Source organism: Rhodamnia argentea, chromosome 6 (assembly GCF_020921035.1).
Source record: "Rhodamnia argentea isolate NSW1041297 chromosome 6, ASM2092103v1, whole genome shotgun sequence".
Lineage (NCBI taxonomy): Eukaryota > Viridiplantae > Streptophyta > Magnoliopsida > Myrtales > Myrtaceae > Rhodamnia > Rhodamnia argentea.
The window spans coordinates 7,231,436-7,371,093 of NC_063155.1; the positions used below are offsets into that span (position 1 = coordinate 7,231,436).

General features: G+C 40.9%; 14 protein-coding genes and 1 long non-coding RNA gene across 24 annotated transcripts; 5 read left to right on the forward strand and 10 right to left on the reverse strand.

Annotated features, from left to right (window-relative positions):
• Window positions 1–4,121: 4,121 nt before the first annotated feature.
• Window positions 4,122–5,735, forward strand: LOC115731660 (flavonol 3-O-glucosyltransferase UGT89B1-like). The gene is made up of 2 exons (XM_048280326.1): window positions 4,122–4,166; window positions 4,217–5,735. Exon 2 carries the CDS (start codon window positions 4,244–4,246, stop codon window positions 5,681–5,683), a length of 1,440 nt encoding a protein of 479 aa, XP_048136283.1. The 5' UTR covers window positions 4,122–4,166; window positions 4,217–4,243; the 3' UTR covers window positions 5,684–5,735.
• A 787-nt stretch (window positions 5,736–6,522) lies between these two features.
• Window positions 6,523–9,922, forward strand: LOC115731661. 2 transcript variants are annotated; one of them, XM_048280327.1, is made up of 4 exons: window positions 6,523–6,928; window positions 7,261–8,033; window positions 8,394–8,777; window positions 9,558–9,922. In XM_048280327.1, the coding sequence occupies exons 2-4, from the start codon at window positions 7,655–7,657 to the stop codon at window positions 9,788–9,790; spliced, it is 996 nt and encodes a 331-aa protein (XP_048136284.1). In that variant the 5' UTR covers window positions 6,523–6,928; window positions 7,261–7,654; the 3' UTR covers window positions 9,791–9,922. The 2 variants fall into 2 exon arrangements, with proteins under 2 accessions (XP_048136284.1, XP_030518195.2); XM_030662335.2 differs by having other exon boundaries at window positions 7,261–8,777.
• A 16,793-nt stretch (window positions 9,923–26,715) lies between these two features.
• LOC115742636 (transcription factor BIM1) lies at window positions 26,716–32,948 on the forward strand. 2 transcript variants are annotated; one of them, XM_030677050.2, is made up of 12 exons: window positions 26,716–26,941; window positions 27,140–27,567; window positions 27,742–27,825; window positions 29,095–29,475; window positions 29,588–29,690; window positions 29,808–29,941; window positions 30,070–30,178; window positions 30,489–30,558; window positions 30,652–30,747; window positions 31,014–31,462; window positions 32,334–32,463; window positions 32,581–32,948. In XM_030677050.2, exons 2-12 carry the CDS (start codon window positions 27,528–27,530, stop codon window positions 32,674–32,676), a joined length of 1,692 nt encoding a protein of 563 aa, XP_030532910.1. In that variant the 5' UTR covers window positions 26,716–26,941; window positions 27,140–27,527; the 3' UTR covers window positions 32,677–32,948. The 2 variants fall into 2 exon arrangements, with proteins under 2 accessions (XP_030532910.1, XP_030532924.1); XM_030677064.2 differs by lacking the exons at window positions 26,716–26,941; window positions 27,140–27,567; window positions 27,742–27,825 and adding an exon at window positions 27,870–28,641.
• LOC115742663 lies at window positions 32,862–33,172 on the reverse strand. The gene is made up of 2 exons (XR_004015595.2): window positions 33,054–33,172; window positions 32,862–32,948 (listed from the first exon to the last, which is right to left on the reverse strand). It is a non-coding gene; the product is annotated as an uncharacterized LOC115742663 (long non-coding RNA).
• Window positions 33,173–34,252: 1,080 nt separating this feature from the next.
• LOC115742655 (rhamnogalacturonan I rhamnosyltransferase 1-like) lies at window positions 34,253–38,127 on the reverse strand. The gene is made up of 8 exons (XM_030677077.2): window positions 37,511–38,127; window positions 37,032–37,099; window positions 36,843–36,931; window positions 36,588–36,753; window positions 36,109–36,398; window positions 35,815–36,019; window positions 35,559–35,716; window positions 34,253–35,270 (listed from the first exon to the last, which is right to left on the reverse strand). Exons 1-8 carry the CDS (start codon window positions 37,767–37,769, stop codon window positions 35,036–35,038), a joined length of 1,470 nt encoding a protein of 489 aa, XP_030532937.2. The 5' UTR covers window positions 37,770–38,127; the 3' UTR covers window positions 34,253–35,035.
• Window positions 38,128–48,874: 10,747 nt separating this feature from the next.
• Window positions 48,875–69,493, reverse strand: LOC115744781. Of its 3 annotated transcripts, XM_048280492.1 has the most exons (7): window positions 69,489–69,493; window positions 52,187–52,607; window positions 51,432–51,532; window positions 50,749–50,846; window positions 49,798–49,997; window positions 49,547–49,599; window positions 48,875–49,199 (listed from the first exon to the last, which is right to left on the reverse strand). In XM_048280492.1, exons 2-7 carry the CDS (start codon window positions 52,587–52,589, stop codon window positions 49,176–49,178), a joined length of 879 nt encoding a protein of 292 aa, XP_048136449.1. In that variant the 5' UTR covers window positions 52,590–52,607; window positions 69,489–69,493; the 3' UTR covers window positions 48,875–49,175. The 3 variants fall into 3 exon arrangements, with proteins under 3 accessions (XP_048136449.1, XP_030535993.1, XP_048136450.1); XM_030680133.2 differs by lacking the exon at window positions 69,489–69,493 and having other exon boundaries at window positions 52,187–52,676; XM_048280493.1 differs by lacking the exons at window positions 49,547–49,599; window positions 69,489–69,493 and having other exon boundaries at window positions 52,187–52,676.
• Window positions 67,520–68,851, forward strand: LOC115745594 (dof zinc finger protein DOF5.4). Its single transcript, XM_030681161.2, has one exon. The coding sequence runs from the start codon at window positions 67,769–67,771 to the stop codon at window positions 68,765–68,767; it is 999 nt and encodes a 332-aa protein (XP_030537021.2). The 5' UTR covers window positions 67,520–67,768; the 3' UTR covers window positions 68,768–68,851.
• A 2,281-nt stretch (window positions 69,494–71,774) lies between the features above and the next one.
• On the reverse strand, window positions 71,775–74,437 carry LOC115740349. Of its 6 annotated transcripts, none has more exons than XR_007198941.1 (5): window positions 73,842–74,437; window positions 73,693–73,749; window positions 72,987–73,150; window positions 72,585–72,948; window positions 71,775–72,416 (listed from the first exon to the last, which is right to left on the reverse strand). XR_007198941.1 is itself a non-coding variant. In XM_048281399.1 (5 exons), the coding sequence occupies exons 1-4, from the start codon at window positions 73,857–73,859 to the stop codon at window positions 72,622–72,624; spliced, it is 519 nt and encodes a 172-aa protein (XP_048137356.1). In that variant the 5' UTR covers window positions 73,860–74,437; the 3' UTR covers window positions 71,775–72,416; window positions 72,585–72,621. The 6 variants fall into 6 exon arrangements, 4 of the variants coding, with proteins under 4 accessions (XP_048137356.1, XP_048137353.1, XP_048137355.1 ...); XM_048281399.1 differs by having other exon boundaries at window positions 72,585–72,921; window positions 73,039–73,229; window positions 73,693–73,702; XM_048281396.1 differs by having other exon boundaries at window positions 72,585–72,921; window positions 73,039–73,229.
• A 2,608-nt stretch (window positions 74,438–77,045) lies between these two features.
• LOC115741175 (protein BREAKING OF ASYMMETRY IN THE STOMATAL LINEAGE) lies at window positions 77,046–78,304 on the reverse strand. The gene is made up of 4 exons (XM_030674936.2): window positions 77,979–78,304; window positions 77,638–77,751; window positions 77,390–77,487; window positions 77,046–77,277 (listed from the first exon to the last, which is right to left on the reverse strand). The coding sequence occupies exons 1-4, from the start codon at window positions 78,246–78,248 to the stop codon at window positions 77,160–77,162; spliced, it is 600 nt and encodes a 199-aa protein (XP_030530796.2). The 5' UTR covers window positions 78,249–78,304; the 3' UTR covers window positions 77,046–77,159.
• Window positions 78,305–86,076: 7,772 nt separating this feature from the next.
• LOC115744336 (isoaspartyl peptidase/L-asparaginase 1) lies at window positions 86,077–88,876 on the forward strand. Its single transcript, XM_030679455.2, has 4 exons — window positions 86,077–86,306; window positions 87,041–87,274; window positions 87,682–87,768; window positions 88,153–88,876. Exons 1-4 carry the CDS (start codon window positions 86,145–86,147, stop codon window positions 88,630–88,632), a joined length of 963 nt encoding a protein of 320 aa, XP_030535315.1. The 5' UTR covers window positions 86,077–86,144; the 3' UTR covers window positions 88,633–88,876.
• Window positions 88,877–89,640: 764 nt separating this feature from the next.
• LOC115743141 (hexosyltransferase GAUT11-like) lies at window positions 89,641–92,824 on the reverse strand. The gene is made up of 2 exons (XM_030677797.2): window positions 92,191–92,824; window positions 89,641–91,401 (listed from the first exon to the last, which is right to left on the reverse strand). Exons 1-2 carry the CDS (start codon window positions 92,341–92,343, stop codon window positions 89,986–89,988), a joined length of 1,569 nt encoding a protein of 522 aa, XP_030533657.1. The 5' UTR covers window positions 92,344–92,824; the 3' UTR covers window positions 89,641–89,985.
• A 5,443-nt stretch (window positions 92,825–98,267) lies between these two features.
• On the reverse strand, window positions 98,268–99,793 carry LOC115731395. The gene is made up of 3 exons (XM_030662058.2): window positions 99,405–99,793; window positions 99,212–99,291; window positions 98,268–98,724 (listed from the first exon to the last, which is right to left on the reverse strand). The coding sequence occupies exons 1-3, from the start codon at window positions 99,727–99,729 to the stop codon at window positions 98,434–98,436; spliced, it is 696 nt and encodes a 231-aa protein (XP_030517918.2). The 5' UTR covers window positions 99,730–99,793; the 3' UTR covers window positions 98,268–98,433.
• A 7,988-nt stretch (window positions 99,794–107,781) lies between these two features.
• Window positions 107,782–113,781, reverse strand: LOC115743149 (truncated transcription factor CAULIFLOWER A-like). The gene is made up of 8 exons (XM_030677809.2): window positions 113,537–113,781; window positions 110,376–110,454; window positions 109,674–109,738; window positions 109,489–109,588; window positions 109,358–109,399; window positions 109,028–109,069; window positions 108,503–108,612; window positions 107,782–108,083 (listed from the first exon to the last, which is right to left on the reverse strand). The coding sequence occupies exons 1-8, from the start codon at window positions 113,719–113,721 to the stop codon at window positions 107,975–107,977; spliced, it is 732 nt and encodes a 243-aa protein (XP_030533669.2). The 5' UTR covers window positions 113,722–113,781; the 3' UTR covers window positions 107,782–107,974.
• Window positions 113,782–119,021: 5,240 nt separating this feature from the next.
• LOC115743215 (agamous-like MADS-box protein MADS2) lies at window positions 119,022–124,464 on the reverse strand. Its single transcript, XM_048280322.1, has 8 exons — window positions 124,079–124,464; window positions 121,789–121,870; window positions 121,378–121,439; window positions 120,902–121,001; window positions 120,741–120,782; window positions 120,595–120,636; window positions 119,493–119,644; window positions 119,022–119,361 (listed from the first exon to the last, which is right to left on the reverse strand). Exons 1-8 carry the CDS (start codon window positions 124,261–124,263, stop codon window positions 119,277–119,279), a joined length of 750 nt encoding a protein of 249 aa, XP_048136279.1. The 5' UTR covers window positions 124,264–124,464; the 3' UTR covers window positions 119,022–119,276.
• Window positions 124,465–133,419: 8,955 nt separating this feature from the next.
• LOC115741158 (F-box protein At5g49610-like) lies at window positions 133,420–136,063 on the reverse strand. The gene is made up of 2 exons (XM_030674913.2): window positions 135,808–136,063; window positions 133,420–134,693 (listed from the first exon to the last, which is right to left on the reverse strand). The coding sequence occupies exon 2, from the start codon at window positions 134,653–134,655 to the stop codon at window positions 133,420–133,422; it is 1,236 nt and encodes a 411-aa protein (XP_030530773.2). The 5' UTR covers window positions 134,656–134,693; window positions 135,808–136,063.
• Window positions 136,064–139,658: the final 3,595 nt, after the last annotated feature.

Below are 139,658 nucleotides of genomic sequence, written 5' to 3' on the forward strand. Positions count from 1 at the left end.
GGGATCATAGTGCACATTACGTCCGAATTCAAGGACTATTTGTGTCATTATCGCTTATAATTTTTGCACGTGATTTTTTTTTTTTTGGTAAGTGCACTAAAAGCCTAAAATGTTTAAAAAGTGCAATCAAATCTTGAAATTTATAAAAGTGCAATTTAAGTTCTAAAGTTTTGAGAAAAAAAAAAGGCAATCAAAACAACCAAATTCTAAAACTTGTTAGCATATTCTGTTTTTTCAAGTTAGATAGAATTAATAGAATGACTTGAGTTAGGATTTGCCTGTATACTTTTTTTTTTTTGGAGTTTTATAATTCAATTACAAATTTACTTAATTTCATGTTTTCACATGATTGATTTTTCGAATGTTCATGTCATCCCGACAAATAATTGGTCTCTCGCTTCGATCGTCCTTCCCTTCAACCGTTTTCGGCGACCCACGATGAGAATGTCGTGAGGGAGAGCTATTGCTTTTCATTTTCCCCGTTTTCAATTTTCTTTTCCTTGGCTTTTCGGGGGCGACAGTCATCATTTCTGTGACTGGATATTCATTAAAGTTCACATCCTAAGCGAACGAGGCCATTCATCAGAAATTTTCTCACCCCTTTTCGGACTTCGACCGATCCGATCGACTGTAGGTTGCAAAATCACCAGTAAATTCAGTTTCTAGCTCCACAACATTTACGGATATCGATTATTTGCATACATCTTCACCATGATAGCACGAGAAACCTCGTTGGATCTAATGATCTATCAAGTGCACCTGACTCTCGCACATCCCATTAGCACAATCTTTGGTAGCGCACCCAAATCTCTGGCAGTGCACCGTGCAATCTCTAAGACATTTTGCAGATCGCTAAGTGAGGGGAAGTCTCGACTTGGGGGAGGAATTTATACAGAAGTTCGACGATGGCAAGAAGGGAAGATTGAGACATTTTGCAGCACTAAAGAAGGCAATCTAATGTATTATACGTATATGAGCAAGATAGCGACGGTCTCGTTTTTACCACATTATTTTTCGAGTATTACGACGGTAGCTTAGATTGGAGTTACATTTTGAGCAAGTTAATGCGACGACGACGAGCGAGGAAGGTTGAGATGTTTTGCAGTATTGAGGAATGTGATTTGATGTATAATACGTCTATGAGGAAGAGAGTGATGGTCCTGTTTCTACGTATTCGAGTATTAAAACGGTAGCTAAGATTGGAGTTAGGTTTCGAGTAAGTTAATGTAACGACGACTATCTATATAGAAGATCGGCCACGGCGAAAAAGGAAGGTTGAGATATTTTGCAGCATTAAGGAATGTGATATGATGTGTTATTTGCATATACGAGTGATGGTCCTGTTAACACATATATTTATCCGTGTATTAATTCGGTAGCTTAGATTGGAGTTAGAATTTGAGTAGATCAATACCACCACCTACAGTTGCTTTGAAATTAAATTCTACCATTGAATATGCTCTTCATGGTCTCACTAGCCTGAATTTCTTGATATAGATTGTTCTAATGTGTTAGAGACGTATCTTTTGAGATTATGTACATACCTCTCTTGAATATGCATGCTCTCGGTCGATTATAATCAATACCCTAATATCTAGCTGCTCTATATAGCCATTTTATAAAGTCGATAAATTGGTAATCCTTGACAATATCTAAAGAGATTACATGATTCTCTCTTTTGCATATAAATTTGAAGCTTTTATGTGAATGTGTCCTTAAGTTAGATTTTGGCACTTAATGGAGGTCACACGTCACAGTGACTAAGCAAGTGTAGAAATCAGAGAACAATGCTAATGTAATCTTCATATCTGCTTACCCGCTATTATGCAGTTATTTCCAGGCCATCAATAGGTTTTGAATGCCAAAGTTCACTCACTAGTGGCTTAATTGGTTTATTTGTCCTTCCCAATAAAGAGGTGGCAAATGAGTAAATCGGGTCGAGCGATGAAATTAGATCGATCCGTTTAATTCGTACATATCATTAAAATTTTAATTAATTTGCATTGAACACAATCCTTCGAAATCTGTACTCATCAGATTAACCTAATTGGACCTACTACGCTAGAGTTTCATAATATTATGTTCCAAGTTGCCCGTCTCCCAAAAGCACCCAAAATTAGAATTTTAATAAGAGAAACTGTAGCCGGTTCGGGCAAAAAATATTCAAACCGGTTGTGTGATAATATTTCTCGAAACACCATATTTAATAAGGAACCTTCTTATCATACGGTATGAGCAATTTTATGAACAACAAATGCAAATGACTTCTTAAGATAATAAATTCGTGAAGTATAAGGAGTTGGGAAGAAACTTGATTGTAATAGAGATGTTAAATAGGTAGGTCGGATTAGATTTGGATCGGGTCATGTATGGTCCGAACCATATTAATCCATTTAATCTGTTTCGACCCATTTTCATGCAATAAATATTTACTGACCCGTTCTTGACCCGACCTGCACCCAATCCAAACCCAACTCGACTCATATTGATAGAATCAAATTTAGTTTGGAGAACTTGGTTCTTATGAATATTTAAAAATATATATTGCTAAAACTTTCTCTCTCTTTGAAAAAAATAAAAAAAACCTCTACTTTCTCTCTCTAATGCGATAGAAAAATGGCGTCGACCACCAGAAGAAGGACCTCCCCTGGCTGAGAGGGCCAATGCTCCGCTCCCTCTCCCCCTTCGGCCACTTCCACGCACCGCCACCTCCTCATCTTGCACCTTCGTAGTAGCAATATTAAGATATTTAGTTTATTCTGCACATCTATCATGAATTATGCAAATATCTCGTTTAATATTACATATCCTTGATTGATTATATTTGATATTATATTTGTGTTAGTCATGTAATAAAGCTTAAAATTATGAATGCATTTATGCAGTGATCGCAATCTAATTAGAAGAAAAACGAGAAAATGACACAAATCTACCCGTGTTCGAAATTAAATCGAAGGATTATTTCAACCTCAAACTTTTTGTAAGAGTACGATCCATTCTAAGATGGCACTACATTTTTATCCGAGGACGAGATCGATAAATTTTTTTTTTTTTTTGGGTCGAAGAGTAATTTAGTATAATTCGATTGTTAATTTATCGACTAAGTCCTTTATCCCCAGACTCCACCGAGGTGGGTCCCACTCGTTTGTCGTGTCGGGTTTTCGTCGCCGTCGTCGGAAGTTTGGAAGTTCGTAAGTGGTGACGACACCAATGGACTCCAAGTCAACGAAAAACCATCTCCCTCTCTCTATGTCCGCTGCATCTGCGCCCCTAGAAAAAGAAAGCTTCTTTCTTTTGCGGCCTAACATCCCAAAAAAAACTCTAATTTTAACATTTCTAATAATTATATCTTAAACTTTATTATCTCATTAAAAACTCTCAATTTTCATTTTTGTCTCGGTTCTACCGGTCTAATACCCCAAAAAACATCAATCTTAGCATCTGTCCCAATTATATTCAAAAGTTTTTTTTTTATCTCATAAAAATCTTCAACTTTTATTTTTATCCTAATTCTACCACCGTCAATCTTCCGTCTATAATAACCATTATTTAATCCTAAGTGGCTCAAATTTTCTTGCCAAACTTACTCGTGAATTTTCGAAATCTAAAAATAGTAAGTTTCGAGAACGACGGGGTTTTAGATCGTTAGTCCAAATATCTCAATGTCTAGCCGTTTTTTGAGCCGTTGAGTGCCGAAAAGAATATGAAACGTGTCCTTTTTAATTCATTAACAACATGAAAATACCACATAGGATTAACTAATTGTAATTATAGATGGAAGGCTAAGAATAGTAGAATTGAGACAAAAGTAACAGTTGGAGGTTTTTTATGAGACAAAAAAAGAATTTTGAATATAATTAAGATATACGCTAAAGTTGAGGATTTTTTTTATACTAGGTTGGTATAATTGAGACAAAACTAAAAGTTTGAGATAGAATTGAGATAAATATAAAAGTTTGGGGTAGAATTGAAACAAATATAAAAGTTAGAGTTTTTTTAGGAAGAAAAAAAAAAGGGTCGAATTATCACAAATACTAAAGTTAAAGATGTGTGTGTGTCTATATATATATTGGCCCTTCTTTTTCAATGAATTCGTCTTTTATCATCCCCCATCATCAAATCACCTGCTCTGGCTCGTCGTCCTCCACCTCCATTGAAGCCCACCTCGAAGCGCAGAGAGAGCGAGACACGTTCCATCCCTCTCTGCTGACTTCGACGACCACAACTGATTGAAGCTCCAGCCATGTCCGTCCACATCCTCATGTACCCTTACCCCACCTCCGGTCACATCATCCCACTCCTCGACCTCGCCCACAAGCTCCTCCACCTCCGCCCCTCCGATCTCGCCGTCTCCGTCACCGTCACCGTCACCGTCCTCGTCACCCCCGACAACCTGCACTTGCTCGACCCCTTCCTCTCCTCTCCTTCTTCGTCCCCCTCCTCGCTCCAGCCTCTCGTCTTGCCTTCCCCTGAGCCGCCCGCGACGCCCCTTCCGCCGCAGAGGCGCCTAGCCGCCAACGTCCGCTCCCTCCGCGACCTCCACCTCCCCCTCCTCTCCCGGTGGTTCGAGTCCCACCCCTCCCCGCCCTGCGCCGTCGTCTCCGACTTCTTCCTCGGCTGGACCCACCGCTTCGCCCGCGAGCGCGGCGTCCCGCGCGTCGTCTTCTCGCCGTCCGGCGCGTTCGCGCTCTCCGTCTCCTTCGCCCTGTGGCGGGACCTCCCCAGGCCCGACGAGGAGTCGATGGTCTCGTTCCCGAAATTGCCGAACTGCCCCCGCTTTCCCTGGTCGCACATACCCCAGATATACAGGAATTACGAGGCGGGAGATCCGGAAATGGAGCTCCAACGGGAGGGCGCCATCGGCAATATCCAGAGTTGGGGGATCGTGATCAACTCGTTCGACGGGTTGGATCGGACTTACCTGGATCACATCAGGAAAGAGGTCGGGCACGACCGGGTTTGGGCCGTGGGCCCGCTGCTGCCAGCAGAGGCCGAGGACTCGGCCGGGCCCGTCAATAGGGGCGGGCCCACCTCGGTATCAGCCGGCGAGGTGCTGACGTGGCTGGACGCCTTCCCGGACGAGTCCGTCGTCTACGTGTGCTTCGGGAGCCGTGCCGTGCTGACGCAGCGGCAAATGGACGAGCTGGCAGCCGGGCTGGAGCGAAGTGGGGTCAGATTCATCCTATGCGTGAGGGAGCCAGGCAGGGGAGGAGGACACGTGGCGGGCGACTGCGGGACGGTCACCAAGGACTTCGAGGATCGAGCGGTCGGGAGGGGCCTCGTGATCAGGGGTTGGGCCCCGCAGGTGGCGATCCTGCGCCATCGAGCCGTGGGCGCGTTCTTGACTCACTGCGGATGGAACTCGACGCTGGAAGGGCTGAGCGCCGGGACGGTGATGCTGACGTGGCCGATGGGCGCGGAGCAATTCGTGAATGCCAAGCTGCTGGTGGACGAATTGGGCGTGGGAATCAGAGTCGGTGAGGGATCGGAGAAGGTACCGGAGGCGACGGAGTTGGCCCGGGTTCTGGCCGAGTCGCTGAGGGGTGATCTGCCCCAGAGGGTCCGAGCCAAGGAGATGAGCAGCGCGGCTTGGGACGCGATCAAAGGAGGGAGCTCCGATGAAGATTTGGGGGACTTCGTGAGGCGCGTGGACGAGCAAAGGAGGAGCAAAATCCGTACTTAGGATCTTCACGTTCTATGTACCGAAGCCACGAGCAATGTTGAGAGAACGTAAAGACGAGGGGCCGTTCTCCAAACGGGGCCGGACCAAGCCTTCAGGTTGTTTAAGTAGGTTGGGTGACAAATCGGCCATAGAAGTATTTCGGGATATAAACTGAGGTTATATGCATGGATTATGAGGAACTAACCTGGATTAGACCAAATGTAATGTTCAATAATTTATTATTCAGTACTAATCAAGTTCTCACAACTTTGTGTTTATATTAGATTGGAACAAATGTATTGAAAGTCCTAAAATCTACAAATAACACAAGTAAATCCTAAAATTGATCAAATTGCAATAATCGAATTCTTCTATTAGATGGTGACGTGATTTTTTTTTTTTTCTCTATGACATGACACAACATTATGCATAAGGCTAAAATAATATATATATTTTTTAATCCAAGTAAGACCCTTTTTTTTTTAAATATTTTTAAAAATTGCATTGAAAATTCAAATTTTGATCAAAACAACATCATTTTAATCATATTATTGCCATGTACGATATAAAACAATAAAATTTAAAAAGAAAAAAAAATCACGTGTGAGCATTTTTCATTGAACGATGTCAATAGAAGGATTTCACTGCATCAATTGAACAAATTCTAGTGTTTCGTTGCAATTTTTATAATTTTTAAACTCGAATTATATTTTCGTGATAAGTTTTAGAATTTTTATGCTTATCCTTATTAGATTTTCGCGAATTCGTGATCTTGTAAAATTAGGGAGGAAGGCCCAAGAAAAACCAAAGGGAAAAAGATTCTGTTGGTTCAGTTTGAAACCGCAGGACAAGGTTTGGGCTTCTTGTTCCACTCTCAGTTTCTCGGATCCTCCTTCCCGGGGTGACTCCGCCTTCCCTCGCAACTCGCTAACCATGGCGAGTCCCGCCACACCCACCTCGCCGCCGAGCAAGCGTTTGAAGAAAGCCCTCGACGACGACGACGAGGAGCGGCGCCCGATGGGGGAGGGAAACGGCGGCGGTGACGGCGACGTGCGCTGCGGAATCTGCCTGACGGAGGGGGGAAGAGCCGTCCGAGGCCGAATCGACAGCTGCGACCACTACTTCTGCTTCGTGTGCGTCATGGAGTGGGCCAAGGTGGAGTCCAAGTGCCCCATGTGCAAGCGCAGGTTCTCCACCATCCTCAGGCCTCCGAAAGACGGCGTCTTTGCCGGCGAAAGGATCGTGTGCGTCCCGCCTCGTGACCAGGTCCGTTCTGATGTTTCGAATTCGGGTTTGATTGAGTTTCGGGTTTTGATAACTGGGTCCTTTTTCTTTCCTGCGCTTAATCGGCAAAACTCGTAGATTTTGATCGGGCTTCTTATGGCGAGTCATTGGTTTTCCCTGCTTCCTCTGATCGAAATTGGTTTATAATTGAATTAGGTTTCGAGCTACAGTCTCGGATGAAGGGTTTGAGTTGAATGTGTTTGATTTAATTTGGTGATTTTTGCCTCCGCTCTGCTTGAGCATATGATCGTGGACTTGATTTCCACCGAGTAATCTAGTGAAGGAAGCAATTTGCTATCTGTGTTCTTTTGCAGGTATATGATCCCCATGGAATTGGATCTTTTAATCCTTATATGGAAACTCGGTGTGGTGTCTGTCGAGGCACACAAGATGAATGGTGTCTGCTGCTTTGCGATCTCTGCGATTCGGCTGTTCATACTTATTGTGTGGGCTTGGGTGTCACTGTACCCCAAGGGGATTGGTTTTGCCATGACTGCGCTGTTATGAGGGATGAACATGCGAGAACTGATGAAGGAGAGAGCTGCATTGGACATGTTTCGATGCCATCAATTGAGCCGCGAGTTTCGATATTCGATATCGTAAGAGACGGCATTGCCTCTAACATCGGGCGCCCCACTACAACAATGTCGTCACCTTTAGACTCGAAGTGCTGCCGTACCTGAAAGTGGAGATGGAATTGATGGGGAAATGTCCCAAGAAGGCGAAAGAAGGGATCCCGGTGTTGCAGAAAGAGCAGCGGAATATTCAGGTGCAAGAACTCTACAACGATGTCGTGATGTGCATATTCGTATAAAGGCACTTCGTGAGAACTGGGATGCACTGCGACATGGTTCATTGAGCTTTCATTCAGGTAATGTGGAGTCTGTGCACGGTCAGAGTAAAGAGCAAGACCATAATAATTCTGGGCACGACAGATTAGCTCAGCCATCCTCGAGTCATCAACCATCGGAAGATGAAGATTCTGTGTTAGGTTTTGCTCCCAACAACAAAGATAAGTATGGTATCACCAAAGCATGGAAAATGATGGATAGAGCCAAGTCCAGACGACAAGCTCGTGATTTAACAGGTAGTGTTCGCCATGTAGCAAACAAATTGGTCGGGAAAGGAAATGCTCCAAAAGTAGCCAGTCTTAATATTGGTCACTTAGAATTGAGGAATCAAGTAAATAAAAGTAGCCATACTGAATGTGCAGCAGCTTTGCAGCATAAGGTCAGTCATGCTGGTGATAAATTGTCTAAGCCTAGATCTGCAGTAATTGATGGGCAGAAACGGAAACGATGCCCGGGATTGCCTCCTTCCACAATGGACCAAGCTAGTTTGCAAAGGCATGAGTATCATACAAATGGATCAGTCAGAACATCATGCAGCATTACTTACCAAGAAGACAGTTGTCCTTCTTTGACATCTTCTGCTGGTTCGGTATCGGGATCCTTTAGGCCTAGATCTCCAGTAATTAATAGGCAGAGACAGAAAAGATGTCCAGGCTTGCCTCCTTCCACAATGGACCAAGCTGGCTTGCAAAGGCATGGGTATGACCCAAATAAATCTGTCGGAACGTTACACAGCATCACTTACCAAGAAGACATTTGTCCTTCTGTGACATCTGCAGCTGGTTCTGTGTCTGGATCCTCCAATTCTTCTCCTGCCACACTTGCGGCCAGCATTGCTTCATCACAGAATTCCCAGGGGAAAGGAGTGCTGGAAGAGGCTCATGTAGCTGGCCACTCTAGAAGAGGTGATGGCGCAAAAAGTGAAATCCAATCTCTTGTCAAGTTCAATTTGAAACTGCTTAGCTGCAATAAACGGCTCGGTATGTTCGTTAAGCAACCTTCTACTTACTTATGGATTTCAGTTGGTGATAAATCTGATATAACGAACATCTCTAGGGCGTAATCTTGATTGAGTTTCTTTGGGGATCATAAAGATATTGTTCTACCTGGCGACAGATTTATATTTTTCTTCCAGAAGATTCTCTTGGATGTTATTACGGGCTTTTGTGTGACCAATCGCATCTTCTGTTTCAGTTGGTATATCTTGCTTTGCCTGAACATGTTTGGAAATGTCACCGAGAAAACAGCATGTCTAACACAGTAGGAGGAGAACCTTTTTCAGTTAACGTGACCGTTGTAGTTATCATTCTGTTTTTGTTTAAGTACAGTGAGAAAAATAAGTGAAATGTTGACACGTCTAGTTGTGAAGAATCAGATGTTGAGTTTCACACAGAAGCGCAGACAGCACATCATGTTATTAGTTCCTCCTTGAAGCCAATCGGTTGGATGTAATTTGTTAACACCTGTTATTAGGTGCAAGGATTACTTCTGATTCAGACACGAAGGAATCAACCATAACTGCGAGTCTTGCTTCCTCGGACTTAGGGTTGAGTAGCTAATCTTAATATCATCTCTTGCTTGGTAACTAGAGTCCTGACTGCCACTTTTCGTCGAACATCATCTCACTCAATTCCTGGGATCTCACCATCTTAACTTACTCCAACGATCTCATTTTTGTTTTTTATTTTTGAACACTCGTTATTGTACTCTTCATTCTTGTCATTTAATAGCGAGTTTCTCATCCTTTGTCGCTCCTGCAGGAGTTGATGCATTCAAAGAAATCGCCAGAGCGGCGACCCATACCATACTGGCCGCATGTGGCTTAGAGCGGCCTAAGTCTGTCATTCCCAGGTCGGTGTGTCGTCACACCGACGACATTCGGAGGCTCCACAAGTCCACTCTCATGCCTAATTCCTGCAGAGAGTGTTTCTATGTCTACGTAAAGACCGTCGTCGACACCCTTCTGCTTGAGAAGCTAAGTGAAGCTAATTAAAGGTCTTTTTTTTTCCCCAATTGCCTCTGTTGCTTCTACATTTATCAGAGTCACCATGGATTTTCAAGGGAGAATTGGTGGGCTCTTCACTTTCTCCAGAATAGGGTAGATGCATAGAACTTGGAATCTATAGTGAATGTCTGCTCTCTCTCTCTCTCTCTCTCTATCTCTGTGGAATGACAGATTTTGAAAGAAGCTCCAATGTTAAAAGAGAGTAATGATCGAAAGTAATGACCAAGTTCACTGCAGAGCAAAATGGGATGTGACAGCGGCAACCGACAGTGGCATAAAACGTGGGGAATGCATCTAAATCATATCACCAAATCCATGGGTCGATTTGCTGTTCCTGGCAACGAGGGAAAAAAAAAACAATTAATATTACGAGAAATTTTAAATTAATATATTTATAATAAGTTTATTCTGAATTAATCTTTGGATCGCCAAAAATCTTAATATTGGATGACACGTGGCGCTAACTCATGGTAAATTTTTGTGAAATTTCATATGAATTTGAGGTAAATTTATCGTAAGTGTATCGATTTAAAATTTTCTGCGATATCATTTCAAGAGAAAATGGGTGAAAAATTGAAATATGCGTTTTTCATCAGCGAAATCCAAATGTAGAGTGGGGGTGTTGTGGCCGCGCGCTCTAGAATGTTTGGATAGGGTGAATTAGTCCGGTTAAGATTTGCTCGGGACGTGCATCTCGATCGATTTCGTCGCCCAATTTCGAGAGTTTCTTGTAATTTGAAATCGGCCCGTTCCTTCGTGTGGTGCTATTGCCGTGGGAGCTGACCGATCGATAAAAATCGACCCAAGTCCCAATCCGACTCGAACCACAGCAGTTCGGGTTATGCGCGAGTCGGGTCCATAAGCAAGCACACGTTTTTTATGTTTCAAATGGAACGGGGTGTCATGAAAACCCGATCCGACCCGACCTAACCTATGATAGGTGAGAATTTGGGGAAGGTGGGGGGCCAGGGGAAGCACAAGCAGGTGGCCCCCACAAAGGTGTTCCGCTTTTGGCTTCTCTTCTTGTGGGTCCCCTCTTTTACCCTCCCCCCCCACGTGACCACCGTCACGAGACGGCGACCCACCGCCTAGGGTTTGAGCCCGTCGTAGGCGCGTGGGCGGGGTTCGCTTCGTTGTCTTCCCAACCAGCACGTGCTCTCACGTCCTCTTCGCTGGCTCTTTTTGACAAACGGAGGGCCCCACTTGCCTTCCCGGGCTCTTCTCGTCATCACGGCATTGCCCCGCCACCCTTCTCTCCCTTCCCTCTGCTGGTTTTTCCGGACACACAGCATCTTGAGATCGATTCATAAACTGAGCGATCGGAAAGCCGCGACAAAGATCGAAAGGACCGTTTTTTCGGACACGGACAAGACAGAATCGAAAGTCCCGCGTTCCCCCCGACGCCGACCATGCGCCCGAGAAGGATCGTTAGCGACGCTCGAACTCGAACCCCCCACCCCCTCTTCTTCTCGGAGAGAAGTCGAAATGGACCGGGGCGGTCCTCGGAGCGATACCTTCGGCCTCAAGCAAAGAGGCGATTGTACGCAACAAACATTAATCAATCAAATGGCGGGACAGAGAGACATTGATGAAATGGTGTATAAACAATTGAGGGTTCCTATTGGTTGTCTCTAGACAATCACTTTTTGGCAATTAAAGACCGTATGGATTATGTCCTTGTGGCAGAGGGTCAAGTGATTGGGTACGATTATATTATAATTATCCAAATTTGGCTCATTTCTCCAACGAGGGCTCAAATACTTAGCGTGGGTTTAATGTTTGTTTTTACATACTTTTTTTGTTTTTTACTTCATTTTGAACATGCTTCGTTTAAATTTAGGCTAATACCATCAGAAAATTATCAAAAATTTTTTTTAAATATATTACAATTGTGTCAATTCATTCGTAAATCTTCTTTTACCAATAGAGTCATAAATCATTGTATTTATGCCAATTCAATTCATAAGGTCAACTTTAGCCGACCGACGCCGATATGCAATTTTTACTAATATGTTAATATTTTTTATTTATTTTTTTCGTTTTTCATTTTTCCTTTTCTTTTCTTTATTTTTTTTTTCTCCTTATTCCTCCAGCAGATCGTTGGATTGCCAACCGGCCAGAGGCCAAGGGGGCGAGGTCGACCTTGCCGGCCATTGGCTTTTTTAATATTTATTGTCATATTTTTTTTTTCGCATTGTTTTGGCGATCAATTGGAAGAAGAAGGAGAAGGAAAAAATAGAAATGTCACGCCTGACTTGGCCGGCCAAGGTTCGTTGAATAGACTAAATTGGAAGAAATGCAAAATGTCGAATACTCAATTGGCCAAAAAAATGTCCGGAACTAAATTTATGCGCAATTTCTATAAGTTGTAGACTTTTTTTGATAATTTTCCCTCATAAATGTAAAACTAGTACAAATGTCACATTTACTCGAAACTAATTTTTGTGGGATAAAAAGAATCTCGAATTATTGCACTCATGCCACACATACCACAAAATTATATGTCCATCCCAATTACCCCAAATTATGGTAAATCTAGGATTTTTTGCGATGTGACACGGGTGCACCGGTTTTTATAAATGTGGCATACGTGTACCGGTTTAGGATGTTTGTTCTGTGACAAAAACATTAGTTCGAGGTAAATGTGGCAAGGGTTTACATGTTCGGGAGTTTTTGTGACATAGGTAGTGATATGGGATAAATATAGCACTGATGCATTGATTTAGAGTTTTTTTTTTTATGGTATTATCTCTTATAATTTTTTTCTATTGGGTGGGATAGCCGGTGAGTATTATTTTCTATAAGTGCAACCGAATCGAACCCCTTAAATTCTTATTTGAACAAATTAGTGCTTGGAGGCATAAGTAGTGGAATGAAACAAGGCCATCGTAATCAAAGCTATGAGTCTAACCTCAATCTAAGACGGTTGAGAAACAAACGAGAATGACGTGCTATTTAATGTCGACAAGTAGATAAAAGGACAAGTAGAAAAAGCAAAGACGAAATGCTTTGGTGCTCAAAGTTCGTAAAACCACTCGACACAAAATTACACAAGCCAGCCTTGTTATGGCAATTTGTTAAGCACTCGATAAGGGTGATTTTAGCTCGCGTTTTACCTGATTCGTGAGACTCGAGCAAAGTGCTCCAAGGATGGAGATTTTGCTCGATCTCGAAAGCGCCTTTCTCGCAGTACTAAAATGAAAAAATGCTAACCATTAATTGTATTTGCACGAGTAAATGGATGGCCGGAAATAATAAAAAGCAGAGATCGACGAACTAATGAAGATAGCGGTTAGAGATAATATCCCTTGTCCTGCTGTTCATGCGACTTGTGCGAAGACCCGTTAACATGACAAGGAGGGACAAATTGAGAGAAGTTAGTATGAAATTCCATAGACCATGATGTGGAAGGCTTTTATAGTAACCACTATTGATGAACGAAGATCACCGGTAGGGAGACTTGTCAAAACGGGCCATTTACCTATTTCTTAACCCATTTATGAAGGGTCGAGTTGTTATGTGATTTGATTATATTCAATAAACGAGTCATAAATGGGTTTAGAATGGTGAAACCCAAAATAATAAGAGTGCCGAATCGATTCACAACTTATTATAGATTCAATTCACCTCTACGACTATCTCTTTGCTCTTTTTCGCCCTCATTCGATCTTGTGTTCACTCATTCTTTGTTTTCACGTCGGTTTGGATATGTTTTTTTTTTTTTTCATAGATTTGATTAAATACAAAAGTACCTTTACCGATATTGGTCGGGTTAAACACAGAGCACTAGATTTATAATGCATGAAAATGGATCTAAATTCAATTTGGGCTGAACTATTTTTTTTTTTTATCCAGCCTAGCTCAACACATCCGTGTGACAAATGTACGATCGGTATAATCCAAGAAGTGCCGCGTTAAGATAGAGCCGGTCACTTCTAACCACATTCTCAACGCCCTAATTAACTGATTTAACAACCTACGACCGACGACGCCGCGTGGCCGAAACAGTAAATAATCAGGCTCGTGCGGGTGCGCGGTCCGGACGCCGTCGAATCTCGCTCGCTGTCCGACGGGGCACGACTCTGTACGAAACGGAGATGTCGGACGGGACGTTAAGTCCGGAGTTGACGCCGTCAAAAGAGGGGAACGGAACGGGGGACCGCAATTTTCAGCGACCCACAAATTAAAAAAATAATTAAAAAAAAAAGTGGGGAAAGAAGTAGGGAGGGTCCCCACCGCACGCGAGCCGGCAAGCAGAGTGGCAGGGGATGGGTGCACGTGACCCTCTCTCTCTCTCCCTCCTATTATTTTCCACGGAATGTGATTGACATTTATCTCGCAGGAAGGTCAAAAAAAAAAAAAAAAAAAAAACCTCAAACCTGTACCCGACAACATAAGAAATCCGAAACCGGCACCCCGGATCTCAATTCGCCCTCCATAAGCCGGTTCGGCTTCTCGCGCTCTGCAAAGAAGCAGAGCATAAGTCACAGAGGAAAATCGAAGACAAGACGGACTGATAAAAAAAAAAAGATGAAATGAAAAATATTATTAAAATTTTTTAATTTTGAACTGTACATGCCTCGACATCAATGCCTGAAACTTTTCCTTTTCGCGTCTCCAAAATCCTCTAAACTCGTACAAGCGTGACAAAAGTACCCTCTATTAACCACAAAGGAGATTCTAAATTTTCCCATCGCGACTCCAATTTCTTAGAAAAAAAAAATTCTAATATCCAAAATTTACATCGGGGTGACAAAAAGTTATGATCTTGTGGCCGGTAACGAGGTTGTAAATTCGGGGTTTCGACGACACAAATAGAAAAATTCCAAATTTGAGATTTTTTGCGGCACAATTTCAACGTATCGATGACGTCATGGCGGATTAACCAAAAAGGGGAAGAACGATGGATTTTAATAGGGAGAGCAAAAGCAGCGACACGCCTGCACATCCGTCTTTATCTCACGTGCGATGGCCTTTTCTGTTGTGGGGGCGTGGGGGGGGTGGGGGTGGTGGGACCCGCCACGTCAATACGTCGCTTGACGTAAGCAAGTCACATGGCCCCCAAGCGCCTCCAACTAACTCCCCCACGGGCCCCACCACTTCGGGCCACCGCGAATTCCCCGTTTTGCCCTTCCCCTCCCGAAGGAAACCTCGATTCCGATTTTGGCGTTTTCCGATATTTTCCTCCTCTCACCGGCGCCACTTCAACCCCCTCTTTTTTTGTTGTTGTTATTTCTATTATTATTTTGAGAAAAATGACGCAAATGCTCTCCAAACTTTAACAAAATATATGATGCGGTTAATAAATTTTTAATTTGATCGATACGATATCTAAACTTTAGCCTAATGTGCAGCGTAGCTCGTGAACTTTTAATTTGTTCAATGTCGTCCTTGAACTTTTGAAATATGTTCAACTAAATTCCCGAACTATAAGAAAATGTCAAATGTCATCCTCGAGCTTGAATTAATTAAAGGACTATATTGAACATCTTCCTATAGTTTAGGAACTAAGTTAAACATGTTCCAAAAGTTCAGGGATCATATTGATCAAATTAAAAATTCGTGGACCACATTGGATATTGGCCTAAAGTTCACGGACCATTATTGATCAAATTAAAAATTCAGGGATCAAATGGCACATTACGTCCGAATTCAGGGATTATTTGTGTCATTATTGCTTATGATTTTTTTTTTTTTGGTAAGTGCACTAAAAGCCTAAAATGTTTAAAAAGTACAGTCAAATCTTGAAATTTATAAAAGTGCAATTTAAGTTCTAAAATTTTGCAAAAAAAAAAAAAAAGGCAATCAAAACAATCAAATTCTAAAACGTGTTAGCATATTCTGTTTTTTCAAGTTAGATGGAATTAATAGAATGACTTGAGTTAGGATTTGCCTGTATTTTTTTTTTTTTTTATGAAGTTTTAGGACTCAATTACAATTTTACGATCTTCAGTATATTAATTTCATGTTTTCACGTGATTGATTTTCCGAATGTTCATGTCATCCCGACAAATAATTGGTCTCTCGCTTCGATCGTCCTTCCCTTCAACCGTTTTCGGCGACCCACGATGAGAATGTCGTGAGGGAGAGCTATTGCTTTTCATTTTCCCCATTTTCAATTTTCTTTTCCTTGGCTTTTCGGGGGCGAAGCATACCCACGGCTTTCTGTCTTGGAAAAACAGAGGAATTCAATGAGCTGAGCACGACAAAAGCGTTGAATGATACAAAATTTAGACCTAATTCGCTTAAAAGGCACAAAATTTAAGTTAGGATTTTAATTCCGACCCGTGTTTTTTTTTGGTCTCATTAAAAAGCGCCAAAGATAATTCGGATCTCCATCACGAGAAAGTAACGACTTAAGGCCGAGTCCCAATTCCAATTTAGGCCTAAATCTTTTATTGTCCAATGAGAAAGTACCAACTTTCAGTCGGCACCCAAACATGATTCCCATTACGTGGAATAACGCGTTGAATCTTACGAGGCAAAAAAAAAGGAGGGGTCCGATTTGTAATTGGAGCTGAAATTTGCGTCTTCTATTTCACGAGACAGAAAAAAAAAAAAACATGTTCGAGTCGAAATTGAAACACGAGCTAAAGTTGGTGATTTTCGGGGAAAGCCGAAGTCCGTGAATTTTGTCAAACGAAATTAATAAATATTAAAAAATAAAAAAAATGGACTTAAAAAAAAAAAAAAAGGCAAAGAACAGTAGACCGGAACCTGAACGGGGATAAAATGGGGGTGGGAGCGGGACCCACGGACGTCGCGCCCTTGTGAGTTGGCCACGTGATCTGCGGTAGGTCGGGGACGCCCCATTTTCCTAATCACGTGACGCGGTGCGGGTTGCGCGCACGCCGTGACACGTGTCCCCCCGACCCCCCCATCCCCATGAAAAAAAAAACCCCGTCTACATCATGTGGCGTTCGCCACTTTTATACGAGATTTCCAACTAATAATCATAATAATAAAGACGCGGCCATAAATCATTAATTTAAGGTGGGAATATTATACGACCTAAGACGCGCAAACCGTGGGATTAGGACAATAAGAAAAGCAATTGTTAACTGATCCCTAAACGGATTCCTTACGGAGGGGAATGTCCAGGTTGCGGGAAACTCTCTTAATTAATTAACAAAAAAATTAACCAATCGCGAGATTAATTAAAGTTTAAAAAAATCATCATCCCAAACGACACCTCATGATGTCTGGGTTTGCTTCTCACTTCGGAGCTTGCCTTGTCCCCCATCCATATAGTTCCAATTTACAATCTCCCCCTCCTATAATAATTGTGAATAACCTTTTTTTTTTTTTTGGGTGTTATGTATATAAAAATGCTTTTATACCCGGCTAAAATTGAAGGTTTCGCTTTGCTTTTTGGACCGTTTTGAAACTCGGGGGAGAGGGAAACCGCAAATGCAGTAACTTTCGAACGGCGATCTCTTTAGTACCATAACTTTTCTATCGATCACTTTATCGTCACAACTTTTGGAAGTCCTTCGCTGCTAGTGACATAAGTTCTAATGCCCTGTTGGGTTTCCCCATGCTCAGGCGATCGATCGAAAAATTTTGGTATCGAAATGAGAGTCATAAGAAAGTCACGACGCTTATGATATCCTTTCCCTGTTTGGAAACAAACCATCTCCGTTACGATTGAGGAATTCACAGTTTTCGTAATGCCAATCGAGAGCAAAGTAATTATAGTAATTAAAGAGAAAACAAAGAGAGAGAAGATCGAAAGGGCAATGGTACCAATGTTCATGAACATAGTCTCCCCCCCGCCCCTTTATTAATACATTGGAATCTAGATTAGTCTACTATTATCTTTTTAATACTTGTTTGTTATTGGTGGGGTATAGGGAAATTTAATCCTTTAGCAAAAGTATATTGTTGTAAAGCTAAGATGATAGTTTTATTTAATTGGACGACGTGCCGTTTCAATTATTTTTGTGTAAGGATCAAGCTCGTAATCATTGTGTCCTCAAGCTTTGGTAACGGAAGGATAATGTTTAAGTGCATGCATGATTCAAATAGAATAGTGGTATCGACAGATCATTTCGTGAGTTTTGTTTTGCTTAACCAAGAAGCTTATTGCTCGCACAAAATATCCCTCAAACATGTCGTGACGATTTCGAGCTAGTGCAATTTCGATCTCGCGGTCGCCGCCCCGAGTCGAAACTCGAAAGGGCTTTCTCTTAATATGTCAAATGTTATCGAATCTCGGCTTTTCAAAATCACAAATTCGGATCTATTCCTGGTCGATAAAATCTTTAGGTATACACGGTATGAACAATTCGGCCATTTCGTAAATCTGAGGAGCGAATCGAATGGTGCGTTGATTTCGAACACTTATCGTGTATCAAATGCTGGTCATCTGCAGCCCATGGTACTACCGATCGAGAATCGATTTTGCAAATCAATTGCGGTTGTGCTCCTACCCAAATAGGGTTCCACATGGACTGAAGAAAAGAGTGGTGAAAACATAAGTGGTCTTTGAACTTTCGTCCAATGTGTGATGCAATTTCTGAAACTTAACTCAATGCGCAATATCGTCCCTAGAATTTTCATTTTTTCGAATTACCGGTAAATGTTCGATGTAGTTTCTAAATTATATGAAAATATTTAAAAGTTCTGTATTAATATTGAATATTAGACTAAAATTTATGAAAATTTCAGGAATAATATTATATATTAAAGTAAAATTTAAAAGTTATTTGTGTCCGAAAAAGGAATAGTGCACATAGCGGTCGAATACATTGATCTTTGCCTTGGGCTTCCGACAATGGGAGAGGGAGAGGGAGATTGACGTTGAAAATGAAAACGGGGTTTTGATGTAACGGAGGAACGTGATGCTGTTGGTGGGGGGGCCGGAGTGTGGGCCCACCCCCATCAAGGTAAGTCTCGATGCATGCTGTCGTCCGCTTTTGTTCCTTTCGCACGTGAGTTGCGGGGTCCCACTCCCCCGGCATCGGGTCCCACATGGGGCTTCTCGCATCGCGTCCCAACCGTGTTGACAAGGCACGACAACGACCGTTCATCCCCCTTTTGACGTTTCATCACCAACCGTCGGATCTCGCCCCCGGGATCACTCCCGGTCACGTGCTCTCGAGTTCCGCCCATTGTTTTATCCCCTTTCCGTAGTGGGTATTATACTATAGAGTTAACATCGCGAAATGCTCCAAATTAGTACCTACAGGATCAATTTACTCTAAATTAAATTTTTTGAGCACGAAAAATTCTAAACAAATATATCTGTGAAAAATTTACTCGCGAATAATTTTTTTTTGCCACGAAGAATCCCAAATTAGTATATTTGTGACAAATTTACTATCCGTCGGTTTTCGTTAAATTGAATTATTACCAAACCGATACACTTGTAACAGACAGGATAAAAAATCTAAACCGATACATCCATAAACTGCCACATGTTATCCAACTCAGCAGTTTGATAGTAAAATTTAATAGAAACTAACAATGGGTAAATTTATCGCAGTTGTACTAATTTGGGATTCTTCGTTATCAAAAAATTTATTTTGGGAATATTTATTACAGGTGTTCCAGTTTAAAATATTTTGTGGTATTAACCATACAATATAATGATTACCTAGAAGCCATATACCTATTTTCATTGTGTCTTGTGTGTTCGAATTGTGGGCATCTATCTCGCCGAAAATGAATTATTTATAAAATTTTAAAATGATCGCTTGTGTCGTTTAAAGAATAAAATATACATATTTTCACCGTGCCTTGTGTGTTTGAATTGTGGGCGTCTATCTCGTCGGAAATGAAACATTTATAAAATATAAATCTTTAAAAATAATCGTTTGTATTGTTTAAAAAATAAACATATACCCATTTCATTGTGTCCCGTGTGTTCGAATTATGGGCATCCATCTCGGAAAAATTAAATTATTTATAAAATATTTTTAAAATAATGGCCGCTTGTATTGTTTAAAAGATAAATTTGCGAAAAATATTTTTATCGTCCATAAAAATGTTTAGATATAAATTATTACAAATGATGAATATATTTTTTAGGTCTACTTATTTTAAAGAATAATTTTAAGATTTTTTTCTCGAATTATTATTTTTTGCAAAATGAACGGACCTGCATACGAAAAATCATGATTTTCAATTGCCTAAGCAAACTTCACTTTCTCGATTCGATGGTACGCTCTAGCTCGATCTTAATCAAACCTTTCCTGTGAAGGGAATGATCAGAAGTGGTAATCACAACCATTTCACGTCTTGCGTGGGGAAGTTGCCATTATTGTTGTACTTCTTTAATTTCCAACTCAAACGACATTAAATCGTAAGTCAAATTTTGATGAGACTCTAACTTATCTTTCACCTGATTCATTAAAATATCTCATTTTAATTGTCGACTAGGAAAAGAATTGAAAAATGTTACGAGATTTATATTAATAGCATCGAGGATAAGTTCAAGACACGTGAGGCCCCTAACCCTATTTTGACTCATGATCAATTCGTAGATACCAATAAAAAAAGTAAACACTCAAAATCAGTATTAGTTCGAATATCATTGATTAGCTCCTTAATAATTTTGATTCATTTCAATATGAACAAGAATTCAACATATTCATTTGACGACGATGACCACCGCCAGTTGTTTTAAAAGTATAGCCCGTTAGATGTAAACGTGATTTCATATCTATAAATCCTAGCATTCTCCTTTATGCAACGGTTAGACTTTAGCCTATTAACGAGCGTGGAGAAATATAATAAGGCAGGCAAATAAGGGATATGGAAAGCTCGAAACTCGTGATCTCCTGCGTTGATATCATGAAAAATCTTAAGAGATCGTTGCCGATAGAAAGACTTTATGAGGGCCCTACCAATTGTTTCAAAAAATTAAACCGTTAGATGAGTACGCAATTTAATTATCAAGTATTCTAATAATAGCATCCACCTTGCATCATGAGATTCAATATAATTAACCACATAAGAGCAAGATGAATTTAACGAGAGAGTGAATGGATTCATACGAGTGAAAAATAAAGAGGATATTTACTGCTCGGGAGAGGCCGTGCATGCATAGGACTGCTAAAGTAAAAACAAGGGAAAATGATACAGGTGATCTATGAATTTTGGTTCAATGTGAAATATGACCTCTCAACTTATGTTCAATGTGGTCCTTGAACTATTAGTAAATGTCCAATTTATTCCATAGACCATGCAAAAAGTAATGCAAGCGGAAGGACTGTATTGAACATTTACCAATAGCTCATGGACTGAATCGAACATCTATCAATAGTTCACGGACCATATTGAAAATATTAAAAGCCCAAGAATGATATTGCACATCGGACCAAAGTTTACAAGCAATTCATATTACCGGCTCTAAAAACAAAGGCAAAATAAAACCCACGAAACATCGATCATACCGAGCTGTTCCGTTCTGTCTACACACCACAAAAGCGTGAATGCTTGCCATGATTGTCGGAGGCCCCCCTCCCCCCAAAAAAAAAAAAAAAAAATATTAACACGTTAAAGCATAGTGCAAAGGGGTTTACTAATTAAAAAAAAAATATTTTTTAAAAATTTGGCAATAATTTAAAAAAGGGGTTAATGGAATAATAAAGAAAAAGGAGCAAAAAGGGTGGAAGCACAAGGTGGGTGGGGAACGTGAGATGGAGATTTGATTAGTATTAAGAGTTGGGGCGTGAGAGTTTGCAACCCCGTGGCTCGCATGTGCGATGCATTCTCTCTTACCCAACATATACATAAATAAATACACGAGTAGAAGAGATAGAGAGAGAGAAATTGGAAAACGACAGATGACCACGAAACCGAAAAATGTTTTTTTTTTTTTTTTGGGCTTCCTCTCTTGTGCGACACGATTATTCAATTTAACAATATTTTTCTTAATGTTCTTTCTTTCCTTCTCCCTTTTGTAAATTCTATTTAAGTATCGTCTAATGTGTGTATGTCTCTTAAAAATTGTATGTTCTTTTCGCTTTGATCAATAATAGAGCACGCCGGCCGGATTGCGGAAAGCATAACTCGGCATTTATGGAAGCTTTAAAGTTATGAATTGTTCGTCCGATGAGCAATTAACGAAGACGCCTAAACGGTTTACACGACACGCTCGCTCGTAGAGAGAAATTGGCGTGGCTACCTGAGGAGCTCAAGAGCGGCGGAGAACCTATTTTAGGCTACCCTTGCGTCGTGTGTTAGTGATGGGTAAATCTGTCAAAATTGATCATAGACCCATTTTTTAATCCGTATTTAATGGGGAAAGTATCCTAGGAGAGGGAGTGAGATAGACCTCTATAGGATTTCTCGAGAGAGCGGACATGAGGAGAATTAAGTTTTTTTTTTTTTTTTTTTTCACAACCACAGTCTCTACTCCACACAAGGACATCTTTCCACCGTCTCGAGGCCGCCTCTCAGCAGGGGCTCGACTCTCCGGTGGTGGTGACCGTCGAATGTGGCCGCCTATCCGGCGATGCTAGGCTAGGGTTTCTAACTGCAAGGCCGGGCATCTCCATGACTCGTTCTTTAAACGATAATTTTGCATGATATGAGATGCGTCTCTTGTTCTTCAATTAGTTGAACCTTTCCAACTTTCGAACAAAGGTTGAATAATTTCATTGTTCAACGTTTGTTTAATCACTTGACAAAACAACGAGTAAGGTCGACGGGTCATTTTCAAATGATTCGACTCCAAATCAAGACCACCAATTCCGAATTGGGTTAAATATATATGTGTTTTAGCAATATGGGTTGAGTCGTATATGCATTGGATACGAGTCGAGTTAGGTATTGATCACTAGATTTGTATTGCATGAAAGCGAGTCAAAAGGGCTAAATGAGTCAATTTAGACCGAAATACTTTCAACCCAATACGATTCACCCGTTTGAGTAGTCTAGTGATGTGTGGTGTCGCCGATTGATCGTATGTCCTCCAATAGGACAAGATTCATAGCACAACAATAACAACAACAACAACAATGAATTGTCGGTCACGCCACATACATTGTCACAATTGCGGCGGTGCATTTGATAGGAGTGAGTGTTCCATGGTAGAACCGGGAATCGAAGAACCGGTTTGGTTTCGAGTTCCAAGATATGCATTGAAGGTTTTGGATTATAGGAGGTGGAACCTAAAACCCGAAACTTGAAAATTGGAACTTGAAACTTGTCTTTGTGTTTTCTTATTCTATATCTTCATGTGTAATTTGGAAACATTAATTCGAGTTTTTATTTTCGGCGATATCCATAGTGAATCTTTTACTTTGTTAATGGTTCGTATTCTTCGTGTGTCTAAATATGAAGTGTGATTATTGGATTACAGTAGCAAATGATGATTCACTATAATCGTTCAATTAAGAATACCTTGAAACCCGTGGCAAGTAAGTTCTAGGTTTTTGGATACGCATTACAAATTTCAGGTTAAAAGAAAAAAAAATGAAGAATCGATTTCGACGAGCGACGGTTCAGATGAAATTTGAAAAGAACCGTAACCGCTCATCTCGCCTTGGACATACAAACGTACCTTTTCAAAACACTGTGACATGAGATATGATAGGTTTTGGCCTTTTCCTCAGTTGAGGAGAGAGAGAGAGAGAGAGAGAATCAGGGAGGAGGGCACATGGGAAAAGCCATCGTGGGATTTGAGAAGCAGCTCCGCGCTTTCCGGCTACAGCTCAAAACAACACGACAAGACAACGCTCCCAACCAAGAACAAAAAACCCTCTTCCCCCCACTCGGAAAAAAACAGGGCACACAGAAGAGAGAGAAAGAAGAGAGAGAAAGAAGAGAGAGGGGTGATCACGTGACGCTTCCTCCTTCGCCGCCAACATCCTCTGCTCCTGCGCAGTTTTTACTAAAAACCCCATTAAAGAAAGCGCAGCGGGTTAAATTGAAGGGGAGCACATCGGGATCCGTGCGGATAATCATCAGGTGTTGTAAGTCGCTTCAATCCCTGTCGGTAAACCCCAACCCCCTCGCTTTTATCCTTAATCTCTCTCTCTCTCTCTCTCTCTCTCTCTCTCCGCCCTCTTCTTTATCTCAGCTGTCATTATGGCATGGATTGGAGACGATGGAAGGTCAACCGGGTAACAGTTCGGAAGTCAAACCCGACTTCGGCTTCCTGTCCCTCTCTCACGTGACGCCGCCCCACTTTTGGAGGGAAGGCCCCGTCACTCCCCTCCCTAGACAAAGGTTTTCACGGTGGCAGTTGGTGGCCAACTGGCCACCCATCAATTGGGGGGTGGCTCGTCTAGTAGAGATGTCGCGATAACCCTAGAGGCTCAAGACACGACGTGACCGATTTAATTGAAAATACGATGAGCAAATGTAAAGATCAATCTAATGCGTTGAAATGAAAAATAACAATTATTATCTTTAAGGAAAATAATTGAATGTATCTCTTTGGAATAGAAAAATATTGAAGTAGTGGTTGGGATATTTAGTAATTTATAGCGACAAATGCTCGAAAAGGATAAATTCAATTGCGTTAAGAAGATTGTATCGTCTATTGACCATTTGAAGAAGAAAAAATGAAAATTAAATAATAATTGAAAATAACCATGTCTATATTGGAGTCTTGTGGCGAACAAACTTTTGGTGGCTTGTAATTGAAACATCAGCTACTTCATGTAAGGAGAATTGCTTGAGTAGTGCACATCGATTGAACTATAATGAGAGGCACTGTTAATTTGAAACCTTCGGATTTTGAGTCGATTGACTAGTTATAACACAAGTCGAGTAACGTACCAGAGAGTAGCTACATCAGTCGCCCCTCCCCCAACTATTCAGTTGAGAGAAAAAAGCCAACACCATCACTCATCACACAAAATAAAGGAGCAAAACACGTAAAGGACCGATCGAGCATTTAAGTATCTAATTCCAACATTGCCGATTATAGATCCCGGTCACGTCTCTCGCTCTCGCAGCTTGACCCGTCAAGCCGACCATCCTTTTGCGCCACGAGCGTCTATGTGCTCTGTACCGTCAGAAGCTAAAGAGAAATAAAGATGGAACATCGAGAGATAACCAACTCCGACCGACGACAAGTGACAAGGTATCGATCGACACGGCGGGGGCCACTCTTAAACTATTAATTTCGCCGTTCGGTACTTGAAAAGTCCATGATCACAACTGCTTGGTGCTTTTGTCACGGTGCAAATTTACTGGCGGGGCAGGGAGAGCGAAGGACTAGGGACTGTCCTATGTGCAATAATAGTCCAGTGTCCCCCACCCCCCGTGTGGACACACTACAACTTCAACAAGGGCAATATGGGAATTCAATTTTTTTTTTTTTTAAATTTATGATACTAGCGTCCCACCCACAATCCCTTACCGGCAGGGTGCATGTCTATTGGCGAAATTATGGAGTTGCAATCTTTAGATGTTCTAGCACGAGCATGTAGGCAAGCTTATGTGATGTTTATAATACTGAAAAAGGTTGTTTAAATTCCAAAGAGTTAGTAATCATGGGCAAATTCGACTTGGAAGGACTTTTAATTGCTCAATGTGCTCCACTAGATTAGCAAAATATGATGCACAACTTCGATTTTCTTCAAACCTCGATTGGCTTCTTTCTTTCTCTTTTTCGAATAGGGAAATCATCTAAAAAGTCCTAAACTTATCGGGGTTTTCGCCGGTTCAGTTCTAAACCTTTTAATCGTGCCAATCGAGTCCTAAATCTTTTCACCAAAATTTCCCCCCGTTCAAACATCATCCCTCTCTTCATCTCTCTTTCCAACGAACAACGCTAGTAGCTCGTGGCTCGGTCGTTGCTACGGAGCTTTGCCATTGGCCCCGAAACCACTTATCACGGGGGCCTTGAGGCAAAGGCCCGGCATGTCGATCCGCGGAGGGCTGTCATGACATGGCACGCGGCTCGATCTGAATATAGTAATGGATTCTTCTTTTGAGATCGATTCGTTAAGTAAATTAAGAAAGTTAGTTAGAAAAAGAAAAATCGAAAAAAAATTGATGGTGAACATATGTTCTGGGATAAAGAGAATAGCATCAGTCCTTGGGGGAAGTAAACTACAATTAGCATCGGGATCGCCACAAACCGTAATTTAATCACCCCCTCCCAAAACAAAAAAGAAAGTTTAAAAAATAAGTATAAATCATTGAGTTCCGTGACTCGGATGCCGTACCGAGTTTCCCCCGAGCGGCGCCGATATGTATATTTCAATTCGAATCCCGGTTAATATAATTTTCGCAGCACTAATTACACATAATTCGGAAACAATCAATTTATTACAGACGGTAAATTTTTTTAATTGGTTTTTAACAAGTGCTAATGGGGTTAATTCTTAAAGAAGCTATTTTAATTAGGTCTGACTCCTAAAATCGGATTTTATTTTAGGGTTAAAATTATTAAAAATCCCAAATTAATATAGTTATGAAAATCCTAAATTAATTTTTTGATCATGAAAAACTTCAAACTAATACACTTGTGATAAATTTACTATTCAACATTTTCCGTTGAATTTTACCATCGAATTATTAAGTTGGATGACACGCGATAAATGACGGGTGTACCGATTCGAAATTTTTACCCTCAATTTATACAGGTGTATCGATTTGAAGTTTTTTGTGTATCAATCTTATTCAAGGAAAGGTAAATTTATCGCAGTTGAATCGGTTTGAAATTTTTGATATTTGTTTGCATGAGCATCAATTTAGAATTTTTGGTGATATTAATTGGCGGTACTAAAAAAAGTTGATTCGGACGCCGTTGGTCAATCCCCCTAACGCCGTTATCCCCGCCGCAACGCCACGACGTCGAGGGAACGCCGTTCTTGCCCAAACGGAAAACAACCTTCAATAATTATTATCATTACGGGGGCCAAATTAAATAAAAGAAAAATGGACAAATAAACAAAAGAGACGCACCGGAAAGCAATGCAACGCTAGCTGAACTGTATAAAAGATCTCCAGCTATGGCCTCCCTCACAGAAGAGAGAGAGAGAGAGAGAGAGAGAGGGAGGGGTTGAGGAGTGAAAGTGAGTCCTTCGTTGTCGAGAGAGCTCGAGGTAGATTCGGTCGCGCTGTGAATTTCGAACTCTGCTACTGAGCTGAATTGGATTGAATTTGGTTCGGTCCTCCCCCGGCGACGGCGGAGCAAGAGCCGCGAGGCGACAGTCCAGATCATCGGAGGTTCTTGTTCTCTTCGTAATTTTTTTGTTTTGTTCGCGTGTTTGTTGTTGCTCAATTGTGTTTCTGTGTCGAGTCGTCTTACGGAAGAGATCGTGGTTTTAAGCTGACCCCGACTGAACAAATCGAACCAGCTTGGTTTCGTCCTGTCCAGTTTCGAATTTGCTGATCGTCGCGTTTCTTTTCGTTTCCCGTTGCCAGATTTGTAGAAATTCTCCGAGCTGAATTCATCCGGGGCGACGAGATATTCCGCGAAACGGTTTCCTCGAGAGGCGGACGCGATCAGGAGGAGAGGTCGCTTGGAACCGAAGCGACCTGGGCGAGCGAATGCGCGCGCCCGATTCCAGTTGAGATCGGAGGCGGGAAACCATCCCCGAACGAATCTGCATTGCTCTGGGGACGCAGATCTGCGACGGGTTCTGCGTAATTCCGAGTCCAGCTTCGAAATTTCGTTTCCGAGCTCGAAAACGCTTCGGAGTGTCTCTTGTTCAGAGAGCTCGCTGGTTTTGCGAAGAATTCAGCTCTCTTCCCATCCATAATTCAGTCGGGTTCCACGCAATCTCATCGAATTTTCGTAGAGGGGATTTGAATGATGGAGCTTCCTCAACCCCGTCCATTCGGAACAGAAGGTATTACTACATCTACACACCATCTGCTCCAGCGTTCGTGGTCGCGGGTTGATGCTGTCGTGTCTGTTTCCGGTTCCTCTTTCTCTTTTTTGGTTTTCGTCGAAGTTCGAGAGAACACACGAACAGCGATGGACGATGAAATCAAAGCGGTTTTTTCGTTTTGTTTTTTTGCAGGGAGGAAAGCAACGCACGACTTCCTGTCACTGTGCAGCCATTCGACCCTCCACCACCAAGATCCAAGACCGCCTTCTTCTCAAGGTCCGCTCCCATCACTTCTCTTTCTCCTCGCGCTCAAATTTGATCTCTTTTTCATCCTAAACAACATCGAATCTGCCGATTAATGGAAAAGGGTATTTCGCTCCCCTGTTCATTCATTGCAAGAAAGGGAAAAAAAATCTAGTTTTTAGATCCCGAGAAAAAGCAAGGGAAACAGAGAGAGAAAAGAAAGGAAAGGAAAGAAAGAAAAGAAAAGAAAGAAGTGGAGAAAATGCAATTGGGTCGTCCTGCGGGATTTGGTAACGATGGTGCCTTTAATGGGAGAGAAGAAATATCTGTAAAACTAAAATGGTTTGGGGTGGGGGAGACGATGAAGGTTAGTGGCTGCACGTGATAAGGTGAGCGTCGTGGATCTGGGCCATGAATTCGGGTGGGCCAGGTCTTGGGGCTTCCCCGAATCCGAAAAGAGAGAGCGAATCCGGACATCAGGTGGGGGGGCGGGGGCAAGCGGGTGGGTCCCGAATTGAATTCGACGTGTTGATTTGACATCACACGAGGGGGCACAGGGCACGGGGCCCTGCGCAGGTGCTGTGCCTGAGCGACCTGCATAACTTTGGTCGGATCAGAGACACCTCAGGATTCTCGAATTGAACTTCCATTTTTCTCCTAGTAATTATCCAGCAAGGAAGCAGCAAAATTAGAATTTTTTCGAGCAGAGTCCGGCAGTGAAGCATTAGATCCGTTGCGGTCAGGTGGGCTGTAGGGCCTGAGTTACGTGGCCAAGACACGATCTTGGGGTCGATTCTCAATGACGACTGTTCCAGCATGCGCGCACGTTTCACATGAGCGTCGTTCATGGTATCGATGACCTCCTTTCTTCCCTCTTTCGTGTGTTCTTGTCCTGAGTGGGTTTCGTGAAAGAGCGACAGCATCATCCGGACGTGTTGAACGGTGATCGAGGGGAATGTTGCGCAATAATTTGTCCGGAATTGCATCGCTTGTGGGGCTGGAATCTGGGGAGATTTTGATTGGAGACTCGCCATGCTCCATTAGCTTTGACTGAACAGCGAGATTTCTCGTCTCTCTGTTCTCTTAAAGTAAGAAGAAGATAGAAGATCTTGGATTTGGATTCCGGCAAGTGCCGCGGGAAAGCCATCAAGATGGTGATCCTGCACGGTTCACATAAAATCACGACGACCCTTCTTCAATCTTGGCTTGAGCAGATTGCTCGAGTCATCAATCTTGACAGCCGAACCAAATCTCGGGTTATGTGATCTTAGAGCCTGATCTGGTCGTTCTTTCTGTCTGCAGACGACTTCCTGAAAACCCACGACTTCTTGGGGAAGACAAGCGCCAAGGAAGAGGCTGCGAGCGAAATTTTGTCGTCCCTCAAGAGACCACCGCCTCCGGCTCCACCGCCGCCGCCCCCGTCGCAGCAACATTCGGTGGAACACGTGCTTCCTGGAGGGATTGGGACTTACAGCATCAGCCACATCTCGTACTTCAATAATCAAAACCTGCCGAAACCTGAGGCGACCATTTTCACGGTGGCTCAGGCAAGTAGCACTGACCGGACCGATGAGAACTCCAACTGCAGTTCTTATACCAACAGCGGGTTCACGCTTTGGGATGAATCTGCGGCCAAGAAGGGAAAGACGGGGAAGGAGAATACGCCTTCTGCCTCTGTACGAGGTAGGTAATGCGGTTGTTCTGTGCGTGTGAAATACCTCTGTTTATGAGAAAACGCGAATAAATGAATTGATTTTTTTTGTCCCTCTCTTTTGGTTGGCTCTCAATTTGACAGAGGCGGAGGTGAAATTGGGGCCGTGGCCGGCATCAGAACGGCCGTCGCACTCATCTTCCAATAACAATCACCAGAATTCGTTCAGTCCACTCACTTCCTCTCAGTCAGTGGCTATTCTCTCTCTTCCTATCTCATTGCTTGGCTGTTGGTTTGTCCGTGGTTCTTCATCGAGGTATAGCAGATTGGGTCCATACTGAGAATGAGCTTTTCATTTTTATAGGCCATCAGGGGCCAAAAATAAAAGCTTTATGGACATGATAAGATCAGCAAAGAGTGTGAGCAATCAGGAAGAAGAATTGGACGATGATGATGGAGAGTTTGTGCTCAAGAAAGAGACTTCCCCTATTCCTAAAGGTAATTTTCAGGTCACACTTATCTTTACGGCAGTGTCATCTATAAACTAGTTTTATGTATATCACAGGAAAGGATGATCTCATCTAAGTTCTATGTTTTCTGATGAGGAAAGTTCTGAGTTGGTGCAGGAGAGTTGTGGGTGAAAGTTGACGGAAAGAGTGGCGATCAGAAGGCCAACACACCTCGGTCCAAACATTCTGCGACTGAGCAGCGGAGGCGGAGCAAAATAAATGACAGGTGAGTTGAGTGTCGCTCCATCTCTGTCTTCCCCTCTAAAAAGATCGAACAATTTCACCCTAATGCATTTGATTGTGTGTGCAACCACATTTTCATGCATAATTATCCCTATATAAGCAATTTACTGGCTAGTCGTCTATTTGCACTTTATCCCATCGAATTCTATGGATCGCACCACTTTTGACATGCTACTACAGCATATGAAAGATAAAACATTGATGTTCCAAGTGCGTTATGTATCAGAAATGTGTTTCTGGAAATCCTTCAGGCTATGTTGTCATGTATTTGATATGTAGACCTACTGCTGCAGGTTTCAGATGTTGAGGTCTCTCATCCCAAACAGCGACCAAAAGAGAGATAAGGCATCATTTTTATTGGAGGTACGTGGGCATTCATTTCGGGTATTTCCTTCTTTCTTGCCAGTTAGAAGAAACCGTATAATCTTGATTGATGAAGGAACTGCTTTTTCACAGGTGATCGAGTACATACAGTATCTACAGGAAAAGGTTACTAATTATGAAGGCTCATTTCAAGGATGGAGCCAAGAACCAGCAAAAATGATGCCGCTGGTAATTCCCTTCTCTCATTCTTCTGTCTTCTCTCTGCGTGTGGTGTTGTTTGTTTGAGTGGAAACTTCTAGTTGGGAAAGCATTGGGGGCTTCTATTTTGATGTCAAAGGTATACCCCCAATGAGGGTCATACCAGTCAGGCAGTCACCTCACTAATGTCATCCCTCTGTCGACCTCACCGATAGTTGCTTTTCTGAGATCATGACACAAATATGTTCATTTAGCATTTGTGACTACTTTCCATCTCACTCAATTTCCTTAAACAGAGAAATGGTCAGAGGCCGATGGATAATTATGTCGATCAATCTCAAAACATCAATAGCGGGTCCGCTCCTGCTTTGGTCTTTGCGGCAAAAGTTGATGAGAACCGTATTGCCATGGCCCCAGCCATTTTTGGGAGTGCGAAAAACCCTCTTGAACCTGAGATGGGATCTGCTACTGCTTTCAAATCTGTAGAGCATCACCCTGGAATGACAAATAGAGCAGTTCCGTTTCCAATGTCTCTGCAGCAGAACACCTCGAACTGTGTCGGGTGTAGTGGTGCAGTGGCAAGAGGGGGTCCTAATTTGGAAAACCAGGCATCCCAACCACTAACACAGATTAGTAGAATCAAATCATTGACTAACGAGTGCTCTGCTTCAACCGATAAACTGAAAGAAGAGGAGCTGACCATTCAAGGCGGTACAATAAGTATCTCCAATGTATACTCTCAAGGGTAAGAATCAATTTTTGACGTCCTATTGTTCAGATTTATACAGCAAACGGTTTTATTACTTTTTTTTTCTGTTGCAATTATTTCTTTATGGCAATATACTGTTTTTGGGCGTTTTTTCATATCTGTTCAAAACCATTCTCAATGGTTAAGGACCAGAAATGCAGCAATTTTTCGTGCTTTCTGTTGCAATTGTAATTTGTAGCAAGTCATTGCGGTATGTTGCATTTGTTGGCAGAAAACTGTCTAAAGTGTGCTACAATTAGGAAGTAGGAACTGTTTTATAGTTTCTGTCCTGAGAGCAAAGGCAAGACCCCATTTGCCACACTGAGGACTTCTACAGGGCAAGTATTTTCGACCAATATTGTGTCTGCGTCGTTTTACTTAGTGTCGGTCTGATCTGGCTTATCCCAACTGGCAGATGAATCTGAAACTAGGTGTCAAAACTAGTTTTCTATCTGAAGAACTGTCACGTTTTTTACAGTTCCAGTTCCTTTACATGCATTTTTCATAGGTGTCTTGCTAATGGGTGTCGCCATGACATCTATTTAAGCATACTTAATATTCCGGAGCATTGACTGGGCATAGCACAAAAAATGCAAAGTATTGACAATTGTAAACTTTCCTTCTTTGATTGCTTAACCAGTGCCATGAGCAACTCCTTAACAAACGTTTTGGGGAAGCAAACTATACATCAATCTCTTCATTCAATGCACTAGATTGATTCCCGGTTAATGGTTGCTTCATTTACACTGTGCGATGACGAGTCTTGCACTCTGTCCAATAATTGTGATCGAGTTATCAAGGCCTTTCTCGGCTATCTTTTAGAATTGAACGGCGAATTGTTGGATAATATGAGGTTTATCTGTAACAGGTTGTTGAATACATTAACTCAAGCATTGCAAAATTCTGGGGTAGATTTGTCCCAGGCCAGCATCTCGGTGCAAATTGAGCTAGGGAAGCAAGCCAATGGTAGAAAAGCCACCTCTTCATCTCTTCCTAAGGTACTTCCCTAGTTCCCTCAGTCATCGTTTCTCTTCTTTATTTCGTGTCGATCTACGTAAATATTTGTTCTACATAACTTGCATCAAGGAATGACATTACATCTGTGTGTGATGCAGGATACTGATGCTAGAAATCAAGGAGTCACGTGGCCTCGAGCTGCAGGCGAGAATGCAGATCCAGCCCTGAAGAAGCTAAAGACGGGGAAAAGCTAGGTAGCGTAACGATCATCCTGATATTCTTTTTGTAAAATGATTTATTCAAATTTTTTTGGCTTTAAACCTTCTTACATATAGGGTTCATCCAATCTTCTCCTGGCTAATAAGCTATCCAGTTGAGACCATTGTACATTGTCTTTAGTTTGTTTGAATGCACATAACTTTCATGCATGTATTACTTGTGATATTTCTCTTTCTCATTTTTTTTCCGGGGGTCGAACTTACTTGTAATATTTAATCATAAATGAATTCTCACTGATTCGGAGACTCTACCGGCTTCCTCATTTTATCGTCATCGGGCATCAGTAATGTGGACTTATCTTGCATGCACTAGCTTCTCTTGCTTTGCTTTTTCTATAGGTATAAGATGCCACTCAAATGATTTTAGGGGCAATACTGCAATCTTCTTGCATACAAAAGTTAGAAGGTGATCTCAAGCCTTATTGTACTGGTACTTAAGCATTGTGTTTGGTTGGTGTCTGCGATGAATACTCTGAGGATTTTCGCTAATCCTCCACAACCCGTTCACTCGAAAATGATCTCTGGTATTTGCCCGTATAATTTACTTGTGTCTTGATTATTCGCGAAGATAGCCGTGCTTTTCAGAATTAGCGTATTTCTCTTTATATTTTCATTTAAGCTTCAGCTCGTAATCTGTTCTGCTGGCTGCAAATGTGGGGTTTGATTTAGTTGTGCAGTTCAGTACTTAGAAGGGCTGTTTCTCATCGATTGACCTATAGTTTTGTTTCCAGCAATCAGTGCTCCAAAAACCGAAAAAACTTAAGTTTTCCCTTGAAAGAGAAGTAACAAGCATGATAAAGTGAACGACAAGGTTTTTTCCTGAAGAATGCCAGATAGTATCGTTTGAAATACTTCATTATATGCATGAATAAACAGCAAAAAGGATCGGTGATGGGTCGACGTTACTTGCGTCATGAATCGTGTCATGGTGGACGGGCTTTTCAGTCAGTATCTTAGAGGCTAATGAACACCAAGAAACCCACATTCGAATAGTTGTTTTCGAATTAGCAAAAGATGTGATGATCAATCCATCAACAATCATAGCAGGACATCATCACCCTTAGTTTATCAACTTGATCATCGGCAGACGTTACTTGCAGTTAAAGCATGCTTAACCTCAAAAGAATGAGGTCGACAGTGAGTTTTATACAAAAGAAGCAGCAGCCGATAGTGATTTTTTCTTCATTAGCCCGCGATAATCATGACCATCCTTCCATGAAGAAACAGAGTGGTTGTTAGAAGGCACTAATAAAGTTGACAACCACATTTTCTTGAAGAAACAGAGAAACCGCTTGTCATCACGTGTGTTCTCTAGCAGCATTCATGACTTGGATGTGAAAATAGACCCCATTTGGTTTCTCATCCAATAATTTTCTGTGCACACCGACCAACTAAGGGGATTCACAAGACTCCTGCATTTTCCTTCTACATTGTGATAGAAAGAGACTACACCCAATAGAGATAGAGAAATCAACAGGCCAACGGTCTGATACAGTTCTGATTCCAAACAAAAAGCCAATTGAACAAGCTCATGTCTATGAACATTCTTAGGTTGTCATAACAGACATGCTAAAGAACAATTAAGAACATGTCTGTCAAGAATGTAAACAAATGTCTCGACTGCCAATCGCATGAAGCTCTATCCAACATTCCATGGTTGTCAACATGACAACAGAAACACTTGCTTTACATTAACATCTATGGACGTATTGCAAAGAAGACCAGAAAAGCTGGAAAAGCTGCAGTCACTTATGCACCACAAAAAGGGGGAAAAAACCAGAAACATAGGAGAAATCATATGACATCTCCTGTCCAACAAGTGTTCTAATCATGTTGCCAGTTGCTTTGGTGCTTCAGTGGGCATCGAACAAAAGAAACGGCGGTTATGTGTGAAGAAATTGAAGAGAATGTGTATGAGAAGAAAGAGAAGCAGATAATGAAAAGGAAAAAGGAAAGATGCAGCCGGTGAGAGGATGTGGATTGCCCTCCATCGAATTCACAGTTGCTGCAGACCACATTTGTAGTTGCATCTGCGGTGAAAGTGCACGGGCAATTTGAACGAACATGACCCCATAATGGCATGATGTGGCTTCTGTACACCAATTGAATAATTCACATGAATAGAGAAGGTCAGGAGTGTACCCATGCAGCTTCTACAGGATTTTTGACCCTTTCTTAAAGGGTAAACTCTTCTAGTTATCTCACTTGAGGCCCTTTCAGAATAAAACTTTTTTTGTGAAAGTGATATGATGAAGACGTCCGAGATCTCTGCAAATAGCTCTTGCAGAAGCAAATTGAGAAAATCAGGATCTCGCAACCAACAACCAACAACCAATTATGCATCGCTAGATGATCGTAAGCATTCTTGTGGATTTGCATAAAAGTATTCCTCTTCTTTAGGTCTATCTGGAATGACCAACCTCCTTGTGGGATTGCCAACGCTGAATGCATGGACTTCCTTAACGGCAGAAGAGAAATCTTCCCAACTTAAACTTCCACTACTGAACTGGTCTATCAACTCCACAAGAAGCCTTCTATCCAATAAGATCGTCTTCTTGAAACCAAGAAACCTAATTGTGTCATCAGAATATAGTTAAGAAGTTTTAGACCTAGAAAAAACATGGAAGGTGAAGAATGATACAATGGCCCGTCATGCAATGTATGAAACGGCCTGTTGCGATTTAATAGTCCAAACTTGACATAAACTGGATCTGAAAAACATTAGTAGTACTCGCTGGATACAAAGATCTAAAGGGTCAAATTCTTACAACATAAAATAGAAGTTTAACTCAAGCCAAAGAGGAAAACTAGCAAGGTGAAAAATGGAAGATTTTAGCTCCATGCCCAAAGTTTATTACCTGCGATGTCCTTCAACAACCTTAGCCATATTCCCGTCATAGGTGGGAACAAAAACATCACTTTCCAAGGACACAAGATAATCTAATGCTGCCATCTGTGAGGAGTGATTCTGAAAAGGTTTTAGATCTGAGGACTCTAATAGTGTCCCCTTTTTAACCTGTTAGTAGCAGAACAAGTCAACCAATTGACTGGAGACACAAACAAGAAGAAAGCAATAAAAACCAGATATCAGCCCTTTGGCTCTGTGATACTGACCAGTTTTGGATAAGCCCTTGTGAGAGTTGCCATTCTTCTTTCTCCACCATAAATTTCACCAGCAGCAATATAAATTTGCATATTCCGATTAATGTCCAGAGCCTTCAACGTAAGAGCAGTCTCCTCAGGAGTCAAAGGACAAAGACCGTCTATCCTCTGCTTATCAGAATCGATTTTCTTTACTTTCCACTGCTCATAATTGTATCTGCGAAGAAGTGAATATAGAGGGGAAATTTGCTCAGAGAACCCCTCAACGAGTTATCAACTCGAATAAAAATGTAGCTCACAGCTCACCTCATTCTTGTCAACTCTTCCGCCTCGTCATCACTGCAACCTTGAGTACAGCCTGAAAAGGCCAACATGTCCATCTCATATCTAAGGTGAAGCGCTACAAAAGGACCACTTTCCCTTAAAGTCTCTATAACCTTTCTTCCCAGCTCCTCTATCTGAGGAGTGAACTTCAAAGCACTAAAATTCACCCGGCAACGCAGCCTCTGAAGCTGCAGTGGTTGGCCATTGTTGGCAAGTCGCGCATCAGTTCTATTGAAATGTACGATTTTGTGCTTCCGTATCAGGGGAAGAATCTATATACACCAAAAGAGAAATAACTGAAAGTAAGCTAGGATTAGGAACCTGCATCCTAGATAGGGAACCCAAGAACCAATGAAACTCAATTACACAATTTCACTTCAATAATACATGACCAGAGAAAACAACTTTTGATATTGAAATCAGGTTTGCAACGTGGTAGACATGGGCATGAGTTCACGGACCTGGTGACGATAGTAAGAAACGTCTGACCAACTGGTTGGCGCCATGGAATAAATTCGTCCCTGTTCCACTCGCCTCTTGAGCCTGGGTGGCAACTCCTTTAAGATTCGAACCTCATCTCTCAAAGAGGTGATGAAATGATCAACATCAAATATGTCATGAAACTCGCTGCCGAATAAAAATGAATCGGTTTAAGCCATGTTCTTTGTAGGAATGCGGTGTTCAGCAATGCAAATAAACAACAAAATCATCACAACCTGGGGTCAGCCCAGAAGGAAGTTTTATCCAGCTCAGGGACTATGAGTGTGACATTCATGTATCTAGCAATGGCAACCATGTCACAAATCTGCAATTTATAAGAAAGTTGTGGAGTGTTAATCTGCGGACATGGCAACAACTGGATAATGCTAACGTATGAACATGGGAAGACCTAGCTATTCACTCACCGCGGCTCTCATTTGATTAAGTCCTCCATTGCAAGAGACCATCAAGTATCCATTGTTCTTGTAAACCCCTATCCAATGAGAAGACGTAAATCCAGCACAATGAGCGAAAGGTACTCGGAAAGTCTCATCATATGTGTGCTAAACATGATTAACCTGAAACAATCCTACTTCCAAATGTGAATCACTCCGACACAGAATACCAAGAATAAAGCAATTTTAGTGTAGGCTAGCGCTAGGAAAAACTTCATAATCACGGTGAAATTCAAAAGGGCAACATTTATGAGGACGATATCATGGAAAAAGGACACCACTAAAACAATTCCTCATACCCGGAGAAAACCCACGAATAACCAACATCACCAAAGAAATTCAAAGACATTACGAGAATTCAACACCACGAACGCGAGTTAACCTAAGATTGGGGACAAAAAGGAACAAACTTTTCACGGGCTATCTAAGAAGCAAGCAACAGGACTCACTCTTGGGAGGCAAAACACGCCGAGGATGGTCTCGGGAAGAGACCTTGACCTTGACCACCTCCTTAGCTTCGGTAGCGAGGGACGACCGATCCCGATGATTACAGGAAGGCCATCCCTTCAACACCCTCGGACCCCACGTCTCCCCCAGCGCCGTCAACTGCACTATGCACGTCCACAGCAACACCGACGTGGTGGCCCGTAGAATCCACATCCTCACCCTCGACCTGGACGGTGCCGCCGCCGCCGCCGGCACCACCATCGCTGTAATGTCCGGTTTCGCCACTTACCCTTCTCTCCGACTGACTTCAATACCATCCTCACATCTCTCTCAAGTCTCTCGAATGCCAACGACAGAATCGAACCAGACCAAGAACAAGTGAAGCCGCCGATGAACGAACACGACAAGCGAAGCCGGCACAACCTCTTCTCCTTCACACTTACCGACCACGATCACCGTCTCGCGGATTAAAACAAACCCTAGTCACCGAATCGAGAGACGATCGCTGATATTTGCATTCGCTGATTGCCCGACATTGGGAGAGGAAAACGGAACACAAGAACGGGGAAATCAACGACGTTGGGAATAGAGACTGGAGAGACAATTAAAGGTGGAAAAGAACAATTAATGATGACCGTATCTTTCTGGTATTACAACGTTTGTCGCTGCGTACATTATTGTCATTGCCTCCCTTCTTGGATTCAAATTTTTGCAGATAAGCATCTATTGGAATTTGTAGGTAATAATAAAATAAAAAGTTGAATAAATCGGATAGAACTGAAGTTCTGTTGGTCTGCTCGGATAAACTTCTTTAACTTTAATTTTCTAAAGTTTAAAACTATTTGAACATCAACATTAATTCAAATTGATAACTTTTGATAACTTTTGCGGTCGAGGGGAATTTTTCGCGATTTTCTTTTGGGTTTTAAAAAATAGTTTTCGCTTTTTTTCTTTTTTACAATTTTCTATGTTTTTTCTTCATACGTCATGATCATGTTATTTCAAAGACCGATTTATTTTACAACTTTTACAAGGAGTCAGTAGGTGAGTTAACGTCCTTGGAAGTCTTTGTATGTTGAAGAAGTCAAAGAGGACCATTGGATGATTGATCGGAACTCATTCCACACAAATTCATCAATGGGCAGTATCAACGGAGTAATGATAATATGTACTCTTAATTATATGGGTAAGGTGCAGTGCACATATCGAGTCCCGAAAGGTGCTGGTCGGTTGCTCATCCGGAAGTTGATCAAGTGAATATAGCGGGAAAAGTACACTAGAAGTGCCATAACTTTTGTACGATGTTCACTTGAGTGCCATAACTTTCAAAACGTTCACTTAAGTGCCATAATTTTCAAAAATCGTTCACTTGATTGCCATGTTGACGTGGACGTCGAAAAAGCTGATTTGGCAAGCCGTAAAAGTTACTATAGCACTCAAGTGAACGATTTTGCTCCGACGTAGCACTCAAGTGAACGATTTTTGAAAGTTATGGCACTTAAGTGAACGTTTTGAAAATTACAAGACTCAAGCGAACGCTGTACACAAGTTATGGCATTTCTAGTGTACTTTTTCCGAATATAGCCATTACAAAGGCTTGGAATTTGCACTAGGAGTACTGGAGATGTATCGGAGCAGTTATCTCAATTTTGACAATGATCTAACTGGTTTAGGAAAACCGACATACAATAGTCGTTCTGATGCTGGTGCACGACAGGGATCCGTTTGAATGATGATGATGGTAGTACCAATAGCTACTTCATGGAGTTGAGTTGCAAACAATCAACTAAGGTTGGATGGCAAAAATTTCAATTCAAGAGAAGTAGTGAGGTTGAGTGGAAACGAACAAAACCGAGTGTACAGTTCTTGAATCTTCTTCTTTACTTTGCTTTTGTTTATAGTAGCTGCATTGCCGATTATGTCTATGTATGGTGCAACTGAGTTGCAATCATAGTAGAGTCAAGTGTACAAGTGTATAGACAGTACTTATGTCCCGATAGTGTGATCTATCATCCGAAAGGAACAATACTTACCAGTTATAACTTGCAGTGCTAATTACTAATGAATTCCAACCTCATTGTGGCTGCCGGCATGGAGAGTCTACGTAAGCTTCGGAATAAAGTCGAATCATTATAAATCTCAACGTGCTATGTTCTGTCTCTTTATTATTAGCATTACCGTTCTTTATTATCAATATATGTTTATCAACATCATACCCGGTTATATTATTTGTTAATCAGAAGCACTTCTAATTGTGTTAAACTAATTTTGTTGTTGGTGTTTTATTCCGCAAAAGTTTCTTCATAATTCTCATTCAACCTATTCATCTCCTCTAGGTTATATTGTTAGGCCCAACAGTTCTAGCTTGTTTCTTCGATTTCCAGCAGTGTTCTTTGAATTGCACAAGCTCTGGAGGTTATACATCTTCATCTCAGGAGTTTTAGCATCTCTATTCTATCCTCACTGAACTTTGCTCTTCATTTTCCAGAATTTCAACATTCTCGTCGCAGTTTTATTTCCTTCACCATTGAAGCTCAAGCTTTCGAAGGAAAGCCTTTCTATCGCTGAATTTTTCGCTCGCCTTGCTAGGAGGAAATCAATCTCTCAAGACGCCATTCGTAGAAGGAAAATAGTTGACGTATTGTGTGTTTTGCTAGGATTTAATTCTGCTACGTCTGAGTTTATTGCTTCGATTGCAAACGTCATATACCAATCTAGATAGAATCAGGTTGCGAATCTGAGTTTGAGATAGCCATGTCCTATTCTCTAACCGGCTGCACGTAACTCATTCGATGAAATGTTCATGAGAGTTCTCTTTCCCTTGGTGTTTCGATTTGTTTTTTTCTCAGCGAATTACATACTGATTTGATTCTGTGACTGAATTGTAGTCTAAACCGAGAGCCTCTCGATATATTTTGTAGCTTGAGGTGTTCAATGTGCACGTATCGCAACCGTTTAGATGTTGACGCAACGAAATCTTTTATAACCGCAAATTATTTGTATGTGGAGTTGTAGCTTTTCTTTTGCATACTACCCGCTGCTTTGTTCCGAGCTTTGTTGAGAATCCACTTGGCATGCGACGGACATGTTGAAGCATCGCTTGTATCGTGCTTGCGATGTTCGTGCAACCACATGGTGGTTTATTAAAGTTATCACTATTAGCTTGCAAAACATTCAGTTTTGGGTATGCTATTTGTTGAGTTTGTACACCCGCTCGCGAAATATGATTCTTAGTGTAGCTCAAATTTACTGGATTCATTGTTTCTTCTTGCTGTACATGTTAAAAAAATATGTTGTATGAATGTTGTACAAGTTTAGAATATGCTAGATTCTTGGTTATGAACGTTGTGTATGTTTTTAATATGCTGTCTGTGACTTAAATTTACTGGATTCATGTGTGCTGTACATATCCATTCGATGTTCAAACAACAATCACCAAGGCTCGTCTATGTTCAGGAATGGAAGGTAGCGATTTCAATCAAACTCAAGAAAGGAGAACAAAGAGCGATCAACGTGCATGGACAATAGATGAAGAAAATGCACTTCTAGACAGTCTTTAACAACTAGTTGCACGAGGAGTGAAAGCTGATAACGACTTCAAGAGTGAAAGTTTCTCTAGTTCTGACATTAGGGGTAGTTCTCACGTAGAGTCGAAGATGAAAAACTTGAAAAAGTTGTACAATTAGACATAAGACTTGAGGAATCAAATTGGATTTGGGTGGGATCAAAGAAGCATTATGTTGATATTCATTCGAAGAATAGTTGGCAAAAATATTACAAGGTTTGTGTCACTTCTCATTTTTTTTCTTTACTACATGTTTCTTTTTTTAACAACACAGCATATTTTCTTTGTAGATCCATCTAGACGCTTCTTCTTTGAGATGATCGACTAGCAACTGCATTTGGAAAGGGCAGTGCCAAAGGAAATCTCAGTGAAGACTGTTCAGAAGCTCATGCGGTTGTAGATCATAAAGAAGGTGAGAATCATGATAATGAGACAGCTAATGATGTAAGTCAAAACTTACCGCCAATATTATGTTCTCAAACACATCTGATCCTTCAAGAAGAAAGAAGGGCAAAAGCAAGTGATAAATGGACTATTCGGTTAGTTGAGATTGCATGCGCTTTTGGCTCTTTCTCAAAAAATGATTGCTAGACTCATCAGACATGCTAAAGATTTGGACAATGACAAGAGAATAATTAATGTGAGCCTCTTCACATGTCTCTAAATATTATGTATAGAATAAAAGTACATAGAAAAATTGTGAAGGATCTTGAAAACATTCATCTATTTCTTGGATTTCAAGGAGAAGGTGGGAGGATATTTGTGGAACAACTTCTACAAGAAATGATAAATTCAAACAATTGATGATTTATTTTCTGAATGTGCTATTTCTTTTGAAGTGGTATAGTTGGAGCGATGAGTCGTAGTAGATTTGTACGAGTTGGAAGAGGAAAGCAGTCCCTAATTTTGTGTATAAGTATTTGGTCTGTTGCCTTTGTTGTTCTATGAAAACGATCAACGTCGGACAATGTTTTTTTTTTTGCTATTTCTTGGAATCATATGTTTTCTAAATATTTCATTTCCTGTTGAGTCTGGAGCATGATTCATAGTTGCTATGGTATTTGAAGAATTAAGTGGGGTTGCTATTTCATGGAATCATATGTTTTCTGAACAATGTTGTTGTTGCAACCTGCCTTAACTAAAAGCTCAGGCTCCATTTGTTTCTCGGAAAATGAGTCGTTTCTGGAAAAAAAAAAAATTCTGGAAGTCAATTTCCAAGAAAATGATTATATTTTCCGGTGTTTGGTTGAAATATGAAAAAGACCAGGAAAATATTTTCTGTTGTTTGGGATAGGAAATTGGATTTAATTTTCCTCAATGCACTTCATTTAATAATTTGTTTCGCTCAAGGCCGGCGACGCCTGACCGGTCTTGTTCAAGGCGGTGACGCCGAGCCTCACCTAGCGGGCCATTGGCTGTGGCCGTTGTCGGTGGATCGCGAAGAAGGAATAAAGAAAAAAAGACGAAAAAAGGGAAAAAAATAAAGAAAGTAATTAAAAATAAATTTCATCCGAAAAATAAAAAAAAAAAAAAAAATAAAATTTTCAAATTTTGAAAAAATAAATAAAAACGAAAAGAAACCAACAAAATAATTAAAAAGAAAAAATAGTTGAAAGAGAGGAGGAATGAAAAGTATGGAAAATGTTTTCCTCTTCTCAAAATGAGGAAATCATTTTCCTTAGTTTTAGTAGGTCTTTTTGTTGACCGGAAAATATTGACCGCCTATTTTCCGCCCCCCAAACACCAGAAATTGGGGAAAATATTTTCCGTGAAACAAATGGAGCCGATACCTAGTATTGCTCAGTGTCATTTTGCTTCTCATTGATAAGTATCTTAGGGAAGTTGGAAAACACTATATTGGCTCTTTGATATGCACCGAGTCATTATGGAAGTGCACCAGAGGCTCGAGCATCGTCCGTCACATTGGAAGGCTTTGGCATTATCTCTGGTCGCCCAATTAAATTTTGAAAAGAAACATGGGATGAATTACTTCTTCTATTGTGGACGGTGATGGTGAAGATTGGGGAATTGTGAGTTCGTGACTGCATGATAGTGGCAAACTTCATTAATCCATTGCTTCAAGAATAAAATCTGTTATTTCGGCTCTTTAATTAATTTCTAACATGAGGTTTGAAAAAAAAAAAAAAAAAGACTGTTCTTGTTAACATATCGACAAAAGGACGTAGTACACAAAGAATAGTTTTTATAATGTCAAATCACGCAAAGACAAATTTATGATGATATCATCGATATTATTGTATGGGCACCATGTAGGGACATATATGTCCCTTATATTGATATCCGATTTTTACCAAAATAACGAATAGAATATGATATAAAATTATCCATCTTCAAATCTACACTTTACCAAATAGTAGATAAGAAAAGACAAAATCCCAAAATTTATTATCTTATCCTAATCAATCATATCCTAACTAGAAATTCGGATGATCAAATGCAACATTAAGGACATAGAGTTCATGAGTACTTTAAAATGTTCTCAAGGATATTATGGGTAATTCAGAAGTGGCTATTTTGTGGCGCCTGCAGATTTCAACTATACACTTGTACTTGAGAGGATTCTTGTAATTAATAAGTGGAGATGGCAAATAGATCTACATTTAGATTAGATTAAAGGTGTTCAAGTATATGTAAGGATTCCACCCGTTTCCTCTACGGTTTCTAGCCGCCGGTAGCATTTCCTTAGGGAGACTCTCTCTCTCTCTCTCTCTCTCTCTCTCTCTCTCTCTCTCTCTCTCTCTCTCTTTTCCTATTTCTCTACCTCGCTACCATCCCATCTTCAAGATTTCTATTCATTTTCGGTCAAATTCGAGCGTCGGACTTTTAAGGATCTTCTGTGAAGAGTTTCTAGACTTCGTTTTCTTTACTTGGATTGGCTTTTTTTCTTCCCTCCAGCTCTATTTTGAGAGTTTTTTTTTTTTTTTTTGTGAATAAATTTCCACAGGTGATCTTGAGTGAACGTGAAGCCCGGTTCGATCACCATCGAGGAAGATGTTCGTAACGTGACGTCACTCCATAAGAAATAAAGTTTTTGTTCTGACACACCAAATGTCGGTCAAGTTAGTTAAAGGAAGCTGAAGTGTTGCACTCTCTGTGAGACACTTGGTGCGTTAGAACGTAGGCCGATGATTGTTCTTAGGCACAGTATGACGAATTATATCCTCATAATTGATCATACTATATTCAATTTACCTCGAGCATCCAATTCCTCGAGCAAGACATAAAAATCAGTTCAATACAAATTTTTCTCATCTCTCACTTCTCTCGAACGCTAAAATAGAATCGAATTGGACGAAGACTAAGTGAAATTGCGAATGGACATAAGAAGTGAACCTCCACAATTTTCTCTCTCTTTTTTTTTTTTGGTACAAAAAAATATCCCATTAATTAATCAAGATAATAGTCGAGAGAGTTACATAGAATGCTTTTAAGCTCCCAAATAACTACAAAAAAATCGAAAAGCAAATAATAAAGAATATTCTACAGTTAGAAGTACACTCTCATCCTCCGAGAATAGATCTGCTACCATAAAATTTCGGCCACGGATCACCAAAGTCAGTGATGAGCACATTTCAGCCGCGGATCACCAAAGTAAGTGACGAGCACAAATCAAGAACTCCCACAACAATTATAATGGCTTGCGGTTTGCGTTTAGGTTCGACGTCTCCACGACCATCGTCAAGCAGTAACGCTAACATCAATATGTTAAAACAACACATATCGGATACCTATAATGAACTCCCCGATCCGTATCTAGATCTAGATCTGGAGAGTAAATTCCTTGGATCTAGATCTAAATCTAAATTGGGAAATGAGGGTGTCTTAATCTCGGAAAGTTTGTGGAGCCACGTCACGAACATCCTCATCGGTGGCTGACTGGACGAATGGCCAAGCTGGTCTCTACATTAACCCAAGATCAGCTGCAAAAAATTATTCATACTCACAAACTCCCAAAACATAATGGGAATGAAAAGAAAAGACAACCCTAGCAAAGAAAACTAATGGCGATTCGGAGGCTTCGGCTTGACGTTCTTCTTCCGAAGGTGACGATCTCCTGTACGAGCATGAACCAAAAACTAGCTTCCAAGCCAAAACCCAACCAAGAAGAATGAACGAGAAGACGAAGGAGATGGCGAGAAACGGACGGAGAAGAAACGGGTGGCGGGAATCCTAAAGTGGGGGAGGGGGACAGAGAGGGAGAGAGAGCCCCCAGAACATGCAGGCGGCGGCACCACAATCTTCTCTACACACTTTCGACGAATTGACAGATTATCAAACTTAAGAATGCGTTAACGACGTGAAATCGAGAAACGATCACTGCAATTTGCACATGCTGAGGGCGCGCGAGATTAGACGAAGAAAATGAAAATTGAAAAGAGCCATTAATGATGTTGGCATTTTCTAGTTATGCATGTACTTATGTTACGTATATTAGTGTTATTACCTCTCTTTGGATTCGAATTTTTTAAGATTACCATAATTTGGATATAGAAGTAATATACATTTCTAAACAAAAGTAAAACTAAAAATCGGATAAAATTGAAAATTCTATTAGTGTGAGATTGATTTGATTTTGAAAATGGAATTTGGTGCAGTGCACTTGGTTTGACTTTGCAAGTGGGCTTTTGGGCTCTAAATGTCCTTGTGCGAATGCAAATAGTGTTTGTCAATCTTTTTTAGAGAGTTTCTTGGAGATGCATTGCATGTCCAAAGTACTCATAGACTCTTAACACAATGCAAGTCCCACCTAGCTTGGGCTTTAAGCATACTTGGAATGTTAATTCATTTTTTCCTTCCAACTTTACTCTCGCTAAAATTTCGAATTTCACTTTTACCAGCACCATTTTCATCTCGCGTGACGTCGCCGGCGCGAAATTTGGCGTGCCGAAGGCTTGAGCCATTTGTTGTCCTTTATAAGTGTAGTTTTTTTCCGGATACCACGTAACTAAAGGTGCTTCCCAACACAATTTTGAATTACACTTCACCAAATACAATTTATATTTCGAAATAACCAAATGTAGCCTAAAACAAAACACAATTTACCCTAGAGGCTTTCCTAAAAACAAAACCAAATGTAGCCTAAAACCTTTTGGCCAAATGCCAAGGTATTTAGCAACCTTTTTGGGAAGAGCTATTTAGAGATGCATTGCATGTCCAAAGTCCTCCAAAGCCTTTAGCCCAAGACAAATCCTACCTAATGTTGGGCTTTGAGCATTTCCGGATTATTAATGCATTTTTTCTGCCCACTTTGTTCTCCCGAAACTTTTCAGAGTCTAATTTCACCCTCACCATTATCATTGTTTGGGCCTTGCGTGGCACCTTAGCGAGCATTGCTGGCGAGGCTTCGCCAGTGGTCGCCTGAGTTCATGCGATCTCAAACGGTAGATGCTGATGCTAGCTTTGGTTTGCCGACATCCGGCATTCACAAGTAAAATTTCCTTTTAATTAATTAATTTATTTATTTTAAACAAATATCTAAAATCCTTTACAAGTTTTTTTTTTCCAAACCACATTTAAACTAAAGTTGATTCCCCAAGAACTTTTCAACTGCAACTTATCAGACACTATTTGCATTTAAAAGAAAAACTCTTTAATCTAAAGTTTTTGCACATGAATTATCCAAAAGTTTAAATTTATCTGCATATCGTTAAATTTAATAATATTGAAAATTGAGGGACATTTTTCAAAATTATGTTTTGGATTTAAAGTAAAATGATTTTCTTTTTAACCGTTCAACATCAAGATACTTTAGAAGCATCACTTTATTGTTGTGCGTTTGGAAGAGCATTTGGAAAAATTACGCGAAGGACTTTGGATTAAAAGGTTTCAACATTATGCAAATAGTAAGTGTAATTGAAAAAAATGTTTGATTTAAATGTTGTTTGAAAAAAAATACACTTACAAAGGGCTTTTTATATAATTTTTTAAACAAAAAACTAAAACTCGGCGACCAACTCCGCTTCGATGAAGAGCTCGGGTGACACGGTCGGATTAGGTGGCTGCGACCCAACTCAAGCACCGGGCCACTGCGACCGGGGGTGAGCATGATCCGAATTAGTCCAGTTCCCTCCGTAATCGAGAACCAGACCGGTAGTACCGGGTTCTCAATTTTCGAAATCGTGGATCGGATCGGACCCTACCGATGGTCCGGTCCGATTCCCGAGTGGTCCAATAGAACCGGTAATTACAGTAGTTCATCACTTCGACAATTTTGTGTGAAGCATAATTAGACCATCAGTATTCTGTTGATGAGCAAAGTAGAGAATAAAAATCTAAAGATGAGCAATTGCACCTGGGTTCTGAATACAGTTCGGATTTGCATTGCAAAAGCATTTCACCATCCAGCATTTTCAAGTGTTTGATGAGCAACTGAGTGAGTGACTGAGGTGCAAGTGCAGATGCAGATGAATGACAGTCACCTTGACTACGCTTAATGCAGAGATTGACGGCAATCGTTAATTTGGGGGATTAGGCTTAGGTCATGATTCAAAAGGGAATATTAAGTTGTGTATTGAAAAATAAAAACATCATCAATATCAACATCAACATCACTTTTACCCCAAACTAATTGGGTTCGGCAGTCGATAAACCCAAAAATAAATAAAATGACAGCAAGGCCGATTGAAGGAAAAGAAATAAATATATATAAATATATAGGAAAAAAGGACTAAAAAGGACACTCTGTAACATAGGAATTCTGTCTCTCCACAATGCTAATAGCTTTCCTTCACTCCGTCCCGAGACAAACCGTACGCCAATCTATTTCCCACTTCATTAAATCTTGTTTTACTACTTTTCCTCAAATAAGTTTCGGCGGACCTTTATCTCTTCATGTCATGCTATTGATAACAAATTTCTGTTTTTACCGGAGCATCTAGGGATTATCGAAGAATATGCTCAAACCATCTCAATCTATGTTCTCTCATCTTTTCTGTTACCGGTACTACTCCAACTTTTTCGTTGAATATCTTCATTTATTATCTTATCCATCCTTGTATGACCACACATCCACTTTAACATCGTCATTTCCGCTACTCCCATTTTATGCTCATGTTGCCTCTGTGCTGGCCAACATTCAGCTCCATATAGCATTACATGCCTTACTTCTGTTCTATAAAATTTTCCTTTTAACCCAAGAGTGATTTTGCAATAATACAAAAACCCTAATGCACTGTGTCATTTCATCCAACCTACTCTGATTCTATAGCTTATATCCTCATCCATCTCTCCTTTTGCAGTAAATTTACAAATTTAAAAATTTGTCGGTCCGGATGGGTGATCCAACGATTCAGTTCCCCACTAAAATTGGGAATTGGACTACCCAGACACCGGTTTCACCTTGAGGAACCGGGGATCAGACCGGTAACCTCCCGAACCAAGCCAAACCCGTCGATTCGATTCGAGTTCCCGTCCGATTGGTCCATCTTGCTCAACCCTAATTGCATCCCTAGGCAAGGTCAAATCTAATCACTAGGGAGCCAAATCTAGCATCGGTGGCCTTTGCTTGAAGTTGCGTGACCTCATGGGGAAGGTTGTGCGACCTCAAGTGAGGACCATTGCTGACAGATTTGGTTTGTTAGCGATCAGATCAGAAGTCGCCGCAGACACCAAGCGTTGCTGGTCTTGGTGAGGAGAAAATGCTAATTTGGAATGCGATGGCAAAGTTGAAAGTAAAAAAAATCATTAGTAAGGTTCACTTCGACCCAAAAAAAAAAAAAAATAGCAAGGTTCACACTCTGTTATGGAAGCACCAATTACAAAAACTACGAGACAGGTTAGGGAGCCATTGTCAAGTAGCATTATTTTTCTAAGAGTTGATCCTACAAAGAATGGTAGCCACAAATGCAATTCACCCGACTGCAAAAGTCGATACTTTATACAACTGACCACCTTCCCTTGTCTTCTCTCCCATAAACATATAAGAAAATAATCGAGAGACCAAAGCAAGTAGACAGAGAAAGGAAAGGGTTGGAGGACATATCTGTGGATACTCCACAAAGGTTTCGGATTTCAATGGCTGCGCTAAGATCTGCCTGTTGCGGACTACCAATGAACAAGCTTCGTTGCAGCCACTGTATATTCTACTCTTTCTTTTTCTCGTCATCCTAGACATCAATAAGCAAATCGAGTGAGCATTGTCGTCAAGTGTCGGGTCAACTCGTGACAATGAGCTAATGCAGCTATTCCTCATGAATTACTTAGCAAGTGAAACCTAGCCCTGCATCTGCAACAGATTGGCAGGGCCTGCACCCAACTCACCAGCTATGGTCGAGTAGATATCTAAACCAGGTAGCTAGCTCATGGAAAATCTTATTGACGCAAGAAAAACCGCACTAAACTAAATATGAGAAAAATATGCTACGCCACTTCATCTGAATGCATCCGGTCATGTAAGAACGTGCAAGTGAACTGAATTTGCGGTAAGTGAAAGGGCTAAAGAGGCTATCCTCACCGAACTATCAATGATTTTGTCAAAATCATCATCAAAGCCTGCATCTCCATCATCTGAAAGAAGAGAGTATGTATTAGTATGACTAACAGTATGTCCAACTGCACAACCATAAAAACACTGCAGAAAGCTGGATGAGGCTCGTCGAATCATAAACATCAATCAAGTAGACGTAGTCAAAGCACCAATAGAGACTGATCAACTTTCACGGAATGTACACCAATAACAGCAGAAAATTTATTTAGTCATAATACCTGGTCCCTCATCATCATCTCCAAGATCTCCCAAAAGGAAGACATCCAAGTCTTGCTCTGTTGAGGTGGAAGTCTTGCCTAGCTTACTCGGATTATTTGGTTCCTTTGTCTCTGCTTCAGTTGCTACTCCTGCATTTGGAGGTTCTTTAACTTCTTCTGATGCTTTTTGTCTAACATCCTCCATGTATTGCCTCTCATAGCTGACAACAACCGAGAGTAAGGAGGTTCATGAAGTGCACAAAAGACAGAGCAGTCAACAGGTATGATCAGTGACAACCAAAATCGCACGAAATTTAGCAATCAAACATATGACATAGAAATTTCCTTTTACTCTGTTCACCAGGCTGATAGGATGTCTCCATCTTGGGATGAAGTATTCATTATGCTAACAAATTCTAGTTGCTGAGTACACTGCAAACACTACAATCCTTCACAAGTACCATTGCACTAGATGCGGCTCATTTAGGAAGTAAGGCAGTGTCTCAATCTTCACTAAATAAGGCTCCAGGCAGGATGAAGAAAGTCTCAAGAGAGATGAACTAAACTTGGCTCCACAATCTTTGAGTTAGCATTAATGAGAAATTGATCGATACTGCCATGCAGAAAGATTTTTCTACAATGTGTTTTTTTGAAGTGATAACAGGCTGAGTCTAAAATATCAAAGTGAAAACCTCAGGCTCAAATCAAATCAAGTAACAATAGAAACCTTAGAAAGAGCTCTTGCTCATTCTAATACGACATCCCATAGTAGGAAAATAGAAATAATTAAGAATGATGATTCATTTCCACTACCGTGAACGGTACTAAAGATCATAAAATTTTATTATTAGGCTTCCAAGGTACACAAGTCAAGATTGTCAAATGTTACCAAACTAGACATTAGAACTCATCTCAAAAGAAGGAGAAGAAGGGAATCTTATATAGAGGTTCCATAATAGTAAGGATGCATACGGCGCAACATGGCTATTGACTAGTATGAAATATATTCTCCAAAACTTCCGTTCTTTCATAATCCGTGGGCACAACTCATATCTCAAAGTCGAGATTTCCTGCAACAGGTCAATGGCAACCAAATATTAGAAGTTGATAGCATTCCCACGATTCATTTATCTCAGAAAACAAGATCATGATTGATGTACAAAGAAAAAGTAAAGAGTTCAGCTGAAATAAGATATATAAAGATCTCTTCCTAAAAATAGAGTTAGATGATCAGACTTGTACTACTCGACAGGGAATTTCATCCCTTAGACTGAGATAAATCTCGTCATGAACCTCAGAAATGTTGAGGATGGGGCCAAGCGCAACTCAACCATAAAGTTTACACAACCTTGAAGTGTGTAGGAAAGTCGTCTGAGCATCATTGCACCATAAGTATTAGGTAACTGACTTTTAGCCTTCAAAACACTTATGTAGGTGCATAAGTCTTTATGTTTAACATGATTAATCAATTACAAGCGTAAGTGCAGCCAACCTTCCTCAAAGAAGACCCTCTATACAACTGCAATTATATAGCCTTGAAAGCAAAAGTAATGTTTACCCTAAAGCAAATGCAACGATTTACACCCTTTCTCTCCTTATCTATCTCTCCCCTTTAGGCATATTGAGGATTTGCTGATGGAGCCAAGGTTAAGTACCTTTACAGATGAAAGAACAAGCTTGGCATGCTTTTCTTGAAACTCCGTAAGGTCCTGCCTTACATTTGAGACTGTAGGAACGTCTGACATCTCAGAATCATCTGCAAAAAGTTAGGAAACATCAGCTACCGGAAAATGCAAATTGTAAAAAATAAGCACAAGATTGCATCGATTCTGTTGTTATGCCAAACCAACACAAAATTACCAGCCCGCATGCCTGATACCAACTATAAAAACATTCCACTGAAACTAAGCAACCAACAAAGGACTCCCTACGAACCCCAGAAATTGTCACAGCATAACCTCAGTGGAAGCACGCAACCAATGGAAAACTTCCCTTGGAAGCTCAGAAGCACCCACGGCGTGACCTCAATGACTACTCTATGAAGAAAAAAGTAGACAGGCAAAAACAATAGTCATACACGAGCTTCAACTAAGGAGTCGATCAGCATTACACGCATCGGCCGTGCACAAGAACTCGAAATATGGCAAATGCGAGTAACACAGATCAAAGTGATTTCACTAGAGGATTGAAGCAAGTATGATCTTTAGGTTTCTGCGCATTCAATTATCGATTGAGTTCTGCAATAGAACGTGACCACGCAAAGATTCAGCCGAAACTCATTTGGTTTCGACTCGACAGACAGAAGTACGCCATTTCTAAAGTAATAACGGTCACCAATCGTCGGACAGCTTCTTACCTACCAAATGTCTACCAGAACGTCAACCAATCTAAATATACCCTAATGAAGCACCTGGCAGGGGAAAATCCCGGAAGGTGGTGACGTTGATTTCCTTGACGAACTCTCTCAATTCATCAGTGACTCCGAGCTTCTCCGGATCCAACGCCACCTCCACCTCCTCCTCCTCCTTCCGCGCCCCCGTGGCAGACCCCGTCCCGGCGAGCGCGCCGGAGCCCTCGGCCAGCGACTTGAGCCGATCGGCTCGCTTGATGGCCTCGAGCTTGATCTGGTCGGCTCGCTTCGACGCCTCGGCGGCGATCTCCCTGGACCTCTTCGCCGTCTCGGACACGATGTCGGAGAGCCTCGAGGAGCCGATGGTGAGCTCCTGGGATCGCTTCGCGGCTTCCTTGGTCAGCTCCTGAGACCGTTTGGCGGCCTCCTCCGCGAAGCTCCGAGCTCGGCTCCACAAATCCATTTGGCTCGAGCTCAATCGCTCTGCTCCTCGTCTTCGTCTTCGTCTTCGTCTTCGTCGTTCTTCCTGATTTGTTAGCCTGAATTTTTTTTATGATTAATTGGGCCTCCGGCCTAATTATTCGGGTCGGACTCTTTCCATGTTGATGAAAGCAAGCCCCACATCGAGTCACCCGAGACATTGACTTATATTATGATTTTATTTTTATTTTTTGGCGTCGAAAACTTATATTATGATTGATTCACAAAAAATAAACGATTTCAATATTTTTTTTAAAATTTAATTGGTTATGTTATTTAAAAAAAATGAATTAGTGAAATTTTTTTCATTGTTCACAAAAATCTTTAGGCATAAATTATTATCAACGATGAAATTTCTTTTCATTGGCTAATTATTTTGAATTATATAAATGATTTTTTTTAGAAAAAAAAATCTTTATTGAATTGCCCATTTTTCGTAAAATCAATGGAACTTAATCTAACATCGAATTCATCTAAATTTTTCTGCTTGTGCAATTTGGTCCTCTAATTTTTTCCCGATTTGCATCGAGTTCGGGGCTCTTAAAGGGCATAAATAAAATGCTGGAAATGACTTTTTTTTTTTCCTCGAAAGAAAGATATTCATTTCATATTAGAGAGATATACATCACTTCAAAATAAAAATGAAAATCCCACAAAGCAAGTAAATTTGAAAAGTGAATTAACTTAGTCCGGTCTGCAAAAACCGGCTTATTCTTCAAGGACAGGTTGATCATTGTATCCAAGTATAACGCGCAATCAATCATCGAATCTCGCATCATTATCGGTAATGAGCGCACAGCGAGAAATCTCTCTCCAGTAGCTACAGCTTTGTCAAAAGGCGGTGCATGTCTAGGTTCGACATCTGCTGGAAATGATTTGGAAATAAGCAGAAAGTACAAGCCTTCTTCTTCTTCAGGAGTTTGGACCGTCTTTTCCTCTTCAGATGAGCTCCTTTTATCGTCCATGGATGATTGGCTCCATCTATCAGTCAACGCCCTTGGGCCTTGGTAACCCCGTTCCCGCCAAAGAATTTGGCTGTAATAACTTGTTCCCCTATTTATCCTCGAAGCCAATTTGATTTTAGCCAAACTTTGTGATCCGGCATCGACACTTCTACTGACATCAACTTGGCTATCAGTCGATGGCCAGAACTGTTCATGTCTTGTCTACTTAATTCTATTCGCTCCTCACAGTCGATGCTGATGCTTGACTACCGATATTTTCAGTCAATCTCAACTCACACGTGCCGGTCAACTTACCATTGACTCCTTCCCTGTAGGTATACCTTGAATGAGAGGCTTTTATCGTGCTTAAATAGCTTCAGAAGAATGTGTTGCCTTATGCTTAGAAGAAGGAAGAATGGCAATAGGAACAACATGGTTGGTGATAGGCACCAACGTCACCCCAAAACAGATGAGAAGATACACAAATTGGAATAACGTAAACATTGGGATGGTTTGGATGGTACGAATTTGACAAATGAAGCATGAACTCCTTCCAGAAGGAAAGGTAAGATCAGGACAACATAATAATTGTTAAAAAGTCAAGCCCAAAAACTTAAATTGATAAGCGGAGGGAGACCACATGAATATAGAGAGTATATAGGACTCATTATCAAGGGATGTGAGACAGCATAACGACTTTAACACCCCCTCTCACATGCAAGCTGGATTACGAGCGACACGTGGAATTTGACTAATGGGAAGTGGACGCACATTCACGAAAAGGACAACACTAGCTCTAATACCATGTTAAAAAGTTCAATCCAAAAGCTTAAATCGATAGGTATAGCATATGTGACCTATTGTTGATGTGGGACTACACAACAACTTCAACAATAATTACCTGCAAAAGCGTAAATAGTAAAAGCATGATATTTGGAGTATTATAGGGTGATAGATCATATATTCTTAGTGCAAATTATATATTTTCCACTATCATACATCACAACTTACCTTTACTCAAAAGTAGAGTTAACTCGCAAGCAACCTCCGGCTCACCGCATCAAATAAATTCATAAAGTATGAGCAACTAATAAGGTGCGCAATTTACTTGTAGTGTCGACCGGATGTGATGAAGAGAACCAAAATCCTTTCCCAGAACTGATTCTCCAGTAGACTATTGATAGCCCTATAGGTGAAGTAACCCCGAAGAACTGTTGTAGGTACTGGTTTAACGACAGCTATGGACTTACTGATATTCCCATCATGCTTTGCTCATTGACTCTTACGGGCAAGTGGGCATCGATGTACTTCTTGGGGTCAAATTCAGCGTTTCCATTTCCTCCGTCATCCGCTTTCAAAACCGCCTCCTTCAGATCTTGCAATTCCTTAACCGTGGAAGTGAACTCCAAAAGATATCCACCATGCTCAATGCCAACTATAAGCTATGCATATTTTTGACTTACGGTCGGAGTCTTGTCCATTTCAATGAACACTTCTTACATCTTTCCATAAATCTTGAAATTGGCTGCTCGTTGCTTCATGCATCCCTTTGCACTCTGAACCATCCTCTTTCGAATCATCTGTAGAGCTCCTTTTAACCATAGTTGAGGGGGAAAAAAATGATGCTTGCGCTACCACCGAATATGGAACTTTCTTAACATTCCTTCCGAACCTGCCTATTGAGAAAGGTTAGACTCTTAGCATGCATAGGAGACTACGGGAGTAATCCATCGGAAGGAGCAAGTCCGAGCAATCCACATAGCAACATCAGAAATCCAATGCGACAGTGCTTAGCAAAACATTCGCCTAGAATCCTAGTTTAAAGGAAATGGGCATGATCCAAGCAAAAAGATGTCGTATTTACCGTCCTAAATCCTTGCAATGTTCTTTTGTAGTGGTGTTCCTTTAATTTCGCGTGCTTTGGCTTAGTTTGTGATTAATTCAAATGTTTTGTAATTTGGTTGTTTCTACTTCTCCATGGCACGTCTTAAACCACTGTCTTACCTAGAGCTTTTGTTTCTTACACGCACCCGACAGAATATTGTTTCGATGATTTGGGACGAAAATGCAAGGCACAGAAAGCTGCACATGCAATTTGAAGAAGTTTGCATGTTTTGTTTACAAAATGAATCGGAAACATGCTTTCGCTAAGTTGAACGGGGGCATTCTCGCAAGGGTGTTTCCGCTCAGGCACCAATGGAGGAGGTGGAGATGAGATTTCCATATAAGTGACAAGTCTATAAGATCTAAGGGGTGAATGATAACCATTCTGTTTCAAAAATAAATTTCTGGCTAGAAATAGTTTTTTTTCTATTTCTGTTTCTGAATAAGTTTTTGAGCAAAAAAATGTGTTTGATAACGACATAAAATTTCTACTTCTGAAAAATGTGTCGGCCGGTTGTCGGCGGGGGGCGGCTGTGGTGACCGGTGGTGCCGACGACCGGCGACGGCCGGCGGGTGGTGGTCGGCGGCGACGGGTGTTTGAGAAAAAGTGAGATTTCTATTTCTGTTTCTCGGAAAAGTAGAAAATTTTTGTTTCTCATTTCTTCTTCAAATCTATTTCTGAAACAATTTTTTGTTTCAGAAATAGAAAAATAGAATTATGTTACCAAACAAGTTTCTGTTCCGGAAATAGGTTTTGAACAGAAATTTTGTTTCTGAATGGATTTCATGCACCCCCCAAATTTATCAATAAGATTTAAATAGCAAGTAAAATTTCCTTTTAGTATTGCTAATTGAGTCCTCAAACTTTTCACGTTTTGTCAATTTTGATCAGAAATTACCGACGTAAATAATTTTTAATAATATTTGAATATTTGTTTAGAAATTTTCATTTGTTTTTCTTTTCTTCTTTTCTTCTGTTTTCCTTCTTTACTTTTTTTTTTTTTAATTTTCATTGTTCACTTTTTCCCTCCACTGGCCATTGTTGGGCTTCATCGATAGCCGGTGGGGGTCGCCGAGACTCGGCGAGGGCAGGCCTTCACCAAATCGGACGAAGGCGAGGGTTTCTCTCGCCAGGCCGGACGATATTCAACATATTGAGGTACGCTATATTTACGTATCGAAATGGAAAGAGGCTGCCCTTGTGGCTGCTCTTTTTTTTTTTTGGTTTAATCTCCAACCTCCCAACTGTCCCTTTTATCGTGGATGCATCTATACAATATGTCTCAAAGATAAATAATTACCTATCCAACCATCCTTGCATTTAAAATTCCACCATGATAATTCCCTAATATGTTTATACTAGTGGCGGCAACTGAAGAAGCTTTGCGAGTTATGGAGGAGGGGCATGCCTGAGAGGGTCATCTCCGACCGGTGCAAGCATTGGTGGTTGTCGGGAACTGAAACTGGTCCTCCATCTGACCTTGAAGAGAACGGGAAACGCGTGACATGTCCTTGATTATTCGGAGTGTCTCTCGGTCGTGTCTAGTTCTCGGTGCCGTTCTGTTACCAATCTCCCGTCGCATCACTCGGGGCAGATTGTCGGAGGTTCGGCTCGGTTTGGTTATGCGTGACGGGGCGACATAGTCACCACGGGGAAGGTAGCGCCTCTGGAGATGGGGCCGGATCGCGAGTGCCCAAGCGAAGCGTCCTTAAACTCTAGTAAGCGCCTGGCCCCAAGGCCACAGTATCCGCCCCCGTTCTATCAACGAAATTTGATAATGTTAGGGGAAGACAACAACTATAACTTGTTTGACAACAAGGATATCGAGAGCAGATTCGTCACGGGGACGTGCAAATTCAAGCGGGGTCAAACCATGTCCTTTCACATGGCAGCTATTATTTATCCTGCTCGTACGCGATTCGAGCTAAGGTTCCGTTCGTTTTACGGGAAATTTGGCACTTCTGAAAGTTACATTCCAAGAAGTCATTTTTTTCAGGAAAATGATAAGGGATAATGTATTCCATGAAAATCGGTTTCGGAGAAAATAATTGCCAGCGAAAACGTTTTCGGGTATTTAAATATCTTTTGATGAGGTAAAGATAGTGAATAAGAAAATGAATTTATTATGCGAGAAGCGAAACTCGTTTTTCCTCATTTAACTTTTTTTTTTATTTGAGTACACGAACAATGCTTTCCATCAATAGAGTAGTTTTCGGACATCAAAACCCTAAAAAATCCAAAAGAATTTCCGTCCAACAATATATATTTCGAAGCTACAATCAGCAGTGTCATTTTCGCAAAGCTGGGATTGGACCAAACCGTTCATTGATGGATTGGGCCGAATAACCGAACCAGTGGGTCTGGGTTCGGGTCGTCATAGCTCGACCCGTATAGCAGGCCCGCCCACCCGCTCAAAAATCGGGTATAATCCGATGCATGCGCGCGCATTGATGATCTTGAGTAGAAGAGCCATTTCGTGCCCCACGCACGTGCGATGACATTGAAGATCATCATCGACCCGGTCCTTCGATTGTACGAACCAATGATTCGACGAAAACGATGTTTACCTCGACGTCGAACCTGCTCGATTGAAAATTTTCTTTCCCGGCCAATTAAATAATCATTCTTCCGTTCGGTCGTCGGCTTTCTTCGATCCCCGAATCGGGAGGACCGGCGTTGATCTGGACGTTCGCCCAGCATTTGGATGAAGAAGTCTAGTTTTCAGTAAAGTGAATCCCGAGTCCATAAAACAATTCTCCGATTTCCCGAGTCAAAACCTAAACAGATGACCCCGAAATGCGAAGGTGGTTTGCAATTACCGACGCGGAGAATCGAATCGAATCGAGAACGTGTTCAGATCACGCCGGTAACCTTTTCTTGGTCCCTCGATGAATCCCCATTTGGTTCGCGCCGATGGTCATGAAATCGAGCATCGCTTGACCGGATCGCTAGCCCGAAGACCTCGACCTCGGGTCACATCCTATCCTAGGCCCGCGCCTACTCCACGATGCTAGCAGCTCCCATAAGAGAAACATCGGCGAAGCACCATTTCGTACTCCGAACCGGCCTTTTTATCGCTTTGTTTGGCCAATATCTAATACCGTACAAAATACACCGGCATATCATTCTCCGTGAGCTTCCTGACTCAATTTGAAAGGCAATTTTAAATCCAGAGACAATAAATGGTTTGAAAAATAGTATCTTAAAAATGATCGCTTATATCTCTTACAAAAATATATTAAACCAAAAAAATTTCACGGCCTGGCAAAAATATTTGGCTTTTCATTTACTAATTATTTCAAATGATACAAACGATCATTTTTGGGAGAATATTTGGCTTTTCATTGACTAATTATTTTAAACAATATAAATAGTCTTTGGAAAATCATTTATTTTTTGCGAAACAAACGGAGGCCGACCACACGCCAATTTGATCAACAGCTGCTGATGTTTGCTATACATAAAGGTATAGTTTGGTTCGAAACAGTTCATGTGAAGAATCCCAAAAATGTTCGTGGTGGGGGGCCTCGCGAAAAGTCAAGACAACCCCCGGATCATGGCCGAAATTACAACTCCGATTGCTAAGACATTAAAGCTGTGTGAGCCCCCGTTTGATTCGGCATCGTGAATCGGCTTTGGGATTCTAAAGTCACTTGACCAATTGCAAACAGCGTTTGATTTGTTTTTTACTCAATTTTAAGAGAATGCATTTATATCTCCAAAGGCCTCTAAAGGACCTTAGCCGAAAGTATAGGTCCAGAGGTACTTTGAAATATTACATTTTCGAAATGCTAATAGGCTTTTTCTTCTTCCAATTTAACCCTAGTTATTCTTTCATAATTACGGAAATGATATTGGAAACGCTAATTCTGGCGAAGGTCTCAATATTCGGCGGACCACCGACGTGTGGCCGGCGAGCCGCCTCTAGCCTCACTTAAGGACACTCGACCTCGGGCGAGGCATGGGTCGCACGAACCCGGGCGACGACCGCTTGGGGTTGTGCTACCCGGGCGACTTTCGGCCTCGTTCGCGTCACCCAAGCGATGGCCACTTGGGTCGCGCGACCTCAAGCGAGGCTGGCAGCGGCTTGCCAATCCTTCACCGGTTTTGAGTTTTTTTTTTCTTTTAAATAAAATAAAAGGGCCTTGCAAAGTGCAATTTTTTTTTTTCAAATATCATTTTAACCAAAGTTGTTTCTATTACCAAATACTACTTACATATCGAAAAACCCTTTTCGCCTAAAGACCTTTACATTTTCTCAGAGGTACTCTCTCAAAACCGAACCAAACGAGCCCAAAATATCGTTTGACATTATTTGAGAACAGATCATATATGTTCCTTAAATTCATATAATCTCCCTTTACTCATCGGCTTGATATTTTGAGTTGAATTTTTTAACGTGGCAATGGAGGTCGATTGACACGACGGAAAAAGAGAAAAATATGGAGATGTGACCACGAGATCTTAGCTAGGGTTTCGTCCCACCACTAACGTCAAATGGAAGAACTTAATCTTTGTTTAGAGGAATAACAATGATAACAAGATGGAAGGGAAGTGGGGGGGGAAAGGAAACGACAACGGAAATGCGTCGATTGCATGTGTTGTTGTCGTGGGGCTTGGAGGGACCAACCAACGTTGGAGACGCGGACACGGTCCAAATTGACGAGACTCGCTAGCTCTAGCTCGCGTCACATCGCTATCAATGTCCCGTGTCCGAATCGGCACGCACGATGTATCTATCACAAAACTAGTTTTCAATCACGAACAATTTCAAATCGGTTCTTTTCATTTCGCAAAAAATCGAATTCGGCATCCTTGATCTGAATTTACCCTCCGCTGAAAATGCACGTGTTCGCACAAGTGAATTTTGTCCATGTCAGATTCGCCTCACCAGCGGCAGCTAGACTGGCACGTGTGCGTTTTGACGGGATATTAGACAGAATTCTAACGGAGGGTAAATTTGGATCAGGGAAATCAACACATGTATTATTTAAGAGATGAAAAAAATAATTAGTTTTGAGTAACTGTGTCGTCCAATATCGGTTTGTAAAGAGGAGAAGACATGAACTTGTGGGGGGGACCAAAAGGCCCCAAACAGTAATCAATTCCAAAAGCTCACAACTAGTCCTGTCGAACCGCCTCCTCCGACGAAATTTAAACGGCATTTCCCTGCACTAATGGACCGTCGCATTAGTTAAATTATATACTAAACTATTTTTTTATAGTCTACCTAATTTGAGGACCACAGCCACGTGGACATTCTCATGATCGGTAGTACCTAATGTCGTAAAATAAAAAAAGAGATCGCAAGCTTCGAGATTTTATGCTCCGAACATATAATATGGGGTCGAACTTTGCAATACCTCCTTTTTTTTGTGTCAAATATTAGTACAATATATAAGATATGGTAATTTCAGGTGGGCATGCAAAATGTTTAGATCGCACGACACTATCGTTATGCCCGTGTGGTCCCGACATCACAAAATGAAATTCGAACGTGGATCGCTTCCCTTTTTCCTTTTTGTGAGTTGGATCACGAATCACTGATCGTCAGTGCGACAAGGGACCAAGCATTTGGTTAAAGAGGAGAAAGGGAAATTGCATCGGAAAGTACACTGATGTTTGAGAATTCATTCCATCGAAAATTTAGGGATCAGATTAAGCAAATTTGGCAGAAGATAATTCGTAGCATTGATTTAGGGACGGTGGGCAGCGTAGTACATGAGGATGCCAAGGTTCAGCGGGTGCAATAATGGCTCTGAAGACTAATCGTAGAAGTCCACTCCATCTACGGACCGGCGCATGGCCGTGTAGGGTGGGCTGTGCGTGTACCTGCGCGAGTGCTTCGGTTATTTTTGCCTTCCTTTGGAGGGCTAGGAGATGAAATTGGGGACGGGGCCCGAGAATAGGGTTAGAGCGATTTCGGGATCGGTTCAAATTTCAGATTGGAACTTGGAATCTACTGGTAAAAATTGACTTTTCGATACTCTTGGATCTTACCTGTCATGGGTTCCATGATCGATTCTAGGGTCTATCCAAGTTCTACATGTATTCTTAATTGATCGGCCGTAGTGAATCATCATCTCTAATGACCACCATTTCTTATTACAAGCCATCGACCCATAAATCATATTTAGGTGCACAAAGAATATGAAACGTTAACAAAGTAAAAGTCTCAGTTATGGATGTCACTAGAAATGAAAGCTCATACTGGTAGTTTCAGATTGTATAGTCAAAATCAGAAGACATGGAATATTGCAAGATCGGGCGAAGGCATTGAACAAAAGAAAAAATACGAAGACTTGGTTCCGCGTTCTGGAACTTGAAACCTACCTATTATAAATTCGGAATTGGTTTCCCATTTTTTTGGGATTTGGAGCCTACCATATATAGATTTACCACTCACCCCTAGGTTGGGTGGGGCCCAACTTGAATGGCGTCTCCTAGCCAACCGACTGGGTCCATCTGGCCGGAGCCCATTGCTTGGTGGCCTAGGACAAAGCCCCTACACAGAGAGGGGACAAGTTGATATCTTTTGCGATCTGTAAAGATGGTGAAAGGTGCCTGGCTTGGAGGAGAAAGAGAGAGAGAGACCCATTGGAGAAGAAGGCAGGGATACCCTGCAAAACTCCATCTACATTTGGAAATAGCCAGGGATACCCATCCAATCCAGGTATACACGCAGATTTAGAGATAGAGAGAGAGAGAGATGTCGACGGAGTAGCAGAAGCGACGTCGTTTCCGTTGGTTTGGGTCAGGTCCTTCCCACGATCGATCGCACTGTCCCGTGTGCATGCCCTTGCCAGTGCATGTCGGGTTCGGGATGGTAGTGACCCACCTTCCAGAAACCACAGAAAAAAGGAAAAAGAAGAAGAAGAAGAAAGGGTTACAGACAGATCTACTCGTACTTAACCTACGCCGCTCTCGAACGGCAACATCGGATGGTCGAGAGACGGTGGGGATTACTGACTTTGGTTTCCCACTAGCTACGGACGACCATCCTTACGCGTCCGTTGTGGGGACGTTCCCTGTTGCTGCTAATCCACGAGGAAACGGAGGACATCAATTGGACATATTGACGGGATTCGGATTTAGGCTACCTATTAGCCATATCTCCCAGACAAAGGTATTGGACGGCAAGAAAGAACAGTGGTAGGTGCGGCCGCAAAGGCTTATGATGCAATGGCCGGTTTGTCCGGATGTTGGGGGATGCTGGTTGTGCGGAGGTCTGTTCGGCGTGATTGACGATCGGATCGAACAGGTGAAATCGACACTGAGATGGCCACAAGCGCGCACTATTTCGTGATGCACGATAATGCCCCAAGGGAAGGAACGGAGGGTCCTCATTGGTTCCCTTGTCAGAGCGTGTTTGGACGAGATATCGAGCATGGATTGGCTCTTGAGTGGGGTTTGGACTTTGGGACAACGTCCATCGACACCCACCCATCTGCGCACACTCGGTGGTCGGTGCACCGACGAGTCGAGCACGTGTCGATCTCGAGTTAGCGCGCACACGTCGAGTGCATCCTATGTCAGACGAATGATATTTCCTAAAGATCAAGGATTTTAGAAGAACGATCTTTCGAACGTGATATCGGAGCACGGATCACAAGCGTACCAGTTTGACGTACTTTCCTTCTCTCTCTCGATTTTGTCTTAGTGAAGTTTTCGGAGAGGAAAAAAAGAAGAAGAAAAAAAAAAACGCTCATCCCAAGTATTCGATATCGGAGAATGGTGTTTGGCATTCCTTTTGGCATTTATGTTGTTGGTCTTTTTCACTCGATGAACAAGGATGTTTGGCTCGAGTGATCGGTCGCATTGATTGTTAGGTACACATAATTTATGAGGCCGAAACATCGGCCGAGCACGACTTAACATAGAAGAAAACTTGCTACATGATGTAGATAGCCACCCTAAGATCCTTAATGGTGGGTGTACTGTCGCCGATGAGCGTAATGAAAGGTAATAAACCCTAATCAAAGCGTGTCCAACCGATCGACTTCATACGGCACCGAGAAAATTGGTACAAGTCATTTCTTTGTCTACCAATGTTAGTACTAGGAATCATGTCGTTTGTATTAATGTTGATTCATATCAACTGTTGTCCGGTTGGATCTGGCCATTTTTGTCTAATGGGGCATACCATAGCGATTAGCTGTTAATGGTTCACAAATCTTTTTGATTTGAGCGGTCCAAGTGAAATAGATAACCATTTGGCAAATACTTAGGGTTTGTTTTTTTTTTTTGCGAAAAATGAATGTTTTGAAAAACATTTTTTTTTTCTTAAAAGTGATCGCTCGTATCGCTTACAAAAAATAAATGATCGAAAAGTATTTCCACCATTCATGAAAATTTTTGGACATAGTTCGTTGTGGACAATGAAAATCAAACATTTTCATCCTACCGATTATTTCTAGCGGTATGGGCGATTTTTGGAAATTTTTTATCCAAGTTGTTTATTTTTTACGAGACAAATGGAGCCTTGAAAAATAGATCTTGTCTATATTGAGTTGTTCATTGTGGAGGTGAGATAGAGAGAAGAAAACGTGCGACGATATCTTCTGTAGGTACGCTTTTCTTGAAATGTTGTGAGGACATAGTTAAAAGTGGGAGATTTTACAAACAATCTTTGTATTGTTGCCGGAAAAAGTATTGAAAATGTCATAAACCTACTATATTGTACAAATTCAATTATAAACTTTTTAATTGGACGACTTTTGTCCTAAATTTATTATATTGGTACCAATTGAGTCCATCGGCTAAATTTGGGCTGAAATCGTTGATGCCGACACCCGGAGGTCTTATGTGGCACGACACGTGGACATTTTTAAAAATAATATTATGATTTTTTTCTTTTCTTTCCTATTATTTATTTTCTTCTTTTTTTTGCTAAGAGCCAACAAGGGCGCCGCCGGCCACAAGGGAGGGCCGGGACACCCTTGCCGGATTTCGGCAAGGGGCTACACGCCCTCACTTTAACCGATGAGGGCGTGACGGCCCTCGCCGGATCTATGTGAGGGCCGCGACACCTTTGTTATGGTTGGCAAGGGCAGCGATGCCCTTGGCTGATGTCAACAAGGGTCTCCAACTCACAGTAAAAAATAAATAAAGATAAAAAGAAAAGAATAAATAAATAAATAAATCGTATACTATTATTAAAATTTTAACACCGACGTTCACGCCGGTGATTTCTGGTCAAGATTGATGGATAGACTCAATAGGTACCAATGCAAAAATGTTTAGTACTAAATTGATCCAATTAAATGGTTTAGGATTGAATTGGTATTGACACCATAGGTTTATGATTTTTTCGATACTCTTCCCTATTATTCCTCTTATTCAATTCTGGTCATCATATTTTATTTCGTGACGGATTTGGTTCCTGAGCTAACCTCCGCTCATGATTTCAATTTTAGTCCATAATTTAATTTCCCATCTCGGTCTCAGAGTAAATTTTGCATTTCCATCCAAAATGTAGATAGAACTTGCTGACCTAGAGCCATAGACGAACACGGTGATGTTGGCATGTAAAAGTAACATAAGCATAATAACCTATGCATGGAGCCGTAAAGATTCGATCCGATCCGATTTGGCCAAATCACTAGAGAGAAATACTCAAGTGGTGACCGTTCAGGGAAACCACGAGTACGTCATCGATGTGTGCACTAATTATAAAACGTTGATGCTATGTGTTAATCTAAATCTTTCTGTCAATATTTTCATTTGCATGTGTACCTCCCGTGTGATTGATAGGTCCAAAACCGTATCTCTCGTGTGGCCATTGAGTCCGGACTTGTTGGTAATTGGCTACGATACTACTATACTAGGTAAATATCCTATGATCTTCGAGAGAGAGAGGGAGAGAATCAGTAAAATCTACATTTTCACTCAACTGGCTTTTATTTACACGTAATTAGAAGAGGGCATTTGTACCCGAACAATGCGTATAGAAAAATAAATTATCTATTTTAGAAAATAACAAAATATTGAACTATATTCTCAGTATCTAATAATATCTCTACCGAAACATTCTAACGGGAAAATCTCCAATCCTCGTAAATATACCTCATCAAGCAAGAAATCACATGTTTTCGGGTAAATATGTCCCGTCGCACCAATAACAGAAGTAAGACGCTAGATGAGTTCAGATGGATTTATCACGTGAACATATTAAGTGATAGGGCAAATTTCTTGGACCGTTTGTTGGATATAACTCACTTATTTAAATACATCGCACCTATATATATATTATAATCTAGTCATGTTCCTCGTTGAATATTCTTATTCAGTATAAACCAGATTCCGACCATTAAATAAAAAAAAGGTATAAACCAGAGATTTCTCAGTGAACACTGGTCTGTGCTGTGCAGTATTTGGTTGGTTGCAAACTGACGACTGACACGGCACAGTGTTGTACACCGCCCCCAAAAAAAAAAGAACCAGTTCCGACGGTTAGCCAATAGGAGGTCGATACGTGGCATCCCCTCCACCAGTCGTAACAGACAAACTTCCCCAGAGATCTCAGATGAAAACAGAACACTGGCCGACAAGGCGACAACGGGACATTTGTGGACAGCAGCATCGGGGGCTTCGGCACCGTCCACGTGTCCGGAGCGGACGGGCCAGATCCTCCCCCGCGGGGGTGGGGGCCTATAGTGGCACCTCGTCGACGATGTCAGGAAATCCCTATTTTCACCTCCCCCTAATGTTGCCCTCAGAAATAGCCCCTGCCCCTAGTGCATGCAAATCTGCCATTTATAGTGAACGCACATCGCCATCACAGATCTTCAACGGAAATATCTCCGATTGGACAATTTTTATTTTTATTTTTTTGTTTTTTTTTTTTTGGAAAGTATGCTCAAATTGCAACGCTATTTCTTAATTAAAAAAAAATGGAAAGGCAAAAAAAAAAAAAAGAAGATAAAAATGAGCAAACCCGACATGGGATGTGCTACGACCAAAAAAAAAAAAAAAAAAACTTGGGATGTGCTAACACGGGGGATTAGATTTTATGCAAGTCCAAAATTAGATTGGCATGCCGTACAATATTGTTACATTCGCATAGATTATCAGTCTTCGCTAGGAAATGCATAGCGAGGCACGTAACGGGAGGGTTTTCGGCGATTAAGGACAAAACAAGCATCGCGACATGTGGTATCCACATTTAAACTATCAAATACTGAGTTTTCGGTGCGCTCGACGCATCGTCGATTGTTGAGTTTGGCGAGACTCCATGGTAAGAACCACAAGACTCCATCCACTTAGCAAAATGTCTCCTCTTTTATCAGCGAAGAGCATCATATGCAAGTCGTGTCCATCTGCTCAATATCTCAAGCTCTTGGGTCGTGACCTTTTTCCTACGTGGTATCGAGTGTATGTCAAGATTTCAAATCCCTATACTCCAAATCATACTTGTTGTTCGTGATGGGTTCGAAAGTAGCTCGCACGGTAGGAGCCATGCCTATTTCACAATATAGGGCTGAGTCGACCCGCATCACCAAAAATGTGGCTATAATATGCCCTTATGCGCATGTAATCTCACTCCGTTTAATTACTTAATTTGATATTTTTTTATTCTATTTCTAACTCTCATATCTCTCTCTGACTTTTATTTTGCCTCTGTGCAGAGCGCGCGAGTCGAACCCCACACCTGCATTACTAGCCTCTCCGTTCTCTCATTCCCTTCATTAGTAGGGCTACATTCCTATCGACATAATTTAAGTTTTTGAGCCGATCTTTGTACGCCGGATGTAATAACCAGGCAATGCGTCCTCCTTCCCTCTAGACATCGTTCGTCGGAGAGCCGAACTCTACATAGACTTGACCGAGAAGTGATTAATGCTAATATTATCACCTAAAATTATGACCCAGGACCAATCTACCCTTTGCTAAGTCGGGAGAGGTCACGGTCATTACTCTCTCGGTATTCCTCGATTTCTTCAGGGTCAGGTAAGTAATTGCGGGGGTTGGGGGCGATCTTGGTCATTTCACATTCCTCCCATGGGAAAATAAACGAATAAAAGAAAAATAGAAACCTAAATGCGGACGGATATTTCTCGCTTCGGCTCGCAGCTGGTACAGCTCTCGCCATCTTCATCATCATTCTCGCTCTGCAAGAGAGAAAAAAAAAAAGATAGCGTGCGCACGCACAAACCCAGGCAATCGCTCGCACCCCACCAAATGTGATCCATTGCCGATCTCTCGAGCATCGCGCAGCGCCTCCGACGGATCCCGGGTCGTTCGTCTTCGAATCCGCCCCAGTCTCGGGTTCGAATAAGAGGAAGAGGAAGTTGGTTGCAGAAGAAGGAAGGAAGAGGAAGTGGGTTGAAGAAGATGCAAGATATTCACTCGATCGCGGGGGGGCGGATGTTCGGAGCCTCAGCCGCCGCTGCCGTCGGAGACCGGAGGCTGCGGCCGCACGGCGGGCATCACCACCAACACGGCCACCACCAGAACCACCAGGCGCTGAAGTGCCCCCGCTGCGACTCGCTCAACACCAAATTCTGCTACTACAACAACTACAACCTCTCCCAGCCCCGCCACTTTTGCAAGAGCTGCCGGAGGTACTGGACCAAGGGCGGCGTCCTCCGCAACGTCCCCGTCGGCGGCGGCTGCCGGAAGTCCAAGCGCTCCTCCAAGCCCAAGTCCTCGTCCGCACCCCCGGAGCCCCCGGCGGCGGATGAGGATCCCGCGAGGGAGCGGAAATCGAGCTCCCACTCCAGCAGCGAGAGCTCCAGCCTCACCGCGACGACCACCGCCGTCGCGACGGAAGCGGTTTCGGCGCCGTCTTCGGTGTCCGACCAGTCGAGCCTGCTGAACATCAACGACTACAAGTCGATGATCTCTCAGAGCATGAACGCAGACCCTAGCGACTCCGGCTACCAGCACCCGGCCGCGGAGGTTGGGCTGTTCACCGACATGGGAAGCTTCACGAGCCTGATCACTTCCTCGGGCGACGGTCCGTTGCCCTACGGGTTCAGCGTCGTGATGACCCAACAGAATCAGGACCAGGCCCAGCAGAACCAGTGGCACCGGATCGCCGCCGGCGCCAGCGCCGGCGCCGGCGCCGGCGACGAGATGAAGATGCAGGAGATGGGCGGCGCCGGTGGGTTCATAGACCAGAACGTGCTCTTGGATCTGCCCACGTCCACGTCGCAGGGGAACAGACCGGGAAGCAGCGGCGGCGGAGGAGGTTTCGGGCCGCTGGATTGGCAACCGAGCGGCGATCAGGGCCTGTTCGATCTCCCCAGCGCCGTCGATCACGCTTACTGGAGTCAGAGTCACTGGAGTACGGACGGAGACCAAGACCCACCAGGCCTGTATCTCCCCTAGAATCTCTCTCTCCCTCTCTCATTGCCTTAACATCCCCCCCCAAAAAAAAAAAAAAAAGGAGGACGACGAAAAGAAAAGGCCTTTTTAAAAAAATATAACAAATAAACGAAAAAACGTCATATCGAATTATATTTCCAGTCTTGACTTTTGTAAATTTTTGCTTGTGATTTTCTTGGTTTTCTTCCCCCCCCCCTTTTTTTTTCATGGGTTTGTTCTTGATGTTTCCTGTGCAGCTGCGAGCTAACGTTCCCTTGCCCATTTCTCTGGCTTGCATTTTCCTTTTTTTTTTTTTTATTTTCCCTGATTTTTTTTGGGGTTTTTTTTTTATTTATTTATGTAAGCGAAACTTAAATTATTGGTGGAGATATAGACGGGATTATAGAGTGGGTTTTTGCTGCGCTCGTGCCTCGTTTCGGTAACTCATTGAAACCAATTTGCATGCGCACTTGAGAGCGCGCCACGTGACCGCCGTTTCGACCAGCGCCGATGATGATAACGACGTCGATCGCTTGCGGGGGAGGAGGATCGTACGGACCAGATTTCGGGGGGCGGGGGCGTCGGTTGGGCGGGTGGGGCCCCTCGAGGCCGGTGGGGGGGGGGGCGGGCAAGTGACGCGGTTATGGCCTCCACGTGGCGATGGCGACGGGACTTTGGGGAGTGGAGGACGCGTGGGGCACCGTGAGTGGTCGGGTGGCGGAGTGGTCGGTTTGTCCCGACCCACGCTGCGCTCTCGCCCCACTGAAGCCCCCAACATTTTCAGTGCTGGGGACAGCAAATTTGCATGCGTTTTCATAAGCAAATTACATACGACATATGTTGCGAGACAAGAAGTACGAGAATCCGTTCTTTTTTTTTTTTTTCTTTGGATGATAAAGCTTATGATTTTTCTGCGCGATTAAATTCTTCGTGCTTCGTGAAAAAAATGTCTCGATACGCGAGGTGGCGGTCGTGGCGTGGCAACATCAGAGTGAGGGGGCGAGCGTTGTGGATTCGGGCTCGGATGTGATCTTTGTGACGATACCCCGGGTCATGATTCTCGACTTATGCAGTGGAGGTGTTCATGGTGTGGGTGAGCATTGGTTTTGAGATATAATAGGGAATCGAATAATCGGAATGGTGGGAACCGATCCGATTTCAAATTTTAAGGTTTCAAAAACTGAAAATTTAAAACTTGGAACAAGCCTTCGTGATTATTTTGTTCAATGTCTCCACTCGATCTTGCAATGTTCTAGTGTGTAATATGAAATCACTTTGAGCTTCACATTTATGATTGAGATTTTTACTTTGTTAATGTTTCATAATTTCGGCGTGTCTAAATATGAATTGTAGTCAGTGGATTGTAATATTAAATGAAAGTTATTAGAGATGATGATTCACTGTACTCGTTTAATCAAGAATATATGTGAAATTAAGATAAAACTTTTTGGATTTTAAGAATTGAAGAATCGATTTCGACGAGTAAGTTTTCGATTTTAATGAAAGCTGGACCAATTCTGGAACCGTCCACTTCTCATTCATGGTAGGGCGGGTGAGAATGGGCAGCATGACGAGCCGATCACAATTATGTACGTCGGGCTTAGGTCGGCAGGGCAGGCGAAATATCTTCACTTGCGCATGAGCCCTGGGGAGGGCGTCGCGGGGGGGATGGGGACGGATCGGATGACGTGGAGGGGGCCAGGTGGGGCCCACGTTAGGTGTGTGGGTGGTTGCTGACTGGTGGGGCCGGCCACGTGCAGCGGAGGGAAGAGTGGGGGGCGGTGTACGTGCAAGACGGATTTGGCGCTTTTGGCGTGGGGGTCGTGGGGGCGGCGAGGATGTGTGGATTTGAGATCCTCCCCGCCACCACGTCGGTTCATCCGCCCCCTCGCCCAAAAAAAAAAAAAAAAAAAGAAAAAAATCTAGTTGGGATTCTCATGTACGTATCGAATTCGAACAACTGCCTACATCGTTAGCGAGCTTTGTAATTCATGCGCGTCATCGCATCACGCGGCCGATCTTTCATGACGAATCTCTCGATCGGAACTGTCGACCATACGGTTCATCACGCGCCGGGGCTTGCGCAGGCCGGGGGCCGGGGGTGTCCCCTTCGCCTCTCTACGCACGCAACCTCTTGGTAAGGGCGGGCGACCCATCGCCATTAATGTCTGTTCCTATCAACCACGTCGCCCGTAGCCCCATCATCCTACGGCAAAACATGCCTTGAATGAACTAGAAAAGCTAGCTGACGGCCAGAAAAACCTAACCCACGTTACCTTGGAAGGGCAAGGAGGGGGAATTAAATTTTGGGACCGGAACATGTTAAACCTCAAGGAGTGGTCCAAGGAATGGTTTGTCAGAGCGATGATGCAGCAGCATCGGCCACCCCTCTCAGAAATTCCTGCAAGGTGTTTGATCGTGACCCGCCATTACTAGGGCTTTGCCTAATTTGCAGGGGCTAATTCGATCTTGGGTTTGCTTCTTTTTTTCCACCTAACGTGCTTGACAATGGAGGATCAGGGGTGTCCTTGATGATGGAATTGATGGCACGGTTGAAAGTGCGCTCTGATGTGGTGACTAGTCCCCCGCCACCCCTTTGATCTCCATGAAAATTCCAGATGGGGATGATACGAGGGCGCGCGCTGAGGCGGAACCTGCGACCAAGCGACCGATCTATTGAGACGTAGTTGTGTTCTTTCTGCGTGATTGTGATCGACGAGTTACCTTAACTTTGCCTGTCGATGAACGGATTCATCTTCGTTCTGTTCAAATGCCGCGCCATCCGCAACGATCATGGAGCTCCGTCGTTTAGACGAAGTCCCTCTGTCGACAAAGGACAATCGGTTTCGGCTGACCGTTGGTGAAGGCCATTAGCTTCATTAGTCTTTACCAAAGTCACCAGATGCATAGGAACTTTTGTATCACAGTATTTCGGCGAAAGCAAGACCAACAAGCAAAATACAATTGACCAACAACGTCAATGCTCCCAGAAGTATATGATATATGACTGTAGTTGAGTCTCTCACTGCACACATGAAGAATAATAATGCAATTTGTGGTGCGGTGACTATTTCGCGATTTCGTGAGCAATCTCATCGTCCGGATCGCATCGGCCTATGAACTTTGGTTTGCAGCAGGCGAAGAGTGTCCACCACGGCCTGTTCCGCTGCTCCTGCGATCTTGTCCGGTCGGCTTTTGCCATCTTTAGTGGGCTGCCGTTCCATTCGAAGGGTAATCTGTTCATGCGCGAAAGACTCAATTTGATAATCCTCTTGGTATTGTATAGGATGTGTTGGGAGGGAATTGAAGCTTACAATGGAAATGAAAAGGACCTGGAGCTGGTTGTACTGCTATTTGATTTCGAGCGGAGGGAGATGCTACGCAAATACGGTGCCGTATCTGACTCCCTGGGAGGAGTTGCGATTGGACTAGCAGCAGAGAAATAGGCATCGCCGCAAACCTGTTTCGTTACGAGTATTTGACCTGATTCCGTTCCGGTTTCTGACATCACGCTTCCGAGCGTCAGCTTACTCTCCACTTCAAAAGCATTTGCAAATTCCAAGCTCCCAGGACACTCTTGTCTTTGGTTTTTGTCGGGAGGAACATCGGGCTCGATTGCTGCCGCCGTATATGATGCTGAAGAATTTGGCGTTGCTGATGTCTGGCCTGGAATCTGTTACATCAGACGATACCATTTAAATTACCGCGAATAAGATGGTGTGCGGCATGCCTGTGCGTTCAGTATTCACAGAACCCTTCCTGGTTTATGTTTTCTAAGCATCGACATGCCGAGTGGAAGATGAATATTATGAAATTCAATGAGAAGCCAGCATGTTCTTACATGTCCGTGTATCGGCGGCATTTCAGGTGAAGTATTCTCAGCTGGGATCTCGTCTTTCGCAGGAACATCTGCTTTCTTCTCCGTCGCAACCTGTGCAGGACTGCGTATCTCTGTTCGTTCCTTGGCGGAGCACTTGCTTTGCCTTGGATTTTAAGACATACGAACTAGAAGTCTCTGTCCATAGAGCATGTCTAGCCACTTCGCTCCCGCTGCCCGCATCTGAGTCAAGTATGCATGAAATGGCGTTGTGGTCGAGTTCACAACCTCGCACCTCGCTCTTCCCGTGAGAAGGTTGTCGCTCACCAGGAGCGCTTGTTTCTTGCAAGAATGCGACTAGCTCTGGGAGCCCCAGGTCTATAGTGGACTGGTTATGTACTTCCTTGCACCATTTTGTGTTGGCACAAACTGCAGCATGCTTCACTAAGTTGTCTGTCTCATCAAATTTTCTACTTACACCGAGTCTATTGCCGGCAGAACGATGCAAGAGCACCCCGTGACGTTGGCTTTCTAAGTCGAGAACAAAGGGATGCATGTCCTCGTAGCCCTGTTCCTTCAACTTCCTCATCCTGCAAGAACTTTGAGGTTGACAAGCTAGCGATTGGTCGGCGGAAAATAAGTTATCTGTTCCGGGATTTATGTCTAAACCTGTAGGAAACACAAAGTGGACAGAGTAAGCGTCAAAACCCCTGAAAGGGCTTTTCCTTGTAACTATGTTCATTGTTGCTGCAGAACTTGCACAAATTCAAAACCAATATTCTTCCTCATTCTTTACGGATCGAATTCTACACCTCGCAGTAAATGTCATGACGCAGGATGATGTATTTTCTACCGTTCTTACACCAGTAAAGAAGATAAGAGTTGATGGAGTAGCGGCATACAACATATACTCTTGCAAACAGACTAGTTCTGTAATGCAGTATAATGTAGACTTCTATTGGTATTGCATAGATATACCCGTTGATCGACCTAACCATCGACTTGAGCCGAGCTTCATAAATTTCTTCGAGGATTAACGAATATATTGAGCAATACACGCAAACAAACTGGAGGGCAATGCAGAGAGGCAGAACCTTATTCTGCAATTGTCTTCAGAGGCCTAAGTACCAACCTGTTGCATCCTGAGGATGCGAAACGGAACTCAGGCCAAGCCTACCCGCTTTGCAACCTTTCAAAGATTGAATGTCAAATGAACAAGGATAAAAAGCGACGTATCCTTGAAGTGTCAATGTCAAAGAAGATGATAGAGCGAAACTGCACCGGGCATAAAATCAGCATGAGAATCCCTTCGGCATCTGTTGTCCATCTGGTTAGCGCTAGTTAAACCGGCATGAGAGGACCAGATCCTTGCAATGCCGTAATATCAAGACCTTTTCTTTCCCTTTCCATCACCGATTTTCGTTCTTTTCTCGTCTTTCGGCATGAACTAACAAAGATAAGGCCACTGTCATGAAGCAGAAGCGTCTCTTCTACTCTCGGAATAGACGTCACCCATTGGGAAATATGTACTCACAGTAACGAATAGCACATGACCCTTCAAGCAGTTGGGCTCTTGCTAGATACATGACCATTTCCAGGAATGCAGTTGATTTGCATGACCACCTAGCAAAGAGACAATGGAGACGTACAGAGTTCGAAGGACCGCCGATCAAAACCGCTCAGTGAATCCGAAGATGTTTATTCTGTCTCAGACGAAAGCGGAAACAGAAAATAGCTACAATGAAGAACCCGAAATGCACATAACAAGCAAACCAGAAAAAATAAAATGCGGCAATAGTTTGTCATCTCTATCTTACCATAGGAGAATACAGAAGAACATGGAGCACACAAGACACCGGCATAATCAGCTCAGCAACTTACCCAGATTACTCCAATTCTGTCCGCAGGCCTCCGGCCTCAATCTGAAAAAAAGTTGGGGAAGGGCAAGAAGTTGAGCGACGGAACGAAAGACGACGGGGAACGAGTTGTGGAGAATGGAGGAAAACAGTTTAGGTGATTTGAAATGGCGACCCAAATGTTTCCGGTCGAAGATTCGGATCACATGACCGGCTCTTTCTATCCTAATCATCGGCAAAATCAGCTGAAACATCTTCAAATACTCTTGTGGACACAGTTCTTTCTTTTCCCCTATTACTGCAGCTGGTTTCTCATAAAAGCTCATGAAACTTGACTGGCTCTTCTGGGTGCATTGCTCTAGAGCAGAGTTGTTACAGATTTGATTGTAATAGAGGTCCCTCAAGAAAACCCTCCGGTTTACCGCAAACTTAATTATTTCGACCGCTGAAAATTCCCAAACTAGCATAAATATGACAAATTTACTTTCTGTTAGATTCCGTTAAATTGGATTTATACCACAAAAAACCTCAAATTGATACACCTTTTATGAATAGAAGGTAAAAATCTTAAATGTATACATCCGAGAATTATCATGTGTCATCCAACTTAACAATTTGGAGATATAATTTTACGGAAACTAACGGAAGGTAAATTTGTCACATGTATACCGATTTGAGGTAAATTTGTCAAATGTGTATCGGTTGTAGGGTTTTTGGTGGCCAAAAAAAAAAAAGTTCGGAATAAATTTGTCACAAGAATACCAGCTTGGGATTTTTTGTGGTATTAACCCATTTAATTGCATTCCCGTTGCCGAGCAGGGCTCTTCAATGATAAGTTCAGATTGAGCTATCCAATGCCAGTTCATTAGCCTTCCAGTACAGCATGATGATCAATTAGAAAGTGGGCTATAAAGAAACGAAACAGAGGAACCGGAAAGGAGGACCAGCTTCATTGATGCTAAAAGCAGAGACGCCCTGCTTTTTTCAAATGGGTCGTGGGCATATGTCAACTAGAAGTGCAAGCCAGGATTAATTTTCTTGGATCAGTGTTTGATCAATACCAGAGAAGTTTTGTGACCGTGCAGACTAAAGTCTGTCTTCTGTCCCTTCTCATTTAGTCTCTCTCTTGGGAAAAGTATCACAACAAGTCCGAGACATATTGCATCGGTATAAACTCAATCCTAAACGTTTCAATTGGTTCAATCTAGTTCTAAACCTCTTCACATTAGTGACAATTTAGTCCACCTGGCCAATTTAGGTTGGAAATCGTTGATGTGGATTCCGGCTGTTCTATGTGGCACGGCCGATGCTACCTTGAACTTTGTCTTTAATTTAAATATTCATATTTATTTTTTTAATTTTTTTTTTATTTCCTTTCTCTTTTTGCCAATGGCTAGTTGCCGGACACCAGCAAGGGTCGGTCTCATCGGGCCGTGCCTAGGCAAGGGTGAGTGCTAGGAGGCCGACCCTCATTTGTCACCGGCCACCAGCAAAAATAAAAGGGAAGGACAAAAGAAAGGAAAAAAAAATGTAAACAAAAAAAAATTCATGTCGGCGCCAATCATGCCTCGAAGGACGGACGACATTCACATCAGCAATTTCTGACCTAAATTGGCCGGATGGATTGAATTGGTACCAATGTAAATAAATTTTAAAATTTAAATTTGCCTAGGTAAAAGGTGAACGACTGAATTGATATCAAATTAACAATACAACATGTTTACGACTTTTCTTGGGTGCTTTTCCCTCACTCTCTTCATTCCATCACTCTTTCTATGGGCTTCCTTCTCGTTAGTTCTTTGTCTTGCATATTCGAGAATTCAGAGTCCATTCACATTTGGGCTTCAGCTTGCCTTGATACGGCATTCGACTGGCTTGAAGCGGGTGAAATGAATCCCATGAAGCCCCCATTCAATGGCGCATGCATCGGGTCCGGTTTAATCCGGAAACTGGACCGAACCAGCTTTGACCGGCCCGATTCAAGGCCGGTTCCGGGGAGCTCAGGTTCGGTTCCCGGTTTCAAGACCGGAACCGCCGGTTCTACTCAAGAAACAGCTTAATCCGGTATCAAATTGGCTCAACTAGTCTTGCTCCCGTGTTAAACTGGCTCCGAACCATTTTTAAACCCTTTTTTCAGGGAAGAATAAAAAAAAGGAAAGCACTATTGCATTCATAGAAAAACAGACCTGTCTTCAAATGTAGAAACAACGACATAACTACTTGACCAAAATATGTTTTCGTAGTGAAATTGTGCAACTTTCGTATTCTGTTAAAAAAAAAAAAATCATTTCTTACGAAACGAAAAATGGACTGCTTGCCGGTTCCAAAATTTTGGAATCGCGGGAGTCACGGGATTGGTTCCCTGTACTAGATTGGGACATAATCCATCCGGGAATCGATCACATCTACCTGTTACCATACTTTTTTACTCGATGCGACCATAATTTCTCTCAACACTCGAAATGACCATGACTTATTGACAATAAGTTCTATTATCGAGCTAGTAACTCCTGGAGTAACCATCACAGGTTCATTGAAAAAGAATAATTATTGAAAATATAACGTTCGATTTCGAAATACTATGGAGAGCTAGAGAGACATTAAGACATAGCTTTGCTCGAGATTTCAGTGTAACCCTTGCTTGGATAAGTTCGTACGGTAACAAGTATATCTAATCCTCAGTTGAATCTCCTAATTCCGAGTAAAAAACCTTAAGTAAAGGAAATTTGGAAAAACAAAAGCCTCAAAATCTGCAGCACTGAAAGCGGACTCGTGGAACTCTTTGCTTCTTCGAGTACGGCAATCCCTCCCCCTCTGGCTTTGGCATTTGCACTGGACTTCCCGTCCACTCCCACCTCAATCTGCAAAATTATTTCAAGATCAAACACTTCATTTACGCAAATGTTCGCGGGTTGTTCCATCCGAGGACTAGGTCAGATCGACCAGGCGCTGTCGCAAATGGTCGAGTCTTACATGGGGAAGGAGAAAGAGCCGCGGCCGCTGCCGTCTGATTTAATAGAATCCGTCCGTTCCGTCGTCTCCTTTCTGATGTCGCTTCCATCTTTCTTGTCCTAATGAGTTTATTTAGAGGAGGAAGGAAAACGAGTGAGCTCTTGTACTTGTACTTGCAGTATGATAACATTAGCACGTAGGGTTCCTATCTTTATGATGATTTTTAGAAGATCGAGAGTTCGTCAACTTCTAGGGTTTATGAACTCGACCTTCTTATTCGTGCTTTCGCATTCCACGCCGCCTCTCGATCCGCTGCCTTCGTCTTTAGACCGAGTATTGTTGACGACTTCATTCCTTAATGCTTCCATCTTGCTGTGACCAAGCTGCATTCGGGAAGATCGAGAGTAAATAAGATCGATATCAGACCACTTCCCTAGTGCAAAAATTCGAAAGACTTAGATCTCTCGCGACGTACGTGTTCTATCTGCATGACACGGGCAACAATGGAACGATTTTCATGTCATCGGCGATTGCCAAATATCGTGTGAGCGACATCAATTATCGTAACTTAAACTTTTGGAATAAACTTGGATGGGGGTGATGTACCGACCTCTGGCCGGTTGACGGGCCTTGGAGCAGTCGAAGTCGCGCCATCGACCTGAGCCGACGACTTGCTGTGGTGGTTATCCTTGACCACGTCGAACGCGCCGTCGTCTCTGAAACAGAACACTATGTAGTCTTCATCCTCAGGAAGGACTTTCCAGCTAGTCGTCTTGGTCATCGCCGCCGCACCATCACCTCTGATCTTGGCCACAGCATCGCACGATCTCTTCTTCATGGTCGTATTGCATCTGCTCTCGTCTCTCTGATCAACACCCATGTCCTTCTTCTTCTTCTTCTTCTTCTTCTTCTTCGTCTTAGAAAAACGAGAGGAAATTTCTGTAAGTCCAAACCATGAAAGCTTCATGATCATATATAGTGGCCCAGTGTTGTCGGTCTTGCATGCGATCTCGCAAGTCTCGTGACTCTCATCATCCATGGATTGGACTACTGAACGGTCCGTTGGCTTTGCGTTTCTGGGTAGAATCTCTTTGAATGATGATGGCGATGTGGAGAGAGAGAGAGAGAGAGAGAGAGAGAGAGAGAGAGAGAGAGAGAATAACGGGGATGGGATTAAATGACGGCGAGAGGGAAATGCGCAGATTTTGAATTTCGAAAATAATATGGAGAAATGAATCAGAGGAATTTGCATGGGATTCGGATCGTATTTATTGCTTTTATTGTACTAAAAGCAAGAAAAAAAAAAGGAATAAACAGTGGACGATGAACGCTTCTAACGACGGTTGCATAATCCCATGTCTCATGAACCGAGGTTCCATGCTTCGTGCATACGCACGTAGGATTGTGCATCGTTCTGGTCCGACCAGGGAACTAGACTGAACTGGCTAGATCTGGTTGGTTCTCGGGCGACCTGTCCGATTCCCGTTTCAACATAAGGAACCGGGCTGGATCGGATTGAGGGACCGGTTGACTAAGATAATTGACTTTTTTTTTCCTTATCCTAAAGCAAACTCTAGTTAAAAAATTATTTTTCTATTAACGTCGAGAAACTCCTACTTGTAGGGAATAGAAGAAAAAAAAAAAGAAATAGAAGAAATCATCGGCTCCGGGATTGACCTTGGAATGGGACGGACCTAGCCGGTCGGTCCAATCCGGTTCGAGGACCGAGTAGGCCGATTCCCAATCCCACAAACTGAGAACTGACCCTGCCCGGTTAGGTTACAAGTTTTAGAGCGAGAATCAACCCGGCTTGAAGCTGACCAACATTGCATACGAGTCAGCTACGTATCGTCGCTTGAATGGGATGATTCGCCAAAAGTACTTTCGGATGACTGAACTCGAGATAAAATCGAAGATCCGATTGACTTTTCTCGAGATGCTAAAACTTAATTGTCTCCGAACCGTCAACTTTCGCCCATGCGCATCTTCTTGGCTACGTGCATAAAAGGGACATGCGCAAATTGAAAATTCACCTTTCATTTTGAAATTGGATCATTTTGGGCCTGAGAGCGGAGAGAGGTCCACAGTCCGACGGAGAGGAGACCAGCTGGCCCACAAAATAGTGAACTTGGATCGGCCCATAAATCCCCGTTCTATTACCGGTTTGACCGGGTCCCATTGCTCTTGTCTGAACCGTCGGGAGGATGAACCAGTCAAAAACGGTTCAACCGGCCCAATAGGTGCCGTTCGATCACATCATGGTGTTAAATCGAATGAACGATGTACAAGGCGAAGGTCCAATCCCTAGGTCGGACCGTTGGACGTGGATTCCGAACAAGTGATCTTAAAATGTATTAAGACATCTCGATTTGGTGAAAGAACATACCAACAGGTCACATCGCACTAGATCAACCGTTTCGTGCTCTTCGTGATATCGATAGGCCGGTTCAATTGGTCGAACAAGCTGAATCGAGGATAGCCCGCTCGTCCAGTGTGGTCATCGATACGATTTTAAAACTTTATTTCTCGCGTCGGCGCATGAGAAAATGTTTTGTTAACAGATCATTAATAAAGGAAAACAACCCCCTTCTCACCTAACTATCCGAATGGAATCTGCTCCCATTTGAATCAGAACAAGAGAAAAGGACATGAGGAAATGTTCGTGACAAGCTCTTCCATCTATGCCGACTTTAAACAAAGAGTCCTCAAGTTGCACATTTGTGCGTGGCAAAGCCTTTGTTTATGCCATCCGAGAAGGACATGGCAAAAGGTTAATACCAAGTCTTTTTTGTTTTTCTTTTCTACTAAATTAGTAGGGTACAGACATTGAGACCGGATTACCCGAAATCATGTCAAACGACCCCGCAAATCCCATTAGTCGGTTAATTTCAGACCTTTCGCTTATTCATGTGTCTCCGACTCGGAGCATTTGCGCGCTAGCGATGGGATCTGAACGGATGACTTTCGATTTTCCGAACTGAAAATCCTGAATGTTCGACCAATTGCGGGCACATTGAAGAACGTTCCTTTTTTTTTTTTTTTTGGGTGGTCTTGCTTTCATGGAAAATGAAGTTTTGGCTTGCCGATCATGATAACTTACAAAAAATATATTTTTCTCACGTGGGAATCTGTGTTTTTCTTTTACGGGAAATTCAAGCATGGGATAAATCCACAAGCACCAGTGGACACAGACGAGTTTGCTTTAATCCAATGGCTTAATTCTCACAAAAAAAAAAAAAAATCAACTTTACGTTCGGTCTCAATTCTATCCTAATTTTTTGTCATCTTAAAAAATTTCGACTTTCACTCCAGTCTCAAATATGTCAATGCATCCAAAAATCGTAACTAGTTTCTTCAAAATTATGAGCATAAGGACAATTAGAATTTCATTATTAGAACTCGTGTAATAATAAAAACCCTCACCTTCGCATAGAACAACTAGGGGTGTCAAAACTAAATTGAACCGTGAATCAAACTAAACTGAAAATTTCGTGCATTTCAGTCGAGGTAATTGAAAAATAACAATTCTTTTTTCTAATTTGGTTAATTTTGATTTGGTTAACCAAAACGAATTAAAAATCTTTAAATAACTATTCTTCTTTTTTTATCCTTTTTCTTTCTTTTATTTTATTTTCTTTTATTTAGGGCAAAGGGCCGGCTGCCGAGGGCTAGCGAGGGCTTCGTGGCCCTCGCCCAGGGGCCGGCGACCTTGTCTCGGCCCGGTGGCCGGGCTTCGCCGTATTTGAACAAAAAATGCAAAATGCAAAGAAAAGAAAAAAGAAAAATAAAAAATCGAACCGAACCGAACTGGATTTTCAATTTAGTTCATATTCGGCTCAGGGCGAGATTTGGTTTAGTTCAAGTTTACACCTTAATGGTTCAGTTCGATTCGATTTTTTTGAAAAACCAAACTAAATTGAACCATTGACACCCCTAAGATCAACAACAACAACCATCTTATGTGGATTAGCTTGAGGAAACCAGTGTCGATTTTTTGATGCGGAAGCAGGTTCGGGACAAGAGTGAAAGTAGTTTTTTTTTTTAGAAAAAAAAAAAGAGGCTCAAGGACAAAATTGAATTCGAACTTAAAGTTGAAATTAACCCTTATTCCGTACGTTCTCAAATTTAAATTTGCTTCATGAAAGTTGGGGCCATTTCGTGGTTGAACATATTAAAGAGGCTACAAGCTCAGTTATAATTATAAGTGATTTTCATTCGCTTTGCCTTTTAATTCAAGTTATCAAATACCATAATAAAAAAAAGAAGAAGGGAAAAATGGCCTCGTCCCCATCGTTTTCGTTCCTTGTAAGCAAACAAGACCTAAAATAGAAAACTAAAATCATTCCATGAAAACAATTTGTACGTCATTTCGTATAAGAACAATACAATGCAAATGCAATCTTAAACACATAAGCCATATTTCAATACCTAGGGCCCGTTAACTGTTTCCGGATAATAATTCTCCGATTATCCGGCATTTGAATGAGAAAACGTTATCTAAAAATTTGAAAAATTTGAAAATTTGAAGGAAAGTATTTTCTTATTTGGCCAATATTAATTAAATTGGCAAAAATATTGATGACATTTAGATGCTACCTTTGAATGTGAATGTCTTAATTGGCAAACCTATGACATGGTGCCGGCGTTGACATTGACAAATTCAACAAATTTTAACAATTATTTTTAATTTTTAATTTTTTCCCTTTTCTTTTGTTTTCTTTTATAAAATCTTTAAATGAGGCCGGCAACTCTAGCAAGCGCATCGTGGCCCTTGTTGGCCACTGGACAAGGGGTTGGGCCAAGCCCTCACGGTGGCTAGTGAGGGCGTTGCAATTGTCATCCAGATCCGGCAAGGTAGCCCTCACTTGCGGCCGGCGATTGCCGAGGCTACAAACTGGTAGAGGAAAATAAGAGAAAAGAAAAAAATTCAGAAAAATTACAAAAATTATCCACGTCAACACCGGTGATGCTACGTAGGACGGCCGACGTCTATGAAAAATAGATTCTTTATATCTGTTACTTTTCCGTCATTCAAATGCCGGAAAGTTAGAAAATAATTTCCGAAAATAATCGACTTTCAAACAAACGGATCCTCGTAAGGAAAGTATGTCGTACCGATCAATTGATCGAGGGACTGGCTGCTGGAATCGCGATGGCTGTCGCTGGTGCGTGGAATGAACATCTCTCTCTCTCTCTTTCACTCGCACGTACTCACATACATATTATGCGCTATGATTTGTCACATCCTCCCCTATCATGATTCTTTGTTGTTATCTTTGTATTAGAGAAGAGGCATGCGGTAGTTCTTGCCATATTCAGAACTTAAAATAATTGTAGGAAACAATGAATTGAATTTGTTTCTTGCAACAATTTAAACTTTAAAATAATTGATTGCACACTTCACTTCAAATTTAATACGGCATCGTTTCACTACAAATTTGCCGAACTATATAAGCAAATGCCTTGACTGGACACTCTTTGTAACGGCCCATTTTCAGCCCGTTTTATCCTTGGCAGAAAATTCTTCCTAAGTCAAATCTCATCAGACCCTATTCGACATTAAATTCTGCCAAATGCCACAGTTGATAAATGAACTTTACATACATACATACATACATACATACATACATACATACATACATACTCGCCATCATTCAATTTATTGTCATTGAGGTTGCTTTATTCTTATGTATAGTAGCTCATCAAATGCATACGTTGTAGATAGAGTCTAATTTCGAGCCAAGCCTCAAACTTAATCATTCAGTAAATGGATAATCTTCGTATCTCATTCTACGGTCTTGAACCTGGACTTGAGCTCCACGGCTTGGGCCACAGTTTGCATATAGGATTTGTTTAGCAAGATCCATGCAATCATCTCAATCGGGTTTTGTCAATGCTCCGTTGCATGCTTCATGGCCGTAGCAAGAACCATGGTTAGTGTAGTTATTGTAAGCGTTTTCTGATGTATGCAAAGCATTTAGTGTCCGAAAACAATCCAAAGGTCGTCGGAATATAGGTTGATCTCACTACTATACGCCTTTGACTTCGTATTTTAGACACCAATTTATCATTATAACCGCACTTGACAATAGTGCAAGAACAATTCAACCAAAAAGACAGGAGTGGTTTCACAATATGTGGAGATATTGTATTCATGGTTGGACCATTTACACCTTCACTTTCCGGTTACGTTTGTTTTTTCTCCATTCTTTGTTGCCTCTCTCTCTATTCTTTAGAGCAATATTTTTATAGAAGAATGGAGAATGGAAAATAGAGTTGAAAATTTTATTTTGATGAATGGGGAACGAAGCTTTTATAATTTATGTGTTATCTTATGTGTTTGAACTTTTTATTGTTTATAATTGTATATGGCTACATGTTTGAACTTTTCATCATTCATAATTGTAAGTGACCACCTATTTGGCGGATAGGGATTTATGTTGATCATCTTTTACGTTGAGTTGTTTTGCTACTCTTTTTAGTTTGATCATCTTTTACGTTGAGTTGTTTTGCTACTCTTTTTATTTTGCTTTAAAAAATGAAATCAAAAAAAGGAAAAAAAAAAAAAAGTTCACGGATAGACCCTAAAACCATATTGAAAAAATTGGTTGGGTTCTAGAATCAATTCTTAAAAAACAAGGTAGGCTTCGGGTTCCAAAAATTGAGAACCGATTATAACATAGTAGGTTCTAGACGTAGAACCTAGCCACCATGGAACCGATCGCTCTTGGTATGCATACAAATTAACCCATCCTCACCGTTCAATAATGTTCACTTCTTGTGCACAAGTCTCATATGAGGAAGAACTAAGTCAATTCCATTTCATGATGACCGTGTTTCGATGCCAACCGTGTCACCCAGTTGAGCCTTTTTCCCAGACATGGCTTTCTTTTGATGCCAATCGCACAATCCTTGTCCAGTATTGTTCGCATCGCTCAATTACTGTTTCGTATGCCACCTGCATCGACTGCTTTCTGTTTCCCCTCCGATGTTCGACTTTTTCGCTGCTCATTTTGAGAAGTCACCACTACCACCAGACTTGTTGCCCTCAGACGAGCAAGAACCTAAAGTTTCACCACAAACATACGTCAAACACCACCCCACCGTAGATCCACCAAGCCGACGTCATTAGAGGAACAAGTTTTCATGGTACTTTGACATTGATTTCAAATTCGAATTGACTCTTTTGAAATCATCTTGAGCTTGAGGGGATGTTACCGATATTATAATATTTACTAGATTCTTTATATTTTTTTAGATCATGCATATACCTCTTTCCATTGTGGATATCTGTGATTAATTATATTTGGCATTATACTTATCTATTTATCTTATATATTAATCTAATGAAGCCTATAAATAGACTTCTTCTTCAAGATTGGAATATACATTAAAATTCTTTATTTCTCTCTTCCGCATTATTATTCTCAACTCATGTGACAAGAGGAAGAGAAAGGAAACATATTTAATAAGAAATATTCATTTTAATACCACAAAAAACGTCAAACTCATACACCCATGTCACCTATACCCCCAAACTAATTTTTGTGTTAGGAAAAATTCCTAAACTGATACACTCATGTCACACTTTTCCCCAAATGGTGCCACATTTACAATGTAATTTTTTGGGATAAATATAGTACGGATATGCTAATTTTGGATTTTTTCCTACACGAAAAGTATATGTAACATGGATGTACTTGTTCGGGAGTCTTTGTGACACAAAAATTAAACGTGGTAGGATGTTCGGATTTAGGGATTTTGTTGGTATTAACCCTTCAAGTGGAAAAGAACCTAAGTAGTATCGACATTGACATGTGACACACCACACTACACGATACGACACCTCGACAAGTCATTTTTAAAAAAAATAGAGAATTCCGACATGTTGGGACACATTGTATTTATCATGTACTTATAAAAACATCAACGGTGAGTTACTTCTTATTCTTCTTCCGTTAAGGATTCACGATTATGTTTTTTGGGCTAGCTGTGTATATTAATATTAGGGTAGTTGAGTATCCGACTTATTTTTGGGTCGAAAAGTATATGACTTAAGTATATATATATTTTAAATAAATTTAAATATCTCTAATTTAATGAAAATGTTTAAAATTGATCCCGTGCGTATCGTAATAGCATGTCGAGACGCTAGACTCTCATGTTGTTGGCGTGTCTTGAGCGCCGACTACGTATCGATCGCATGTCGACTAATATCAAGAGAGTGTCGGAGTGTCGGACATCACACGAAAACCTTCAGAGAGTATTGGTGTTTTCTAGAAAAGGACTACCTCATCCTAGACCGATTCAGCCAATTGAAATTGCTTTCGCAAGCAAGAAGGCGGCAAGCCTACTTACCAGGTGCTTCTTGCATATTTTAGGTCCACTCAATACTAGCTTAAACTTTTTGTCAAGATAAAGTAGTCCTATCTCGTGTTTACTCCTCTAAATCGAGATTTCTGTGGAATGTATAATGCAATCACACCTTCATACTCAATTACAATAAAGGGTCACAATGTCATTAGACTGTTTTAAGATGCTTTACGAATTACGATGTTTTTGTTCTTAACTACCGACCAATCATAGCGAGGACAAATACGGTTCTGATTTTTCTTTTATGGGAATAAAATTTTCGTTTTGTCCTTTTCTTTGGTAGGGTCGGCAAGTATCTGAGGTAGGCCCTGATCGCCTTATTGGGTCTCGGCTGTCCCTGACACACACAGGCGTTGTTGCAGAGAAGAGAGAGAGAGAGAGGCGCTGGCGGCGGCGGCGGGGAATGGGGTGGGCGATAGCACTGCACGGAGGAGCAGGGGACATCTCGCTGTCTCTGCCGCCTGAGCGCCGCCTCCCGAGGGAGGCCTGCCTCCGCCACTGCCTCCAGCTCGGCGTCGACGCTCTGAAGTCCAAGAAATCTCCCCTGGACGTTGTCGAGCTCGTGGTAATCGATTCACGCTAGGTTTCTCTGTGAGCATCACTTTTACGTGTTTCGCGATGGCATACCGAGTTCTTTTAGCTAATGGGCAGAGGAAAAAAAGAGGAAAAAAGATATATTTTTGAGCTGATTGGAGAGTTGTAGATCTCAAATGACCCATCTGCTTTCTTTTTCTTACTTTTATATTTCTTTGTTTTTAGTTTATGATGGTGTTCAAAGCAGTTTGAGTTGTCTAGTTTTAGTATGAGATCAAGATATTTGAGTTCTACTTGTACACTCTGTTTTATGTAAATCCGGTGTTCTGAACACGAGTATGGCTTGCTTCATCTTGCGCTCTAGTGTCTCTTTGAGTACAGTGAATAAACCTGGAACCAGATCGAGAACATCCTAGCCTAAAAAGGTGTTTCGCTCTTGTTGATTGGAAAATTTCTATGGAAGAATTTCAGGTCTTGCTTGAAATTAGTGCTCAAAAAACATCAGTACACAATTGAAGGAGGTTAAACAGATTTTGGTATAAGAAACAAAGAGGGAGAGCCAAAAGTTGCTGGCTTTATACCTGCCGGTGTCTTGAAAGTCTTGAGACATCTTCCCTGTAGGTTACATGATTGATGACTTGCTTGAAATGTGAACTATGCTCTTTGAATTTTTCCTATGATGCGCAGCTACAGTTTTCCTGCGTGAGCCTATTCCTTCACTAAAAATTTGGTTGTACCCTTCTTACCGTGTTCGGGGATAACCAGGTCCGTGAGTTGGAAAACAACCCTCACTTCAATGCGGGCAGAGGGTCGGTCTTAACCAGCAATGGCACTGTTGAAATGGAGGCTTGCATCATGGATGGAAACACAATGAAATGTGGAGCTGTTTCTGGGCTCACCACTGTTGTCAACGCCATATCTTTGGCACGACTAGTCATGGAACGAACTCCTCATATATACCTGGGATTTGATGGGGCAGAAGCATTTGCCAGGGAACATGTGAGTTTACCTTGAGTTACCAGGTTACTCTCCTTAAGTGGAGGAGGTTTGATCTACTCTAGCATTTCTGTACTCTGGAACTTAATTGGTGATCAGAAGACAAGGGCAGACCTTTTCTTTCTTGGCCGTGTTTCATATTTCGCTAGATGTTATTGCTCACTGATTCTACCTCTCTAATTCAATCAGGCCCTTTTAGCTTGCTAAATCAATTCTTCAAAGATATAAGGATTGTGCATCTCTTTAGCTTCCTTCCCAATTCTGTAAGCACATACACATGTTGCATCACACGATGCATTCGAACCACTGATAGAATTGCCCTTTCAGTTTTCTTGTTTTACAATTCATTGAGCTTCTAATGTTGTGTTCGGTGGAAGTTTTGATCTTTGTTGACTTCTCAAATATGCCAGGGGGTAGAAACTCTTGATGCTTCTCATTTCGTCACTCCAGAGAACATTGAAAGGCTAAAACAGGCCAAAGAAGCAAACAGAGTGCAGGTACTTCCCTCATTTGAATTTCTGTGTCTGCAAATTGGATTTCACATCTTCAATCCTTTATAAGTGCCCTATTTTCTATTGTTTACCAATAATCAACCAATTTTTAGGTTAGTGCTAATTCTCAAGAACCCAATTATTCATCACACTAACTTCGGAGAGACAGGCAAAAGAGTTAAGCTCCCGTATGCAGAGGTCAACAATTATGGGAGATGACTTCCTCCTGCTATACATTTTGTGGTGGCTGAAGCATCAGATCCTTTTAACCCCGGAACATTACAAAGCCCCTTGAAGAACTTGTTTTTCTTGCTTGTTTGGTTCAAGAATCACTAGATAACCCTAGTTGGAATTTCTTTCTGTGCTCACATATCTGTCATATAACCACAGATTGATTATACGCAACCCATGCAAAAGAATGGGAAGGACACTGCCACTGCCAATGGCGACAGCCAAATTGGTACTGTGGGATGCGTCGCTGTAGATAATGATGGAAATTTAGCTGCGGCAACTTCTACTGGAGGTTTAGTCAACAAGATGGTTGGAAGGATAGGAGACACGCCCATCATAGGGGCGGGGACGTATGCCAACAGTCTATGTGCAGTATCAGCTACGGGCACAGGTGAAGCTATAATTCGTGGAACTGTCGCGAGGGATGTGGCCGCACTCATGGAGTTCAAAGGACTCTCCCTGGAAGAAGCGGCCGCCTGCATTGTGAAAGAGAGGGTTCCGAAGGGGAATGTTGGCCTCGTCGCTGTTTCTGCAACGGGAGAAGTCACCATGCCTTTTAATACGACTGGGATGTTCCGAGCATGTGCTACCGAGGATGGGCACTCGGAAATTGCAATATGGCCTTCAATGAAAGATTGAAATGGTTTAGTTGTTTCGGGCAACATCTTATCTTCACCATGATCAAATGCTTGTGGTATATGCGGCAGTTGTAAAAGAACTGCGCTCGAAAGATTGTCCAATTTGTCAATGTTCAAGTGTCGTACCTATATACTGCCATTATGGTGGCTGTTGCGATGAAAGAGCGGCTTTCGACTGTCTTCCTCGTCCTTAAAATCCTTATTTCCTTTCGCAATAACTGAGTTTAAGTACCTTTGCAGATCTATCAGTAGCTTGATCTTTTGCATCGCCTTGCTAAAGTTTCTATCACTGTATTACTTACTTCCATCAAGTTTGATCCTTGTTTGGCCGAAAAAAGAGAAAAAAGAAAAGCTTTGATCCTGAAGTTTGAAATGTCTCAGAAAGAAGGCACTCCAGATTATCAGATTTTACTGCAAAATGAGCCTTCTGTCATTTTTGCTTAAAGTCAATATGTTTGTCAAGAGAACCACTGAGATCTCGACGCTGAGCGAGCAGCAGCCTATGGTCATCTGTAATTGCAGTCACCTATGTTGTCCAGAACAGATGACAGACTGCCGTGGTTCGATAAAGATGATCTATGAACAACTTATGAAACCAGGCATATCGCACAAACGTGATCATCCAATGGCTTCATGTAGTTACCAAATGATGGTCAGAAACCAGCATAAATATTTGCTGGAAAAAACCGAGCATAAGATGACGGAAGGGCAATGGTTCAAAATAAAAAGAAAGTCCACAATCTATATCAAATTATGTTGTCCTCCAGTGAGATCTCAGAAGATATGTCTCAGTTGATGTGCCATCTTAACCCTTTGGCCCTTCGGTCCTTCGGATCATGCATCTCACATAACATATAACTTGGACAGGAGATATGACAATAAGTTGAGCTTCAATACGCAGCAAAAGCAAGTAGAATGCCAGCATAAGTATCAGAAAACCATCATCTGTCTAACTGTTTCTCCAATAGGAACCGTCACAAAAATGCCTCCACAGGCCAGACGAGCATCGTAAGACAACCAGTAACTTTTCCATTCCCTCTTAAAAATGAGATGAGATTATTACAAAATCCGCTATTCAAAGGGGGGGAAAAAGAATATCTCTATACTTGTAGAAAGCTAACAGAAAATTCCACCAGAAAAATTTGAAGCCTCATATCTTTTAATGAATTTCACTATCTCCTCTATAAGAATAATCCTAATAATTTGACATATAATTAAGGAAAAAGAAGAAAAGAAAACCTCCTAACAACATTCAAAATTTTTCTGCTTGTAATAACCCTATGCTAGAGCTGCAGCAGCTAGGTGAAAGTGTTGGTCATTGCATGAGCCACCAACAATCAAGAGGTAGAACATTTTATGCTGTGACACAGTCCTGGAGAAACGGATGGCTTGTATTCACATACCTTTCCCACAGAAGCTTATACTTGCCAACACCCAACTTGAGCCACGGCTTCATATTGCCATTGAAGTGAATGACAGCTGCGCTCTCTATTAGACGACTATCGATGTTCATGTCATAGCCCAAACCCAGCACATGCCATCGTCGATCAAGTGGCTCTGTGAGTCCATAAAAGGCTAAAAGGCCAGGTGGAAGCGTGCCAAGCTTCCACAGTGTCCCATCTGCATTCTGCCGTAGCCAATAATGATACCAAGACGTAACATTTGCTTTCCTCCACGCAATCAGATCAAAGACATTCATTCCGAATGCCCACCCACATGCTTGAGGATCAAACTTGGTGCTTATGAGTGGATTCGAAAAATTAAGATACCTGTAGTAGCGATGAAATGCCTCCAGGCATGTCTCCACCGCTCCATTAACATTTCCATGCAATTCCAACGAAAGCAGCGGTGTCAATTCCTTCTGGACGACAACATCATCTTCAAGAAAAACCACCTTCTCCAACTGCGGGTAGATATCAGGGATGTAAAACCGGAGGTGATCTAGTAAAGATAAATACTTTTGGTTCCACATCTTTGGCTCAGCATCTGCATCCGACAGCTGTTTTACGATAGGAGCAAAAGAAGCATTCAGCCAAGTAAACTCCTCGATATTCTGCACTTCTATGGTCGCTCCTTTGAAGTCATTGCGGTGAAACCATGCCTGCATCGCTCCATAACTTATTCCATTCGTAACAATATGGAAGACAAGCTGTTGGGGATGATCAGCATTAGAGACAGTAGAATTGACAACTACAGATGTTGCCAGCAAATTATCAGAAAATATGCAGAAGTGATACAGATTGTTGTCGACAAGCCGAGGAGAATATACAGTCTCTTCTGCGAGTTTTTGCAGTGATGGGTTCCTAATCCAATTGACGGTGAGTTTGACATTTAGGCAATGGAGGCTTTTTGGTAATGCTTCCGCTGCCAGTTGTCCAAATACTGTGCTCTGAACTATAGCTGCATTTGCACGATCTTCAAGGGCTTGGATATGGGATTTCATTGTTATTATTGTGGTTGCTACATCATAGTGCGCATCTTGTGCCTTAAAAATTAGAGAAGATAGGCTTTTGATGATTGGCTCCGCCTCATCGAACGTGACAGGGTCTCCTCTCATTGCAGCTTTTGAGAGTAAGAGTTGGCAACTTCGTATTCTTGAGCTCAGTTCCCAAGCAAGGTGAAGGTTGTTGTGTTCCTTTGCTATGACGACATATGCCTTGGCAAGTGTCATTTGCTCTGCCAATTGCCGAGAAAGTGAGGTTGTGCTCACTAATTCTTCAGTAAAATTTGAAACCCGATGAGCTTCCCGTTGAGGACTTTCTCTTCTTTCCTGAGATGCATTGTCGAAATTTATACCTATATTGATTACAATGCCAACAGTCCAGCAACAGGAAAGCAATGGGAAATTTTCAATTCAGTTTTGACAGGGCATAAAAAGTGAGGAGAAGTGACCATTTTGATCCTAAGTACATCAAAATGATTATCAGCTATACTAGAAACGCCAATCTACACATTCTGGCATCGAAAGCTACGCAAAACTTAGCAGAAGAGACAACATATCTAACTCTGCCAAAGTCAACGAACCATCTCAGCAAACCACGGCAAGCATACATCTGTTACGCTCGCTCATAAATCCTCTACCTCTAAGTGCAACAATGTCAAGAAGTATGATCTAGCTAGTTTCTCAGCCACATGCCAGACAGATTAACTTCCTCATATTCCCCTGACCTTTCCTTCTCCATCTAATCCCTCTTAAAATTCTCTAGGTAGAAAGCATAGTTCAGAAGAAAAATTATCAGGACTAAAACGATCAATGCGGTCACACATGCGAGTAATTAGCTACCAGAGTTACGGTAAGAGGTTTATCTAAACGCAAGAGGAACTAATGCCAAAGGGCAGAACGTCCACAAGTTAAAAGACAAGCAATTCAACCAAGACACAGCCAATTCAAGTAACAAGGGACTGGAGATCGCAATCTGAAAATCAAATTGAATCCGCACGAGGCCCCGGTAGTGGCACCACCAATCAACTAAAATCAAATTGGTACTAGGGATTTCCCTTTAATTACCGTGGTCAACAAACGAAACAGAATCATCCACAGAGAACCCTGCAATTATACCTGCACAGGATTCACGCTCCGATCCTCATTTTGAATGTGCTGAACCACGAACAACAGCAACCCCGCGACCAAGAACAAGCCAAGAAGTGCCCAGACCCAACACCAATACTTCCTCCGCACCGGGCGCCGGAAATCGGCGGCCCGCCGCCTCATCTTACGGCCACTCCCCCCACGGTTTTACCACCGAATCAAGAATTCACGAGCACCCATTTCCCAGATTCGATCAAAGAAGCTGTCAAAAGGGTGTACTTTCTCGTGCACGCCACACGCGCGTCAAGAACCCATTGGTGCGGCGTGGCGCAGCGCCACCGATTCTTGAATCAAGAAAAAAGACGACGACGACGGCGACTGACCGCGGAGCTGAGATTGGGGAGCTCGACGTGGTGCGAAATTACGTACGAGCGATTGGCGGGTGTGTAGAGAGGATCGGAAAAGAGAAGATCTTTGAAGGGAACGGACGCTTTCGAGTTGAATTGAAAGCGATGGGGGTGGGGTCGAGGGGCGTTGGGGTCAGAAAATCAGTTCCAGTGGGAGGGAAACAGCACAAAGGGCGACGGCAAAACACGAACATGTCATGTGAAACCACGTGCCGCCAAGTCACGTTGTCTTGCTTTTAAACAAGGTTTTACAGACACATCCTAGGATTAGGGAATCCCATTATCCTTTTAACAACGAAGAGGTCCTTAAATTTGTGATTTTTCCAATCATAAAAAGGAAATTGTTATCACCCCTTGTTATGGAAAGCTACTAAAATCAGATAAAAATCTGTTTTTTGAAGAAAGCTATTGAAATGGTCAAAATCACCTCTTGATCATGGAACAATCTTGGTTCGAGGTGAGTAGTTTGAAATTATGTAAGCTAGAGCATCGGGTTACTAAGATTATGGCCGATGCCCCACTTTCTACTATTCAAAAAGGCGAGCGACCTTGAACAAGAAAGGTGGCTGAGGGCTCTTTTTTCATATACAACACAAGCCATAAATAGTCTTGATAATCGAACTCTACGACTTGTTACTAAATTACCTCCTCAATCCTTGATGTGTAAATGAGGATGCAAGAGAGGTATAGTTCTCTATTAGACAATGGATTGTGTTTTGTCACAATTTTTTTGTGGATTAGATTAGACTTGAATTCTTACCTTTTTTATATATTCCTAGATAGTGGATATGAGCCTTTGATTTTTTTTTTTTTTTTTAATTTCTTCTTCGCTTTCTAAACCGGTGGCTCGCTTTTTCTAAGTAACGAGGAAGAGGATCCACCAAGAGCCACCTTCATTAGTATTATGACACCAAGCCCTTAACATGATAAGTAGTTATAACTCGAGTCAAAAAGATATAGACATTCAACTAATGAACTTCTCATGAAGCTCATGGGAAGGTTGACCTAGTGGATAAGGCTTGGGAGTCATTCTTCCCTCTCTTCTTCAATATTTCTGCTCGTGATACGGTTAACTTTTTCTGGTTGATTAGTAGATGTGTTAATGCTTAGGCTACGTATGGAACGTTTTTGTTCCTGGAAAACATATTTGGAACATAAATATTTTTTTTGTATTTTTGCTCCTAGCTACGATTTTCGGGAATAAAAATGCGGTTGGCAAGTACAAAAAAAATATTTTTTTCATCAAAAGGACGGATTTGCAACCGGTGGTGGCGCGATGTCAACTATGCCGACTATTTCGAAGATGGTGGGCGGTGGGGGCTTGCACGGGCTCGCCCTCGAGTTGTTTCTAAAAAGTGTTCTAAAACCTAGAAATAAGTTTTCTTTGTTTCTTTTTTTGGCTTCAAAAGTGTTTCTTTTTTTTACAAGGAACACTTTTGGAACATTTTTTAACCACACGCATTTCTATTCACTTCCGGAACACTTTCGAAACAGAAATACTTTTCAGGGAGTGTTACCATACAAGCCCTTAATTACCTATTTCATATAAAAACTTACCTACAACATATAAATAAGTTGAAAAGCATTGTTCTCCACGGAAAGTTGCTAATCAACTTAATGCTGTTTTGTAACTATTAGGTGTCATTAGGAACTTCTTTGTAAAATATCAAATATATCGACTAGTTTTTGTTAGTTTTTTTCACAATGGACTAATTCCCTGGCAAAATCTTCAACTTTATGTACAACTCCAATTCTATCATAAAAAGTTTTTCGTCTAAAAAAAAAAAATCTCCAACTTTCTCTCTAATCCCAAATCCACCTATGCATCCAAGAATTGCCATTGATTTCTTTAAGATTATCAACATTATAAGACTTAGGGAGTGTTTGTTTGTGGGAAAGTATTTTTTTGAAATTAGTTTTTCGGATTTTCACTCATTTGGTTCATCGGAAAATGATTCAGTCAAAGGAAAACACTTTCCGATCAATGAAAAGTTTATGTGCAAAATCGGGAAAGTGAATTTCCCAATCTTAAAAGGTGAAAACACTTTTTGAAATTGCTCATCTTTAATTTTGATATTGTACTTTAATGTTTTAATATTATTTTATGTTCTTTTTTTCCTTTCTTTTCTTTTCTTCCTCCATTGCCGACGTTCGGATGGACCACGGTCTAGCCTCAAAGGCCGTCGGAAGAAGAAGTCACATAAGGATGAAACCCTCACCCAAGGCCGTCGAATTTGGTGACCTTGAGGCTCACCGGTGGCCTCGACCTGACCAGGTGGCCTCGAGGAACGTCGGTGGCCTCGGGTAGATCTAATGAACCTCGAGCTCACCCATGGCCGCCGACATTGCAGAAGGAAAAGGGATGGAGGCAGGAGGAAGAAGGATGATGAAGTTGCAGAAGGCAAAAGGAAGAAGAAGAAAAAAAGAAAAAAGAAGAGTAAAAATATAGAATATAATTTAAAAATTCGATTTTTTGTTGCCTAAAATAAAGTCATGAAAGTGAAATCATTTTCCAAGTGAAAATCAAACACAAAGAAAACTTTTTCCATCACATATCACCAAACAAAGGAAAACAAATTGTTTTCTTGGAAAATGATTTCCCGAAAAATCATTTTTCGAAAAACATTTTAAGTGAAACAAATGCACCCTGAGATTGTTAATGAAGATGCATGCCCTAATAAAGAATCTCTTACTAACCTCAATATTGATAATTTTGAAGAAACTAGTAAAGATTTTTGGATGTGTGGACAAGTCGAGACTAGAGTAAAAGTTGGACTTTTTTTTTTCTTAATAAAAGTAGTTCGAGGAAAAATTGGGATTGAACCTAAAATGAAGGAGTTTGTAGGAAACTGGTGCTTTCATGGTGGTATTAGAGTTAGTTTTTTGAGGAAAAAAAATTAATGAATTTCATAAGTAAATAAAAAAAATTCCTACCAACCTCTCATTACCGAGTCATCCACATTATTAGTGACTTTGTCATAATAACTCAAAAGTAAGTATCGATGTATCATGTGATCATATTAGATGACTTTCACAATGTTGAAGTACTTTTTTGTATCGCAAAAATAGGCATAGATTTATCCAATGTTAGTAAATCCCTCGCATGATAAGTACATTATCATCAATTGCTTTTCACAATAAATGGGAAAATTTTCAATCAAGGACCTAAAATATCATCATTTTTCAAAAGAATGGTTACAATGTATTTTGTTTTACTAAGGGCTTGAATAACCAAAATAACATTAAATAAATGTATGAAGTAGACATTGTTATTTTAATTAAGGATTTGACCTCGCTAGCTAGTTAAATATTGCGGCATGTCAAATGAATTTTCGTCTAAAGATAATTTTAATTTTAAATTATTTATTTATTTCATTTTTCTCATTTTTTGCTATGTTGCAGCCTACAAGGGGCTGCGGCCATCGCCCAGTGACCCTCTTCGGACATCCCGGTGGCCGATCATCGCCATTGTAGACTAGCCAGGTTGGCCTTATTAAAAGTATTAACAAAAAAATATAAGAAAAAAATAGAAAAAAATTCATACAAAATAAAGGACGTAAATGCCCATGACTAGTTGAAAGATTTGGCCAGCCAGCTATGTTAGAACATTCTTTGAGACTAATGTGATGACTTCAAGCTTTTATTTTTGAAAGGGTTAATTCAACGAAAAACCCTAAATTGGTATAAAAGTGACAAATTTACCCAAAACTATTTTTTTTCCAATGAGAAAATCCCAAACGGATACGTTTGTGATAACTTTTCACAAAAATGGTATATTAGTGATAAATTTACTCTTTGTTAGCTTTCGTTAAATTTAACCGTCAAATTACTAAGTGAGATGGCTCGTGGCTGTTTATGGGTATACCACTTTAAGGTTTTCATCCTCTGTTTATCACAAGTGTATCAATTCGGGACTTTTCGTGCTATTAACCCAATTTAACGAAGGATAAATTTGTCACAAATGTACCAATTTGGGATTTTTTGTGGCGAAAAAATTAGTTTGCGGTAAATTTATTACGGGTGTAACGGTTTAGGGTTTTTGATTGTCAAAAAAATAGTTTGGGGTAAATTTATCACAAGTGTACCGGTTGGGAGTTTTTCGTGATTAAAAAAATAGTTTGAGGTAAATTTATTACAAACGTACCAATTTGAGGTTTTTTGTGATACTAACCCTATATGAAATAATGTCCATTTTGAACTCACTCTTGAGAAAATAGTGACACTTCATACCCTTATTTAGAATTTTTCTTAATAAATGAAACTTAAATATATATATGTAATTATGTTTTTGTGGATTGCTATGAGAATCTAACATTTACTATAAAAGGAAGGTGTGTGAACGAATATGTATGGATATTTGTATAGAGTCTTTTAACATTTGCTAGCTCGTACTATTATTTATTATTATTTTTTGGATTGTTGCTTTTGGTGTATAACAAGTTTTTTGCTATTTATCAATGTATTATTTTGATGCAAAAAAAACAAAAATAGGTTGTGGATCTATGATTGAGATTGTATCATCCCTAATAGAACTGTCAAGAAGGCATTTCCGTTTAATCTAACGGCCTAGTACATTGAATGATGTGAGGGCCAACTCCTTAGCCTTTTCAAAAAAAATGAGAATTTAATTATTTTGTCGTACGGACGAATCAAGTCTGGAGGATCATTTTAGTCAAATCCGATTTCTTGGGCACTTTTTGTAAGTAATTGAAGAATGTGTCTTGCTGATCTCACTTATAAACGTGTTCAGACCCTAAATTAAAATTTTTTTTCATAACGAAACTTAAGTATTCTTATTTTAATAAAGTTTTGTCGATTGCAATGAGGATATAACATTTACATATTAAGTGGCTTGTGAGTTTATAATTTGAAAAAGATTTAAGGTGTTCGACATTAGATAAAAGTCAAATCGATTCAATAGATCAGGCTTTCTATTGAGTCGAGAACTCAATTTTTAACCGTACGAATTGACAAATATGGAGGATCGCATGCGTCAATATGATGTCCTACCACTAAAATCTTTTTTAGTAATTGAAGAATGTCTAAGCGTCTATGTATAACTAATGGTTCCGTATTTTTTTCTACACAAACAATACATTGATTTTAAAAAACCGAATCGGTGGCATATTAAATGGTTCGTGAGTTTATAATTTGCAAAAGAGTTAAGGTGTTCAAACATTAGTAAAGTCGGCATCTTACTAGATGTTGGGCTCGAGACTCGTGGTGGTAGGCTCTGAAAGCTAGCCCCTCCATGCGTAATACGTGTCCTACCTAAAATCTTGTTTGAGCTAAGCTCATGTCAATATGGTTGCATTTTCTCTAAAAAAACAATTCATTGAAAAAGAAAATTCATTAGCTTATTTCCCTTCTAGCTAAAATATATGACTAATCATGTCTTTGTCTTTGCTTGGCAAAAGACAATGCATACATAGACATTGTAAAGCAAGATGATAGTACAAAGATTATGTTTGGACTTGGCCTCTCTCACCCTAAAAGGCGGCTCAAATGATGAAAATTTTCTTTATACTTATAAATCGACCCCAACTCCTCGAGTCCGTATGTGTGGGTCCAAATTTGTTGCTAACCCGATCTCCGATACTAGTATTGGGTGTTTTTGGACATCTTTCACCCCAAAAACTATTTTAAAGGATGAAGGCTTTCATTCATATTTATAAACCAACCACCAATCTATTGCACAATCGATGTAAGATAACTCCAACAAATTTAAGGGAGAAATATATATTATTTGGAAAACATATGTAAGTCTATGTGAATTCATTAACAATTGCAACGAACCCCATGGCTTATTCTAATTCGAATAGATTATAAACGATTCGGGGCGAGTACTTATTTATTTATATTAAAGTCAAGCTAAAAGCCAAAAATTCTTGTGACGCTTGGTGGTGATCAAGTACCCACCAAGACTCTTACTCTTCCTCCTCACACCGACGGTCATGCAATTAGCATTCTCAATGCAGTACTCCACCACTCCTCCACAGCGGAGCCGCCTCCGGGACCACCGCCTCGTCAGCCACCACATCATCGACTGCTTCCTCTGGCCGATCGCCAGCAACGACACCTCCCGCCGCTTGGCCTCTTCCACTATGATTGGACCCTTGTTATTTCTCCCTTCTCTTATGACCACCTCCACTTGTACCTAAAAAAAAAGGACGGATAAGAAAATGGATGAATAATGATCTTGAGATTGAAGACGTTCAAGGCCCAAAAAGCAGATGGATCAAAGGAGGAGGATCCACCGACCCACTTCATTGACAACAAGCAAGGCAGAAATGCCCATAATGACCAAGTGAAGTCTCATCGTCCCAATTGGTACCACCATTTCAAAAACCGTACCGAGCCGACCGGATCAGCCGATTCGATCGAGTATTGGTCCAGTTCTTTCGCCGGTTCAATCTTATAGTTAGGTATTGCTTGGCAGTTCGATTCGATCTTCAATACAGTTCAAAAACATTAACCGGTCACAACCGGACTGACACCTATTCCAGCAGGCGGTGTCGCCCGAATTTCAAAACCCGAATCGGCACATTCTTGGCCTTGCTCATGGATTTTATCCGCATTGTATTCTACAAATCAGCCGCTATCTACATTGTTCTTTAACTCTTAACTAGTCAAATGAGACTCACCCCTGGCCTTCTCTTTTGGCACGTGCTCTTCATGGAATGCAAAAGCTCCCGAGCTCTCCCATCAATCTGCCTCCTGCACTCTGCAAACGAAAAACAAATTCAGATACCAAATTTCCTATAAATTTCCAAAATTTCATTTGTGACGTCATAAAAAGGAAAAGAAAGAAAGCAAACTCAATTTATTTCAATTTACCTCCTTCATGGGGCTTGGCTACGTGAAGGAGAACAATAGCGTCGTCTTGGCTTTGGACAGTTAGAGAGAGCGCCCATTCAAGAGCGCCCTTTGCTTCGGGGCTCGAGTCCACCACCACCATCACCCTGTTTCCCCCGCCGCCACTGCCGGGGCCGCCACCCGAGGAGACACCATCTTCGCCACCGCCCGAGAATCTGGGGTTCGGGGCCTCACCGTCGTCACTGCTGCTTCGAAAAGAGCTATGGTTGATCTTGAGTCCGGCGCCGCTGTCATCGACGGCACAAGCAGCGCAAAATCTCGGCCATCGGATGCGCACCTTCTTCATGTCTTCTCTTCTAGGGATCCCTTTGTTAATTAGCAGACTAGAATGTGATTTGGTTTATATAGGCTTCCACGCTTGTCTTATTGACTTTATAGAGCGTAGTGTTTCTAGGAAAGGTCTTCATTAAATAAAGAAAGGTCTTGTCTTGGTTTTGAGCTTGTCTCTTGTGTTTTCCAACGTTGTGTGGGTTTCGTCCGTTGATCGTGCTTACCATGTTCTCCAACAGATGTTGAGTTAGGTAGAATAATCGAGAGCAAGATGCCCATGAATACACACACATATAGTTTAAATGGTTCACACGTTTGGGTTTAATCATATGTCAAGAGTGCACGAATTGGTACTCACACGTTTTGGACCTAATTATTGGTACAACAATGCTTCGTTGAATAGGTCTAATTTCCTAATAAAATTCCTAACTTTAGGTCTAATCCTAATTCCGACCCCGCTCTTTTTTTTGTCTAGAAAATTTTTTAAATTTCACTTCAATCCCAAATCTAGCATGCGTCCAAAAATAGCCACCAATGCCTTCCGAATTATCAACGTCGGGGCCAATTAGAGGTCTCACTTCTTCATCAACACCCTCACATTCATATGAACCAACAACATCCTCTTGATGTGGTAATCTTGAAAAAATCAATTGCAATGTTTGGACGCATGGGTAGATTGAGAGCTAGAGCGGAAATTGGGAATTTTTTCCAAACAAAAAAAGTTCTGCGTAGATTTGAGATTAAATCTAAAGTTGTGGATTTTTTTAGGGAACTAGATGTTATTAAACCGGACAAATGATGCATTGATCCGCTAAAATCTAGATCAAACTCAAAATAGATTTACATACCTCTTCGAATTTGAATCGAACTTACATTTGAATAAATACTTCTTATGTACATTACGAATTGCGATTTGTGTTAATCCATTTTCACCTTATTGTGTATATTACTTAAGATTGCAACATTTAGCAAAAGTCCAGGATCATCGAGAGAGAGCCTCAAGTCTGAACACATCGAAAAATCCTGTTGGATCCATCGTCACTAAAAAATATAAATTAATAAATTATGTGTCAATTAAGATTATTTCTTGCTCTACGTCACATCAATTCATAACTCATATGTGATTTCCGGCGGTAAATGCGCATTGTACGAGTCTGACACCAATGAGGACTTGGATCACAATTCACACCCAGAGTCTAGTGCCTCCCTTTGGTAATTATCAATCAATTAATTACAGAAGAGAAGAGGACAAATTACAAGGACAGCACCCACCTTCTAATGTCAAACATCGTTGTTGTACTCGTAGCAGCAGACAAATCACGGGTCGTCCTATCACCAGCAGGAGTTTCCTCAATTCGTTAATAATCAAATGGATGAATTCAAGACCATTTAATCAGAAGTAGCTCCAAGTCGACTTCGTGGTTGGAGGTCCTGTTGATCTGTCACGCCCCAGACGTGTCCAATTCACTTGTTTTTTTTTTTTTGTTTGGATTAGGACACGAAGTCAAAGCATCCCCATTGATGATGAATTTCTCAACACTACGCCATATCTTGTCAATTATTGATGTTCTGATTTTTATTGTCTGCACGAAGTTATTTTGGAAGCTCTAGAGTATTTTTTGTTGTCTGGACATTTTTACCGGACAAGATGGACAAGATAAGATAGAATAAGATATAGATTGAATATTGATTGAATGTCAACAAAATGGCTCTCGCCACCGGCAAAATTTCATCTCACTCTACTTGTCGTCCTCAACCTCCTCCTCCTCGTTGCTTATGCTGGGATGAATGTTGATCGGTCAGATCTCCGAGCCCTCTTATATGTCCAAAGCTACTCGAGCATCACCATCCTGTAAAATGAACCACTAGTTCGGTCACCATCTTAACACTTGCTGCAGATAACTCGAGTGAGGCTCAGCTGCAGTTAGATGAAGGTGCGGCTGCTCATGCAAGTAGGTGTGTGAGACACGGAGGACAACAACTATTGGTCAAGATCTAGCCATGGTGCTCGAGGTCTGGTTGAGTTGAACTCAGGCAAAGTGGAACTTCATGGCCGAGATCGAGTTGAGCTTGTCACCAAGAAAAGTCTCATTGGGGGCGACCAGACAAAGCTGGGTGGGTGGCTATGAGGAAAATTATCAAAATAGCCATAACCCTATTGCAATTGTGTCGATTCAGTCATTAATCTTTGTTTTTGTCAATTGAGTCATTAACCTTTTGCATTTGTGCCAATTTAGTCCATTTGGCCAGCTAGTCTTGAAGTGGATAAATTTTAATAATAGTTTTTAAGAATTTTAATTATTAGTCCTATCGGCCCCAACAAAAAGAAAAGAAAGGAAAAGAAAACAGATAGGAAAAAAGGTTTTCAAAAATATAAAAACTATTATTAAAAATTATCAATGTCGGCACCGGTGGCGCCACCGGTGGCGCCACGTCAACACCGACGGACTAAATGGAGTGAATTGGCACAATTGCAATAGGTTTATGATTTTTTTTTAATGCAATTTTTCCTAAAATTGAGTGATGCTTGAATTATGTAACCTTTCCGTGTGGTAAAATTGAAATTTTAAGTTTGCAAAAAGACAACATGGAGTAAGAGGTTGCCGGTGACCTGTCCCTGTATCCAAAATTATCGGTGGCTATCATCTTATGGATTAGTGGATTACTGAAGCCAAGAAATAAAGGGTGATTATCACATTTTGAATCAATAACATTTCTTTAAATATAAAGGTGGATACCAAATTCAAAAGTTTATCTTATGATTAGCATAATTATTGTGCAAAGTCGATCATTATACTGATTATAGATTGCAATGTTATGATTTCAAAAAGACATGCTAGGATTATGCACTCCTAAAAACCTTCAAAAATAAATAAGAAAATCACGATTAGGAAACATGCATTTATAGACAAAAAATTGCACACAGAGGGTTCGAATCCTAGAAAAGATATATCATAATGGATGTAACGATTACATATTCATGAAATTCTAAAGGCTATGTTTGTTAATCTAGGTAAAAGTTATATGTTCGATTCCCGTCCGAGACAAGATAAGGCGTTTGCGAAGATGACTTTACATGCATCTCGTCCACCGTCGCTTCATTATCTTCCTTTTGACTTTTATGGGAACCATCATTGTCCGACCACGTCGTCGTTTGCGAACCGCCATGTGGAATCATGGAACGAGACTTAAAAATCACAGGAGACATTCGAGGACACTCGTCGTCTTCCTTATTGGCTGAGCACGAGGGAACCGACCACATGGCCCAAAAAGGTTCTAGAAGTCCGGTTGGGAATCCAGTTCCGTCAATTTCGGAATCGATTTTCAATGGGATACATAAATCAGTTTGATTCTGTGAATTATGATGGGATTGACAAGAGGGTAATGTCCGTAGGAATTCTCCTTTGTAGTTATCATTTCTCTATTGGAATGATTGGTACCACTGGGATCAATTTGATCATTAATTAGCTGTCGAATTCACGTTAGTTCAATATTAATCCTAATGAAGTGTACCTAATTAAGTTGATCGTGAAGTCCCCGTAGTGTTAAATCATTTGAAATTTTGATTCGTACACTCTTATGCCGCTTGCAATTTGGACCGTCGAATTCGAAAAGAACGTATAGGTGGTTAGACCATATTAAAGGAAAAGATGACATTCGATTAAACCGTTGAGTAATATTGTATATCGGTTAGGAACTTGTTATGAAAAGACTTTTCGAATTGAGGTGTCTGAAGATTTTAATCGGTTATTAAGCAAACGGAAAAAATCATATTAGTAAAATTGCTTGATCAATTTACTCTTTTTTTCTTCGCTTTTTCTTAGATTTATAAGCTCTTCTATTTGAGTTAACACTTCTATTTGTCTGGTTTGTTAACTTATTTTAGTTAGAAGCGTAAACTATAGTGGTTAGCAGATTTTTCCAATCCAGTCACTAATTAGTTTTCGTTGTCAATTTTTATTTGAAATAGTCGCCAGCAACCATTTGATTTTTGATTTATAAATAATCAATTTCTCTTATCTCTGACAAAAGAATGACATCTCCATTTACCCTTAGCTATTTTTTATTTCCTTTGGAAAATGCCTAATTTTATCGACTATCATACGAAATTAGCAGCATTTTTTCCGTGTGACTTATCAATTTTCTCCGACTTTGTTAGCAATTGGATTTTCAATTCTCATGTGGAGTGTGTCTATTTCACTGAAAAGTTCAGAATAAAAGAAAATAGTTAGTTTTTATTTATTTGGTAGTCGATGGAAAGTGATTTCCTTTTGCCAAATGGAGAAAATTTTTTTGGTCATATCCAAAAAGAGAAGTCGTTTTCCCCCGATCTAAACTTATTGCTTTTAGACAATGGAAAACTTTTTCCATAAATCGATTCACCTTCCACCATCCAAATAATGAAAATCAAGATATAATTTCCTGAAAGTAATTTTCCTTCAAACAAATGGACCTTTAGAAACAATTTGTTAGTTACCTCTCCACGGTCAACCAATTTTTTGTTGCTTCTCTTATCTTTGAAACACACACTAAATTCTCTTATTATTTACCAACGTTTGTATAATTTTTTATTTAGTGACTGACCAATCGTTGTAGTGACAAGATAATCCAAATGCAAAAATTGATAAGTTAAACAAAACCAAATACATGATAATAGCTAATTCAAATGAGAGTTGTTAATCCGGAACTAGTCGATAACTCAATCGAAAAAAAAGGTTAACAAATCACTTATATTAAAATGAGTAATTCCATGCAAGGATGATAAATTAAATGTGTTCACTAAAAATTTATAAATTTTAGTAAGTAACTTAAATGAGAGTTGATAAGTCTATATTACTTTGTAACTTAAATATAAAACAGTTGGCAAGTCACTCTAATTAAGGTCTATTCTAAAAAAGCTAGTAAATTAGACATTGCCAACAAATGCAAATAAAATTTTATAAACAATACCAAAAGTTGGAAAGTTCTAAAAAAAATTATCTCTACTAATTATTCATGGAGGTGTCGGATGGATGCTTCCCCGTTTGGCGGTACGAGGATTATCCAATGCTCGTGCACCCCATCCCATCCAATCTTTCATTGGATCAAGGGCAATTGCATGTCGACATATCTAAACTCGACCCATCTGTTACGTTGAAGACTCTCAATTGACGGGAAAAATACACTAGAAGTGCCATAACTTTTGTACGGCGTTCACTTGAGTGCCATAACTTTCAAAACTTTTACTTAAGTGTCATAACTTTTAAAAATCGTTCACTTGAGTGCCATGTTGACGTGGCAGCTAGAAAAGCTAACGTGGCGGCCGGAAAAGTAAGCGTAGCATGCCGGAAAAGTAACCGTAGACACCCGAAAGCTGATGTGGCATGCCGTAAAGGCGACGTGGCAAGCTGGAAAAGTGCCGTAGCACTCAAGTGAACGATTTTGCTCCGACATAGCACTCAAGTGAACGATTTTTGAAAGTTATGGCACTTAAGTGAACGTTTTGAAAGTTATGGCACTCAAGTGAACGCCGTACACAAGTTATGGCACTTCTAGTGTAGTTTTCCCCTCAATTGGCTAAGGAATAAATGTTCATAAGTAATTGAAACAAGAGTCGTAACACAAAATTAATAGATAATTTAATGAAAGAAAAGTTGAAAAAAGTTGAGCTAACTTAGGTTGGTAATCTCTAAAAGGAATTGCAAACGGTTATTAATTAAGGTAGAAAATATTTAGTAACACAATAGAAAAGTTGGTTAATTAAAAAAAAAAGTAAGCACTGTTACGTAATTCAAATAAGAGTCTACAACAAAAAACTAGTAGGTAATTTAATTTGAAAAAAGTGTATGCACCACTCTTAAGTTAGGTTGATACTTTCATAGATTTAGTAAATTCGAAGTTTTGGTAAGTCATGCAATTAAAATTTGTTGAGCTAGTAGAAAAATTGATAATTTACAAATTACAAAAATTAATAATTTAATAAAAGTGTTGGTTAAGTTACCAGTAAGTTATTCGGCAACAACGTCACCGCGTTCTTTTGACCAGTGGTTTTTGTTATACTTACTAGGAGTTAGTGAAATTTAATTGCACAAAAAATATTTTGTATCTTTTTAGCTCATAACTATAGAATTTTGTAGCTCTGTTTGTTTTGCGAAAAATATGAAATTTCTGAAAAATATTTTCCATGAAATAATTTTCTTATAATATTTTTTTGCGCTTGGCTCAAACCCGAAAGTGAACCGAAAAACAGTTTCGTCGATTCATAAGGACTTGCGCTAGTGACTTGCACATGGGTATCCTACAATTGGGCACGGTTTCCGGCATCCCGAGCCTCGATCCTCGGCTCTCGAGCACTAGCAAGAGCACCAATCCCAAGAACATGGTACATGTGCCCGGCTCCTTAGTGCCTTGGAGGGACCCCGACGTTCGGGCTCAAATTTATCAAGGTACGGCTTTGGGGTGCCTAGGTCCCTAATGACACAAGTTGAGCTCGGGTCCATAGAGATCGGGCTCAATACCCCGACACTAATGCTCGGTTAGTCTTTGGCGCCGGCACTCGAGTCCATTGAGGCGGGCCTCGGATCTCGGCACTTGTTCACAAGTCTATCAAAATCGGCCCTAGATCCCGGGCACCCGGGCCGTGTTCATCAAGGTCGGGTCCTTGCATGGGACACCGAAGCCGGGATGTGGGGTCCATGTCCATCAAGGGTTGGCGGAAGACCCTAGTGCCTGTGGCCGGGTCCTCGATGCCTAGGCCCAAGCCCATCGAGGTTGGGGCTAGGTCCCCGTCAACTAGGTCCTAACATTGGGTACCCGGGGCCCAACCTTTATGGACTCAAGGCTAGGGCGCCGAATACCAAGCCTAGCCTTGATGTACCCGAGTTGGGGCACTAGGAATTCGTGCAAAGGCACAAGTCTTGGGCTTGGCCTTGATGGACACAATCACGGACGTAAGGACTCGGGCCCAAGCACTAGGGTTCTAGGCCTAGCCTTGACATACTTGGGTCTTAACTTGATTGACCCGAGCAATGGTGCTAAGAACCCGGGCATAAGCATTGGGGTCTTGGGCCTAACATAGACGGACTTAGGCTAGGCACTGGGGACCCGGGCAAGGGCGTCGGGGACCCGAGCTCGACCATGATGGACCCCTAGGCCCAAGTGTTGAGGACCCGGCTTCGATGGAGTCGGACATGTGCACCGAAGACCTAGGCATGAGCATTGGGTCCCGGTTTGGCCTCGATGTACCCGGGTAGGGGCACCAGAAACCCGAGCACTTGCACCGGGTCCTCAACCCCGCCTCAATGGGCTCGGGTGCGGAGGCCGTGGACCTTCACCTTGGCACTAAGGGCTCGAGCCCGACCTTGATGGGCTCAAGCGAAGAGGCTGTGGACCCTTGCCTTGGCGCCAAGGTCCTCGACCGGCCTCGATGGGCTCAAGCGTAGAGGTCGAGGACCCTCGCCCTAGCTTTGGGGTCCCGCACCCAACATAGATGGACCTAGGCTTAGGTGTAGGGACAAGGACACACCCGGCCACGATGGACTCATATTCGGGCGCGCGAGATCTCGGGCTCACTTTGGTGGACCCGGGTGTGAGCACCGAGGACACGAGCCTAGCCTTGATGTACCCAAGCTTGACCTAGATGGACTCGTCTTTGGGCGCTAGGATCCCGGGCACGAGAGTTCCGAACCCAGTAGTGATGGACCGAAGCTTGGATCTTGGCTTTGTCTCGACGGATCTTGGCTTCTCCTCGGTGGACTTCGATAGACCCAGCTCTAACATCTAGACCTGGCCCCGCTACCAAGGGTTGGAATAAGCATTGGGTTTTCCATGCTCAAGCGCATAGTTTCTGATATAAGTGTCGATAGCTAGTCATACTTTGAAAAATGATTTTCGATGTTTTAAAGAGGCAATCAATTTTCCTAAGTTTAAGTACAAATTTTCTATTGACTTATTTTCCTGAGTGATCCAAACATCGAAAAATGGGAAAAATATTTTTCGTGAAACAAACGGAGTCTTAGTCCTCGTAATGCTTGTGAACTGTATTAACCAAGACAATGGCATTCATATGCTTCTCCATTTACTTCATGAGTATTAACTTCCATGTATAATTTGACATCCATGTACATCGTTATACATAAATGTAATGCGTGCTACACATATACGGAGGACACACTGAGGAATACAGAATGCTGCAAAATGCAGATCTAAGTTTATTTCCCCTAGAGCAAGGGGTGAGAGTCCCATATGATATGGCAGCAGAACTTTCCCTTTATGTTAAAGCCTTAACTTAGATGGCGGAGCATCCATGGAGGAAGAAGTGTACCGGCCCGCGGCTGAGTCAGGTTTTCTCTGTCGTCGTGCCTGTTGTGTCTCGCTTGATAAGTGCCACCACTGCATAATTTCACACACATCTTATTGTTTAGAACAGGCAATGGAAACCAGCTAATCTGCTAAACTACTTGCAGAACATAGCTTTCAGAATTTAGATAATTGAAACTGGAGATATGTCCCAATTGTCAACTGCACTAGATGCATTCACTTGACTAACTTTATAAGCTGCATTCAATCTGAAATGCTACAAGACTCAGGGAAAAAAGTACCTCATACCGAACCCTTTACTATAATAAGTACTTGAGAAGTGCTATACTGTTGTGTAGAGAAAATAGTATGTTTTAGAGATTATCTCGTCAGTTTCACGTGGCAGAACGAGTGTCGGTGTGCAGACATGAGAGCATCCTAGCGTATGTGCCAGCATTCGAGAGATTGAAATCTCGAGAGAGAGAGAGAGAGAGAGAGAGAGAGAGAGAGACTTGATGTCCAGAGATGGCAAGTTGAGGGGTCGAATAACAGGTGAGTCAAGTGCATGGTCTTGCTGCTCCCACTGAGCTTGCAGGGCTAGGGCCTTCTCCTTCTCCTTTACCTGTTTTCAGCAAAATAATTTCAAAAAGCCATGAGCATGTACTCTTTTTCTAAACATATATCTCCAAAAAGGTGATTTTACTTAAATATAATGAAACTAAAAGAAACTCTTCAGGCAAATTCATTGAAGCAATGCTAATGCTTCACGAGATTTTGAGAAATTTTGCTACATCAGTACCATTACCAAAAAAGAATACCATCATAACCCTTACACCAACCATTTGTCAAGTCATAGCTAACAAATATATGTCTCTGGTCAAGCAACGGTGAAATACGGTCATCGTACATCGGGAAGCTAGTTTTTGGACGGGTTATAGAGAGCTAGCTCAAATGACTACCGACTTCTTTTAATTTGTCATATGTCCAGATGTATTTGACTCAAAAGGTGAGTCCATTGAAGAAGATTAATTACTCACTTTCTTTGTAAGCAGGTTGTTTTGCTCCTGCAATGCCCTATCCTGTGGGAAGACGAAAACAGTCAGCAGATCTTCAACCACTATACTGGTATCTGGAAAAACTGTTGCAGGGTTTAAATTTGTCCTCAACGTGATGAACATGGTCAATCACAAAACAACAATCATATATTGGTCAACATCTCTCACCCATCTAAAGCCCTATTATTTGTGCTTGAGCCACTCTAAATATAGTCAACATATTTGCCTATCTAGATTAAAAAGATAGCCATCATGTTCTAAGTATCACGTGAAAATTTTCTTCTACTGTGCCAACAAATTTGATAGGCATACCTTTTTCTGAAGCACTGAGATTGATTCATGCATGAGCTGATTCTGTTCAGCAAAGTTTAGAGTGCAATCAGCCACACCCAAGACCTGACAATAGTAACATTGGCTTTCAAATGAATCTCGCTTGTACGTACCTTTCTCGATCTTATGTGTTTAAGAGCAGAATCAAGTTGCTGCTCCAAATTTTGCAGGTCTTTGAGGCTCAAAGAATCAAGATCTTCTCCCATGAAATGCCTGAAACAATCAAGCAAATATCGAGATTCGTTAGCTTCGAATAATTTTCAGTTCTGGCAGTAACTTCGTCTCAGTACACATATACCTATGATTTCTCTGTAAAACTTCAAGTCTGGCCTTGAGCTTAGCATGCTGCAAAGTCCAGCTACCCTGAAACACTCAAACGGATTTCTCTCTTAGTGGATATAGAAGCTTCTGCGATCGGGTAGAGAAAGCCACAGCTAAGGTACGGGCTTGGAATGATAGCAAAGAGAAAAAGAAATCAAATACGAAGAACCTATTCTTTATTCGTGCTTGTTTCTACTACTGATCTAGGATTTAGTGCTAACTGATTTGTCATAGCAAAAGGAGCTCTTTTTATTTATATGTGAAACTATAACAAGATGCCATTCTTGCTTCTATGATTCTTGCATATCAAATTTATCAGCAAATTTAAAGACTTGCACGTCCAGTGATATGCACAGATTCTGCACATTGCAGCTCGATGGGTAAGTACTAAAAGTCGAGCGGAACATCGTTGTTGGAATTTATGATCCAATTTCTAGAAACATCTAGCATGGATGAGATATTCGGCATATATATTTGGGGAATAGTCTAGATTTTTGTTGAAATATCGAAGACATTCCTGAAAGTAGCATTGAGATATTCGTAGAAAAGTCTAGATATATCTAGGAGAAATCTAAGATATTTCTAGAAAAGCTCCACAGAATATTGAAGACATATAAAAAGAACAGAAGAAGAGGCTAATTCTTTAGGTCTATCAGAAGTTTCTGGTTGGGTGTCTTACTATCGATTCCGTCTCACTTGCAAGAACTTGGCGCTCCGCGTGCGAGTATCTTTCATAGCGTTCGAGAATTCTCTCCATGCTGTGAAAAGAAGCAGAACCGAAACATGTGTTACGAAGTAAGTACGTTTAATAAGATGAAGCGTCTACAAGATAGAAAATTGAAATAAGACTTCCAAATAAGATCATAACCACATAGGCAGATGGAAGTATGGTATTGCAGTTCCCTCACAAGTCTATATATATGTAGAACGAGATTATTATCGAATTGGACACGTACTTAGCCTCACGACTAGTTGATCACTGTCGATGAGCACTTGAAAGCAGGCTTGAGAATAGATTAAAAGCTGTTAATCGACAAGATTATGAACGAGCTTAAAGAGCAAGTTTAATCATGAGCCACGCTCGTAGCTGGAGTTTTGCTTTACTACGAAAATGGAGGTCATCAAAAGTGGCAGCATGAGGGGCATTGAAGACGACCCAGTACGCAATCCGGACAATAGTGATCAGCATCAGTGGCCATCATGGGAGAGGAACAGAAAGAGAAAGTTTTTCTTGTACAATAGTTACCCCAAGTCAAGATAGAAATGCCGGATGTCTGTCAACTGGGTCAAATGGTAATTTCACGCTCGTACCACCACCACCCTCTTGAGCCATCACGTTCCACAAGCGACGTTGTCACAGTTTGGAGTGAAAATGTATGTTCCAAAGATATAGGAGGATGCTTACATCATCCTTCCCTCAATTTGAGAATCACAAATTAAGGATTTGGTTCACTACTTATGTTTTCTAATCCTTCCCGGCCCCGTCTTCTTCACTACTAATCTCCATCTTCATTGGAAAATCAGTGTTAAAACCTGTTAATGAACTTCTCAGGGAAAATCTTTTGGAAATAATATCATGATTCCTACCATTTTCGAGAAAGTTCATGCTTTCCATGGTATTCCTCTAGAAAATTTACTTATAGTCAAAACAAATTTCACCCAAAAAAAAAAAAAAAAAAAAAAAAGCTCGAGAAGATGAGTTGCGCTGCACAATTCCTAATCTACTGCCTGAAAGCAAGTTAATTGCACTTATTCTAAGCATAAACTACAAAACCTGTACTTTCTAGCCGAATTCATGCAATTAGCCTTAACGTTCAAGGTTAGACCCAAGTCCAACCAACCCCACAAGAGAAATTGCATCTTCAGCCTCTTCTTTGTACAGACCCTGATAAGAGTTCAAACTCCAGTTGCTATATAGAGGATTTGCCTACACTTCTTAATCCCTTAGCTGTCCTTGATCACGAATGCATTATCACGAAAATGATTCATTTAGATCGAAGATGAAATTACAAGTTGAGAAAGGCATATTCTACTTTCTTGACATCCAAAAAGGAAAGTTGATTCATCATGGCAAATTGTGACGGATGGGAAACAAAAGCATATAATCATTTTCACTGGAAAGTGAGATTCTTTTGTCTTCTCATTGCAAGAACCAAATTAATCACAACAATTCACTAGGATAGTCAATGTTCTCCGATGCATATCGACACAAATGGTCACTGAATTTCAGAAAAATATGAGATTCAATCCATTAACTTTTAATTTGTCTAGTTTAGTCCCTGAGTTATTGCGCTCATATTCAATTTAGTCTTAATTATACAAAAATGTACAATATTGTTATTCTACTAATTCAAGTTTAGGGACGATATTGACCCATTTTTATATAGTCTAGTGACTAAATTGAACATGTGTCAAAAGTTCATAAACGATATTGCACATTGAGCTAAATTTTAGGAATCATAATAAATAAATTAAAAGGTTAGGAAGCATGTTGCACATTAAATCATAATTTTGTATCATTTTTTCCTTACCCAGAACAACAGTTTAGCCGCATGAATCCACTGACTCAAGCGGTGGAAGAAGACAAATGAACCAAGACATGTCTCTTCAAACAAGAAAACACATCACATCATGATTAAACTTCTGGGTTATCCAGAAAGGAATTCTAGCTGCGTAAATAGCCTTCCCTACGAAGAAAGCTCCAGCTGGATGATTAGGCCGAACGAATCATCCTCTCCAAACTTCAAAAATCACGCGTTGGAATAGTAGGGAACAGATTGGAATGCTAGTGAACAGATCCACCATCGCTTGCAAACTTGCCGAGTGCTCTGTGCACAATATTTAGTGTGTGCATAGAGTCACCATCCGTCCATTCAGGAGCATAAATTAGAGTTAATACCATAAAAAATTACAAATTTATTTATTTAAAATAAATTTATCTCAAATTATTTTTTTTATCCTAAAAAATTTCAAATCGATGCACTTACAACAAATTTATCTCAAACTACCAAAAATTTGAAGTTGGTACACACATGATAAATTTATCTTTGATTAGTTTTCATTAAATTGGATTAATTTAGTGAAAAAACTTTCAAATTGCTACACAAATGACAAAAGGATGGTAAAAATTCTCAAACTGTCATACTTTATTCAAATCAACAATTTGACGATAAAATTTAATGAAAATTAACGAAGAATAAATTTGTCAAAAGTGTATCAATTTGAGATTTTTATTGATTAAAATATTAATTTATGATAAATTTATTACCAATGTACTGGTTTAAAGTTTTTTTTTTAAAGTATTAACCTTTTAAAATACAGACCCGAATGCTGTTTAGATTGTAGAGTGCCCTAACATCAGTTAACAGCAAGCATGCTTTCTTCATATCCAGTTCTGATTATACGCAACATCTCCGAGGACGACGAAAAAGATGGTGGAGATGAATTGATCTGTTCAAAACTGAGCCCTTTTATGCAGAATTAAGAGCTCTTTCACCACGTTACAGATGGAGTTTATATTCGCGTTGCGCCTTCGCACTTCAAAACGCGACATGCTTTCTGCTTCATTTTTCATCAGGTGCAAGCACAAAGGAAAAAAAAACTTTCTGGAATTGGTAAAGAAACAGCAATCACGACACGACACCTCTGAATGCCCAAACCTGAACACGCAAAGAAACAAGAAGCCACGAAAACCGCGAGGGCGAGAGGACATTCAAAGGAAATCAAGAAGTGTTCCAGAACGGGGCGGGCGGGCGGGCGGGCGGCGGAGACGGCGGGGAAGGAAGGAAGGAATGGTGATGGAGGCGGGGTTTGGGGGGGTTGGGTTGGAGGGAACGTTACCAGGAATCGGAGGAGTACTCGAAGAGCTTGCCCTTGGTGGAGAAGACGACGAGGGCGACCTCGGCGTCGCAGAGGACGGAGATCTCATGGGCCTTCTTGAGCAGACCGGTCCTCCTCTTGGAGAAGGTGACCTGCCGGTTGATCTTGTTCTCTATCCTCTTCAGCTGAAGCCTGCCCCTCCCCATCCTCTCCCCCGCCGCCAAAACGGCAAGAAACAAAACAAAGAGAGAGAGAGAGAGAGAGATGGGGTTGATGTTCTGTCTGGTCTGGTCTGGTCTGGTCCCTAGGGTATATTCTTGGAGGAGGAAGGAGCCGGGAGCGATCAACGGCAGGGGGACCAGGGAAGAAGAAAGAGCAGAGTGAGAGAGGAGGAGTGGTGGCTTCTGAGTGCCATATGTGGAAACGGCAGTGGCTAAAAACAGGCCTTTTTCGGAGGTCGGAGGTGGTTTTCGGATCCCGGCATTGGAAAACCGGGCCGGTTTCGTCAACAACGTTGTCGATGCCTGATTGGATCCGGACCCGCTCGTGAATAGCGTCCGCGGTTTTTTTCTCTTCTCTCTCTCTGTGCATGCATACCTTTTCACCTGTACGTCTCGCGTCTTTCCTCCTCTTTTTCTCTCTTTTCTTGTCCTTGCCAAAATCTACCATCACCATTCAAAATATTACTATAATCGTATAAGCTAACAAGATATATATATATATATATATATATATATATATATTTGTGTATGTAGACGTGGCCGGTTCCGGTTCGGAACCGCCGATTCTTAGGCCCAATGGCTCTTTTCTCCCGAGGCTCCTCTTTTTTTTTTTTTTTTTAACGGGTAGGAATCGGCCCGAAACTGGAGATTTCGGGCCCACGGTTCCATTTGGCCATATCTATGTGTATATGATAAGTGTGTTATAAGTCTTAAAATTTGTCACGAAAGTGCGATTGAGTTCTAAAACTTTTAAAAAGTGCAATCAAGTTCTTAAAATTGTCGGGAAGTGCAATTGAGTGCTAAAATATTCAAAAAGCGCAATTGATAGAATGACTTGATTCCATCAATTTGACAAGTTTTTAGGACTCGATTGCATTTTTTTAAAGTTTTAGGACTCGATCGCACTTTTGTGACAAGATTTGAGACTTGATTGCATCTTTTGAAAAGTGATAGGATTCCATTGTGCTTTCATGCCAAGTTTTAAAACTTAATTATAACTTTTGAAAGTTTCAGAACTCAATTACACTTTTCGTGACAAGTTTTAGGATTTCCGGTGCACTTATCCCTATATAAACTACATGTGAGCATCACGATTGACTACATAGAATAAGTACATATTTCGAACCTACGTATTTGTATTACCCCGGTTAGTTCGGTATCTAATTTCAGCAAGTACGAACGATTCCATGTTTAGGTCAATAATAAGGATGTATTTATATGCTTTCCGTCCCCACTTGCTTCTCTGAGTTTTGCCTCCATTGAATTTCTCTGGGACCAACGTACATTTATAGAAATCGTGTAGGAGAAATTGCACTGACAAATCTATAAAAGTTAATAAATGCTCTTAAAACCAAGATGTTATAAAATAAAAAATAAAAGGCCTAACATTGATTATTATCGGACTTTTTCGAGTGTAAGAAACACTGCTTCTATATATAAAACAAATGTACTTAATTTCTTTGCGATTATAGATCATATTAGCCCTCGTTGAGAAAAAATTAAAGTTCTGTAGTTGGCTTGCATGTTACGGCTATTCCAACTTCTATTAAATTGGGTTAATACTATGAAAAATCCTAAATTGGTGCACATGTGCCAAACTTATTCAAAACTATTTTTTTAACTACAAAAAATCCTAAACCGACACACATGTGATAAATTTATCCCAAACTATTTTTTTGACCATAAAAAATTCTAAACTTGTGTATCTGTAACAAATTTACCATACACTAATTTTTTTACCATGAAATACCCAAAACCAAGATACCTGTAATAAATTTGCCCTCTGTTAAATTGAATTAATATTACGAAAAATCCTAAATTGATAAATTTGTGACAAACAGAGGGTAAAAACCCTAAATCGGTATACTCGTCAACCGCCATGTGTCATCCAACTCAGTAATTTGACAGCTAAATTTAATGAAAACTAATAAAGGGTAAATTTGTCACGGATGTACTAGTTACGGATGTATCGGTTTAGGAAAAATTTGTCAAAAATGTACTAGTTTGGGATTTTTTGTGGTTAAAAAAATAGTTTTGGGTAAATTTGTCACATGTATATCAGTTTGAGATTTTTTGTGGTATTAACCCTATTAAATTTCGAGTTGTATTCTCATACCTCACCTCTCCCGGATTAGGTTATTGCAGATTTTTTGTCTCGATTTTTTAGTTAAATTTGTGCTTTATCAACGATAATCTAGTGACCATTGTAATAATCATCACCATTCTAAGAAAATTCCAAGAAAATCTCTTTTTCTTTACATTGCAAGTTTATGAACTGAAAATGAGGTTGTAAAGCAAAATTTGCTAATTATTTCTTCTACGGCCAACTTCCTAAGGACTAGATGTTAAGATGTTCGATTTGCAAAGGGGTATCACGCAAAATCCATTCTTCGCATAGCAGAATCTCTTAGGTGAATGTATATGTAGTAAAACGATGATGGACTAGTTAAAATGTTTGGCTCCGTATGATTAATGTGGGATTCCACCAGGCTCCAGTATTTGCTAGCAACAACACACTGGAAGCAGTCAATCGATGTAGATGGATTTGAAATCTTATTCAAATCCAATATAGCACCTTTGGATACATAAGAAATGTATGGAATCGATTCTTTTTAATGAATAGGTCTGATCGCAACTTCGAATATGGAAATTCAAAAGGATCAAATAGGAAATGATACTTTGAATCATAGAATTATAATGAAATATATGATGGACAAGCATTTATCGAATTTGAAAAGGAGTCAGACGAAATGGTTCCAATCCTCTTATTTTTATTTCTCAATCCGAGAGATCCATGAATTGGGATCCTAATGTGTAAAGATATAAATGGTCCAATGGGAGCAAGAATTTCCAAGAACATTTTGAACATTTTGAACATTTTGTTTCCAAGCAAAAGAACCGTTTTCAATTAATTTCTTTCACAGAAAATGAATATTTTGGAACATATTTTCTTAAAAATGTTACTTATGTCATATAAAATAAATAGTCCATGGAAAATGTTTTCATGACCGACAACGGTTTATATGTAAACATTTTGGTGCACGCTGAAAACAATTTACGAGTCACTCATGAGTTTTTAGCATTGCAAGGAGGGACTGCCAGTGATGTATACTGGAGTAAGGTGGGGATGATGACAAGTTCGCATGGCGCTCGTGGGTTAGGCTACACACGTAATGTAAGCGATAATTTTTTCGTTATAAGTGATACAAGCGATCATTTCTAGAAAATTAATTTTCAAATCTTTCATTTCCCACGAAACCAATGGAGAATGTTATTGTTTTCGACAACAATTTATGTATAAATATTTTTTTGAATAACGAAAATATTTTCGTATAGTCATTTTGAAAGTGATACAATCTAGCATTTTTCAGAACATGTTTTTTAAATTCATTATTTTTCTCTAAACAAACGAAGGCTAAGTATATAAATTTTCTCCGTGAAGATTCTTGTTGTATTGTCTAACTGCTTAACTAAACAAAAAAAATTAACCCTTAACCCTAATTAGTCGCAAGAAATTTTTTCCTAGGAAAGAGGAAAAGCTTTTGAGTGGCATGCAGATACCAAGCCAAAATATTTTCTTGTTGCCATTAGCCGCAGTTTAAATCTTCAGATAAAATTTAGCTATCCGTACCATATTGGTGCCCTTTGTGAATTTGAGTGATCCAAAATCCAGCCTCACGTCGCACATGGAAGTGATGTAGGAGATTAACATAATAACTTTTTATTCGAATTTTTCGTCGTGATCTAGAATTTTCACCGTAATCCGACATGCTCGAATTCAGTCTTGTACATTTTGTATTTATGTCAGTTCAATCCATCCGGCCAATTTTGATAGGAAATTGATGACGTGAACGTTGACTTGTCTTACATGCATGGCCGGTGCTGGCGTGGATAGTTTTTAATTGTGATCTAACATTTTCGAATATTTATTTATTTATTTATTCTTCTTTTATCTTTTTTTTTTAATTTTCCTTTAAAGTGCCCTGCGTGAATAAATAAATAAATGGAGAAAAAAATATCAAAATATTATCAAAATTGTCCACGACAAGACCGTCCGCGTCACATAAGACGGTCGACGTCTACGTCAATAGTTTTCGGCTAAAGTTGATCGGATGAACTGAATTGACACAAATATAAAAGGTTTGTGACTCAATTGACAAAACCAAAAATATTTATGACTGAATTGACATAAGTACAATAAGATTAGGACTTCTTTTGGTTTCTCAACTGACACGTGGATCCGAACATCGAACCGTCGCACCATCAAGAAAGCGCAGCCCGCGCCGCTCTCGAGAGGCCCACGAGACCATTGGGCAGTTGGAGGGGTTCCTATTTTCTACACGCGAGGTGTGGGCCCGGCCCAGTAAATAGTATGATATTGCAAAGCATTTGTGCTTGCTTTGTTGTCGACATCGACAGCTTGTTTGGCCAAAACTAGGATAAAGAGGGGGGTGAGAGGAGAAAATATTCTCTCTCTCGCCCTCAAGCTGCCCCCATCAACTCTCCTTTGTCAAAGAAAAGAAGACATGGACGTCGCGTCGTGTTTGCTTCTTAAAGCCGACCGGATACAGAGCGGTAGGCGAGCCACCGCCAGTGATCTAAAGATTCCAGCTTTCGAGTTTACGTAATCGTTGCGCGTTACTTGCCGCCATCCACCGAGCCACCGCCGGTGACTCTCTGCCTCCCCTCCCCTCCCCGTCAACGAAGAAGGAGCCAAAGCCTAGTGGTCGAGGTCGAAAATTGTCCCAACGGTGAAAGTTGGTGTCTTTTTATGTGACGCCCGAAAGTTTGAGTCAAAGTTATCTCTCAAATGAAAATTTTGTGTCTTTCTATGCAACATTTGAAAGTTAAAGTCGAGGTCAAAATGGTCCCAAACAAAGATTGGTGGCCTTTTCTTCGTTGCGCAGCAGCCTTTGATTTTGCTATCAATGAAAACCCTTGCCACTCAATTTCGGAAGGCGGTATAAAGATGAGCTGCAATGAATAAGACCGGAACGTGATGTATGGTTTGTCATATAATCGTGGCTATATAGATGCTTCCCAATGATTTACACAGCAGCAAGAGGCCGAGCGACAGGACCATTGGTGGCAACAAATTTTTGCGCTTCAACGAAGCCAACTGCGTTGACAATCCGATAACCGTGCCTAACAGGACTTTCCGGGTGATAAGAGCTTGTCGATCGACAAAACTTCATGTACTAAAATGGAAAATTTGAGGGGAATCGTTGAACACAAGCGACGGATAGAGGGACTAAAGTGAATGCTTCGCCGTCGACGATACATTGTAACAGAAAGTTATGCAGCTCGATATTGCAGGCAGCGGGTTCGAAAAGAATTACAAATGCTTACCTTGTTTCGATTACAGGCTACACAAACATTATCAAAGTCCTGATCATCAGAGAGGAAAGTGTGGCCTTCCTCTTTTTATGTCATCAACAGCGCCGAAAAATACGTACTTATTGTCTTGCGAATGACAAACTACAAAGTACACATGCACAAAATCACCAGCTTGATTCAGACTCCAGGTTTATGCAGCAAGTTCAAACCATCCATCCCGGAATGAATCCGGCGCCGTTTTGGCTTGAAACCATAGCATTCATCTCGTCCAGACATGCCGGATTGTATCTGAAGAGTAAGAACATAAACAAGAAAAAAGAAAAGAAAGTCCCATCGGTCATTCGTGGCGTCACGATGCTATAAGATGTCTGTACATGTAGTCTTTAGTGAGTAAGTGGAATGAGGATGCGAGTAGTCACCCAATTTGCAGCGACAGGTTGCTGTCCATTGGGTGGAAGAACCCTTCCGGTTGAGGAGGAAAGAGGCTACATGGAATGCCGCCACCGCTGCCGCCGGGACCTGCTACTTCCCAGGCAAGTTGAAAGGGAATTTGCGGACCCGCTTCTTCCAGCTAATTGTGAAGTACAGAATTTTTCAAATTCAATCAATAAGTGTTTTTGAAGCAGTGGTATCACGATGATGAATCGAATTCGATTATTGTATTTTCCCACTAATCCACCATGCTTACTGCATCCATTAGTCTGCTTGTCATCAAGATTTCTAAACTACAGTGAGGTTTATGCCATAAGCTCAGGTTTAGGAAGCGGATACAATGGGAATTACACAATCAAAAAGCTATAAATTTTCCAGGAAAAGCAACTTCTACGAGTCTTATGCTATCTACCAATGCTCTAAGCTTGGCAACCAAATGAATGGCAATGGAATAGTTCTACTAAAGATTTCATGATTCAAAGAGAATGTGAGCATTACAGGGACAGCATACTAAGCTATCTTGTCACATCACGAAGTAAGTTTGTGTGATTGGCCCCAAAATGCGACTTGCGAGTACCACAAGAGTCTTCCGTTGGTAATTTTCTTCGAAGGACGGCACGGCAACTCTAGGGAGAGTATGCGTGCGTGCACATGTGAGAGGAAAATGCCGCACAAGAAACAAGATTTAGGGTGCTAAAATAGCAATAATTTGCGACAGAAGCTATAGTCTGAATGTTCAATCGAGTCCTTCCTAGTTTCATATTCCACCATTTAATTGCAGGAAACCATTTTTCATTGCAATGATGGGTAGCTTCGCATTTGCAGACTCTGAGGACAATGTGTTAATCTCAGTTCCAGGAACTAATAATAATGCGAGCTCTGTGAGGACAGTGTATCAAGTTATTCTGTTTATGTCTGTGTGTCGATATGTAACTCCATGCCGGTTAAATAGTTGAAACATTCAACAGCACTCAGTATAAATCGTGAGTTTGTAATTAATACATGGCCAAAATGCACAGCAGGAAAGATTCAAGACAAAAAAATACTGCAACATGAATAGGAGGCGAGAAGTGTGATTAGGTGCCATACCTTCCTCTTAAGGACTTTGTTGGTCTCTAGTAGCATGTGCTCCTAAGTAGACAGACAGCATCCATCATTGAGCAAGGAGAAGAACAAAAGAAAGGGAGTGAAACCTACTTCCAATCTAAAATGCCCGATAATAAATTAATTCGTACCCTGTTCTGGAGATTGGCGAGTTGATCGAGCATGAACTGGGTCTGCAAGATTAATCAAGAGCAATCTAATCATCCAAGCGATAGCAGGTTACATTACAAAAATATGCTCATGACTCATGGGAGCTTCCTTTCTGATTACCATCTCTCTTTTCACAAGTTACCTTTGTCGACCGGATGTGCTTCAATGAACTCTCCAGCTGAAGCTCCAGATGCTCAAGCTCTTTACTGTCTAGTGAACCCAAATCTTCCCCAAGCAGGTTCCTGTGACTCACTCATATCCAACCTCCAGTTAGTAATCCATGGAACTTTGATCACAGTAATTAATGCATAATTTTTTGAGAATGTTGTAGGAGAGGCGGACGTATAAATTTAGATTAAAAGGGCAAGAAGAAAATTTCTGTGAATCTTGTTATCGGCCTTATGATAGCTCGAAATTATTTAAACAAAACACAAAGTGACATGTATTTTTGCGAACATGCAAGATCAATTTGACACTTGTGGAAATTTTATTATCAGATTCACAATAGTAAATGCTGTACTTACTTTGTCCTGGGATTTTCATGTACTTAATCTCAAAAAATTGCCAATCGTGCCATGAACGTACCAACTCAAACTGCAGATAGAGAGGGATTCAAACCTTTGAGATCGCTGGAGGACCTCAACTCTTGCTTTTAGCCCTAAGTATTCCTGGTAGCTGCTCTGCTTGGCAATATAACTAGGATTAAAGCTCCATATACTAAACAAGTTAGCACAACAACCTGATAAACACTGGCCCTAGTAAGTAAATAAGCACCTTACTAGGGATAAATCCTGCTCTAATCTTTTTGTAGTGGTCAGGTGGTATGCTCTAAGCCAGGTTTCGCGCACCAAACTATGTTCACTTCGTTATTTTCGTCACTTTCATAAGCGAATCATATAGAAATGGATTTATTGAAACAAGATCTCTCTCTCTCTCTCTCTCTCTCTCCCTCTCCCTCACACACAAATACACATACACATGCGGGCGGGAACGTGCCCAAAGAACGAAGAAAGAAAAGACCAAAGGTACCTGTGTCTCATCGATTGAGCGGCTTGTGTTGAGTTGTGCACCATAGCTGCACTTTTGGTACCTTTCAAGTGTTTTCATCATGCTAGGGCAAGAAGGCGAGTGGTATCAGGAAATTAACACAAGATTGAGCAAAAGAGCACTAGGTTATTACAAGAGATGGAGAATATGGGAGATGACACAAAAACCATGTTATGCTTCAAAAGATGCCCGGTTCAAATCCAGGAGTACATAGAAAGGCACATGCGTGTATCGAAACCGATACTTAGTAAATTACACGCCCGTACTTCTCATTGCCCCCGAAGAGAAACAAGATTACGCATACTTTTAGCGATCCTTATTGATGATGATGATGATGAGGTTGGGCCTACCTTTATTATCAAATGCCAATGCGAATAGAAAGGATGTATGATAATTATAAGACAATCAATCACGTCTAGTCCTCTTAATCAATCAATGCGAAAATTAAGGTCAACTCTATTTAGTATGTTGTCAAATGATGGCTAAATAACTCGAGTTGAACGACACATGCTAAACATCTTGAGGTATAGCGTTCGAAGATCCAAAAGAGCTATTATTGGGACGGGAGGGATAGATAATGTAATCTAATGGCGGGGTGAAGAATGATCTATCTAATGAATCTCTATTGCTTGCCCTATGTGAATAGCAATAGATCCTCATTCTATAGAAGTTAATTGTCATTAGCGGCCTTTAAGGATGGCTTGTTTTATTTTTCCATTTGGTGGATATATAAGTTACATAATGTGTGTTTTTCTCTAATGGCTTAAATTTTTAGAACAAAAGATTCAATATTGCTTCTGTAACACACCGTCAAAGAATAAGTTTTCCACAATTCTTTCTCCCCCGACTATCTAGTTTGCATTCTTAATTAAGAAATAATATGAAATTAGTTTCTCTAACAGATTTAGTTTTTAGAATAGATGGTTGCACATTCAGTTCCAACACTTGCATAATATGTTCATATTACATGTCTCCGATCCATTCTGTTAATCGATTTTCCCTTACTCCAATAAACCTCGTTAGTGAATTCGAAGCATCAAGTTGCATTTGGTAACAACCAAAGAAAAGGCAAACATTTAACCTCAACAGGGTCAATCAAAAATCAAGAAAAGGGTGTGAATCTCGATTGCAACCCACGCGATCATGCCTCGAGAATATATGGTCGTGCCTCGAGAATATATGGTCAAAAAAGCCTTAAATCAGGATGTGTCGTGTAAAAATCTGAACCCGTTCCATTAATTAGTCTATAATGTTTTAGTACATTACAAAATGTAGGGAAACAAAGAAATATCCAGGACTCCAATAAACACTGTTCCAAACAAATAAACATGCAGGACGCTAATACACACTGTTCCATCTGGGTCGAACAACGTTATACATAACAGAGTAACCAGAAAACAAGGAAACCCCATGCACGCTGAAGTTTCAAAAGCAGGTCCAGGCCAATGCATTTGATAAATGGCAACAGCTTGAAGAAACACAGTAGTTCGAGAATGAATTTGCAGACAGCTTGAGTTGACTTTTTCCCCCTTGTTTTAGCTTGTAAATTGTAATCAAGCCGCAAATTTTCACTGTGCATGCTTCTAGGGTTTTCATTGTTCACCAGACAAAAGAAAGAGTAGTCTTTCCTCTGTCGTTGCAGTCATGTCAAATTTAACAGCACAAGTGAAGTTGTTCAGTGAAGTATTGCAGATATATTTACTGGAGAAACATCTGATCTTGAATTGGGTTTCCATGGCGAATGTCAGCGGAATTGACAGGGAGAAAATATCATACACCATGCTACTGAAAGAAACCCTTTGAGGGGTTGATCACTAATCCTGGAAACCCTTTCCATGAGCCCAAATGAGATAAAAAAAAAATTTATAGGAAAAGGAAAGCCACGGACCAAAAAAAAAAGGGGATAAGATCTGAATCTGATCGTTAGTGGACCGAAGAAGAACCATTTTCTGAGAGCTTTGCCTTGTTTAAATCTCTAGTCTGAGAAGATCAAAGACACCAAGAACCCAAAAAAGAATAACAAAAAGTTTGATGGGTGCTCAGAGTTTCAAAAGACAAGATCCAACACCAAGAGATCTAGCAACCCTCCTGATAAATGGGGAAAAACCCACAAGCAGAAAGCTAGAAATAAAAAATAAAATAAAGAAGGAGGTTTTCTTGATGATGAGGTGTTCATGTTGAAGAGGGTTAGGATTGCAAAAGAGAAAGCGGGTGATCAGATTCAAAGAATTCAAGGAAGAGATCAGAGCTAGAGCAGGAGACAAAAGAATACCTAGAGCTGCTGCAGAACTCATAGAGCTTGCCACGGCTGGAGAAGATGATGAGAGCGACCTCGGCATCACAGAGGACCGAGAGCTCATAAGCCTTCTTGAGGATCCCATTCCTCCTCTTGGCAAAGGTCACTTGCCTGTTGATTTTGTTCTCTATCCTCTTCAGCTCCACCCTCCCCCTTCCCATTTTTAACACACTCACACACTCTCAATAATAAACCCCCCCTCTCTCTCTCTCTCTCTCTCTCTCTCTCTCTCTCTCTCTCTCTTACCAGTCTTGGTTAAGAGATGAGAAAACTTTATGAAAGGAGCATGAGAGCAGAGAGTACCCAAAAGGAGATAAGAAAGGATGAGTGCCTTCTGTGGAAGAAATGGAAACCCTGGGAAGGTTTTGCATTTATAACCATGTTTCTGTGTTTGGGTATGTATGTTTTCATATATATATATATATATATATATATATATAGTACATATTTATTGGGATTGTGATATTATCTTTGCCCTTGCTCACTCCACCACAAACACACCCAAGCTCTGGAAGCCTAGGTTTTCCACTGGTGCAAACACATTTGTTTCTGCATAATTCAATTACCTGCATCAATCCCCTTTTCTCTCTCCTCCCTCACCTGTTAATCTACCTAAGATCGGAGGTCTCATTGTATTGATCATCTTAGATCTCTTCTAGTGTGAACCGCTTATCACGGACTGTTGGATGTGCGAGTGAAATTCGTATGTACTTCTGCTGCTGCTGCATTGTGAAGGTTATACTGTTGTTAAATTCACTTCGATGTACATAAAAACTCATGTACCTAAAGATTGAGAACGTGGTTAGAATTAATGAGACAAGGCATTGCGAAATAACGTCCTGAACCGGAGTCACTAGAACCGAACCATGCAAATCCCCTTGAAAAAAGCTCGAGTGGATCCGGAAGCGCGAGATAAGTCGAGAAGTGCCATCGGATTCATCGTATTAATGTTCAAATTTTCATATAACAGGTTTGTTGCGCCCAGGAAGATCATGGACTGGAGTGATCAAGATTAGCCTCCATAACAGTTTGGTCTGTGGTTTTTGAAACTCTTTTGAGGGGTGGGGTGTGGTAAATCAAGACGAAAGAGGTGGGAGAGAGGACTCCATGTATGATCCGGACATCCCAGGTGACCACACTGTCACGTCACGCGTTGTTTTCTCACTGCGCGACTGTACACAAAGTGGAACATGGGATTGTCCAAGGTTGCACCATTGTCTCTTTTGGATGAAAGCACCGCCCTTAGGAAAGGAAGTTGGAACTGACTGTACACGTGTCAACAACCCATTCGACTTCTGCAATTAGAAATTTTGAATCCCCCTGCTTCTTCTTCTTTTGTTTATTTATTTATTTTGATTATATTTCTGGTCATTTGCTAATATAACTTATCTTTTAAAACCAATTAATGTCACCCTAAACTTCAAGACAAATTTTGCATCACTTTTTAACATTTGAAGTTTTTAGAATATAAAAAAAACGATGATATCTTTCGATGCATAAAAAAGATGATGCAGTTTACGACAATCTTAATCATGTGCCCTAAAAACGACGTAGTTTTAATCACATATGAGCAATGTAAGGATCGTTCTCATTAGTACATATAGGCATGTTTGATTGATTGACTCCACATTCCACGTCTAGCACAATATGGTAGAGTACATATCCATTTCAGGTGCGTGATGTAATTAATAATATGATATGATATGAGCGAGATATATCATCACTTGACATGTGACTTGAAACAACATACGTACTCACACGGCAAGATATGAAATTAAAGCATGTCGTTCTATTAACCCTAATCCGTGCGCAAAAAACACAAAAAGTCCAAAGACTTGTCAATTCACGACACGAATCTCATCTCATACTTACCGAATACAACCATATGTTCTTGGTTAAATCTATACGTGTGCAGTTTGGTTTTTTTTTTTTTGCCTTTTGCCCAAAAATAAACCATTTGAATTTTGTCAACCCTTCAAAATCAAATTATTTTTTAATAGAAAGAGCAATAAAAAACCCCGAACTAAAACCTGAACTTTTTTTTTTTTTTGTGACACAAAAAATCTAAAATTTATACATGTGTGATACATTTACCATTCGTCAATGAATACCGTTAAAAATACGCCTATATGGACGCCGAAAAGCAAGCAGTATTGTCATTGCTCACGTAACTTAAGTGAAATAAAAAAAACGTTGCTTTGGCTGAAAAATCATCCGATCGAACCTTGACAAAGGGTAAATATGTCACATAACTAGAAGTTTTGGAATTTTTTGTGTCATAAAAAATTACGATAAACGTGTTACACAAATATAAATTTGAAATTAATGTGTCAAAGCGAGTACAGGCTGAATTTTGTTTTAATTATTAAAGATGTGTGATAAGTGCCACGAGGTTATATTACTAAGATTCATAGAAGAGACTGAAGGACAAAGGGGGCTCTTTTCTGCTGTGTCTGTCCATGGGCTTGCATGGCTATCGAAATCCGTCCTTAATTAGACTGATTAATCGGAGCGAGATAGTGAGGAGTCACAGTGGACGCACACGTGTCTCCCTGTGACTGGTTGGTGGGGGCACTGCTGGTCCAATCTTCGGGTGACGCAGACCAATGGGTGTTGGAAGAAGTGCAGAAAATTACGGCTTCTGGATTCGCCAAGGACACGTGTCAAGATGGGCTCACGCTGTGATCCAGCGGTAAGAAGAAGCTAAAGTAAAAACTTTCTTTTTCCTTTTTCAATTACAAATGATGGTCAGTAGACTCAGTACTCTGAAAGGAGAAATAGATTCTTCCATGAAAAGTGTCTTAGGGTTTTTTTTTTGTGATTTTTAATGTTAACTTATTTTTTATTTGTTATAGACTTTAGGAAAAATTTTAATTAAGGGTCCAAAATGTCCTTATTTTCACAAATAAGATCATGAAGTGGCATTTGATTCGAATAAAAGTCTAAAGTGTCATTATTATTTTAAATAAGGGCTTGAAATGGTTATACCTGTTTCAAATAATGGCTTGACCTCACCGGTTGGCCAAATATTCCAATCGACCAAGGGCATTTTTGCCAAAATACTTTTTTTAATTCAATTTTTAGTTAAATTAAATTAAAATAAAAAAAAAAAAAAACACAAGCGGGAGGCTACCCTCCCTCCCGTGGTCGCAGTCCACCATCGGTGGGGTGGCAACGGTTGACGTTGGGGTCACTAGTGCCTTGGCGGGAGCCGAGGACCCTATTAACCAAGGGCGAGGCCGATGTTTACCTTTTTTTTTAACTTTGTTTTTAAATTTAGAAAATAGTAAGAGGAATAAACAAAGAAAAAATTAAAATAATTTTAAAATAATATAAATGATGAAAATGCCCCTAACTAATTGGCAACACACCTTTTTTGAGACCGATATGATCACTTCATGCCCTTATTTGAAATAATATCCACTTCATACTTTTGTATGAAATAATAAGGCACTTTAGGCGTTTATTTAAAATATGATCCACTTCGCACTCTTATTTGAAAATTTCCCTAGACTTTATGGCACTTGCAATTTGATTCTTATTTAATCCGTTGAAACACTTGAAGCCTTTGTAAAATTTATGTATTGAAAGATTAAATCTTATGAAGCTTATAATATACTTTCTAGGGATAAGTGCATCAAAAGTCCTAAAACTTGTCATGAAAATGCAATTGAGTCCTAAAATTTTTAAAAAGTGCAATCAAGTCCTAAAACTTATCAAATTAGTGCAAACGACTCCTTCCGTTAACACTGTCAATTTATTTAACAGAAAATGCTAACGTGACATTTTTAAATTAAATTTTCTATCGTACATGGCATTTGTTTGTTCTTTTCATTTCAAATCTTATATAAATCAAATTAAAAAAACTAAAAAGAAGAACAAATATTAAATTTAAAATGATAAAACAGAAAAAAAAAAAAAATTTACAGGGCAAGGCTTTGCCTCGTCGATGAGGCCGCCCCTGGTGCTAATTGCTGGAGGGGCCAACAAAGGTCATCAACCCTGGGCGAGAGTGGTCGGCTCTTGCCAGCTTCGAGCAAGGGCCATCATCACCCAGCTCTAGGTCTCCTCAACCGAGATATGGGCAAGCCTCGCCCGGCTTAAAGAGGGTCATCGGATCTCCCTCGGTGACGCCTCACTCGTGCATAGCGAATATCGCCGGTTGTCGGTGAGCCGGCGAGGCCTCCCTAGGGGCATGCAATGGTCGCCAACCCCATGGGAGGGTCGGCATCACCAAGATCTAGGCGAGCCTAACCAAGGCCTAGCAAGGGCCGGCTACCCACCCAAGGCCGGCGACCTACCTCTACGAACCTTTGATAATGAGCATGAGCGGCGACAACCGCTTCTCATCGGCAACGCCCGGTTTGCCTTTTTTTTTTCCCCCTTTTTGTTTTAGCTTTTTAAATTTGATATTTTAGTCCTTTTTTAGTTTTTAAATTTGATTTAAATCAGATTTGAAAAAGAAAATAATTACAAAAAATGCCACGTAGGATAAAAAATTAATTTAATAGACAAATTAACGATATTAACAAAAGGACTCGATTGTACTAATTTGATAAATTTTAGGACTTAGTTATATTTTTTTGAAAATTTTAGGACTTAATTATACTTTCGCAATAAGTTTTAGGACTTTTAGTGTATTTATCCCTTTTTTTATCAAGTTGGAATTTTGAATAATCCATAGAAAGAATAAGTGGTAAGTAGCTTTTTTGGCTATCAAATAGGTAATGTTGTTTGGCAAAAGTTACTATCCAACTTTTCCATCAAATCTTACGTACTACTTTTGAAACACATTATGAAGAGATAGTGAATGATTTTAAATATCAGAATTAGTATATTTGTAAACACTTGAGGTTGCTCAGTATTAATAGAATTTGAACATTGAAAGAGAAAAGGCGTAAATAAGTTAAGAAGTCATACGCCTACATTGGCTATTTGTAGCGCGGCAATTCTTCACCCGATCACGAACTAGCTAGAATGAGTTAGTTTTCTTCTTTACTTTTTCCACGCTACAACAACGATTGGATGTCATTATACGAATGTTTTAATCAAGCTAAGAAAACTTGAGTGCATGAATTGATGACACATAGGTGTTGTCTAGTCTTAGAATTGGACATGAGACACGACATGACTATAGAATTACCAATTTTATGACGAGCTACGTGAGTATGCAATGATAATTATTTGTGTGTTTATATAGTTATACCTATGATGATTCCCTCAAAAGTAATTTTAGGCTCAAAATCCACTTCGCCCGTGACAATCTTCACTAAATCTATCACTATCGCCATCGTGATCCACTTATCTAATCGTAAAAAGCCAAACGAATTCCGAAACCCCGTTTTATCTTGCAATTTAGTCCTTTTATATGCCATATAAGGAGGAACTTCAGCTCGGATTCGATCGAATATTCCAAATCCATGCATTTCAAATTCAACCCTAGTTAGTAGATCCATCTTAATTAGCCCCCATTAGTTAGCTACCTTAAATTTAATGATGTGGTTTCAGATTCTCCTAATGGAGCTGGCACCCATCTGTTGGAGGAATAGACATCCCTGAAACGACATCTGTGATAGCTACTGGTCCGTGTGTACGCGTGGATGGATCAAGGTCATTGTCATGGCCATGTTCAGCTATTCCATTTGTATGGACACGAAAAGATTATACCAAAAGAGGATGAATTGTTCTTTTTTCGTACCCTTTTAATATTTGGAAATCTGGGTATCTGTTAATATTCCTGAAAATTGTTTTTTTTTTTTTTGAGAAAGTGTTTCTGGACCTTAGGACATGTTTTTCGGGGCTAAAGTACATTAGAAGTGCCAAAACTTGTGTACAACGTTCATTTTAGTGCCAAAATTTTAAAAACGATCACTTAAGTGCCAACTTCTTCTAAAAACGATCACTTCAGTGTCAACTCCAATTTGAGCTGACGTGACTTGTCAAAAATCCGACATGTGTTATTTTTTATTAATATTTGAGCTAACGTGTCTCGGTAGAGTTGACAATGAAGTGATCGTTTTTTTTTAAATTGACATTTAAATAATCGTTTTTAAAAAAAAATTGGCACTTAAGTGATCATTTTGAAAGTTTTGGCACCAAAGTGGTCGTTTTTAAAAAAAATTAATACTTAAGTGATCGTTTTAAAAGTTTTGGTAATAAAGTGAGCGCCGTATATAAATTTTGACACTTATAATGTACTTAAGCCCATTTTCTGGGGTATTACAATGTCGATCTCAGTACAAAATTGGACTGAGAGAACTATTACGCAGGTACGAACCTTCTTGTTGTCATTATAAATATCGTAGAAGGACACGAACAATATAGACAGAGTTTATCTTTATCGCCATCGTGATGATCTGCATTTTACTCGCCTTCCTCAGTAGAAGAACTTCTTGATCTGCCTCTCTGCATGGGCTCGGAAGTCGGAACATCGATCCTAATGCGAAACTGGAGCCTCTTCTAGTCGACTCTACATAGAACAGATCGAGTTCACTTGATGACACCAAAGTGAGATTTCAAGCAAGTCCCCCCCCTCTTTGATTTTAAATCTCTCCAACAACCTTCCAGAATGATCAAAAGTTTGGTTAAAGAGGAAGACATGAATGTTTACAAAGGCGATCGACACTGATGATGACAGAAAAGTTTTAGTTTTCGGTCGAGCAGTTTCAGGAGAGACCGGTACAGGCTCAAAGTCAGGGATGATATCGAAATTCCAAGGGAGTTTCATGAGCAGATTAAAACCCGAGGTCACAGGATGTGAGTGTCGTGCTCTTCCCGCAAGGCGATCTTGAGGCCTCCGTCATTCTCTCCGGTCGCTTCCCCGCATCAGCATTCCCTCTTTCATGTATCCAACCATGTTCAAGTATCCCCCCAAAGCCGACCATTTTGAAATGCGTGATCAAATGTTTTACGACTTTTTTAATACTTTTCCCTAACGAATTGCATCATAACTCTATTTCCTAAATTCTTTTCTGGATTCTAAAACGGTACGAGAGTCATGAAATTCCGCCTAGGATATCAACTGTGGAGCATGGGACCGACGCGCACCACGGCAACCCGATGTTGTATGCAATCATTTTTGTTATCTTATTCCCTTTTAGCTTTTGGATCATAAACATAAGCCGGGACATCGGCCCATCATGACAAATTGTAGGGACGCAACTTCTTATCATACCCATGTTTCCAAAGCGCTAGCTGGAATGAATATATCAATCTACATGAACACCCTTCAATGATATCAACATACCCTAAAGCCATCAATAATCTGATCAGTCCATGAGAACTTGAACTTTCAAAAGGCAAAATTGTCAATAAAAATTCGTAAACCTATTATGATTGTGTCAATTCGATCCTAAACATTTTGCATTTGTGCCAATTCAGACCATTACACAAATTTTGACTGGAAATCGCTTGATGTGGCTTGGCAAGTGCTGATATGGATTGGTGATCGGCTGGAGGAAGGAGGAAGAATAACAAAAGAAAGAGAAAGAAAAAAATGAAAAAATAATTAAATAGATAATTTTTAAAATATTAAAGTATTACTAAAAATTATCCATGTTAACGCCGGCAACACCATGTAACACCGCATCTGCTATTTTTGGCCAAAAATTAGCCGGATGGACTGAATTGACACAAATGCAAAATGTTTAGGACTCAATAGGCATGCGGCCCTGCTAATAAAGAGATTGATGGGATGAAAATTGTAGAATCATAGGTAGAGGGTTCGACTCCCGCTCTCTGTAAAGAGGCAGAGCAATAGTCAAGAAAAAAAGAGTTAGAGACATGGAAGACAAAAAAAAAATTAGAACCGAGTTGACAATTACAGTGGATTTAGAACTTTGTTTTTTAAGTAATTCTCCCCTTCCAAGAAGCAGAGATTCATGTCCCTGTACAAGGAAAAGAAAACCACATCACTCATTTTTCAAATGCCGAGCATGAACTCTAGTCATCAAGTCCGTATCATCAGCCCTAGGGAGCTCCTATCTCAGACAAGAACAAAAGGAAAAGTGCCCCCATTCAGTTCAGATCAAATCAAATGCAAGGTGCATTGACGCGATCAGCAAGATTCTTAGCCAGGGAAGCCACTATTTAAAGCACCCAAAATAAAAAACAACAAGAACAAGAACAAGAACAAGAGATAAAGTGAACAGTCAATGTATAGCATCAATCTTTTCAATTCAAACATTGAGATTCTCATAAGGAATGGGAGGTATCGACCATTCTACCTATTGACCATTCTACCTACTATTTCTTCATCGAGAGACCGACTTTTGTTAACTAGGAATGGCGTTCGTTGTACAGTGGACATGACTAGACCTATCAGATCGTCAAAGCAATTTAGGCTCCGTTCATTTCGCGAAAAATAGTTGATTTTAAAAATATTTTTTAAAAAATATCGCTTATATCGCTAACAAAAATAAACTATGAAAAATATTTTTGTCTCATTCATTAATTATTTCAAACAATACATGTGATCATTTTTAGGAAAATGTCTTCCTAATTGCTCATTTTCGTTAAATAAACGGAGCGTTATAAGTGTTTTTGGACCTAAATTGTGTGCCATCTATGAACTTTGTTTGATTCTTGATAATTCATTGTGTATCTCTTCAACTCCCTCCTTTTTTGCTTGGATCGGTAGTATGCATCGGAATGTGGCGAATTGTTGTTTTGATAAAAGTTTCAGGGTGTCCACTTTAACATGGAGCTCTCCGCACATCCTGCTTCGATCCAGCGATCGATCGATCAATCGATCGGATTCACCTTGTTTCCCGAAACTGTAGGCTGTAAGAAGTTTCATTTTGTCACCCGCCACCCTAGAACAGTCGCCAATACAGTCGTTCCACAATCATTCCATACAACTTACACAGCGGTTGACTACAATGTCGGCCCTGAATCCACATCAATCTAGTATTTGCAAAGGAATCAGATCATTCATATCCTCGTGTTTTAATGTCCGTCTCTGAAAGTTATTGAGCATACCAGGTATCTCAATGTTACCCCATCAAGCATGATTAATTAGCTCATGATTCCCAACAATTTACTCTCTTTTTCCTTTTCAAAGTTTGATGGGTCGTGATCCTTCTTGCATGGAATTTCCATCAACTCTGGGAAGAACATAAGTGAATTCACAAAGCAACACAAACAAGCCTTTGGTAATGTTAAATGAAGAGACTTATCCCTTGTTACATTTCTGCACAGGAGCTGCTAGAATAATCACAGATTTGGCTAAACTGGGGAGAAAACAGAGTACTCACCAAGGGTCAGACTGAAGACAACAAAAATTTTAGCCCCAGGAGATAAGAAGAGCAACTCTCGGGTCACACAGTTTCAGGTGATACGAGGCTAGGCTCATAACCGCGAACCGTCCTGAACATCGGAGGGAGGCCAGGGATGTCCAGCGGCTGGTAACTCACCCTTTTCGGGAAGAAATAAGTGAAGTGCATTTTTCTGTTGAAAGGGTTACCGTAGCAAGCACTTACCCGCAAAAGATAACATTCCTCGCTCAACCTATTGATGACTGCATAAGTCATGTAGGGATTCCACCGCACGTGAGTATCATGTTCATCCCAAAAGCTGATGGAAAGGTCTTCGAGCTTGTCCCCTGTCACTTCCCACAGTCTCATCCACTCGTTATGATGTTCTACTATAGTCAAGCATCTTCTGAATCCTAGCAGCTCAAGTTCCTTAGGTTCAATCCTTAGCCTGAGGCGGCCATACCCATCAGGGACAAAAACTTCGGGGGGTAGGAGCAATTGATCATTATTGTTGCGGCGTACTCCGAGGCCGAATTGGCCAACATCTTTGGCATGTGGCCTGCTGTCAAAGTCGTGCACATCTTTGGGAAATGAAATCATCCGAAACTTCTCATGACGTACATCAAATGATATGATGAAGTCGCGTCCTTTTCTAGAGGTTCTCCAGTGAATGGCCCCGTTCCAGAATATCGGTTGATATACAAAATATGCCTGCCAACCGTCAGGTACATCCAATCTCCTCCACGAACTCTCTCCCAATGTAGTCACTTCGAAGAACCTTCTTCCTTCATTAACATATGTCCGCAGAACTTTGTACTTTCCTGCTGAAGGATCGAAACCGAGTCCAACTTCATGACCGCCAATATCTGTTTCTCCTGATGTTGGCAATCTTCTGTACTCCCTCGTTATGGGATTGCAAACAAAAACAGGATCAAGAGCTGATGGAGAACCTACACATAGCAATCCTCGGCAAGTGCCCATAGCCCGAAGTCCTTTTAGCGGATCAATGTGAATCTGTCTGACCCTGCGTCCCTCGATATCCACCAAAAGAAACGGTTGTGTGGAGTCATCCGCACAAAACGGTTCAAGGATAAGCCCCGGTTGCTTGTCAACGCTGCTATCCAAAAGCTGCTCGATGAAGGTGGGATTTTTTGTTAAGTAACACCAGGCCTTGCAGACACATCTGCAGCGTAGGATTGAGTCGATAGGAAGCTTGCATAATATTTCTGATATAATCTCCAGGGACAAGTAGGGAATGCGCACGTTACTGTTGTTGCTTCTTTTATCTGATTTCTCCATTTAATACGAAATATATCAATCTCTTCTTAGCTATGCTCCTGAAAGTTACCCACAAATCAGTACCCAAGCTTAAAAAAGAAGCAGAATAAAAGGGTTAAAAATGACCCTACAAGGAATCTTAAAAGGAAGGTCTTTCATTCTCATCAACTGCAAAAAAAACTGTTTTACAAATGGGTTTTTCTTTTCTTCTTTGCCGTTGTGTCACTGATGGATTTCAACAAGCGACAAATCTGCACAACAAAATGCTATTCTAATTTTAAGTATGTCGATACACAAAGCAGAGGGTAAAATGCATCACACTTACTCAAGCTCTATTCATTTGAGCTCTTTCGCAGCAACTTTCTATAGTGCGCTAGATAACAAAAGTTCACGTGAGATGTAATTTACAAATGACCAATCTGCATCGCTGCCAGTTATGATAAAGCTCTTAACTTTGTCAAAAGCCGATTATCACTAAAACAAGTTATAAGGATGACATCAATTACATCGATGCTTCCAAAAACGATAAAACACTTGAATGACAATGGCAAATTATATGAATACCCTTTAGCGTTATTAACACTCCTCAAAACCATGGATAGTCACATTGACTTGTTACGACCCAATTAACACCTCTCTCTCTCTCTACAGATATCTCTAGGACTATCATTACAATCATCTCTCTACTACCTTGTTCACCACCATACCAGGCTTACCAGCTTGTGGCTGCAAATGTCTAGAACTCTCAGGCAGGTTGAGACTACCATAGAACATGTCACAACTCCTCTAGTCCCACATTGCCTAGGAGGAGGTCTTGGGAAGCCTTTATAAGGCTTGGGTGCCCTTAGACATGCAAGACGCGTTTTCCGGGCATTGTATGGGCGACGCTCAGAGGAACAAAACCGTGAGGACTGTGTGTCCAAAGCGGACAATATCTTGCAGAGTGGCGCAGCGGAAGCGCGTGGGGCCCAAGGCCGTTACAGAACAAACATTAGGATCCAGGCTGCCATTTTGAGCAAATGTGAAAAAACTGACAGAGGGGAAGAGGTAGTGAAGTGAGTGATCAGAGGGTGCAAGTGCCGAGAGGCGTGTGTGCAAGTGAGGGCACTGTGAAGTTGGTGACTGAAACAATAAAGTAAGGAATTGCGAGCAAGCGAAAATGAAAAAGTACACCATCGAACTTGCGTTTCTTGTCGCGATAAAGTTCGAAATCCTCCTTCACTGCGCATTGCACTTTCTGAACCGAATTTGGGTATTCAAAAGGTTCCCCTTCTCCATCTACAATAGCCTACACTTCCCTTAACCTCCACTTCTACTTGATTTGAATTATTAGCCAGAGATCATGAACTAACTGTGAATTTAAAGCGTGGGATTTGACATCACAAAAAACCTAGATACGATGACATTCTTCACTCTGACGCAACGAGATGAGAAATTTTGCTCTCATTTTCTAAACTCTGCCCGATCACTAGCAAGAACAAGATGCTCATTTTTCAGGAGGCGAAAAGAGATCGGTACTCTCAAGAAACAAAAACGAATTTCCCTTTGACGGCAATAAATGCAACGGAGCAAGGAAACTGAAGCAGCAAAATACGTGTTCAGACCATCAATCACAGGAGCGAGAGAGACAAGATTACAGATTAAGCCAGCAAGAACAGATTCGGGGGAAGGAAAAAAAAAAGACCACCCAAGAACAACAAGGAAGTGTTCCAGCAAATTCGGGTCGTACCTCGCTGCAAGTGCGAGGCGCATCAGCACGATCAGACAGATTCTCAGCCAATGAGAACATCACTGAAGGAGCTGAGCGACAGGAAAGGAAAAGGGTAAGAGAAAGAGCATCGAGAAACAGAGAACACAACCGTGTCAGCCATGAATCTTCTCATTCCAAGACGAAATTCATGGGAAGAAAAAACAGAGAAGAGTCGAGAGTTCTACCGTCAAGAAACCAACTTTTGCTCGCATTCTTGGGTTTGATCGTCCACAAGGGTCGTCCAAAAGTTCTTCTCTTTCTTATTGACGAAGACTTCAGGATTTTTTTTATTTTTCCTCTATATTCTACTTCGTCTATATTTTAGCTTTTCATTTCTAATAATTAAGGGTGCGCAAGACGGAACGATGGAATCAGAACTCTTTGGTTCCCGAGGGCATCGGTCCAGGTTCCGATTCCATAAAATTGGAATGATTTCCGGCTGGCTGAACTTTTTTTTTTACTTTTTAATAAAAAAATTTCATATCTTTTTTATTTTTTAATTTTTTTTATTGAGGGCCAAGGGCATAACAACATCGGCCTTCAATTAAAAAAAAAGAGTAAAGAAAAGAAAGGGCTAAAAAAGGAAAGTACCAAAAAAAAAGTTTGACAAATGTTTTTCCGACAGTACTATCGGAGAAGGCACAATTTCAACTATAGATGCACACATAATCATAACATGCTTTGCATAAAGTAATCATTGAGTGAGAGATTGTATGGTAAAAAATAACCGACAATACTATCAGACTAGCATCTCCCAAAAAATTTCAAAGCCAACACCGGTTGTGCCACGTCGGATGGTCGGCATCTACGTCAGATTTCCGACAAAAATTGGCCGGGTGAACTAAATTGATATAAATATAGAAAGTTTAAGATTAAATGGACACACTTAAAAGATTTATGATTTTTTTTAAAAGATTTATAATTAAATTGATACCAATATAATAAATTTATCATTTTTCCGGCACTCTTTCCATTAATATTCCAAAAAAAAAAAATTCCACGAGAAATGTTTGGGTATTTCGATATTGGATTGAGAGAACTATTATGCAGATATGAACAATATAGACAGAGTTTATCTTTATCACCCTCGTGATGATCTGCAGACTGCATTTACTCTCCTTCCTCAGTTGAAGAACTTCCTGATCGGCCTCTGTGTACGGACTCGGAACATCGATCTAAACGCGAAACGAAAAGCCCCCCCTTTTTTTTTTTCCTTCTAGTGGACTCTACATGGAAAATATCCAGGATGATCACAAAATGAAAGTGCACTTGCAAAATTTGGTAATGCAAAGTGAGATTTCAAGCAAGTCCCCCCTCTTTGAGTTCAAATCTCTCAAACAAACTTCCAGGATGATCGCAGGTTTGGTTAAAGAGGACGACATGAATGTTTACAAAGGTGATTGGCACTGACGGTGACAGAAAAGTTATAGTTCTTGGTCAAGCAGTTTCAGGAGATACCGGGATAGGCTCAAAGCCAGGGATTGCGTCGAAAATCCGAGGGAAGTTCATGGCAAGTGCTGACCTAGAGCTGATAAGAACTCAGGGTCGCAGGACATGGGTGTCCGGCTCTTCCTGCAAGCTGATCTTGAGGCCTCCGAGATTCTCTCCAGTCTGCTATCCATATCAGCATTCGTTCCTCCTTATATCTGACCATGTTCAAGTATCTCCCGAAGCCGACCATTTCGAAATGCTTGGTCAGATGCTCGACAAGCCAGCGGATACCCGGGAACGGATCCCCTGGAGGCCATGATATGATGCCTTCACTACCATCATTGATGCGCAAAGTGACATCCTGAAATTCTTCAGGGAAGTCGGAGGATGTGAAATTCCCCTTTGCATATGACAAATGACTGGATGCAGTCGGATTCGACCCTGAAGTTCATCTTCCAGTGTATGGCCTTATTCCAGAACCTCGGATTGCATACGAGGTGGTTCCACATATCTGTCCTAATCAGCAATGTTCTCCACTCATCTTTTGCAAGCATAATCACCTCGAATCGCATTGTCTTGCCTTCGGCCTTGACATCGGTTTTCAGGACTTTGCACTGTTCTGTAGAAGGATCGAAGCCAATTCCGACAAGATGGCAATAGACTAACCTTCTTCTTGACGTTGGCAATTGCCGGTACTCCCTCATTACAGGATTACAAACGAAGACACGATCGAACGACCAGGGAGAAGCTAGACAAAGCAATCCCCGGCAAGACCCCATGACCAAAAGTCCTTGAAGCAGCTCGATTCGAACCGGGCGAAACTTGCATCCCGCTAGATCCACCCAGTGAAGAAAACCCAGGAGTCCATCATCCGGCACACTAAGTGGCTGGATGATGAGCCCTGGGCGTATGTTAACAAGCCACTTGATGAAGACAGGATCTTTCGTCCAGTAGCACTAGGACTTACACATGCACTGGCTGCGAGCCTGACTAGTATTTCGAATATGATATCGAGAATGAAGTAGGGGATACTCGTGTTGTCGCTGTAGCTCGCTTTCTTTGAATTGGCTATTGGAGGAAAAAAGATGTCGAATTAGCTTTTCTAGTTATGCTCCCGCGATGTACCTGTCTACGAAATAAATGAATTTGGCACCACGAACACAATAAGCAGCAGAACGAAGGATATCGTGAAGGAAAAACCAACTAGGAATCTGAAGTGAAATCAATGTTTTCCACCTTTGCTTGTTCCGCAGTTGAATTTCCTTTTTTTCCGGTTGTTGTTCCGCAATTAGATTTCAAGAAGCCCAATAATTTCACACTGACATGTTGATCCAAAAATCGGAATTACAATTCGATGTGAAAATGGCTTGGTAACAATGAATTGCATCATAACTCTGTTTCCTAAAACGCTTTTGTGGATTCTAAACAGTATGATAGTTATGAAATTCCGCCTAGGATATCACCTTTGATGCAGGGGACTAATGCACCATGGCCACCCGATATAGTATGATAACCACTGTTGCTATCTTATTCCATTTTAGCTTTTGGTTCGTAAATACAAGCCGGGACATCTGCCTGACATGACAAATTGTAGGGACGCAACTTCAATCATACCCATCTTTCCGAAGCGATTGCTAGAACGATGATATCAACCTACATAAACACCCTTCAATGATATGAACACGCCAGGAAACCGTCAATGATCCAATCAGCCCGTAAGAAGGTGAACTTCCAAGAAACAAAGATTCATGTTCTGGCACGAGGAAAAGAAAATCATATCATGCGTTTTTCAAATGCTGAGCATGAACTCTAGCCAACAACTCCTTGACATCAGCCCTTGGGA

Bases quoted from the DNA above. Each gene is read 5' to 3' on its own strand.
- LOC115731660 (XM_048280326.1), top strand. From the start codon at position 4,244: ATGTCCGTCCACATCCTCATGTACCCTTACCCCACCTCCGGTCACATC.
- LOC115731661 (XM_030662335.2), top strand. From the start codon at position 7,655: ATGTCCCAAGAAGGCGAAAGAAGGGATCCCGGTGTTGCAGAAAGAGCA. The intron at 8,778-9,557 runs GTATGTTCGTTA...TCGCTCCTGCAG, and splicing joins TAGCTGCAATAAACGGCTCG to GAGTTGATGCATTCAAAGAA.
- LOC115742636 (XM_030677050.2), top strand. From the start codon at position 27,528: ATGATGGAGCTTCCTCAACCCCGTCCATTCGGAACAGAAG. The intron at 27,826-29,094 runs GTCCGCTCCCAT...TTCTGTCTGCAG, and splicing joins AAGACCGCCTTCTTCTCAAG to ACGACTTCCTGAAAACCCAC. The intron at 32,464-32,580 runs GTACTTCCCTAG...TGTGTGATGCAG, and splicing joins CCTCTTCATCTCTTCCTAAG to GATACTGATGCTAGAAATCA.
- LOC115742655 (XM_030677077.2), bottom strand. From the start codon at position 37,769: ATGGTGGTGCCGGCGGCGGCGGCGGCACCGTCCAGGTCGAGGGTGAGG. The intron at 35,717-35,814 runs GTCAGTATCACA...TGCTACTAACAG, and splicing joins CAAGGGCTTATCCAAAACTG to GTTAAAAAGGGGACACTATT. The intron at 35,271-35,558 runs GTAATAAACTTT...TGACACAATTAG, and splicing joins GTTGTTGAAGGACATCGCAG to GTTTCTTGGTTTCAAGAAGA.
- LOC115744781 (XM_048280492.1), bottom strand. From the start codon at position 52,589: ATGGATTTGTGGAGCCGAGCTCGGAGCTTCGCGGAGGAGGCCGCCAAA. The intron at 49,998-50,748 runs GTATGCATCCTT...GGTTGTTGTCAG, and splicing joins GTCAATAGCCATGTTGCGCC to CTATGAGAGGCAATACATGG. The intron at 49,600-49,797 runs GTATTATGACTA...CTCTTCTTTCAG, and splicing joins AGATGATGATGAGGGACCAG to ATGATGGAGATGCAGGCTTT.
- LOC115745594 (XM_030681161.2), top strand. From the start codon at position 67,769: ATGCAAGATATTCACTCGATCGCGGGGGGGCGGATGTTCGGAGCCTCA.
- LOC115740349 (XM_048281396.1), bottom strand. From the start codon at position 73,887: ATGGACAACAGATGCCGAAGGGATTCTCATGCTGATTTTATGCCCG. The intron at 73,750-73,841 runs GTGCAGTTTCGC...AATCTTTGAAAG, and splicing joins TCATGCTGATTTTATGCCCG to GTTGCAAAGCGGGTAGGCTT. The intron at 72,922-73,038 runs GTAAGTAGAAAA...GGGCTCCCAGAG, and splicing joins CTGCCGGCAATAGACTCGGT to CTAGTCGCATTCTTGCAAGA.
- LOC115741175 (XM_030674936.2), bottom strand. From the start codon at position 78,248: ATGGGTGTTGATCAGAGAGACGAGAGCAGATGCAATACGACCATGAAG. The intron at 77,752-77,978 runs GTCGGTACATCA...TCCCGAATGCAG, and splicing joins GGCCCGTCAACCGGCCAGAG to CTTGGTCACAGCAAGATGGA. The intron at 77,278-77,389 runs GTAAGACTCGAC...ATAATTTTGCAG, and splicing joins GGCTCTTTCTCCTTCCCCAT to ATTGAGGTGGGAGTGGACGG.
- LOC115744336 (XM_030679455.2), top strand. From the start codon at position 86,145: ATGGGGTGGGCGATAGCACTGCACGGAGGAGCAGGGGACATCTCGCTG. The intron at 87,275-87,681 runs GTGAGTTTACCT...CAAATATGCCAG, and splicing joins AAGCATTTGCCAGGGAACAT to GGGGTAGAAACTCTTGATGC. The intron at 87,769-88,152 runs GTACTTCCCTCA...ATATAACCACAG, and splicing joins AAGAAGCAAACAGAGTGCAG to ATTGATTATACGCAACCCAT.
- LOC115743141 (XM_030677797.2), bottom strand. From the start codon at position 92,343: ATGAGGCGGCGGGCCGCCGATTTCCGGCGCCCGGTGCGGAGGAAGTAT. The intron at 91,402-92,190 runs GTATAATTGCAG...AATGCATCTCAG, and splicing joins GGAGCGTGAATCCTGTGCAG to GAAAGAAGAGAAAGTCCTCA.
- LOC115731395 (XM_030662058.2), bottom strand. From the start codon at position 99,729: ATGAAGAAGGTGCGCATCCGATGGCCGAGATTTTGCGCTGCTTGTGCC. The intron at 99,292-99,404 runs GTAAATTGAAAT...TTTCGTTTGCAG, and splicing joins AGCCAAGCCCCATGAAGGAG to AGTGCAGGAGGCAGATTGAT. The intron at 98,725-99,211 runs GTGAGTCTCATT...CTTTTTTTTTAG, and splicing joins GCCAAAAGAGAAGGCCAGGG to GTACAAGTGGAGGTGGTCAT.
- LOC115743149 (XM_030677809.2), bottom strand. From the start codon at position 113,721: ATGGGGAGGGGCAGGCTTCAGCTGAAGAGGATAGAGAACAAGATCAAC. The intron at 109,739-110,375 runs GTAAGACACCCA...TGAGTGTTTCAG, and splicing joins CAAGTGAGACGGAATCGATA to GGTAGCTGGACTTTGCAGCA. The intron at 108,613-109,027 runs GTGAGTAATTAA...TGCTGAAAACAG, and splicing joins ACAACCTGCTTACAAAGAAA to GTAAAGGAGAAGGAGAAGGC.
- LOC115743215 (XM_048280322.1), bottom strand. From the start codon at position 124,263: ATGGGAAGGGGGAGGGTGGAGCTGAAGAGGATAGAGAACAAAATCAAC. The intron at 119,645-120,594 runs GTATGGCACCTA...CTTCACAATTAG, and splicing joins ACAAAGTCCTTAAGAGGAAG to CTGGAAGAAGCGGGTCCGCA. The intron at 119,362-119,492 runs GTGACTACTCGC...CTTACTCTTCAG, and splicing joins AACCTGTCGCTGCAAATTGG to ATACAATCCGGCATGTCTGG.
- LOC115741158 (XM_030674913.2), bottom strand. From the start codon at position 134,655: ATGGAGAAATCAGATAAAAGAAGCAACAACAGTAACGTGCGCATTCCC.